General features: G+C 30.6%; 11 protein-coding genes, 1 non-coding gene and 1 pseudogene across 13 annotated transcripts; 10 read left to right on the top strand and 3 right to left on the bottom strand.

The window, feature by feature from the left end:
* The first annotated feature begins 9,311 nt into the window (after nt 1-9,311).
* On the top strand, nt 9,312-13,333 carry LOC114368793 (protein DETOXIFICATION 16-like). Its single transcript, XM_028326051.1, has 8 exons — nt 9,312-9,728; nt 10,689-11,233; nt 11,391-11,477; nt 11,598-11,654; nt 11,756-11,994; nt 12,422-12,540; nt 12,648-12,734; nt 12,825-13,333. Exons 1-8 carry the CDS (start codon nt 9,453-9,455, stop codon nt 12,882-12,884), a joined length of 1,470 nt encoding a protein of 489 aa, XP_028181852.1. The 5' UTR covers nt 9,312-9,452; the 3' UTR covers nt 12,885-13,333.
* A 1,751-nt stretch (nt 13,334-15,084) lies between these two features.
* On the top strand, nt 15,085-18,222 carry LOC114367436 (protein DETOXIFICATION 16-like). Its single transcript, XM_028324615.1, has 9 exons — nt 15,085-15,367; nt 15,559-15,782; nt 15,942-16,486; nt 16,634-16,720; nt 16,845-16,901; nt 17,046-17,284; nt 17,473-17,591; nt 17,684-17,770; nt 17,861-18,222. Exons 2-9 carry the CDS (start codon nt 15,582-15,584, stop codon nt 17,948-17,950), a joined length of 1,425 nt encoding a protein of 474 aa, XP_028180416.1. The 5' UTR covers nt 15,085-15,367; nt 15,559-15,581; the 3' UTR covers nt 17,951-18,222.
* A 1,754-nt stretch (nt 18,223-19,976) lies between these two features.
* LOC114368474 (protein DETOXIFICATION 15-like) lies at nt 19,977-20,438 on the top strand. Its single transcript, XM_028325731.1, has one exon. It carries the CDS (start codon nt 19,977-19,979, stop codon nt 20,436-20,438), a length of 462 nt encoding a protein of 153 aa, XP_028181532.1.
* A 7,484-nt stretch (nt 20,439-27,922) lies between these two features.
* On the top strand, nt 27,923-32,568 carry LOC114368473 (protein DETOXIFICATION 16-like). Its single transcript, XM_028325730.1, has 8 exons — nt 27,923-28,108; nt 29,190-29,734; nt 30,174-30,260; nt 30,947-31,003; nt 31,140-31,378; nt 31,702-31,820; nt 32,041-32,127; nt 32,452-32,568. Exons 1-8 carry the CDS (start codon nt 27,923-27,925, stop codon nt 32,539-32,541), a joined length of 1,410 nt encoding a protein of 469 aa, XP_028181531.1. The 3' UTR covers nt 32,542-32,568.
* Nucleotides 32,569-42,104: 9,536 nt separating this feature from the next.
* On the top strand, nt 42,105-43,569 carry LOC114425857 (protein DETOXIFICATION 16-like). Its single transcript, XM_028392819.1, has 4 exons — nt 42,105-42,403; nt 42,626-42,744; nt 43,135-43,208; nt 43,296-43,569. The coding sequence occupies exons 1-3, from the start codon at nt 42,232-42,234 to the stop codon at nt 43,144-43,146; spliced, it is 303 nt and encodes a 100-aa protein (XP_028248620.1). The 5' UTR covers nt 42,105-42,231; the 3' UTR covers nt 43,147-43,208; nt 43,296-43,569.
* Nucleotides 43,570-45,597: 2,028 nt separating this feature from the next.
* LOC114368791 (cyclin-dependent kinase D-3-like) lies at nt 45,598-50,829 on the bottom strand. Its single transcript, XM_028326048.1, has 7 exons — nt 50,463-50,829; nt 49,673-49,971; nt 49,480-49,588; nt 48,633-48,758; nt 47,288-47,523; nt 46,890-47,204; nt 45,598-46,279 (listed from the first exon to the last, which is right to left on the bottom strand). Exons 1-7 carry the CDS (start codon nt 50,565-50,567, stop codon nt 46,234-46,236), a joined length of 1,236 nt encoding a protein of 411 aa, XP_028181849.1. The 5' UTR covers nt 50,568-50,829; the 3' UTR covers nt 45,598-46,233.
* Nucleotides 50,830-64,536: 13,707 nt separating this feature from the next.
* On the top strand, nt 64,537-66,500 carry LOC114367228 (putative pentatricopeptide repeat-containing protein At1g12700, mitochondrial). Its single transcript, XM_028324370.1, has one exon. The coding sequence runs from the start codon at nt 64,635-64,637 to the stop codon at nt 66,273-66,275; it is 1,641 nt and encodes a 546-aa protein (XP_028180171.1). The 5' UTR covers nt 64,537-64,634; the 3' UTR covers nt 66,276-66,500.
* A 13,221-nt stretch (nt 66,501-79,721) lies between these two features.
* On the top strand, nt 79,722-82,842 carry LOC114425909 (uncharacterized GPI-anchored protein At4g28100-like). Its single transcript, XM_028392887.1, has 2 exons — nt 79,722-80,734; nt 81,978-82,842. Exons 1-2 carry the CDS (start codon nt 80,042-80,044, stop codon nt 82,314-82,316), a joined length of 1,032 nt encoding a protein of 343 aa, XP_028248688.1. The 5' UTR covers nt 79,722-80,041; the 3' UTR covers nt 82,317-82,842.
* A 2,229-nt stretch (nt 82,843-85,071) lies between these two features.
* TRNAK-CUU lies at nt 85,072-85,144 on the bottom strand. Its single transcript has one exon. It is a non-coding gene; the product is annotated as a tRNA-Lys (tRNA).
* A 9,636-nt stretch (nt 85,145-94,780) lies between these two features.
* Nucleotides 94,781-99,589, top strand: LOC114368790 (beta-glucosidase 44-like). Its single transcript, XM_028326046.1, has 11 exons — nt 94,781-95,168; nt 96,409-96,467; nt 97,059-97,134; nt 97,228-97,299; nt 97,400-97,487; nt 97,648-97,900; nt 98,259-98,374; nt 98,505-98,722; nt 98,820-98,851; nt 98,943-99,045; nt 99,146-99,589. Exons 1-11 carry the CDS (start codon nt 94,943-94,945, stop codon nt 99,421-99,423), a joined length of 1,521 nt encoding a protein of 506 aa, XP_028181847.1. The 5' UTR covers nt 94,781-94,942; the 3' UTR covers nt 99,424-99,589.
* A 2,272-nt stretch (nt 99,590-101,861) lies between these two features.
* On the top strand, nt 101,862-108,205 carry LOC114368789. 2 transcript variants are annotated; one of them, XM_028326044.1, is made up of 9 exons: nt 101,862-102,480; nt 102,987-103,492; nt 104,228-104,427; nt 104,541-104,708; nt 105,680-105,994; nt 106,173-106,322; nt 106,410-106,559; nt 106,646-106,846; nt 107,025-108,205. In XM_028326044.1, exons 1-9 carry the CDS (start codon nt 102,081-102,083, stop codon nt 107,848-107,850), a joined length of 2,916 nt encoding a protein of 971 aa, XP_028181845.1. In that variant the 5' UTR covers nt 101,862-102,080; the 3' UTR covers nt 107,851-108,205. The 2 variants fall into 2 exon arrangements, with proteins under 2 accessions (XP_028181845.1, XP_028181846.1); XM_028326045.1 differs by having other exon boundaries at nt 101,863-102,480; nt 104,231-104,427.
* Nucleotides 108,206-110,435: 2,230 nt separating this feature from the next.
* On the bottom strand, nt 110,436-111,023 carry LOC114368472 (guanine nucleotide-binding protein subunit beta-like protein). The gene has a single exon (XM_028325729.1). The coding sequence runs from the start codon at nt 111,021-111,023 to the stop codon at nt 110,436-110,438; it is 588 nt and encodes a 195-aa protein (XP_028181530.1).
* A 511-nt stretch (nt 111,024-111,534) lies between these two features.
* LOC114425536 lies at nt 111,535-112,550 on the top strand (annotated as a pseudogene).
* The last annotated feature ends 11,672 nt before the right edge of the window (nt 112,551-124,222 follow it).

Genomic DNA, 124,222 nt, shown 5'->3' with positions numbered 1-124,222 from the left:
TTCACTGCAAAAAGAAGCAATATTGTAAGAATTTTATACATACAACTCAATTTGCTTCTTTAACATTGGATCCTCAGTTCACCAAGTCAGAGAAGATACAAAAGGTAACCAGAGCGCAGAGTAATAAGAGATCATTATATCTTATTTAATGATATCACATAATGTCATGATCATGATACACGATTCTTTTTTTTTTTTTTATTGGTATAACCAGAGGTATCTGGGGTTTCTATTTAGCACTTAACTAATCTTCCTCCCACTGGATCATCCCATTTGGGAGTAAAGTGGTACACTGAATTTTTTTTTATGTCTTGTGTAACAAGTCTATACATATTGATCTCTCACTTTTCACTTGTGGGATAAAAAAGTTCATCACATAATCAACACAATTACCAAAGATTGTAGATGGTTTATAGTACTGATTAATTCAACTAGAGTCACATAGAAATATACAAGTATGGTTAGAGTAGGAAAAAATGGATAAATTAACAGCAAATTAGCAATGGCTCTCATAAAAAGGATATACCATTGATAAACAAACATCCAATGCAAGTCTGACGCTTGCGAGTCTGCACATGAGTATGGCTTATCTGGGATTTAGCCCATCAAATATTTTAAATTTACAGTCCTGGTTCGAATTCATTCTTGGATTAAAAGAAGTCAAAACTCGTTCCGGAACTGAGATTCCGTCTTGTCTTTGCATTGACACGCATACCAAATACTCCCTCCGGTGCCATTTCCTTCCGGACTTCCTCCTCCAATCTCTCTTCTGGTTTGTTCCTTCTCTAGCTCCCGTTGGAAGGCTTTGTCGGCATTGTCTGACACCGACACTGGAAAAACATTGTGTGCCGGAACATTGACAGGAAAACCACCTAGAGCAAACTCACACCCTACTATATAACTCAAGCTAGAAAAGCTTTGTTTTGTAACACAACGAATTAAACAAATGGGTCTCTTGAAAAAAGCAAACGTTACTTTGTAATGGGCTACAGAAATGGGCGAAGGTCGAAAGAGGACGTGATGTTGGTAATTGTGTCCTTCGATTTTGACGGTCATGATATTTAAATTTTATGGCAAAAAGTTGGAACGTGAAACAAAAGGAAAAGGCTAGCAAAAAGATTAAATAATGTGAAGGAAATAAGAGACAATCTGTGTGAGGGTTTAATGTAGAGTTTGAAAGTGTGATTAAATAAGATAGTAGGTGGTTGTAGATGTCATTCATTCCATTTCTGTTAAGTATCGATGGTAATTGCAAAGATAAAAATATAAAATTTAATTTTTGAAATTGTAAAAAGTGACACAAATATATTTGAGTATTAATCTTTGTTTGATATCGTTAACAAAATAACATATATAATATAAAAGAATGAATTTGTCACTAAAATAATTATCAATTCAAACTATGTAAAACAAGATAAGTGGATTCAACCATGAAAATGAAAGAATTCACGATCCAAATCCGGTGATCTTGATCAATTCTTCAAAATTTAACATTATTAATTAAGACAAAGAATTCATCCACCAAATGTTTCTCCCATTTAAACCACTCTCTCCTTCATCTAAAATCCCAAACCCAACAACCATTACATCATGTACCCATCTTTCCCACACTTTCTCCTTTTTGTTTCCAGTTAAGGAACAATCTTTCATATTTTTGTTGCAAGCTCTCCTTCTTACACCATCTATCCTTCCAAAATCTAATAGGTAGACCATTCTATTTTTCATTTCCTTATATCCCCAAACCACATATCCTCTTCACCTCCACATATCCTTTTATGGTCCCTCCACCAAATAGACTCATAATGTGTTGTACCCCCATCACTTAACCCTAGCCAACTGGAGTATTTAAAATCTAACACCCTTTCCCAAAGCTCCCCTCTAAATATTGTGAAAAAATTTCATTTTCATTTAGCAAGCAAAGTTATATTAAACAAAGAGATGTCATTTTCACCTAACCATCCATCCTTCTCAGGACAACAAATTTTCTCTCACCCAACAACCCAAGATATTTTTTCTCACCCATCCTCTCATTCCCACAAAAATCTCCTTTAAATCCTCACCAATTTCCTAAAAATTTCCTCTGGAATTTAAAAAAAGAAGATAAAAAAGGATAGAGAAATAAGTACCGAATTGATCAAGCATATCTCCATGCCATTATTTCTATTGATGTGTAAATATCTTTGTAATATTTATAGATGGTATTATGATCTATAAAAGGGGAAAAACATAAATTCTGACAAGACACTCAACTTGATAATATTTTTTACTTGTTTTTATTTTCTAATTATATGTAAAGTAGAGAAAATATTTTACTTTTTTATTTTATAGATATCCTTTTAATTTTCATTTCCTTCTTTGGTTTTATATGCATTAGATTTTTTATTTTCCTTTTTTTTCAATGACAACGATTCAAATTTCTCATTTAAATTTGTTAAGGGTCGACACTCATATATCATTTTTGTAATGAATAGACCATTGATTCTGAATACTCGTTGTTGCAAGCTATTTGTGTTGTCGTATGTTTTTTTTTTTTTGTCAACATATGTTGCTGGTCTTTTAAGTGAATATTGTTCTAGCCTTATTTTTTTAATCTATGCAAACAATTATGCTCATTCGCTCATTGTATGTTCTGTGGTTTGGTTCTAGCGATGAACTATTAATAGAGCTAAAGAACTTCAAAATTCAAATTCAGGCTCGGTGAAATTTTAAAAACTTTACCAATATAGAAAACCTGTGTGTCTAGTTTGGAGAAAGGTATCACCCATAATCAGGATTAGAAATGTGACAATTAATATTGTTTTCAGGGAACAGATACAAACCCATTAAACATTAAGCAAACTTTACACTAACTTCTAAGGGGGGCACAATAGATCTCAGAACCTTGTAACTAAACCATGCACATTTTAGTTGTTGATATTTTAATCTGACCTAACTGATTGACAGTAATAATTTATTTTAAATCTGTCCTAAGTGTTTTTGACAGTAATAATCAATTTATTTTAACCGTTCCTTACAACACTTCTACTCATCTCTCTGTACAAGGGATAAATGGATACAGTAAACAGTCAGCACATAGACTATAGCATTGCTATGAATCAAAACTAAAAGATAACAGTTTGAAGTAGAACTGGTAGCTAGGTTACGCAATAGTGCAAGTTGATTAAATTAATATCATGTGATTCTTGTTACCTTCTCTTATGCTTTTGTTTACTGGTGGTGGTTGGACTTTTGCGCAGCAAACTAGATTCGAAAGTCTTTAAGTTTCTGTTTTGTTGTTTTCTCTCAGCATTGCAACTTCTTTAATTATGGTGTTTCAGATCCTAAATCTTAGTATATTCTTTCCAATTTTATTCCCAATAATTAAGCTGAACCACTCAGAAATTGGGCCAATTGAAATATAGTTCTCCATTAATATAGTCTTCTTTTCCAATTTCAAAGGTGAAAACATCAGTGCTTTTATCATCGGTTTCGTATTCAATTTAACAACGTCTCAATAGTTTATATATTCATGGAGGTTGTACAGTGCTTTTAAGTCGCTGCACTGCTATTTTTATAAATAAAAAAGTAACTGTACTGCCATTTAACACAAAATATTTAAAGTTATTAAACAAAATGTCTTAAACTGTAATTGGTGGTAGCAACAGTGCAAATACACGTCTCATATGATATCAAACTGATAAGAATAGATATATACGTTTGTTCTTAGCCAAATATGCAGCAGCTGGAAATAAGTAGGAGAAGAAAAAAGAGTAAAAGGATTTTCAATTCAATATATACACACACAATTTTATTAAAATGTTAACTTTTATTTTCACACACAAAATATTTTTTATTATATTCATAAATACTTGAAAATACAAAATATTACATGTAAATAAGTATTTATTTTTTTGTTAAACAAATTTTTTTATTAACTTTTATTTTCACCCATTAATAGTCAAAAGTCTAATTTCTTTCAAGGTAAAAAAATAGTATATGATGAATTTTGCTTCTTCCAACAAACTAAATTCTATATCCAATAAGTTGAAATTTAAGAGTTAAATAGGTTTTGAAACAGCTGATAAGATGAAATTATGGTAAAAAAAAAACATGAATGTTCCTAGGCGGTCGCACCTCGAAACAAGCCCCGGCATGCTGGCTCTGCGAAGTGCCAACATCAATTCCCCATCACAATTAAAATAAAATTTAATTTAGGGTGAATAATCATTTTTATCTTTAAATGTAATTTACTAATAAATAAGTTTCTGAAAAATAAAAACATAAAATTTGAATCACTTATGCTAGAAGGCTTCACTGCCCTCCTTACTAGCAGCCCAGATCTGTTTTGTGCTCGGCTTGATGCCATCTCAGATGTCCATTCAAGTAGCCTGCCAACCCCTCTCCTTTTAGAATAGAAATGCAACTACGTTCCTTTAGCGGTTAAGTAGGATTTATATAGAAGGGATAGGTTTTAGTCCAGGTTAAGGTGTGAAGAGAGAGGCTGTCCCAAAAGGACAGGTACAAGACGAAGTGGCAGAAAGATAGAAGTATTGCACCCTTCAATGCCTTTTCATGCTGATTGAGTAGAAGAAGTCAGATAGAAGGACTAGTCCCTTAGGGAATGATCTTATCTGGCTTAAATTTATCACTTAAACGAGGATTATCAATATAGGGATATATTTGTCATAATATTTTTTTACTTTTTTTCTTTCCATCCGTTTGACAAATGTGTTTCAAAAAGATGAAAGATTTAATCCCAAAATTATAAAAAGTACTAAAAATATATCCGAACGTTAATAATGAATTGTATAGGAGAAAAGTTAGGAAAAAAGGGATTAAAAAAATAGTAAAATACAACTTAAAATTTGAATTCTTATACTTTGATTATCTATCTATTTATCCATCTATCAAATTGTTAATTAATTTTTTAATTAATCAATATAACTACTTATTTTCCAAAATAAAATAAATTTCTTTAGCTTTATGATATAAAAAAATTGAGTTACCATTTAAAAAAATGAAAATCTTTTATTTCTTGAAATTTTTTGTTTCTTTAATTAATTATTAATTTTTATTACGTATTTTGCCATAATATGCCACATGGAATGCAAGGTTGTTCCGACCCCTAAATCAGTGAGAGATACAACTTTACGTTTCAAAAACAAAGAATAAACCTTATATTAGTTTTTTTTAAGTTAACCTCTTAATTAGTTTGAGTATTATTGTATTTTTTATTTAAACTTATTTGGATTCTTTATTTGTTAATAACTATTTTCATTTCATATTATGTATAACAAATGTTGTCTCAAGTGGAAGCACATAAGGTTTATCCGAGGGATTCTTTCATATTTGAGATATATATAATATATATATATATATACATTTTATTGATTAAGGAAAAAAACTTATAATTTCACTTTAACTTTATCTAGTTTAAATTTTGTGAGACTTTTTTTTAAAAAATAGTTAATTAAATTCTTTTTTAAATAAATTTGGTCTCGCGGCCAGTTGTGTTTTTTCTATTCAAAACTCTCGACATGTTATTTTCAATTTTAATATAAGGGTACTTAAGTTGGAATTGAAATATGAAATAATTTTAAAGATTAAAAGTGAAAAATTTGATAAAATTATAAGATATAAGATAATTTTTTTAAGTAAAAATTAAGATTTGACAAGAAAATCAAAATAATAAATATATATATCAAAAGAAAATTTAAAAAATATATTACATAAGTACTAAACGAATATAAGCAATAAATTATAACCAAATAATAATAATAATAATAATAATAATAATTAATTACAGTCTATTATTAATGTTCGGATATACTTGTCGCACTTTTTATATTTTTGGGGACTAAATTTTGTATTTTTATCTTTCAGGGACACATTTTTTAGCATAATGGGAAGACGAAAAGTAAAAAAAAAATATTATGACAAATATGTTCCTATGCTGACTATTCACATTAACAATCATTGTAATAACAAATATATCCCTATGCTGACTATTCACATAAACAACGTCTTATCATTCACTCAAATAATCAATTTTGTTAAATAATATTGCTTAACTTAAATCAATTCTTGTATATAAGCAACAATGTTGAAGATAGTCTAATATATATTAGCATACAATAAACGTAAAACAAATTTAGAAAAACTGTATGAAACACGAAACTAGATGAACTAAATGAAATTCAATATTTTGTAATGTATTTTTCTAAATCTCTACAATTGATTTTTGTGAAATTTGGTTTCTAATTTAATCTATCAATATATATTTTTTTTCTTTCCCACATATCTTATCCATAATTTTAAGACAATAGTGTTTGATGTATGGTCGAACACCTCTTCCTACAGGAATTAATTAATCTTTAAAGATATTCAACAAAGTTTATCAAGTTTAACAATTAAAATTTTGGGCAATACATATTCACAGTTTTTTTTACAAATTATTAATAATTTATACTCGCAAGCAACAATTAAAACCTTACCAAGCCATATACAATATTAAATACTTGTCTTTATTAATTATGTTATTGATGTAAATTATTCTCCGATATTACTAATAATTAATCTTTATTAAAAAACCTAATAAACACTTTTAGTTAGTAGGATCTCATCCTTTAATAATATTTTTTTTCATTTACCAGACATAAAATCCTAGACCTTGTTTAAGAGATCTAAGCCTGATTCCACTAGAATCAATGATTTGTTGATAAATAATTTAACAAATTAAACTAGATCATTGTGAAAATTACTACATAAAATTAAAATATCTAAAACATAGAAGTTAAAATTTTGAAGAAAGTAAAACTTTCACTTGTTAAATTTAAAGTTATAATTCTAATAATTTAAGTTTGATGTTTAGAATTTTCTAAAATCTAAGTTTCCATAATTTAAATTATGCAAATTTATTAGTTTATAACATTTAAATTCCAAAAAATTAAGAAGGAAAAAACAAGTTTCCGATATTTTTATCAATTAAAACCTTTGCATTATAAAAATCTAAAGGTTTGTCGGCAGTGATTTTTAGTTGTCAGTTTTAAAAAATAAATAAAAAATATAACTCATTTTTAGCTTCTTTCTAATTTTTGTTTTTCAAAATAAGCTCATTTTGAAAACTTTCAATCCTATTAAAATTAGTTTAGGGTGTGTTTATTTTGTAGCAATGAAAATAAGGATGACAATGCCAATAATAATAACAATGTTAGTGATGGTAGTACTTGGATAAGTAGTGATATCAACAAGGTGATAATAATATTAGGGTTAATGTCAATGGTGATAATGGTAATTATAATAATGTTAATAAAGGAGTGATTATGATAGTTTACTCATCAGACCAACAATGATGGTGGTGGAATAGTCATTGTCAAATGTAAGGACATTGTTTTTTTTTTTTTAAAATTAAAAACAAATTGATAATTTTTTTTTGAAAATGAACATAAATGTATTTTAAAATTAAGTTAAAAAAAGTTTTAGCTCTATTTTTGTCAAAAATATTTTGTTTTAAAAATTATATTTAAAAATCAAAAACTCGCATATTTACCCAAAATAAAATTTTACAAAAATAAAATTTTGAGCATTGCATGTAACATGAAACTAATGAGATTGAAAAATAATCAAATGCTTAAATTAAAAGTAAAAAATGCAATACCATAAAAGTTTGTTTATATTTTTAAAACATTTTATACACCTATTAATTTATACAAATTAATATCAAATTACACTTCTATTTTATTTTCATTATTTGTATTTAATTTATTAAACAACATATGAGAAACGAGAATTTAATTTTAGCAATTAAAAAATTATATTTTTTAGAGAAGGAATTAAAAAATGATAAGAACTTATCATAAATAATTAAAAAATCACATATAGAGCAAAATATAGAGAATTAAATTTAAAAATGTGTTATGAGTTGTAATATCATTGATTTTTTTTTTCTCATCGCACTTTCAAGTTTCAAACCAAAAACATTAAAAAAAGAAAATTCAGGAAATAGCTATCTTAATAATGAAGGAGATACCTTGTCAAGAATAAAAAATAAAAATGAAAGAGATACATGAAAAAGACCAACATGAGGAAATAAACTTAACAAGGAAATAAAACAAAAATACATTCACAATATGCAATCCGTATTTTTTCCACTCTAATAAAACAAAAAAAATGAAAGAGACACATGAATATTATTGTTTTCTGGAAGTCACTTTTTCCACACTAATAAAACAAAAAAAATGAAAGAGACACATAAATATTATTGTTTTCTGGAAGTCTAGGATTTGGACTTTCGAGTGCCTTTTTGTCGACTCTAGTCAACACCTTGTTGGCTTATTTTATGCCTATCCGATGCACTGTTTCCATTGCAAATAAAATAATGAAGAAATAGAAGAAAAATATATTTAAATAGTTAATTAAAAAACAAAAATTATTTTTTCTATTTATTTAGACAATGGAAGAGTTAATAGAAATAAGCAAATAAATTATATAAAAATCACATTAATTCAAAAATTAAATTAATTAAAAAACATATATCAGCTCATAAATTTATACAATCTATATATTAAAAATATTTAAAAATATTGCACAGACTATATGATAATAAACATCAATTTCCCTCTTACAATTTCCTTTGTCGAAGGATAAGTTTTACTAATCATGTTAGCATCTACAATGTCTTACTTATAAGTAGTACTATCTCATTTCTAATCACTTCCCCCCTTTATTGTTTTATTAGTTATTATTTTAGTTATAGCAAAGCCTTTGTTTCCACACACCACATGGTACCTACGTAGTCATAGGCGTGCTCTGTTCGACTTGTCTTGTTGGCATTACAAACCAAAAATATATAATAAATATAACAAAAGTCATCATGATCGATTACAACGAAGATAATTAACTTTTCTACTGGTCCCATTACTTTAATGTATTCTGATTGAAAGTTATTTTCTACGGGTTAAGTTGAAGAGATTAAATTTATTATATTTTAATGATCGATTTCAGGTTATGTTTTGATCGTGTTAACTCTAGTTAATGGTATATTATAATTATTAATAAACATAATTATTCTCTTGATCATATATTTTTTATTTTAAAATTATTCTTCAATATATACAATTGTTTTTATTTTTTTCATAAACTTTAAAATGTAACTACTGTCACTATTTTTAAAATTAAATGAATTAACTGATGATTATGATTAATAATACTAATTGTATTAAAATCAATAATATATTGTATCAATAAGTCGGGTTAACCCAATTTTATTTTATATATTTTTTTAAAGGTATCCTCACTAGAAATAATTTTGTGGAATGGAAAAAAGAAAAACACTGCACGGTTCCAGTTCCGCCTTTATCTAGAGTTTTTCAGATGTTTTTATAATCTTTTTAACAACACCATGCAATATGCAACATTTTTCTCTGTCTGAGTCTTCCATGTGTTAAGAACTTAAAGAGCAACAAAGAAGAGAAATGGAGAGAGGAGACCAAAACCAAAGTGCATCTCTTCAGTCTCCATTGATTAAGCACTCACACTCATCATCATCAGGGAGGGGTATTGAGAGAAGGGAAGTTATAGAAGAAGTGAAGAAGCAGTTATGGCTTGCAGGGCCTTTGATATCAGTGACCCTTTTGAATTTTTGCCTCAGTATCATATCTGTCATGTTTGTTGGCCATCTTGGCGAGTTGTCTCTCTCTGGTGCTTCCATGGCCACTTCTTTTGCCTCTGTCACAGGTTTCAGTTTATTGGTATGTTAGTTCTCTTTTCCTTCATAAGTTTAAACTGATGGATGGGTGGGAACCAAGGTTTTAAATATCAGTCGTGGTCGCGTTACGATTTCATCACGTTTGTTGATATTGTGAAAAATTGCGGCCAACGCAATTCCAATTGTGGTCATGTTGTGGTGACAACCAGTTAAAAAACCTTAACGTTACGACCTGTTGGAATCCAAATCACGGTCGCGGATCCTTTTTTAAAACCTTGGTGGGAACAAATGAATGATTTTATTGTACGTCTCTAAAACTTGGGAAGTCAACATCGTTGGTTCAACACACTTGCTTTTTGCAAATCATCGACTGTTGCAACATGGTGTCAAGAACTCCACTAGCTGTCTATAAGTATAAGCTGGATACACAATTTACTTTTCCATTAACACTTACCTGAGAAAGAAAAAAAAAAAAGGTAAAATGCATTGAGCTTCTCCCATAAGCTAAAATCAACTTATGCACCTTGATTTTGGGAGAAGTCAAATAAGAGAATTTTTATAAAAAAAAAATTAAGTGTATAAGTTGATATTAGCTTTTAGGAGAAGCTAAATTCATTCTACCTTTTCTTTTTTTTCCTGGTGCTGAAATTTAAAGTTTCATTACAAAAATCAGGGATACAAGAATCAAATTCTAGATCACTTGGTCCTAGCTAGAGGCTTTGATTATATGTCATGAATTAACAATTCCTAAAGTTTAAGCTATTTGGCAAAGACAAATGAATGGTTAGATATGGCTGAGAAAGTCATCATTATTGGTTCACAACAATTGTGCAGGTTGTTACCAATTAGACTTCTGTGTAGCAGAATGAATATTAATAGTTGGGAGTGTGAAGTGTCTATGGTTTACATTACAAACATCTTTTCAAGGATAATGGATGATGGTTTGCATTACAAACATATCAATTTTTTTTTCTTTTCTTTGTTTGGTTTTTGGTTGAAATAGGTAGGAATGGCAAGTTCCTTGGACACGTTTTGTGGCCAGTCATATGGAGCAAAGCAGTATCACATGTTAGGCATACACTTGCAGAGAGCCATGTTCACTCTCATGATCGTCAGCATTCCGCTTGCAATTATTTGGGCAAACACAAGGTCCATTCTAACTTTCCTTGGCCAGGATCCTGAAATAGCTGCAGAAGCCGGGAGTTATGCTAGGTTTATGCTTCCAAGCCTTTTTGCTTATGGCCTTCTACTGTGCCTCAACAGATTTCTACAAACCCAAAATATTGTATTCCCAATGATGTGCAGCTCTGCAATTACCACATTACTACATGTACTTATATGTTGGATTCTAGTTTTCAAGTCTGGACTTGGGAACAGAGGAGCTGCTGTAGCAAATTCTATATCTTATTGGTTGAATGTTACTATACTCTCACTCTATGTCATGTTTTCTCCTTCATGTGCAAAATCTTGGACAGGATTTTCCAAAGAGGCACTGCATAACATTCCCTCATTTGTGAGGCTTGCCATTCCTTCAGCTGTTATGGTTTGGTAATTACTAATTACATTCTCTTAATACTTAAATACCAACTGTTACAATAGATCAATATTTATAGTTTTGTTATTTTTTTTAACATTGCACTTTTCAATTCTTTTTGAGATACTAATGCTGTTTCTAATTTTTTTAAACCATTATCATGGTGAGCAGCTTGGAAATGTGGTCATTTGAATTGATGGTTCTCCTTTCTGGTCTTCTTCCAAATCCAAAATTGGAAACATCAGTGCTTTCCATCTGGTTGGTTTCATATTTGAGATGTTTTTTGCATTTGTTACAAATGATTGTCTTAATTTTTATTATTTTCTCAATTATTACACAATACTTGACATTGTTTTTTCACATTCTTGGTTTTGTCAGCTTGAATACTACAGCAGCTGCTTGGATGATCCCCTTTGGACTAAGTGGAGCAGGAAGGTTGGTATTTCTTTTGAAGTTTAAGTGGCCACATCACCTTTCATATGCTTCTTTAAAAGTTTCCCTTGCTTTACCAATACTGAATTGCATGGTTCTTGCAGCATTCGTGTCTCAAATGAACTTGGAGCTGGTCGTCCGTGGAATGCACGTTTAGCAGTGCGTGTTGTCTTAGTACTAGCAATTATTGAGGGCATCATAGTGGGAACAGTGATGATACTTGTACGCAATATCTGGGGCTATGCATATAGCAATGAAGTAGAAGTGGTCGAATATGTAGCAACTATGTTCCCAATTCTGGCAGCATCCAACTTTCTGGATGGACTCCAATGTGTTCTTTCAGGTTTTTCTTTTCCCCCATTACTTTTACTTGTCTGCACAGGAGCTATGACTCAAAAGCACTGGTATAGGCTGAGAGGCATATTGGAACTTCCAATACATCTCACATACAAAAATGCAAATAGTATACAGTCAATTGACATCTGGTTACTATGGGCCAATACCCGGAAAGGAACATGTGTGCATAGTACAAATGAGTGTATGTGAAGCTTTCAGTGAAGCAATTGTAAGATTTGATTTTCTTTAGTTTTAAATTTCTCCAATGCATATTGCATAAATATGCGAGGCATACTGACAGTTAAGACTTAAACGGAATTAGTTCATTTTGTGGCCAATTTTCTTTAGAACCCACATTTCCTTCTTGCACATCACATAAGCATGAAATAGATGATGTATAACTTTCTTTTTTCACTTTGTCAACAATAATTCAGGCACTGCTAGAGGATGTGGTTGGCAGAAAATTGGTGCATTTGTCAATCTGGGGTCATACTATATAGTTGGGATTCCATCATCTATCGTGTTTGCTTTTGTATTGCATATTGGTGGGAAGGTAAACAAAAGTTCATTAGTTTGTACAATAGCCTTGTTGCTAATGGTCAATTCTAAAAAAATTGCAATTGATCTGATTTTGTTTTACATGCTAATTACATCATGTAGGGACTCTGGTTGGGGATCATATGTGCACTCATTGTTCAAATGTGTTCTTTAATGATCATAACTATTCGTACTGATTGGGACCAAGAGGTGAATTTTTTTTTCTTACTCTCAATCGTTTTGTTCCTTTTAATTATGTGGTGTTGAGTGCTGACATGCCTCTATTTTTAACTCCTTCAGGCAAAGAAAGCAACAGATAGAGTCTATAATTCAGTAACACTTGAGAGCTTAGTTTCATGAAGATGCAATATCGTTGCAGTTGCACATTCTGAGTTAAATTCTATTTGGATGAAAACAATACATGTTTTGGTATCCTTCTTTTGGCAGAAAAGTCTAGGGGCAATTATATATGCGCGAAAGATGATAGATGATGCAGTTGGCCATTGGAAGTGAATAAAGTGGTTTTATTATTTTATTTTTATGTATGTGTTGGTAGGGGACGTCTTGATGTTTTTTGGAGGGAAAAGATTATGTTCTTGTGTAGAAGATACTAAATGTGATTTTGATCTAGTTATTGAAAACCTTTCAATTTTTCTCATTGCCCCACTGGTGAGTCTATGGTTGGTTATATTAGGGGTAATTTTGTGACTGTAAACTAAGTTTCGGATAGAATAGAGTAGTACAATTATTTTATCTTGTTGTAATAAGTCATTTGATGCACTAATGGAATATTTTCTTATTTCATATTCTATCTTAACCTCTTAACCTATTGTTAAAGTGTACCTATTGTTGTATTATTCTGATTTTCAATATAAGAAAAAAATATATGTTTTTTAAAATATAAAAAAAATTAACTAATTGTATCTTATTTAATATTATTATTTCTAAAATATAGACATTTATTAAAGAGTTAAATGAAAAAATATTTGATATAAAAATGATAGGAAAGCGTAAAAAAAAATTAGGGACAATACAATTTTCGGTTTTCTACATTCCAATAAAAAGTTTTCTACTTTAAGATTCTTAAAGAGGACCCTTAAAGACACTTGTTAACATTCTTATTTAATTGACATTTTAGTTTCAACGATTCCGGCTTATTTCTTCTTATACTAAGTTCTAAACTTCTAATGAAGAGTGAATTGAAAAACTTTAATTTTTAATTAAAATTGATGTAATTAAATGTATTTAACTAATTTTCTTAGTTAGTGTGAGTAAGGTTTTTTTTCTTATATTTAACACCAGAAGGAGGAGGGAGTATTTCATGTCATACGAAATAGTTCTTAAATTCGCTGCTTTCATCGTCGATCAAACATTCATATTTTAATCCTAAGAATCGAAAATAGGTATAGAAGGATTTACAATTTCTCAAGCATTTTGCTCGTCAACCGGAGCTAGACCCTTGCTCACCCTCATTCAAATGACCATATTTTAATACTGCCACCTATTGTAGTAAATTGATTGATATTTACTGTGTCGTTGATTATTTTATCTTGTAATAAGTTATTCTGAGTTACTAAATTCGATCCTATTATGAATGCTATATTTTATCCTTCTCTTCTTTTATCAATTTTCTTAACGTTACACTTGAATTATTTTTTAAATTCTAATGATGTTTCCATTTTGTCATTATTATGGCAAACAGTCTGGAAATGTGGTCATTTGAAATTATGGTTCTCCTTTGTGTTGTTCTTCCACTTCCATATCCAAATTCCAAAGCCTGGAAACTTCAGCTTTTTCCATTTAGTGGGTTTCATAATTTGGATACTTTAATTTTCATTTTCTCAGTGTTGTTACTTTACACACGTTTGACATATTTATATATAGTTGTTCCGTTGTCAGTACAATAACTAGCAACGATGTGGATGATATCAGTCTGCAGAATGCAGGGGTTCTCAGAATGCAGTCTGGATTTTGGACCACACCTTAATGTGCAATAATAGAAATCTCAGAAACGTTTAATTCATCTTATTTAAAAAATAATTATTTTCTATCAATTTTATGAAAAAATTAAGAAACATTCTATTATTTTCAGAAACAATTTTATTTCTAGTCTCTTTTACACTATTTTTGTAAGTCCTTCCTCAGACATTACACCCATTTCTAGTTAATATTTGGATATAGTCAAGGTGAACCCTGATCAAATCTATTTAACTCGTGTGTTAAGTGGAATCAATATGTATATTTACGTTTAAACAAGTTTATAATACCAGTCAGAGTTACTAAATTCGATCCTATTAGGAATACTACATTTTATCTATTTTTTAATTTTTTTTTGTCAATTTTATTATTATTATTATTATTCATTTTTATAAAAAAAATAAAGAAAAAATGAAAAAAAAAAATCTACACTGTTGGGGTTTATTTAATATTATTTCTATTTTATTTATTTATTTATTTTTGTAAAGCCTAATTTGGAGTTTTGTTGTTGCCTTGGGTCAATCTCCATAAGAGAATTTTTAAGCAAGCTTTATGCATGCCCAAACAAACTTATCTAGGAAATAGGTGAGATTAAACTAAGAAAAAATTGTTAGTAGAAAGCAGGCAGAATGAGAGAGCAAAAAAGCTTGGACAACATCAACAGAAAAATGGGATATTCTTTCTACCTTGCATATCTGTGCACAGAGACTTCAATTAGTGGTCAAAAGATGGCAGGAAAAACAAAATTGACACAATCAACATTTGAATTTGTGTGGAATAAGGGGAATGAAACACAATGGAGAGGTTGTTCTTTGAGTGAAAGTACAGCTCGGGGAATCCAATTTCTTCAAAAAGAGTTTGGCAAGGTAAGGCTCCACCATCTAAAAAAAAACTAACTATATAGCATCTTCAATTTATCACTTACTCTTCACCACACATAGATACTCACTTGTGCATCATTCTCTAGCACACAACACAAAATATATGAATGGAATCCCATGAATACTGAAAAATCTGGAGTTAGTTTCCTTATAATGTTGGTTTAAATAAAATACAGTGAGGAGAAAAATAAAATCAAGAATGAAAAGAGTTTCAAGGCAGGAAGTGGTGGAAGAAATGAAGAAGCAAGCATGGTTAGCCGGGCCTCTCTTCACTGTTGGTGTGCTGCAGTACAGTTTGCAGGTGATATCTGTTATGTTTGTTGGCCATCTTGGAGAATTGCCTCTTTCCGGCGCTTCACTCGCCACTTCCTTTGCATCTGTCACCGGTTTCAATTTGTTGGTAAGGAGGTTGCAGCACTAAATTTGAGTATGTTTGTTATCCAAAGAGTGTGAGTCTTAATGAAAGGATTTTATCCATTGTTTACACCTTTGATTTATTTAATTCTAAACTAAGAGTAGGCCATTTTTTTGGCTGATTACTTCTTATAACTTCTAACAGATGGGTATGGCTAGTGCATTGGATACCTTGTGTGGCCAGTCATTTGGGGCAGGGCAGCACCATATGCTAGGCATACAAATGCAAAGAGCTACCTTTGTTCTCTCATTTGTAAGTGTCTTTCTAGCAATCATGTTGGTATTCACCAAACATATTCTAGTTGCAATGCACCAGCAAGTTGCCATAGCTGAGGAAGCCGGGGTTTATGCCATTTACATGATTCCAAGCCTTTTTGCTTATGGTATCTTTCAATGCCTCCTCAAGTTTCTACAAACTCAAAACATTGTCTTCCCCATGGTGTTGAGCTCTGCAGTGGTGGCCTTACTTCACATACCTTTATGTTGGGTGTTAGTAATTAAGTCAGGAATTGGAAGTAAGGGAGCTGCCATAGCAAATTCAGTATCATACTGGTTAAATGTGCTTCTGATAGGATTTTATGTGAAGTTTTCTTCCTCGTGTGCAAAAACATGGACCGGCTTCTCAGTGAAGGCCTTGCAAAATATCCCAGAATTCCTTAAAATTTCTATTCCTTCAGCTTGTATGCTTTGGTATATTCTTGACCTTGAAGTAACGTTCTCATTTTCATCATTACTAAACACTGGTACACCCTTGCTGCATAAGTTATAATGAATGAGAGTTTTCATGTCCTAAAATTCTTATCATGTTTCTGATTCAGTTTAACCCTACATGGACAGCTTAAAGGCTTGGACATTTGAACTAATGGTTCTGCTATCTGGCCTTCTTCCAAATCCACAGTTAGAAACTTCAGTGTTATCTATATGGTTAGCTCTCGGCACATAACTAAATGCATATACCAATTGCTTTTTCACCCTCTTTCACAAAATAACTTGTCTTCTTTTGAGGCTGACCTTATTAATGTGTAGTGTGACATTTTCTAATTTTCAGTCTTAACACATTCGTAATTGCATGGATGATTCCCTTTGGATTGAGCTGCGCTGTGAGGTGCCTTCATTCTCTGCATTTCCATTTTCCAAACACTTCCATTATGTATATGAATTTTCATTCAATTATAGCATTTGAGGAGCTTAAGGCATGATGTAGAAGCAACTATATATGGTTTGTTTCCATAAACTTCTCCCTTTACAGCACAAGGGTCTCAAATGAACTAGGGGCTGGTCATCCACAAGCTGCAAGTCTTGCAGTTCGAGTTGCTCTCTTCCTAGTCCTTGCTGATGGTATTATGATGGTATTAGTCATGATCCTGCTAAGAAAAATATGGGGCAATCTTTACAGCAGTGATACACATGTTATAAAATATGTAGCAGCCGTGATGCCAATTCTTGCTACATGCAGCTTCCTTGATGGGATTCAAAGTGTTCTTTCAGGTATCCGTGTCAATTTCAGAATTTCCTACGCAACTCCTTTATATGTATTTGTGTGCAAATCCTCATTTCCGTTTCACGAAAAGGTTTCTTAATTAGCTTGGATGCACATAGTACATATGTTTCAGTGTTTCAGAACATCCAATTTTGATTATAATATTAATAATGTCTATTTATTGGTGGGCAATAAGGCATTGCAAGAGGTTCTGGCTGGCAGAAGATTGGTGCAATTGTGAATCTTGGATCATTTTATTTTGTGGGAGTTCCTTCTTCAGTGGTGTTGGCTTTTGTTTTACATATGAAAGGAAAGGTAAATTACACATAATTTACTTGTGGTCTTTACAATTATTGCAACTTGCAATGGTCTTCAGATAAATTTGGCTAATGCATGTCTTGAAATAGGGCCTTTGGCTGGGGATTGTTTCTGCATTCATTGTGCAAGTGATACTCTTTGGTGTCATTACAATTAGAACTAGCTGGGACAAAGAAGTAAGGCACCTATTCTATCTCTGTTTGCTGTACTAGCCATAAACTCTTAACATCCATTCCATTCACTGTTTGCATCTTTTCCTTGTTTAGGCAAATAAGGCAGCAATGAGAGTGAAAGATACCAAAATCCCTCAGGAGTTGCCACAGAGAGATCCATTTACCATCACAGAAATGAATTGATGTCATCTTTACAGAATTAAAAGACATGAGGCATTAATTTAAATCACCATACAAAATGTCATCTCTCTCTTTCTCAACACACACGCACACATTACACATATGAGAGTTTCAAAAGAACGAATCTTAACATATAATTCAAGTAGATGGTTAAAATTAAAGCTAAGTAAAATAATTTTGACTTCTTGTAATATGGTTGTATGATCAAAACTTACTCTTCTCATCTCTCACACTCTTACTGGATATTAATGATATCAGACAGGGTCATTGGTCAACTCAGTTAGAGTACTGGTCACTATAAGAACTAAGGAGTCAATAATTGAATTGCATTAATTGTATGATTAAAATATATATATTGCCAAATGTTGGCCGGACAGTGTGCAAGTTTTTATTTTCACTTCTCTCTTTCGAATTTTTAAAAAACCGTGCTACAAGGCCCAGTAATTTATTAAAATTAAAGTGCAACGCTGATACTTTAATAATAAGTTTTTTTATATTTTGTTTTCAAATTAACTTTTTTTATTATATATGTTGTCCACTTTTAAAAAAACAATTTTCAATAAATATGATATTTATACGAAATATTTATAAATTTTATTGATTTTTAATCTCTATTGAAAAACTTAGTTAATCACCTTTAATAAGATTTCTTCTTTCAATCTTATTTTTTCATTCATACGAACTCCAATCCTATGATAAGGAATCTAAGCTCATTTTAATTTTACCAACTACATATTGGTTGTCAACTTCTTATTTAATTTCATACTTTGTTTGATATAAATGTATCGATGTTGAAAATTATTGTTAACTAAAACTTAATTATTATAAAATTTAGCACTCAAAAAATACAAATATATAAAATAAAAATTAAGTATCTAATTAATAAAAATCACATCATCCATGTTGACCCATCCATATATTTATTTAACTTCAATTATTTCATTTTCATTCTAATATTATTACTTCTTAACTATCCATAACTATCTAGTTAATAAATGAGTGTTATTGTCCTTAAATTGAATAATTATGTATCTAGTTCAATTTCAGAATACAAATTGGTAGGAAAAGAAAAAATAAGAAGGAGAAAGATAGATGGTTGCATATTTAGCAATGTGTCTTGTCGTAGTAATTACTACGACAATAAGTATGAGTATTCAAACAGAAAAAAATATATTTGATGATAGCTGCACAATTATTTCTTATTTTATTTAAAATATATTTAATAAATTAATTCTAATGAGTCAAATTTATATAAAACATTCATTAGACTTAAATTAATTTTTAATATAAAATCTCAATCTTATAATATAAATATTAATCAACAACACATTTATTTATGAAGCCATTTAAAATAATTTTATAGATTTCTAAATAAAAATAATTTTATGAAATTTTAAAGTAAAAATAATTTTATTTAATTAAATTATAATTTTAAAAGAATAAAAGATAATTATATAAATTTGTCTTAATATAATAATATAATTATTTAGCACTAAAAAAATTATAAGTAATGACTGTGAATATGTATGGTAATGTGGTAAGAAGAGAATGAATATGTGATTTTCCGTCTCCATCTCCAATCTTGTCTTTGTTTATTTGTTGGAGATAAAATCTTTGTTGTTATATTTCCTAGCTAGATATAGATGTTGACGAATATTCCATCTTTTTCATATACCAAGGTACAATATACCAAACCCTCTCTAGCTGTTTGAATTGAAGAAGCTCAAAGTGCATCATGCAAGTTCTTTAGAGGTTTTCAGTAGCACGGATTGAAGCCTAAAATGCTTCTTAGCCCCCACTAACTTACAAGGAGAAGTTAATTATGTTCAACTGCTGCATAATTTAGCATTACTCTAGTAAAATTAACGTTAAGGAAATTTGTTGAATTTGGAAAGTGGGAACAGAACAAAAAATGTCAATCTCTAGATGAAATATCAAATTTCGAATGCCTTGTATAGTTTATATGTATCATTGTTCCATATAAAAAAATACTATTTGTTGCTTATGTTGATTAGTTATTTAGATAGGCATGGCAAGTGCAGTGGACACTTTTTGTGGTCAATCATATGGAGCACAGCAGTATCATATGGTTGGCATACACACGCAGAGAGTCATAGTGGTCATCATGCTCGCTACTGCACCAATGTCTTTTATTTGGGCATACTTGAGGCCTGTTCTAGTTGTTCTGCATCAAGACAAAACAATTGCAGCAAAAGCTCAACTATATGCCAGATACTTGATTCCAAGCCTTTCAGCCAACGCTCTTCTTCGGTGCATTACTAAATTCCTACAAACCCATAACACTGTCCTTCCTATAGTGCTAGCTTCTGGATTCACTACCTTAGCACATGTCCTTATCTGTTGGCTTTTGGTTCTAAGATTTGGGCTTGGCATCAAAGGAGCTGCCATTGCATTTTGCATTTCAAATTGGCTTAACACAGTGCTACTAGCACTTTACATCAAGTTCTCCTCTTCCTGCAAAAGCACCTAGACTGGTTTCTCCTGGGAATCCTTGCAGAACATTCCTCAATTTCTCAGGCTTGCTTTTTCTTCAGCACTCATGGTTCGGTATGATCTTTGCTACTGAACCAAAATTGACTTCTATAGAAGGATAACTTGACACTCAATTCATGAGAAAATTCTAGTACTCCTAAAGTTACTACTCATTTGATAATTAGGAACTGATTGAATAAATTTCCGAAGAAGTTTATCCAAACATACCCTTAGTACTCTTACCACCAAACATACCCTTCAGCACTCATGTTCTACTTATAGTCTATTACTAAAAAAAAGAAAAGTATTTTTATGGTTCATGAAGAAGAAAATGTAATAACTGACTAACTCTTACCACCAAAACATAAATATTGCCATATCATGTTTTATATATTATTGCTGGTTTACCAAGTCTAATTGCATTTTATATGTTTATTCTCAACAGTACAATGATATCAAATGAACTAGGGGCTGGCTGTCCAAAAGCTGCATATTTAGCTGTTAAAAATGACATTGTTAATGTCCTTCATGGTTGGGGCTTTAGGATTTACTCTCCTCATAGTCACAAGGAACATTTGGGGGCATATTTTTACCAATGTACCTGAAGTAATCCGTTATGTGGCATCCATGAAACCGATTCTTGCAAGCTCTGTGTTTAATTTGTAGATTCAATTCAAACAGCATTATCAGGTATTGAATAAAGTGATACCAACAGTTACACTAAAATTATATTTTCATGATACCTTCTAAGAACCTTATGCATCATGATGAAGAATATATAGTTAAGTACAATGTAAAAAATTAAATATTAATAAAATTTTACAAGAAGCAAGGGTGTTAGGAAAATGAATGGATTCCACTTCTTTAGTGCCTATAAATAAAAAGCACTACATCAGTAGCCAAAAAGTAAAGGCACAACTACTAATTTGTGACACTTTGACATGTATGACTATTTTTGTCAATTTAAAGTAATTTTTAATTTAAATTTAGAAAAGAATGTTAATTTTAGAGTATTAACCATTAGATGAGTACATACTCTATGAGTACAAAAAAATTGGTCATGCTTGACCTTTTGTTTATTATATATATATATATGATGTGAAGTTAACCTCTGCTAATCCTTTGGGGTGTGAAAAAGGTATTGTAAGAGGATGTGGTTGGCAGAAGCTTGGGGCATTTGTCAATGTTGGATCTTATTATCTTGTGGACCTTCCTTTTGCAATTGTGTTGGCTTTTGTCCTCCATATCAAAGGAGAGGTAATAAGATTTAGCCAATCTGGTATCATTTTTTTTGTAAATTTTTTTTTTTTTAATTTATGAAGATGTTTGAAATCCTGTAAATTTTTTGTAATATATTTTTCATTTTCATAAAATTAAAATGTTTTATTATTTAGCTCAGAGTAAGATTCGGATACCTAAACTTATTTGCATGTTATAATCTATATAAAAAATCATTATCTTAGGTTTAAATTTATAAAAAAATTGTGAAAATAAAAACTTACTCAAAATTTTGTAGGGATAAATTATAAATATTGTCGTATTTATTAGGATTTCAAACATATTTTAGATTTTTTTTATGAACTTAATATAATGAATTTGTTTAATTGGAGTTAGTGCTTTTAGGGGCTACTTTTAGGGATTGTAATTGCCTCCTTGTCATCATGTTGCGCACCAATTGGGAGAAAGAAGTGAGTCTTCGTGTCTTCAACTCACTCGTGTTTTCAAATTCCAACTTTGGATCATAACATCAATAATGCAATATCTTCATACTGTTCAGGCAAATAAGGCAGCAAAAAGAGTAAGAATCAACGGAGTCCAACCTGATGCAAATGCACTGCCAAGTGACCAAAATGAAAATCGTCGACAGTTGAACAGTAATTATGCTTAGTTATTCTGTTTATTTAGAAAAAGCAGTTTTTTTAGTGAACATTTTTTTGGGCACAATTATATCTGTACTAAATAATAAAGGGAATATCATATCCCAATTTAGTGTCAACATTTTATTGGACAATTTTATCTCTAAATTATTTCTTAAACTTTCAATTTTTTTTTCCTAACCTATAGTAACTTTCTACTACTTTTATATTTATCTTCGGTTTTTTTTATTTCTTATTTATTTATAAATTTTAGAGAGGCACGTCCTAGTAGTATATAAAAGGAAAGTGCCCTCGTAGATTCAAAGTTACGTTGTTAAAATCAAACCAAAGATTAAATTGGCAACGGGAATAATGAATGATTCACGATTTAATATAATTTTTATGATATTATTATTAAAAAATAAAGTTAATCTAATTTTTTTTGCTATTTATTCTAATATTAAATGTTTCTATTATTAATACAGTCAATCTTTTCTGATGTATTCAATTAAAATAATATATTTAATTCACAAAAAAATTAAAATATGCATATTTAATAAAGGCTAAATATGGTATAATGATTCCTTCAGCAAAAAATATGTATCACATAATTATTAGAATTTAACTCGGAATGTGGATTTTTTTTAGTGTACCATAAGTGCAACGAGAATTAAACGTACGGATGATGGATCTAGTGGGTTTACTCATAATATGGATGATGGATCTAGTGCACGGTTGAATCATAGATCATGATTTTCTACCGTGCTTTTTCAAACCTAGATCTCAAACACGAATTAAAAAATAATTATCAAAATATGTACAAAACTTTAAAGAGAGAGAGAGAGAGAGAGAATGAGAGAAAGTACTAGTACAAGATATGTTAACACTATGATCGATTTTAGATGATTGATTGTTGTTATAGCTCTTAAAAAAAAGTGTGTTATGAACCCTTCAACATTGAGCTCGTACCTGCAGCAATAAAGGGTCGGGGTGGTGAATGAAAGATAGCTTAGGAAGCACAAGAGAAATTATTTCATGGAGTACGTGTACTTGCAATCCGTATCATCCCTATTGGCGTGATAATCCATTTTATTCCAATCTTCGTGATCATATCCTTCGAGGAAGGTGCTATTAATTTGATAGATCTTAGTTTCAAAGATAATACTACCTTTGTCTTTTTCATCAATATTCAAATGTGAGACACTTTTTCGAAATTTGCTTGTTTTTTTATATATTTTTTTAAAAAAAATTTGTATTAATTAATTTTTTTATTTAAATATTCTTAATTATTTTATAAAAAATATTATAAATTTATTCTCTCTTAATTTTATGAGAATTGGAAAATAAAAGTGCCACACATTAATTTATTTTGTGGAAAGCAATTAAGTGAGAATAGTGAGATAATGAGTCTTGGCCTAATAAATTTGAGGATAATTTTTGAAAAATAATACTCACTTCATCCCATTATAATTATAATTAGTATCCTAAGTTATTTTATATGAACAAAAAAATTCACTAGTGAATATCCAAATGAGTAATAGATATTCATTTTATAATTAACATGGTATAATATAATTCAATACTTATATGAAATTAACATAATTTAATGTAAGTTTATATATTAATTTTGTATTTTATAAAAATAGTATTTTAAATAATATATAACAAATTTATATATATTTTTTGTCCCGTGGAATATCCTTTTCTGTCCTTATATAGGGATAATTTGTGCAAGTACGTTCTGATATGGGTATTTTTACTATAAATAATTTTTTTAATATACTACGTTTTTTTTTTTGTCAACAATGTGCTGATCACACACTGATTCCCATGGACCAAGGTTAGACCTAATAATAAGAGAATAGTCCTTTTATCTTGACCTTAATAACTCTTTGCAGACTTTGCCCCTATATGTGATTGTTGCCCTTCTCAAGGTCACTGTGTCCAATTATATTATTGATGTTAGATAAATTAGGTCCCGTCAAAATCCCACTTGCTTGGCATAACTTGTCGGATCCATTATACTTTATTCTGACACATACGTCAATGTAAAAATTATATTTAAGATTAGTTTGAATATAAAATTAAAATATTTTCAGTAATTTAAAATGAATCTTATCAAAATTATTTATCTACAATCTTAAAATAAAATAGAAAACAATATACTAATAAATTACACCATCAATAATTTTATATGAATATTTTTATTAATTTAACCATTAATTTGTAATTATATATTATTTTGATTATTTGTGTCAAATTTTATAAAATTAAATGTTTATAAGTATATAATTCAATAATTATTTTTTTATATATTTCAAAAATAAATTATATCAATTATGATATATGTTAATGAAATATTAAATAATTTTATATTAATATAATATTTTCTAGATAATTTACTCCTTTCGGATTGAAATTGAAATATAAGAAGGAAAAAAATTAACTCACATTCATCAATAAAATTAGTTAACATCGTTTAATATTAAAAAAAATTATATTTTAGATAAACGTATATTATTTTTAGTTGTTTATATTTCAGTCGAAAGGAAATATATGAAAACTTTTAATCTAATGTTAAATTTTAAAATGATACTTTTGTCTAATAAAAAAATTATTAATAGTATAAGATTTTTGTGTAATGAATTGCAAATGTTATATATAGAGAGAGAAATAGAGAAATAAAGTCACTTATTCATTTCAACAAGTTATGTAAATTTTTCTGTAAAAAAAGTTATGTAAATTTTAAAAAATTCAAGTAAAGTGTACGTTTTGTCAAAAAAGAAGTAAAGTGTACGTATTTTATTCTTGGTCATTCTTCACAATAAAAGACAATAACGGATCCACTGATAAAAAAATAATGGATCCACATATTACATGCATAGTTATAATTGTCTTTAGAATTTAACATAGAGTGAATAAGAATCATTGAGTATTTTTCATAAATTTATTTTTAGTCTCATTGTTTTCATACTTTCAATTAAATATTTTTAATATTCTTAATTACTATTTTTTATTTAGACGTGCATTTCACACACTATAGTACAATAAACTAAATCTTTCTCTCAACCATTTTAAACCACCTTTATCTTATCTTTGTATGTACAAATTTTTTAACTATTCAACTCTTTTAATACTTTTTAGTAATTAATTCCTGTAATTCAGAATTTTGACTTTCTGATGAGATGTGATATTCTACATACTTTTTATCCGGATAAAATATGTGTTTTTGACAATCAAATCCAAAACTTTTCTTACACACTTCACATGTTTTGCACAGTAAATTATCCTGATTGAATACAAAGTACCAAAATATTCCATCCATTCTAAAATAATAGTCCTTTAATATGGACATTGATTAAAAAAAGATTTAATTAATATAAATTTAAACAAAAATATCATTAATTTTTAAATTATTATTGTCATAAATGATCGTATTATCCATCAATAATAAATACATTATGCTTTCCACTAACTTTTTTTATTGTTGTCTTATTCATTTGCAAAAATGATTTTATTTTCTTAATTACATATCAGGATATTATTGAGAAAAATAGCTTAAAAAGATTAAAAGGATAATTGATTTAGATTAAAATTGAAAGGCTAAATTAAATATTATTTTAAAATTAAAAAAATATTAGTTTACATATATGAGTATTGCTTCCAATACTTTAATATTTTAGTTCCATCATTAACACGATAAAAAAACTATTCCTAATCTCAAATATAACAAAAAAATAATTTCATCCGTTACCTGTTTAATTAAGGTTAAAAAAGTAATTAATTTAGTTGATATAATAATACATTTTATTAAATTTATAATTTTTTTAAAATTATTTTTATCATTAATATTTTTTTTTTTTGAGTTGTTTGGTAATATATTGTTTATCTGAGAAATATTTTTAATCTAAAAATAATTAATACAGTAAATATTATAAAATAAAATTTATAAAAAATAAATATTATTTTAAATTCGAGTGTAACTAGTATGAATGAGAAAACATTTGAGACGCAGGGAAGTATGTCAAGTGTTCTCGTACTACTACAAATTAATAAGCTTTTCTTGGTCGATTATTGGGGTTATTCTACGATTTTCACCCATCTTAAACAGGGGTGTAGTAAAATATAGTAGTCTATACAAATCCCCCCACACGGCTACACCCACGCAATAATTGCATAGCAATAAACACAATCTTGCTACCAAAACTCCATACACATTAATACTAGGGCAGTTACAGCAGAGTTCATTATTACAACTCTTTTTTTTAACATTATTACTACTCTTAAAACAACGATTTGTACCTCAGTTTTTTTTTAATATAGTAGTCTAATATTAAGACATCATTAATGTAAAAATTTAATATTATTAATCTTTTAAGAATCATTTTAAATATGAATTTCAAAGTAACAAATAATAATATACAAAAACTATTAATTAATCTTATTCTATATTATAATCTGCATATAATTGAATAGTAGTAAAATAATCTTTACATTACATTTTATTTAAATTCTTTTAATGTGTATGCGTATTGATTATTGAAAAACTATATTTTTTTATTAAAATATTTTATATTGAAAAATATAATTTTATCTATTTCTTATATTATAAAATAATTAAACATATATAATAAAGTATATTTAAGAAATAATTAATTAATATTAATAGTCATACATTAAAAAGTTATTTATTCTTCATTCTAGACTTTGTACATTTAACACCAAAAAACCAAAGAACAATAAGCGTAGAGAATGAGGACGTTTTTATTTTATTTTTACCTTAGGGAGAGAAAACAAATAAATAAAAACATGTAAGAACAATAAAAATAAATATTTTCTTTCATGAGAGTGAGAAATTAGGAATAAACACTCTTCAATAAAATATTTTATTTATTTTGATTCTTTAAATTTCTTTCATCATTAATATATTTTTGAATTTAACTTTTGTAATTGGCTATGGATGTAAATAGTCATATTAAAATTCTAAAAATACTTTTTATGCAAGGTAAAGTTAAACTCTCAAAAAACTTAAAATATTAAATTTTTTTTACTATTTATTGAACTAAAAGAATGAATCAGAATTAAAGATATTTTTTGTAAAAATAATTGATGCAACAAACATTTTAGACTTGTTCTTATAGAAAGAATAAAGTTAAATATCTAATTTAGTTATTATAAAAAGATTGAAGGGAATAAATTTTAATGTTTATTGTTTAAAAATATTAAATATAAAAAAGTTAAATATTCATTAAAGACACTCGGTAACAAATTCATTTTTCACATTTGGTTAGTCAAACCTATGACATAAATTGTTAATATATAAGGTGTGCAGAGTCGAAGGAGTTAAACCAGTGAGTTGAAAACACAGTTATGCAACTAGTGTGAGCAAAATTAATGCATCCATCAAATGCATCAACCCATTCTGGCATTTATTAATTATTTTTAATCATCAAAATTTAATTTATAAAAAATATATAATATTTACTGTTATTAATGTATTTACATTATGATTTAATAAAAAATATTTATTGATTTCTAGACGGTGCTGTTTGAGAGGATCCTAAATATCATCATTTTGGAGAAGAGTTCTCTCTTATTGTCTATGAGAATTGAACAAGAGAGAAAAATGGCCTTATGGAAAGAGGAAGCAAAGAAGCAACTATGGCTGGCAGGGCCGATGGTATTTGTTAGTGTGTTTCAGTATAGTTTACAAGTCATATCTCTCATGTTTGTAGGCCATTTGGATGAGTTGCTTCTGGCTAGTGCTTCTTTGGCAACATCATTTGTCAATGCTACTGGTTTCAACGTGTTGGTAAGTTGACACTATTTTCTAATTTTATGTTATAGTTTTCCCATTTCCAGAATGTGAGATGAGATCTATCCATGCTTGCATGTATATATATGCATGGAAGTGTTCTTTCTCTGCCACCATTTTTGTTTATAGTATATACCAATACATGCAAAACTTGCATCGCTCTTGAAGTTGCATTTTTCTCAAACATGACAAATGTAAAACTAGTATAACTTTTTCTAATTAAGTACAAATTTGATTATTAACGAAGAGGGGAAATGCACAGGACAAGTTTTTAATACAGACACTCTAGTTGTTTTTCATTAGGTGTCAAAGTGTCAAGTATCATTTGAGATTATCAGTCTATATATCATCTTAATACTTGAAGACATATATGCATTAATTAGACAGTACTCGTCAAGTGTTTAGCTAGTTTTTTCTGTCTATCTGAATTTTCGAATCTTTCTAAGACCACTTTTCCCGTTTGGTGAGTGATCCTCACTCGAAAAATCTTTGATGCCTAAAAACTAATTTTAAGTAACCGTTATTGAGTGAAATTATTTATTGTTCAGGCCTATATAATAATCTTTTAGATTGACCTCTATTAACAACTCAAGCATGTCATTGGTGTCGTAGTATTAAGGATGTCTCTCTGTTTTACTACTTTTTCTATAAAAAAAAAAAAAAAAACTAGATTCTTATATATTTGAGCCCTCGCTTTACTTTGTTTTTGGTGTTCATGCCAGAACCCGTACTTTGTTTTGGGTTGAAAACCAAATTACTTTACTTTTTCACATAGGGAAAACAAGTTATTTTCAGCACTACACCTTTCATCAATTTTAATCTGTTAATTATAAAATTTTAATTAGTGTCAATCAAATATGAATAAATTTTCATTAACTTATGATTAGCTTCAATTAAAACATTTAAATTTTAAGAAAATATAAAGTAAGTAAAGAATTTAAATTGACAATTTAAAATATCAAATATAGTCTTGTTCGGTAAACATGTATTTTTTTATATTGTATATTATCATTATTATGCACTTTTTTCTTCTTATGATGCTAATCTTTCTGACATGTTCATGGCTCATTACACTTAGATGGGCATGTCAAGCGCACTAGACACATTTTGTGGTCAAGCATATGGAGCAAAACAGTTTCACATGCTTGGTTTACACACCCAAGGAGCCATGTTGGTTCTCACCCTTGTTACTATACCCCTCTCCATTATTTGGGTATTCTTAGGACCTATTCTAATTGCTCTCCGTCAAGATAAAGAAATTGCAGCACATGCTCAACTATATGCCAGATACTTGATCCCAAGCCTTTCTGCTAATGCTCTTCTTCGGTGCATTACTAAGTTCCTACAAACCCAAAACATAGTATTTACTATGGTGCTAGCCAGTGGACTTACTAGCTTACTACACTTCTTTCTGTGTTGGGCTTTGGTTCAAAAAATTGAGCTTGGTATCAAAGGGTCTGCCATTGCAATTTGCATTTCAAATTGGTTTAATACCATAATACTTGCACTTTATATAAAGCTTTCCCCTTCATGCAAAACAACTTGGACTGGTTTCTCAAAGGAATCATTGCATAACATACCAAGATTTCTCAGACTTGCTTTTCCTTCAACACTCATGGTGTGGTATGATATTCTTTTCTTAACCAAAATTTGTCTCCATAGAATATACCAACTTGCATTGCAACCAATCTAGCTAGATATAAGCATCACTGTAGTCAATTGTTTTTCACTACATTAAATTAATCCTCAAAAAATGTGCAAAGCAGTCCTTTAGTCCTTTAATGCCATGTTTGTGTCATCAATTTGGTTATTGAAGCACAAAAGTCAATGACTTTAATTATCATAGGGCCAAGTTGAAGTCACTCATAAATAAAGGACTAATTCAATATGTGGTATATTTTGGGAAGATAAGATGTACATTATTTTAATTAATGTTGTTCTTCGCATATCAAATAGAGATAACTAGAGAAAAGAAAAACTTATTTATTTTTCCTTAATGTGAATAACTACTCTTGCTGAGAAGTTGTAATTGCTATACTCCTATTGTATCACTATGTTGCAGTTTAGAATCATGGACGTTTGAAATAATGGTACTTCTGTCGGGTGCTCTTCCTAATGCGAAATTGCAAACTTCAGTGCTTTCTATATGGTTAGTTTTTTCTATTAATAGCTTAGGGACTATACTACTGTATGTTATAGATATTATTATTATTATTATTATTTAGTCATAACCTCTAAAATTCACGGTAATAAAAATGTGAAAACATCAATCCAATTGTATCCATTAAATTTTTAATGTCACCCAACCCATGCATGTCTACATATATTTATATATGTAAGTGTGTACACACATACACGTGTACGTGTGTGATCAAGTTGATTACTACAAGAGTAAATTTAAAATAAATAAAAAAACACTTCAAATTATGTTCACTTTTTTCTCTCTCTTCTTTTCTTCTTATTTCTATTATTTTATTAAGACTTGAAGTGAATTTTCCAAATGAATTAACAAGTAATTGTGTCTCTATTTATATATAGGCTCTATTGCTTCCACAATTGTTTTTATATTTTTTGTTTATAATTTATATTGAATAGATCAATTATTTTATCTATTAAAAGTTAAATATTATAATTACTTGATTATAAAATATTTTTAAATTATTTTTTAAGCTCAGATAAGTAGTTGATTAGTATGAAAATTAATAACTAATATTGCACTAAATCTTTTTTAATAAATTTTACCATATGCCCTAATATTTCTAAACACGACCTGTTCTCATTTGAAAATCTCTTTCTTCCCTTGTTAATGACCAATTGTATTTTTTTTCATCCCAGCCTTAACACATCTGGTATATTTTGGATGATACCATTTGGAATTAGTGCTGCTGGAAGGTTAGCCTATCATGCTAAACTGTTTATATTCTATAAAAATGAGCATGCTATATTACCATATGTAATGTTGCAGTCACATATTGTTTTGCTTATTATTGACCATAACAAGTCTCATTACATGCTTCCACTTAAACAGTACACGGATCTCAAATGAATTAGGAGCTGGTAGTCCAAAAGCTGCATATTTAGCTGTTAAAGTCACCATGTTCTTGGCCTCAGCGGTGGGGATTTTAGAATTTGCTTCCCTTATGTTATTATGGAGAGTTTGGGGGCATGTTTTTACCAATGTACATGAAGTGGTCAAATATGTGACTTCCATGATGCCACTTGTTGCAAGCTCAACCTTTATAGATTCAATCCAAACAGCATTTCAAGGTATTTAGTAAAATCATTCGATGATATGAGGTTCAAAAATTTCCATTTTCCCCCGTTGATTGAGTATTCAGGAATTCGATTAAATTGATCATTTCAAGGAAAACAAAATAATCTCATCCAATTTCATCAATTTTCTTATTCATTATTTTTTATTTTTTATTTGATTTTTACAGTTTACATTGAATTGAAACGAATTATAAATACCCTACTTGTTGATCTAAACACTATACAATGCAATTGGAATGCAATCTAAAATCTTTAAGGAACCTAAGTGTTTATCCATATATGTTTGTAAACTTTGCTAATTCCTTCATTGTGCACAGGTGTTGCTAGAGGATGTGGTTGGCAAAAACTTGGTGCATATGTCAATCTAGGATCATATTATTTTTTGGGCGTTCCTTTTTCCGTTGTGTCAGCTTTTGTCTTCCACATGAAAGGACAGGTAAAATATAACCATTTTATCATTAAGAAAGATCTTATAGTAAATATCAATATCCTTCAGAATTTGGTTTTTAGCTGAAATTAATTAATAACATTTGTAATTTATGTAACCAGGCTTACTTAGTAAGGCTATTGATATTTGTTTGTATCTGGCATGATATATAGTGAACAGGCAATGTTCAACTGAAGCTAGTGATTATCTTCATTCTTCATAATTACAGGGACTATTTTTAGGGATCTTAATAGCACTTATTGTGCAAGTGGTGTGTTTCCTTCTTGTCACCTTACGCGCCAATTGGGAGAAAGAAGTAAGCATAGTTGTCTTACCTTCAACTTAGTTTTGTTATCAACCCTGAATCTGGATACTAACAAATTAAGATAGAAATATGACAGAGAGAAAAAAATTTGGATGCATAATTCTCATTGATAGTGATTGATTTAAATACAACTAATGGCTAGCTACAGAAGATAAAGAATTAATTAGGAAAGACATAAGAAAAAGGCTAACAATTTGATGCACCTTAAAGATGAAAAGTTTGTTAGACAGCTTTAATTAGATAAATATTATTATCTCTTAAATGCTAGCTACTTAATTATTCCTTAACTAACAACCGTGTCTCTTCATTGTTCAGGCAAAAAAGGCAGCAACAAGAGTAGGAGGCAGTGGAGTCCAACTTGAGGACCTTCCTCGTGACCAAAATTGTGAATGTATGTATACATGATTTTGATGATGTCAAAGAAGAATCTAACAAGGCTGCTTCAAATGATAAGCATTTGCTTCAAGAATAATTCAAGATTGCTTCAACAAACAAAGCCTTGTTTCAAGATTCACTAAAGACCAAGCCTTGCCTTAAAACAAAGTGCTTTCAAGACATGCAAGGCTCTGGTAATCGATTACCAGGAAGTGTAATCGATTACCAGAAGACAGGGTTGAGAAATAGCTGTTGAAAAATGTTTTGAATTTGAATTTTCAACATGTAATCGATTACCATATGTCTGTAATCGATTACCAGCAACGAAACTTTGGAAATTCAAATTCAAAAGTCATAACCCTTCAAATTATAACTGTGTAATCGATTACACAAACATTGTAATCGATTACCAGTGGAAAGTTTTCAGAAAATCTGCCAACAGTCACATCTTTTCATTAGATTTGTGAATGGCCATCAAAGGCCTATAAATAGGTGACTTGGGCACGAATTTTATGCAGAGAGTTTTGCTTGGCAAAAATGTCTTATCCTCTCAAAAGACAATGAGAGAGATTCCAAAAGAACTTCATTGTCAAATGCTCTCTCAAAAGAAATCCTTGACCAAACACTTGCAAAATCTATAAGGATTCTTACATGATCTTCATTGTAATATTCTTCTCTTGAAGAGAGAATTCTTCTTCTATTCTTCTTATTCAATGAGATTGGTTAAGAGACTGTGAGTCTCTTGTTGTAAAGCATCTGAACACAAGGGATGGGTTGTCCCTGTGTGGTTCAGACTTTGTAAAGGATTTTACAAAGATAGTGGAAATCTCAAGTGGGTTGCTTGAGTACTGGACGTAGGCACGGGTTGTGGCCGAACCAGTATAAAACTGTGTTTGCATTCTCTCTTCCCTTATCTTATTTATTTTGTTGCAATCAATTGTGTCTTGCATGTTTAAAGAACATTGTTAAATTGATTGTTGTTGCTTCTTCTGTATTCTAAGCCTATCCCTCTTAAGATTATTGAGGCCACAAGGTCCAACAAAAATGTTAATATTGTTTGACAAGTTGAAGAATTTTTATGTTCTTGTTATATGAATCCGAAACTCAGCATCAATGTACTTAGAGCATAACCATAATTATTCCTTAGCATAACACTACCGAAACAGTAACCCCTGCTAGCTAGAATTCAGTTAATTTAAAGATTTAGTTTTGGATCACTTTTTTTTATTATCTAGGTAACGAATATATTTTTAACTTCATTTGTAATAAGATAAGATATGAGAATATGACAAGACAAAAATATAATTAAATTTTATACTACTCAAATTGTAATATTTAATTGACACTGGATTGGTTAGTGTGTTAAAATAATATATATATATATATATATATATATATATATATATATATATATATATATATATATATATATATATATATAATATTATATCACAATATAGAGAGAGAAAATAGTATACATTAATCATGTATAATATTTTTTTAAACTTGTATGATAATTATTTAAAAGTTATTTTAGCGATGAATTATGATTAAATGATAATGTAAAAATGTTTTTATAATATTATTAGTACATAATCATTAAACCCATATATTATTTTTAAAAATTACATATTAGAATCCTAATATTGGAATATTATTGTTTTAACAATTAATATTAAGTATATATATTATCTATATATCTGACAATAATTCATATGAATTACTTCTTATCCTAACTTTTTATTTTATTTTACTTAAATGTAATTTTGGTTCTGTTATTTAAAATAAAAACATTTAGTCTTTCTATTTTTTAAATTCTAATATTTTAGTCCATTTTTAAAAAAATAAAAAACATTTAGTTTCTATTTTTGTAAAATCTGTAATTTTGATACTTCCATTAAACTGAAAATGTTGACGGTTAAAATATTAACATTGACTATATAACATAAATTAAACAAATTATCTTGTATCACATCGAATTAATTTCTTGCTGATAAATACTTTTTAAATTTTTTATTGATAAAAATATCTCTATTTTAAAATAAGAAGACTAAAGTTGTGAAATTTAAAAAAATAGGAGGACTAAGGTGTCATTTGGTTTGAGTATTTATTTTGTTTTCATTTTTTTAAAAAAATAATTTTCATTTTCAAATGTTCAAGATTTAGAAAATATATATCGAGAATAAATATTCCAAGGGTCGTCGCATTTTCACTTTTTTAGAGAAGGTTGTAAACGTTCTGGATTTGTTGTTTTCAGTTTTGTATTGATTTTTGAAAATATTTTAAAAAAATGTTTACTAAATTTTAAACAAACTTATTTTCACTCTTTTTTTTTGTTTTCTTTAAAAATAAAAACAAAAAACACTCAAACTAAACATCACCTAAATATCTATATTTTAAAATAAAATGACCAAAATTACATAATTTTTAAAATATAGAAACCAAGATTACATTTAAACATTTTATTTTTAATCTAAATTTTTCTAATGGGTAACTCATTTTTACAATTAAATTAAAATAAAATAAATCATTAAAATAAAAATAATTCATTTAGAGTTACTCTTGAAATATTTCTCCTGTAAAAATATAGAAATGAATCATATTATACCAGTATCTTTTTTACTCAATAAAAAAAAGTATAATTTTTACCCATTATTATACTATCAATAACTTTATACAGGGCAATGTTCCAATAATTAATTAGATAACAATTAAGAAAAAATGCAATCCTGATACGGAAAGTCCAACCACATTAATAGTTTAATTAATACTACTATAGGGTAGCTACACCAAAGTTTATTTTTTATATTTTAGATATAACATTCAAAGTACTTATTATAAAAAAATTTAAAAAATTAATTAAATTTTTTAATTAAATGATAATATACAAATTGTGGCACTAGTAATATAGTTTATTTAAATTCTTCTTAATGTGTATAAACATTGGTTAATGAAAAACTATAATTTTTTTAATGAAAACTATTATATTACAAAATAAAGAACTTATTTAATGCTTATATTTTAAAATATTAGACTTATTTAATAAAATATATTTCATATCATTTAACTAATTTTATGATAACTTATTAAAATAGTATTTCTTCTTATTGAAGTAGTGAATCCTGAAAATTGTTGATCAACTTATCACAATGCCATCAAGATTAATTATTAAACTTATGACAATTAATACATATACATATACTTATAATATTTTATGTTACTTAAACTAGTTTGGTTCAACTAATGATCTAATGGTTCGATCAATCACCATCAATTTAGTGCCTCAACCAAGTTAACCACTAGTCTGATTTTTAAAACATTAAACTAAGCACATTAATTAAGTAAAGAGTAATAAAGAGAGAAAAGGTGAGATGATCCATGAGTCTCAATAATTTTAAAGGTAACTTTTAAAAAATAATACAAATTATCAACAAATTTAATATTACTAGCTAGATTTACTAACTTTTTTAATAAATGTGTTTTATATTTAAGAATGGAGAGTGGTAGTTGTCAACCCAACCTAGAAACTTATTATATAACCTAAGAGTACTCGATCACTTGAGGATTGTTCGACACCTCTACTCAGGAAATCGACAATAATTTCATTAGAAGCATAATCATATCCTTGATTAGATTAAGACAATATTATCATATAATGAATGATTAGCATTGTATTAGCAATAAGACAAGATCCATTAATATGCATATATAAAGGGTGAAATTTTCGAGATTAAATAATTATTCATTCTCATTTATTACATTATTATATTTGGTGTGATGCTTAACCTCCTGAGCATTAGAGTGTCTTTACCCTCTAACACAATGGATAACGTTTGAAGGACGGATAAAACTCAACACAACAAGAAAAAATTACTACCGTATCCTTGAATAGCTACAATAGTTATTATATATAAAAATCAACCGGGCATAACAATTTGTAATGAAATTGTAGAGTTAAAGACCTTTACATTGTCGGTGCACATATTATTTAAAAAAAAATTAAAAGTTAAAAATGTTTATAAAAATTATTATAAGCTTTAGTAAAAAATATTCATTGATTATAATAAATTATAATATAATAAACTTTAGTCAAAGATATTGATTGATTACTTTTAATCACTCAAATTATATATTTTTATTAAAAACATATAATATGTAATGCTAGTAATGTGTGGATGTATGTATATTATAACTTTTTGTATAAAAAATTGTTCATCAATTTCTTGACTAATATTAACGCTTGCTATTTGAGAGAAATCAGAAGATCGATCGTAGGCATCATCTTGGAGAAGGTTGTCTTATTGTATGTGATAAGGAAATAGCAGAGAAGTCAAGAAACAATTATGGGTGGCAGGGCCTATGATATGTGAGCGTCTAGTTTACAAATGATATCTCTCATGTTTGTAGGCTATGTGGATGAGTTGCATCTGGCTGGTGTTTCTTTGGCTTCTTCATTTGCCAATGTTACTGGTTTCAACGTGTTGGTATGCTGACACTATTTTCTCTTATGTTATGTTTTACACCAACTTTCAAAATCTGTCAGATCTGTCTGTGCATCTTGCATCATATTATATATGGACTATAGTCTATGAGGGTGTTAATTCTTTGTCATCAATTTGATTAATACCCATTAAATAGAGAAAACAACAAAACATAATTGTTTGGCTTGATTTAAAACATTGAATCAAGATTTAAGGGCGTGACTGTTGTTTTCGATTTGGAGATGTGACAAAATAATTAAGTTGGAGGAGATGACGTTTACTTTATGATTTATATTTTTTAAACGACATAAAGATCCTAGTGGTTTTTAGCCCCACAATATTAAATTCATCATCTTAAATTTAAACATTGAGATAATTAACTGAACACTGACGGTGTTAATAAAAACCTGAAGAAATTAGGAAAATAAAACTTTTAAAAACTTAAAATATTAATCAATAAACATGTATTTTAAAAAGAATCAACCCCTTGATACATGAATCATATATATAATTCTTTTTTTGTCTAAAATATTAATTGCCTTATACTATATAATTGCTATTTTGAACTTTCTTATTCTTATTATGTTTTAATCTTTATAACTAATGTTGGTGGCTCACTTCATATTTAGATGGGCATGTCAAGTGCACTAGACATATTTTGTGGTCTAGCATATGGAGCAAGACAATATCACATAGACACACACAAGGAAGTCTTGTTGGTTCTGATCCTTGTCACTATACCCAACTCCATTATTTGGGTATTCTTAGGGCCTATTCTAGTTGTTCTAGTGGACAAAGAAATTGATATCAAGCTCAACAATACACCAGATTACTGATCCCAAGTCTTTCAGACAATGGTCTTCTTCGGTGCATTGTGAAATTCCTACAAACCCAAAGCATAGTCTTTCCTATGGTAATAACCACTGGACTAACTAACTTGTTACACACGCATTCTTCTCTGTTGGCCTTTTGTCCTCAAACTTGGGCTTGGTTTAAAAGGATCTGTCATTGCAATTTGCATTTCAAATTGGTTTAATACCATACTACTGACACTTTTTGTTTGGTTCTCCCCTTCATGCAAAACAACTTGGACTGATTTTTCAAAGGAATTATTGTATAACATCCCAAAGTTTCTCAAACTTACTTTTCCTTCAGCAGTCATGGCGTGGTATGATATTCATTTCTCAACCAAAATTCACTTCTCTATTAGAGTAAAATTTTTAATCATACTCATTTGAGGGTATATGCTAGGCGGATATGTACAGTAATCCCAACAGTGATCCTGACATTTTATGGGCCTAGGACAAAATGATAAATAAGGATCTTTATATATAAACTAGTGTTGTAAAATCTGATTCGGTCTGGCCAGTCAGATCGGGACTCGATGGCATAACCAAACCGATTTTACTATTAGACCGGTTATGCATGTTGTCTAGGATGACACGACCAACCCCGACTGGTTTTGAGAAAACTCGACCTGACCAGTTTTTAAAACCCAAACTGGGTTGTGAAAGTTAAGAAAAATTGTAAGCTCAAGTGCGATGTCATTTTGATGCGCTCTAAACCCGAAAAAAAAAAACAAAAAATGGTGTGTTTTGATACTACCCTAAAACCTCAGTGACTCATCTTCACACTCGAGTCTCAACCCTTCTTTTCATCTTCATGCTCGACTTAACACAGCCGCACCGCAAGTTTGTCGCTACGCACCAGCAAGCTATTGGGGGAGACATGATGTCTAGGAACTTGATGCGAAGAAAGAGCGTGACCCGAGATGAGGGATAGACTTTGTACTTTGCTAAAGTATGGGCTTAGCTATTTTTGTCTCTCATTAGTTAGTACTTGAACTTGAAGAACACTTGCAGCATTTATTACAACAAAATAAAAATTAATAAACTAATATAATTATTGATAAATATCCTTTAATGGAAAGGTCGAGCTAGAATGGACAAGGGGAGGGAATTGTGTAAGAGAGACTAGCTCCAATGTAATTGTTTATGGATTTTGAAGTATGAATGGACTTGTCTTATAGATACATATATAATTTAAATTTTTTTAATATATATCAGGTTAAACTGGACCAATTACTGACCCACTTGTTATACCACCGACCCACTACCTTACCGAGTCAATGACTGGACAGAATTTCATAACATTGATATAAACACTTTAAAATATAAACATATGTTAAATTAATGAAATAAACACATAATCTTATTAAAATTATATATTTCATTACAATAAATGAATAACATCATTTTAACAAATTTTTTTTTAAAAAAATGTATCATATTTTCTATTCAAATTAGTTCTACATAAGCTTTCTTCAGCAAAATATTATCATCATGTATTTTTTTCTCTTTATTTAAAATGAATAGGCAGTTAGGAAAACTACAATATGTGTGTGCATGCATGTGCGTGCATAATGATAAATAGATACTACTTTTAGATGATTGAGAGTCTAATGGTAGAGAACATGCACTTTCAAAGAAAAAGAGAGAAAGTATTAAAAATATTTAATTGAGAGAATGATGGATTTTAATTTATGATATAAATAAAAATAAATTCTTTTATAATCTGATTTTTTTTATTCGTGGTTCTTGTTGAAAAACAAAATATTTTAATCTATTTATTATCATAATGTCATCACAGGTTCTTATTGGGTTTTTTAACACATTTATGAATGCAACTTAAGGAAAGAAAAAAAAACAACAAGAAAATGTATTTCATAATCACAAAATAGAATTTTTTTTAACCACACAACTATATATAATTTTATTTTTATTTTTTTAGCCCTTCTAGTTGTGGGCCCTAGGTCGTTGCCCATTTGGATGTCCAGAGACCCTGAGTAATCCTAGCATATTAAAAAAAAAGTAAATGTTACTTAAGTTCACACTTTATTAATAAATTAAAGGCTAAAATATGTTTTTGATATTTGATAAATATTTATTTTTTGCGTTTGACCCTAATAATTTTTTCCACCAAGCACCTAATCGCTAGACCCAAACAACAAAAGGGTGCTTGCATTCGCATTTGGTGATCTCAACGATGAAGCGTCCACTGCCACCATCAGTGAGCAGCGACAATGTAGAGGATAGGAAGATGAAGAAGAAGGTGAAGGCATTAGATACGACGACAATGTGGAGCGCGTGGAGGGCTAGCATGTTCGATGACAACCTCCTGTTCGAGGTGTTGAAGCACATAGACACTAGCGATGTCGGGATGCATAAACAAGCAGTGACACAAGGTTCTCACGGTCGGTAGCTTATGTCACCTCCACGCGCTTTATCTCTTCCCTTTCTCCAACCCTCAACAAAAATCATCTTCTCATCAACACTGGCTAAGGTTATATTGCAGTAATTTTTGTTCATGAGATTTGAAATTGAGAAAATGACGAAAACATGATGCAGGCGTGGAGATCATTAAGGTAGATCTATTGTCAAACAAAGTGAAGAAACATGTCATCATCTCAACTCCAGGGAAAAAAGACACCAGAAAAGAAGGTTGAATTGAAGAAACTTAAGGAGAAAAAAACAAAAGAAAAACCTAAAAAGGTAATTAATTAGTAATTAATCTTCCTTTTTCCCTAATTGAACGAATTTATCTAGCCTTGACGTTCAATCTGTGAGCCTGACAGAAGTAAAGACTTGGTGACAGTTAAGGGAACGATGAAGGAGATGGTGCCATACCTAAAACCAAATGACTTCATTTTTTGTTGGGTTTTGTTTGTTCAAGTAATCGAATCTGAGGGGATGATGGATTTTTTGGTTGGGTTGTTGGTGTTCTGGAGACGCGTGAGGTGATTGATGGTGGCGCGTATGGTGTGGAGCTGGTAGAGGAGTTGGTCGGGGATTGGTGGGGTGGTTTGGGGGGTTGGAGGGTGGAGGAAAGGTGATAGAAGGAGAGGATGTTGGTGGCAACCATGGCCATTAGGACAACCAGGTTCAGGGTCATAATGGTAAAGGTGAAAAAAAAGATTATATTTTTGTTTTTTTTTAATCTTATGTTTGATCTCGGTCATACAAAAATCACGTGTGACATGCTTGTGTGGTTGATTAACGACTAGGTAAGTAGATAACGGATTCTGACTAACGACAAGTATCTGAGACAAAAAAATTTAAATATTAGATATTCAATCTGAAAGAAAAAATTATTAAGAATCAAACATAAAACACAAGTATTTATCGGAGATAAAAATATATTTAAGCCTAAATTAAATTAATAAGCAAAAAAAAATATGTGCAACAATCAATTAGTCACTTAATATTTTTGTCATCAATCAAGTTCTTGAAGCACAAAAGTAATCACTTTAATCATCGTTCAATTTGACGTCACTAATAAATAAAGGGTTAATTTAACATCTGGGTATACTTTCGGGATTAAAATGTAAATTTATTTTAATTTAATTAATATTGTTTTTCACACTGTCACATAGAGATTACTTGAAAAACTTATTTATTTGTCTAGTGAGTCTTAATGTGAATGACTGATGCTGAGAAATGCTAATTGTTATACTCCTATTGTATCACTATGTTGCAGCTTAGAAGCATCAACATTTGAAATTATTGTGCTTTTGACTGGTGCTCTTCCTAATTCCAAATTGCAAACTTCAGTGCTTTCTATATGGTTAGTTTCTCAATTAATACCTTAGAGGCCATGCTACTATTTGTTTTGGATATTATATAGCGTATGCTATTATATTTATTTTTCTCATTTGAAAACCCATTTTCTTCCCTTGTTAATGACCAACTGTACTTTTGGCATCCCCAGCCTTAACACCACCGGTGTATTTTGGATGGTACCATTTGGAGTTAGTGTTGCTGGAAGGTTAGTCTTTCTGGCTGAATTGCATTGTTTAATGTTTATATCCCATTAGTATCCAAAACTGATTAAAAAAAAGTAAATAATCTATGCAAAATGACTTCTACCGTCAGTTTAATCACAAACTAACATATGTATTAAGTTTATCATAATTTTTTTTTGTAAAGTCATACCTACCCATAATTATTTATTGATTGCCAGTGTAAAATCTACACCGACAAAGTGAAAGTACATAAACTCTTAAAAAAAGTGTGCATGCTACTACCAATTTATCATAATAATGTTGCAGTCGCATGTCTTTTTCTGGTTATTATTGACCATAACAAGTCTCATTACATGTTTACACTTGAACAGCATAAGGATCTCAAATGAATTAGGGGATGGTAGTGCAAAAGCTGCATATTTAGCGGTTAAAGTCACCATGTTTTTGGGCTCTGCAGTGGGGATTTTGGAATTTGCTGTCCTTATGTTGGTACGCAAAGTTTGGGGGCGTGCTTTTACCAACATACATGAAGTGGCCACATATGTGACTGCCATTATCCCAATTGTTGCAAGCTCTGCCTTTATAGATTCAATTCAAACAGCATTTCAAGGTATTAAACAAAATCATTAGATTGGTTCTTAATATCTATATTTATTCATATTTTTATTTGTGTTTTTTATAGTTTACATTGAATTGAATCAATTTATAAATACCCTACTTGTTCAACTGCACAGTAAGAATGCAATCTAATACTACCTATTAAGTCATTTATTGAGGAACCTTGATGTTAAATTGTCTATGTGAACTTTGCTAATTCCTTGATTATAAACAGGAGTTGCCAGAGGATGTGATAGGCAGAAACTTGGTGCATTAATTAATCTAGGATCTTATTATCTTTTGGGCGTTCCTTTTGCAATTGTGACAGCTTGTGTCCTCCACACGAAAGGACAGGTAAAATCTAGCCATATTGTTATTATTAAAAAAGATCTCACAATCAACAATATCCTTAAAAAAGGTAGTTTTTAACAGAGACTAATAGCATCGTATAACTCTCATAATCCAGTGAGATAAGGCAGTTGTGTGTTGCTATCCTGCATGGCATTGAACTTGTTCAACTGAGGGTATGTTTCTATTTTCAATGAGAGGATCCAAAAGTTTGAGATCATATTTGATTATCCCTCAAAAGTATGCCTAAGAGTAACATTTTTCTTGCAAACTAAGTTTTAGAAGAACAAGATTTAAGATACTTTTGTTAATTCAGTTTGTAAACTTTAATTCAAACATGCACTGAAGTTATAGTAATTTTCTTAATTCTTCATAATTGCATGGGGTTACTTTTAGGGATCGTATTAGCACTTATTGTGCAAGTGGTGTGTTTTCTTGTGGTCACCTTACGCACCAAATGGGAGAAAGAAGTAAGTTGTCCTATCTTTAACTCAGTAGCTATGTTATCATTTATCAACTATGGATACTAACAGCAATATAATGTCTTCATTGTTCAGGCAAATAAGGCAGCAACAAGATTAGGAGGCAGTATAGTCCAAGTTGAGGCACTTCAGGGTAACCAAAATGTTAATACTACTGCTTGAAAGTTGAAGAACCTTTATTATAGTACGTGTAGGAGTGAGTTACCTTGGAGTCTAAACTCAGCACCAATGTTACTTGTAGCACAACCAAATTTTTTTCCTTAACATGCACTACAAAACAGTAATTCGTGCTGGTATTCAGTTATATGATTGGGATTTGATTTCTTTTAAAGTGAGGGACACACTTCTTTTATCAATGGCAACATATATCTTTTATAGAAAAGAATTATATTCCAGTCAAGAACATAAGATAGATACATTTTAATAAGGACAAAATTAAATTTATATAATCGCGAACCTGGGATTTTTGATGCATACAAGTATTTTTGTTGGAATATTGATATATAATTAATGAAATGCTTAGAGTATCTCCATTACCAAATAAAAATATCCTTACATATAAAAATTAAGACAGATTTTTTATTAAATTTTAAATGATCTATTATCGTTTATTATTATTTTTCTCTAAAATATACCCCTCACTTAGTTACCAATTATTATTTCCTACAAAGGTAAAGAATCAATATGTTAAATATATGATAGAATTTAATCCTTGGAATTGTTATCCACTGTTATTTTAATTCCTAAAATTAACAAATTTCAAAAGAAATCTAAGTTACATACTTGTAGTATACGATTTAAATAATAATATTAACATATGTTTAAGGAACAAAATATTAACATACTCGTTAAATCAAAAGACTAAAGGGACACTAAACCACAATTTTATAGATTAATTCGGCGACTTAGTCATTTTGTTTGAATGGTTCAGTACGAACTATATTTTGTTTAGAAGTCAAAATTTCATCTTTCAAATGATGTTGAAACTGTTGTTTTACTAGAGGTTCAAAATACTTTAAAAAATGGAATTCTCTATTGAATTTTCTTATATTATATATAAAAAATACCCAACAATAGACTATTTTTCAAGACACTTACATTACTAAGGGGACAAAATGTAAGTCACATTAAATAAACAACAAATAAAACACAAGTTACAAAATTCTCTAAATTTCATCAAATAATTTTTTTGGTAAATCATGTCATGGCTCCACTATTAAACAACACTTTAAAGCTCGTCAACCTTCTAAAGATGTAACCATATGGTATCATTTTTTAGTTTTTTCTTTTTGAATAAAAAACTCTTAATTAACTTCCATATACCTCTATTTTCATATTATGTTTACACAATTTTTTTCTTTTAAAGAAAAAACTTTAAAAATTAGGTTAAATACTGCCCAAGAAACTTGGTATTACTCTCTCTCTTACATAGTCCCTAAAATAATAAAATTATACAAGTAATCTTTTCAATGTTGAATATCCATCGGTCTAGTTCCTAAATCTATATATTTTACTAACATTCAATTTGATAGATTTTTAATACTTTCAAATACTTTTATTTAGAGAATATGTATGAGATGAAAATCTCACGTACGATTCTGGAGCAGAGATTCTTTGAACTGAATGACGACCGTAACGGATGTCAGCTCAATCTGAAGGAAATTATGCGGAAGCTTTACAGAATTATTATGAGGCTATGCGACAGGAAATTGATCCCTATGATCGAAGTTATATACTTTATAACATAGGCCTTATCCACACAAGTAACGGAAAACATACTAAAGCTTTGAAATATTATTTTCGGGCTCTCGAGCGAAACCCATCCTTACCCCAAGCTTTTAATAATATGGTCGTGATCTGTCATTAGGTGCGACTATCTCCACTATAGAAAGAAAAAAGAAAAGAACAAGCAAATCCACAAATACTAATATAATATACTTCAAATACTACTTACCATGATTTTAATACTTGAGGAGTTACTTGCATTTTTTTTTTACTTTAGGGACTATTTAGGAGAAATAGTAAAACTTTAGAGATGAAATTGAAGTTTTTTTCATTTATTTTTGTATAAAAAAATGTCAATTAGATATCATCTTTGAGCTTCCAAGGTTGTGGTGCTGAGCTTAATGTCAGAGATCAAGTTAAATGACATGCGTGTTTGTGTTTATGTTTATGGAAACAAATTGTTGTCCTTTCCTTACTTTACGAAGCAACTTTTGAAAGAAAAAATTGAAAAGGAATTTGCACACAAACATGCATGACAGCATCTCCATCTAAAATACTAAATCATTTTACCCGAACAGAAACATCAGCAATGTTTTAGAAAGAGAACTATAAAGGACCAAAGGTTATCTCAGAAGCAAATTAGCAAACGGTGGAATTTGAAAATCATTAGATTGTTAAACAAAAATTAAGCCCAAGGTTTTTCACATAAAACCAAGATGGAACAAACTTGGCATGCCAGAAATTGCATGCAATCAGCCAAAATCAACCACAATGTCCACAAATCATTTTGCTCAGTACACAACCTATTTGAAACCCCCAAGAAAATACATATTATACACTTAAAGTGTAAACAATAACTTTTCTTTATGTTCAATAACAAATCAATGTTAAAATCAAGTGTTCCCCCAACCACTACTTTTTCAAGTGTCAGATATACAGCGAGGGCTTAAGAAAATGCTCTCACTCTAGGCCTTCCGTGGGGGGATGCAAGTTCTCCTGAATGTGGAGAACAAAAATTCAGAAGAATCAGAACAAAGGGATCCAAAGAGTATGGTTATTATTTCTTTTTAATCTATGATAGTTACGTTCAGCTCTCTGAACTATTCAAGTGAGATGCTAATCTGTTGTCACTACTACTTCTTCCTTTAAACATCTACATAATCATAGGAGCTTCATGCAGAGAGACAAAGATAAGGAATGGCATACAAGCGAAGCTGATTCAGTGTTTTCTCAAATGTATCAGACCCCTCTTACTGATGGAACCATCATAGAACATTCGTTTTGGCTGCTAGAATTCTAGATCTAATTTTCTTTTTAAATGTGATCTGTCAGCACTGCAGAACAAAGAGAAGGAATTGATTAAACAACATTTACAAGTAGAAATTAAGAGAATAAAAATTTGGCACACGCATTATTCAACTCTATAAAAAAAAAAGATGAAATTTAAGCTATATTTCCCTTCCCCTGTAAGGCTTCTCATGAGACTTGACGAATTCCATAGAAAATAAGCATATTAAACACCTAAATTAAACTAATAGCAATTTGGGTCTCCAAAATCCTAGTCACGCTGAATCAATGTGGTTTCGAAGTTAGGTGTAAATTTCCACATAAACAGTTTAGCACTGAAGGTATCTAATACTAATGGCATTGTTGCTTTCGCATTATTCATAACTCCACCATTTAAATTTAGCGCAATTTTATACTTGTAGATCCAATTTTATACCCAGTTCACAAATTAGTCATGATTCCTGAATTTAACAGACAGAAGCACACAGTATAGGGCCTTGATTATCTTCTTTCAACCTCAATAATATTATTCAAAGGTTAATGGTTCAATATGCAAGCCAAAGTGCAATCTTGCTATCTACTTTTCTAAGTTGAAAGAGTCAAAATTACAAACTATTAAGCCACTTTGAAATGATAGGAGGATCAACATGTGTTTACCTGGTAATCATAGGTCTATTTGGAGGTTTTAATCCAAAAAGAGAAAAATCTAGTGACATTGGAGCTGGCTCATTCTTGCCCGTATTATCACCAGCTGCCTGTCTGACACTAACAACACTGTCATCGAACTTATCTCCTTGCAAAGAATTGCCTTCAGACCCATCACGCCCTGGCATTACTCTCCTAGACTTTCTTGGAGGTGACAAGACAGTAGGACCTTCGTTTGAAATTACATCTGAAACCTTAGATTCCTTCTTAGGAGCGGGTCTTGGAAGTTTAACAGGATCTGTGAGCAGAGGTGCAGATGAGAAGTACCTAAAGTGGAAGTGGAGAGCTTAAAATCAGGGGAAAAGAAAGGAAAGAAACTGTTATCTTAAGAGAATGATTAAGACACATACCTGTGCTCTAGTGCTTGCTGTACAGAAATTCTAGCCTTCGGATCATAAGTAAACATCTTTGACAACAAATCTAAAGCATCATCACTTGCCATAGGAAATAAAGAGCGCAAAGGTGGGGCAGGAACATGTTGATATTCAACATAATCAGGAAGGAAAATCATATCAGGCCACTGAGAAGCAGATGGAGTTCCAAATGCTGCGAAAATCTTTCCTAATTGATCAATATCACTTGAACCCTACCAAATGACAAACAAACTCATGAAATTAACAGAAGGAGGACACGCCTAAGTATAGAGAAACAAATGAATAAAATCAATTATATCAATAAAAGACATATACACACTTTGAAATTATAAGTAAAACAGCAACATACAAAAATATCAGAACAGGAATTACATGGAAGCAAAAATTAGCAGTAAAAAATGTCTATAAACACCATAGCCAACAACTTCTGAACTAACCCCAGTTCAGTAAAACAGCTTTGAGGGTTTATTACTCACAGTGCAATTTGAACTAAAAGATAAAGTCAAATAGTTAATCTCATCCCAAAAAAATGTAAATAGTTAAGATGTGCAATAAATGGTCAAATGTTAAGAAAAAATCCATCTACTCCAGAACATCAACCTTTTGTCATTTACCATAAAAATAACCTACTCTTAAATTATAAATGAGAATACACAACTTAGAGAGCAAGGATTTCAATCTTCCCACTCCCTCAATATTTTTTTCTTTTCTGATGTGCATTTCACACACTACCTCTGCAATTAGTCAAAATTTCTCTCTCAACCACTCAAACTACCCTCCTTTTATCTTTATATACTTGATCTTCTTAACAACCCACCCTTTCAATCTATCAATCTACTCTCTTTTATTTCCATGTCTAAATTAAATTTCATTAGTTATTTAATTAAAAAAATATAAATAGATAAAAATAATCATCACAATTTAAATCGTTCATTGTAAATAATATAATTTATATTCAAAGATATTTATTATGAATTTTAATTATATAAAAAAGGTTCAGTTAACAAGCAGGACCCTGAAAGATTTGAGAATTTTAATTAGGTCCACAAATAAATAAATAAAATTATAATTGGGTCATTGATCTTGTAACTTTTTTTAATTGGGTTGCTAAGGTTTTTAAAACAGCTACAAATTGTCATTTTCTAGCTGTTTCACAAACTAACTCCAAGGACCCAATCATAATAATTTTACAAGATCAAGGACCCAATTACAACTTTTTAGTTTAGGGACCTAATGAAAAATTCCCAAGTAGTTTAGGGAACTACTTATTAATTTAACCTATAAAAAATGAACATTAATCGCCATGACAATATTGTTTTACCTGCAGGAAGGGTCGACGAAGAAGAAGTTCAGCAAATATACAAGCTGCAGCCCAAACATCTACCCCAGGACCATACTGCTTGGTGCCAAATAATAGCTCAGGTGCTCTATACCACCGAGCAAACACCTATTCATGTATTGAGTGTCAACTGTGCATATCAATTAAGAGAAAGTGCAAGCTACAAACATGAGGATGAAACATGGCTAAGATTCAACAGTACACAGAAGCTGACATCTAGAGGATATAAATGATATTGAAAGGAAGACACGGGATTCAAAAGAAACACTTTTGTTTAACATAGAAATTCGTCAGTAGGCTGCTACTGATGCAACAAAATAGTACTCCATTCTTCAGTCAATCCAATACATATTATCCTAGAGAAAGTGAGAAACACAATCCTAGAACATATTCAAAATCTAAAACACTTCTACTTCTCATTTCATATGCCCATGCCCATGTATTGGGATAAAACCAGGCAATAATAATAGAGATTTCATGGTAAACTCAGCTGACTTACACCCTATGTTTTCATATAAATTCAAACTAAAGCATCATACAAAACCAAACCTGAATCACCTGATTATAAAATATCTAGGGTACATCCCTGACCAGTTTTGCAAATTCTAACCATCCAAAATTTTAGAAAAGTTTGCTAATTTTATTACAGAGGAATCAGAAGAAAACAGAATAATTAACAGGAGATTTGAGTTTTTATTTCAATTCAAAGTTTACTCAATGCTGAGATTAACAAAAAGAAACCAGTTCATTTCCAAAGTCCTCTAATTGTAAGTGCCAAGTCCAGCATACCCAAAGGATTCACAAGATATTTATGCATAAAGAAGCAAACCTGATGAGTGAACCTGCGATCCGGGCTTCCAAATACCCGTGCTAAACCAAAATCTGCAAGTTTCAGCTGTCCATTGGATCCTATCAACAAGTTATTTGGCTTCATATCCCTGAAAATACACAATAAAACTTCTGAGCTCAGAACTAAAAGCAAGCAATGTCTTTGTAATGACCAAATAAGCAACATAATCTACCTATGCAACACCCATTTCTTGTGGCAAATAGCAAGGCCCTTTAATGTCATCTGAAGGTAAGATTTTATATCACCAGGTGAAAGAACAATATTCCTGTCCCGTATAACAGCTTCGAGGTCTGTCTCCATGAACTCAAACACAAGATGCAAATTCCCTTTATGTGGAAAGGCATCAATCAACTCAATAATGTTTGGATCTTTGAGCTCTTTAAGTAGTTTAATTTCTCTGAGAGCCGTAAAATTGACCCCTTCTTTCTGCTTGCCAAGCCGGATCTTCTTAATTGCAACCGTCTGCCCTGTCTGTCCATGCAATGAATACATCTTTATAAGGACCACAAGATGATGATGATGATGATGATATTGTACTACTATCGTCAATATTAGAAAGAAAAAACCATGAAAACACGTGCAATCATATCTCCATACATAATTCAATCAAATAGTAAAATTGCAAGTTATAACAACAACAATGCATAGCTTTAGTACTAAACCCGTGTTTAAACAACTTCAAATGCAAATCAAATGACACCATTCCCACAAATTACTGCAAGGCTTTATATGAAGAGTTGTTTTCCTCTTATTCACAGATTTCCTTAATCCCGTCTTCACTATAATAGATTCAAACTTCTCTTCCAAGTTCCAAACTTCATTCGGACCAATTTCTCACAATCCAGAAAAAACATTATTAAAAAAAACACATTTTTGCACTAAAAAATCCCCATAATTTTGTTCATAACTGTTCTCTTTTTTTCATATTTTTCTTTAATCAAGTTAACATTAGAAAAGGTTACCTGGGTATCGATGGCTTTGTAAACGACACCGTATGTACCCTCACCAAGGACTTCACGCTTGAGATACCTATCGGCTACTTTCTTGGACAGATCGAGTTCTGCCATTTTCTCCTGGAAATTGGTGGCGAAGATGAAATGAAACTACCAATCACAGATGAAATTCAGCAACAAAATTGGGAATTTACAAGTGGGTCATCTAGAAATGGGTAGGGTTTCAGGTGGGGGAAATCGTAATCTACCAATTGAAGTTAAAATTCAGCTGAATAATTGGGAATTTACAAGTGGGTCGCTCTCGGAAGCGGGCATGTTCTATAATAAAGGGTTACCTTTTCTTTAGTCTCCACTTTTTTTTTTCTTTGCTCTCCACTTTCTTTTTTACACATTTATCCTCAAATATAATGAGAATTATATATATTATTTCATATGAGCGAACCCTAAATTTGTAACTTTCAATTTGTTGAAATGATACTGAATAATTTACATACTCCTTATCTTCTCATGTTTAGTACGTGCATACTCTCGTATCTTTTGATTCTCATTAGTATGATTACATTTAAAATTATTTTGATTTTTATTATTTCATCTTTTCTAACTCTCATAAAATTCAACTATTACCTCTGTCTCACTTATGTGAAATTTCATTCCAACCGCTATTTTATTTTATCTTTCTCTAATCATAAATTTCTCGCTTTTTTTTTTCAAACTTGAACAGTAAGTGATGGTCTTATTTTTGCTTTTAACCTTTTGTCTTTTTCTTTCTGAATTTTTTCAAATTCAATTCATTCTCATTTCGTGAATTTTTTTCATATTCAGTTCATATTTTGGGAGGATAGAATGTTTTAGTGTAATAACTAATTCTCTTTTGCTTCACTTTCTTTGGAATTCTCTTTATTGTGTAATAAAATTGTTTAATATTGAGTGAATTCGTCCAAAGATATTTTGAAGGTTTTCAAAAGAAACAAGGTATATGCATTGTACAATGCTTATTTGTCCTTGATCTTTCATTTTTCTTTTTCAGACAAATGAAAAGTGGAAGAACTAACTGTTAGCCCCTATATTTCAATTTTATGTTGACAAAAACTACCATTGTTGAGATGATATATTGTAGGTTTGACTTTAGAATGGAGAACCTTAAACGAATCTAATCAAATTAAAGAAAATGAAAAACTATAAAATACTGGAATATGTCTCAAAATTCAAAATAGAATCTTCCTTTTCCTTTCCTTTGTCAACTCTAATCAGACCCTGTCTCTTTGTTATCCTAATTTAGTTATGTTTGATTCTTCTATTTTGTCAAATGCGCATAACACTAATCGAATTTCGAACTGAAAGTGAAATTTGATGATCTTATTCTTTCTCGATTTGTCGATGAAAATGCATTGAAATTTTAATTGATTGATTATAATTAATTTCAGTGGCACACATGAAGAGTCAGTCATCGACTATGGGAGATACAACTGCAGCATATAAAATATGGGGTAGATGAAGTCATGAAGTTGGAAAATCCATTGAGGTACGTGCAACTCTTTTTCCTATTCTTTTAAAAAATGATTTTTTTTATTCATTGTGATTTAAACTAAGGTGTGTATTTATGAGAGCATCATAATCGATGCAACTGAAAGAAAATAAGAGTTGAATGTCTCCCAGAGAGCCCTTCACTAGAGGCAGAGAACATGTTGTAGAAGCAAAGCTTCCAAGATTATTTTGATGATGCCAAAGATTATTAAAGATCAATTCAAACAAGATTAAAGAATCAAGAAAAGATTCAAGAAATCACGAAGATTTAAGAAAAGACTCAAGATATGCAAGAACATCAAGATAAGTATAAAAAGAATTTTTCAAAGAAAATATTGAATAGCACAATTTGTCCAGAAAAAATTTCAAAGAAAAATCTTTTACCAGAGTTTTTACTCTCCGGTAATCGATTACCATAAGGCAGTAATCGATTACCAGAAGCCCAAAACAGTTTTATAACTGTTTTACAAAGTAGTAAGTGATTACCATGGGCATGTAATCCATTACCAATGTTTTTAAATGTTGAATTTCAAATTTCAAGAGTCACAACTTGTGATAAAACATTTTCAAACTTGTGTAATCGATTACATAACATTTGTAATCGATTATCAGTGTTTCTAAACGTTGGTTTTCAAATCTAAACATGAAGAGTCACAACTGTTGATGTGTAATCGATTACACTATAATGGTAATCGATTACCAGTGATTGGTTTTGAAAAATAAATTGTCAAGAGTCATAATTTTTAAAGTGACTGGTTTTTGAAGAATTTGCCAAGAGTCACAACTTTTAAAGTGACTAGTTTTGAAGAGAGTCACAACTTTTAAAGTGACTAGTTTTGAAGAAATTGTCAATAATCACAACTTTTAACATGGTTTCTTCAAGAGCCATCAAGTGGCTATAAATATGTGACCATGACACGAATTTCCAAACTGATTTAATACTTAATCATTCTCAACATCTTTTTAAGAGTTTTTGTTCAAACACTTGCTTTGTCAAGAAAAGTTCATTGGGCAAAAACTTGTGCTATTCTATTTTCTTCCTCTCCTCCATTCTTACGAAGAGCTTTTCAAGAGACCTACTCTTGGTGACTGTTTTCAAGAGAAAGTCTTCTTGGTTGAACACTAAACACAAGGGACCAACGTTCCTTGGGTTCATTGCAAGAAGCAGAATTTGCTTCTTGGTTGATCACTGGACACAAAAGACCAATGTCTTTTGAGTTCATTGCAAGAAGTGGGTATAACTTCTTGATTGTTATCACTGGACACAAGGAACCAACGTTCCTTGGGGTTCATTGCAAGAAGTGGGAATAACTTCTTGTTTGTAATCACTGAACACAAAGGAGGGGATTCCTTTATGGTTCATTGCTTGTAAAGGATTTTACAAGGATAGTGGAAATCTCAAGCGGCTTGGGGACTGGACGTAGGCACAGGTTGTGGCCGAACCAGTATAAATCCGATTTTACATTCTTTTTTTCCTTAATCTCTTTTACTTTCTATTGTGTTTATATTTCTTTAAGTTTACTTCTCTTTATTTGTTATTCGAGTAACTTACAATTAAAGAAATAATTGAATCTAAGGAATATCTAAGGGAAATTTTCAATTAGGAATAGTCAACGAAATTTTAATTCAATCCCTCCTTCTTAAAATTTCTGAGATCACTTGTCCAACAAGTGGTATCAGAGCAGGTTTCTTGTAGAAAGTTTAGAAACTTCAAGAAATATGGCCTCAGCAAATTTCTTATTCCCAGAAGGAAATTCCATCAATAGGCCTCCTATATTTAATGGAAAGGGTTACCACTATTGGAAAATCCGTATGCAAATCTTCATTGAAGCAATAGATTTAAACATTTGGGAAGCCATAGAAATAGGACCTTATGTACCCACCATAGTAGATGGAAGCACAACAACAGAAAAACCTAGAGATCAATGGTCTGAAGAAGATAGAATAAGAGTTCAATATAATCTTAAAGTCAAAAACATCATTACTTATGCCCTAGGAATATATGAATATTTTAGAGTCTCAAAGTGTACAAATGCCAAGGAAATGTGGGACAAACTTCAACTCACACATGAGAGCACAACTGATGTTAAGAAATCTAGGATTAATACTCTAACCCATGAATATGAACTTTTTAGGATGAAAACAAATGAAAACATACAAGATATGCATAAAAGATTCACTCATATAGTTAATCATCTTGCATCACTAAGAAAAAACATTTTCGAATGAGGATTTAATAAATAAAGTACTAAGATGCCTAAATAGAGAATGACAGCCAAAGGTAACTGCCATTACTGAATCTAAAGATCTATCTAGTATGTATCTTGCCACATTATTTGGAAAGTTGCAGGAACATGAGATGGAATTGCAAAGACTTAATCAAAATGAAGAAAGTGACAAAAGAAAAAAGGGAATAACACTTAAAGCCTCGTCATCCTTCTAAAAAGATATTGACAACGAGGACTCGGATGATGAAGAAGATTTCTCTCTATTTGTGAAAAGATTTCACAAATTCATCAAAACAAGAGAAAATCAAAGACGTCAAAATTTCAATCAAAATAAGGGATCATAAGAGACTTCTCCAACTCTAAGTGTGGAAGCAAAGTTTTCCAAGTTTATTTTGATGATGTCAAAGACTTAAGTCAAGAATCAAGTGTCAAGCAAGTATCAAGAATCAAAGAGTCGTTCAATCAAGATTCAAGATTAAAGTGAAGATTCAAGAGAAGACTCAAGATATACAAGAACGTCAAGAAAAGCATCAAGATAAGTATAAAAAGATTTTTTCAAAAGAAAAGATTGAATAGCACAACTTGTCCAAAAGAATTTTTCAAAGAAAAAAATCTTTTATCAAGAGTTTTACTCTCTGGTAATCGATTACTAGAAGACAGTAATCGATTATCAGTAGCCAACATTCTTTTCAAACTGATTTACAAAACAGTAATCGATTACCATGAGCATATAATCGATTACCAATTATTTTAAACATTGGATTTTAAATTTCAAGAGTCACAAGTTGTGATAAAACATTTTCAAACTTGTGTGATCAACTACACGACATTTGTAATTGATTACAGTGTTTCTAAACGTTTTTTATTTTTAAATTTAAACATGAAGTGTCACATCTGTTGATGTGTAATCGATTACACTATAATGATAATTAATTACCAGTGACTGATTTTGAAAATTAAATCACCAAAATTTCTATGGCTTCCTAACATCAGTCTCTGGCACCCTAGTGCTCTATGGGTCTTTTCTCGCCTTACATTTTTCATGCTCAGATGACATTGATCAACCTCTTCCTTTGATGATTCCTTAGGAACCCCAACGAGGCGTCCATTCTCTAGTTACTTTTGGGGTAACTTGATCCCTCATTAATGCATTGCATTCTCAATAATCACATTTGATGAGTATTATATTTTTTGTGAGAATAAATAATTTATATTAAATCTTGGAAAATGAGAGAATCAATATCTGAAGGATTAACATAAAAAATTTGTGGACTAACATAAGATTTAGATGCTCTAGTCAACATATGAAAATTTCATTGGCTTTCGTACTTACAAATTGTTGGCTTCCGTACTTACAAAGTGTATCCAACAACTTTTCAAGAAAATAAACTTGTAGTGCATTTTCTCTTAGAATATGATAAATTTCAATATTTTGAAATTTAAAATAATCTTATTGAAATGCGTATAAAACATCATGCATATTATAGAGCTATTGCCTTGACTTCTTGAGGAGAGGAACCAAGAAGATGTCCTTGCAACCACAAAATGTCCAAAAAAATTATAATCAAATTGAATCATTTAAAAATAATTTGAAAACTAAATTAATTTATTTTTTAAAATTTGAATAATAAATTGATCCTTTTAAAAATTTAAAGATTTAATTTATTTATTTTTAAGAATTTAACAATCAAATTAAATCTTTTAAAATATAAAAATCAAATTAAATCTTTTGAAATAATTGAACGACTAATTTATAATTAAACTTTCTTTTTTGGTTGGTAGACTTCAATTTCACATTAACTAGGCAAACAGTGTCATACTGTAATGTGAATACACAGCAACGATGTCGTTGCCAAAGGTTAAGTTCTGTCTCTCTTTTCACTCCCAATTTCCCCTTTTTTCTATCAAACCCCTCATTCCCAACTCTCCATTCTCACTTTCACTCTCACTCTCAGCCTCTATCCTTTGAAAATGTTGATGATGCTGTTTCCCAATTCAATCGCATGCTGTGTCTGATTCATACCACACCCATCGTCGAATCTAACAAGATTTTAGATTCCTTTGCGAAGATGATGCAGTACCCCACTGCCGTTTCCCTTTCTCACCGATTGGAACTCAAGGGAATTGTTCCAAGCCTTGTTACTTTGAACATTCTCATTAATTGTTTCTGTCGTATGGGTCAAATCACGTTCGGCTTCTCTGTACTGCGGCCTAAGATTCTCAAGAGGAGTTACGAGCCAGACACCATAACCTTGAACACACTCATCAAAGGTTTCTGTCTTAAGGGACGCGTCAAGAAAGCACTGACAAGGATTTTAGTTATGGTATTTTGATCAATGGGATATGCAAGACAGGAGACACAAGAGCTCTCGTCCAGTTGCTGGGAAAGATTGATGACTCTAATGCGGTAATGTACAGCAGAATTATTGACTGTTTATGTAAACATAAACTTGTATGGTTTATTTCCTGAAATGGCTGTCAAAGGGATTTCTGTTAATGTTGTCACTTGTAATACTTTATTGTGTGGCTTCATTGTTGGTAAGCTGAAAGAAGTAACTAATTTCTTAAATGAAATGGTATTGAAAACCATCAACCCAAGTGTTTATACCTATAATATACTGGTTGATGCATTATGTAAAAAAGGAAAGTTGAAAGAAGCCAAAAGTATGATAACTGTGATGATGAAATCTTTTGTGAACCTGATATCAGAAAAACATGGTTCCTAACATGGTGACATGCAACTCTCTTATAGATTGTTTGTGCAAGTTAGGGAGAATCTCTTATGTTTGGGATCTTATTCATGAGATGCATGATAGTGGTAAACCCGCAAATGTAATCAACTACAATTCCTTAATAGATGGTTTATGCAAAAACAGTCAGCTTAACAAGGCAATTGCATTGTTCAACAGGGAATTCGACTAGATGTGTACACATTAAATATACTTCTTGATGGATTATGCAAAGGCAAAAGACTTAAGATTGCACAAGGGGTTTTTCAAGATCTTTTGGTTAAAGGCTATTGTATAAATGTCTACACGTATACTATTATGATTAATGGGCTTTGTAAACAGGACTTGCTTGATGAAGCATTGGCCATGCTGTCAAAAATGGAAGGCAACGGTTGCATCCCTAATGCTTTTACTTTTGAAATACTCATTTGTGCTCTCTTTGAAAAAGATGGAAATGATAAGGCAGAGAAACTTCTTCGTGAAATGATTGCTAGAGGCTTGTTGTAAGACTAAATTAGGTGAGTTGCTTTCTAGTTTGACATTAAGTTATTTCTTACGACTGTATTGTCCATCTGTTTCATCTGCTTTTTATGAGTTTTAAGTTGTTCATTTTTGTGTTTCACAACACAGACCATGCTGAAACTAGCATACTTATTTTGAACTCTTTATCATTTGTAGTTGATTCCATTTACCTCAAGTATTATGGTCTGTGTTTTCTGAAACTAACATAATTGTTTGTGTTTGCTGATATTTTTCTGGAGGTCATTATTGAGGCATAACTAATTGAGTCTTTTTCAAAGACTGGTTTATTTTGGTGGTGGTTTTTAAGGAATGGGTGTTCTAATGAAGAAAAGAGATATAAGGAATGAGATTCTTTAGAAGGCTCTGATTTTATTTTACAGTTTAATATTTGTGGTACTGGTTAGCTTTATAGAGTTGTAGAGCTGATCAGTTTTTGTATATTAAGCCGTCTTTATTTTGGAAAGAAGCAGATGATGATTCTTATATTGTGTTAGATTGACTGACATGATTAATTGCTTTAGCATTATTTTTAAATCAGAAAGAACCAATTTAACCTCCTATTGATAGTATCACCTTTTTCACTAAACTCTATTCCAAGTTGTTCTCAAGTCTTTTTTGGGGTTCACTTGTTGCTCATAGCTTGTGGTGGCACTTTTTTGCAGATTCAGATGATAAATTTTTTCCTAGTAAAATCATGACCATGTAGTGGCACTTTTTAAATGGAGTTACAGTATTAAGTTGTTTGTGGAATAGGTGGAAGTGTGGGAAATTGCTCCTTTTGCCAATCTAATACATTTCCATGGCCACCTCACGTTTTGTTTCCCAATCTCTCTCATTGTCACTCAGGCTCACACAATTTTTGAGTCTTGAATCATGCGTGACTTTGAGTTGGTGGAGAATACTGTTGTCTCTATCCCACTTCTCTATAAAGCTTTGCTCATCATCTGCTTCATGATTATCAAGCACTGATAACTCCGAGGAGTTTACTTCATTGAGGCTGAAGCACTGATAATCTTTGAACAGTGATCACCATAGAGAATGAGCTAATACCCCTCACCCACACCCTTGTTTGAGCATGAATCAGATTTGGATGTTGATTTTTTTTTCCTTTTGGTCTGCTGGGTCTGTCATGCTTTAATTTGATCCTCTGTTTGCTGAATTAGATACTGATATTCATTCAACACAGTTGGGATACTTTATTCCTTTTTATACTAGCATTTTTGTTGATTTATGTTTTGCATGTGAATCTCATGCCAGTTTAATTGAGATGTGAAAAGCTGCTCATGGTTTTTATTTCTTCACTCTAAACCAATGGAAAGTTGATATCAGCTTTTAATGGTGAACCACTAGACATGTGAGTTATAATAGATTCATGGATTTATGCTCAGATAATCTTCAGCATGCTTTTATTTATACATTAAATTATTTTGAATTTTGAAGACAACCAGCCAATCTTTATCTCTTTTTTATTGTTACACATGAAAAGAAGATGGACTCTTATAGTTGACTTTATTTGCCTAAAACCAGAGAAAGTAAACGTTATTTTTTTTTTCTTGATTGTTTCTTGTTGTCTTTTTTTTTTTTATTTAAAAAAGCATAAGCTCAAGAAAATGCTGCCATATATGATACAAACATGGCAGTTTTCAGATGTTAACTGAGCACGAAGTAGATGAATATATGGTAAATAGGTAAAACAGCTTTGTGAAGGATGGAAATAGACCCATTTTTTCTAATAAATTCTTCATACATAGATTGCCAGGACCTCTATTCACGTGTCCAAATGAAGGCAGTTAAATAATTTGACAACTTCAATTTCTCCTGGGTTATCTGCATCAGGTAATCAAAATAACTCAAAAAAAGAAGTCTAATCATTTCGAAATCATATATTAGTAACCATGCAATTTTAATGGACTCTGGACATAACCCAACTTTTCCAAAGTCTGAAATTTTAGTTCCTTTTCATTTGTCTGCTTATACTTTCATAACATGTGTTATGGTAGAAAGTCATCTAAATTGCGGCCACCCTTGGCTTGCCTTAACAGCAGCAGCCACTGCGGAGCTCCTTCATTGTGATGGGTGTGAGAAGGTGTGTTTAATCTCACATTGACCAGAGATAAGATCTAAGTAGTGCTTATAAACAATAGACAATTCTCATCTTACAAACTACTTTTTTAGGGTTGATTCATACCCTAAACCCAAATTCTAATTATAATATGTTGAGAGTGGTAGAATATCGTTGCTTGGAATCATCAATGCACCTTTCCTTGACGAGTTCTACTTTGTTGTTGCTTATCAACCTTGCTTGATGTTCGAATTGATGCAATGCATACCAATCCTTCCAACCAGGGCAACTTCATTAGCAGGCATCATATTTAAAAAGTTATACTAGGAGGTATAATAGCAGGTGTATTTGGAGGGTTGTAGGTTGGAAAGGAGTGGGAGAAGTCAGAAGGTATAAATAGGAGGGAAAATTAATGAGTTAGATTGGATTTGGAGTGTTGTAGGTTGGAAAGGAGAGCTAGGACTCCTGGAGTTGTTAGTTGCTTTTATTCCATCTTCCCACTTGATTCTGCAATCTTATTGATTCAGATTCAGACCATGCACGACGTTGAGTTGGTGGAGAATGCTGTTGTCTCTGTCCCACTTCTCTACAAATCTTTGCCCATCATCTGCTTCAAGACTATCAAGCAATTGATGATCTTTTCATGTCAGCATTTATTGTTGATTTATGTTATGCTTGAAAATTAATGAGTTAGACATGAAAAGTTGCTCAGGCTTTTTATTTCTACACTCTAAAGTGTATACCAAAAAATGGAAAGTTAATATCAGCATCTAATGGTGGACCACAAGACATGTAGGACATGTAGGTATAGCTTTTTAGTGTTTTTCACAAGCTCCTTGTGCGTTTCAGTAAATATCATGAGTCTTCTTATCGTCATCACTTTATCACTGAACTAAGACCATGTCTTATCAGATATGATAAGAATTGTGACTAACTAAGTATATTTTTGTAGACTGGAATTAAATTTTATGAAACAAGTTGATGAGATTGAGAGCCAATGAAGCCGGGTAAAATCATCTACACTACCAAATATTATTTGAAAGGATTTTGCTGTTGGTATTCTATTTATTATAGAACTAGTAAGTAACCCGTGCATACACATTGGTCACGCGAGTCGTTATGCATTTTTTATGTATATAATTATTTGCTTAAAATAAATAATTAAATATGAGATAGCGCTAAATATTTTGATCAAAATCAAACAATAAAAACATATCTCATATTTAAAAAAAATTAAAAAATTAACATGAAACAAAATTTCCAAAATAATGCTTATATGTCTAATTAATAATTTTTATCAAACAATATATCATTTTATAAGTTAATTAAAAAAAATAAGTGCAGTATATTTTTAAATAAAATTTTAGATTTTATTCAAATTGATTTTTTTATAAAGTGTATCATTAATGAGAGACAATGATACTTGAATTGAATCAAGTATGATAATTATTGACAACAAAACTTCTAAATATTTAACACAATTATATTCTAAGGACTCATAATTTAAAATCACTTGCATAATAATCCTATGTCATTTCAATTTATTCATGCACTCAATGATTAAAATTTAATACATAACAAATTAATTTTGAAGCTTTCTTTTAAATATTTAATCTCGTTCTATTGCTGTGTTAATATTTACTATTGAGTAAATAAATTAATTAATGAAATCTATTTTATTTAATTAGATATTTAAAATTTAAATCCTTAAAATTATAATTCTATTAAAAACTTGGAATACAAATTTATCCCATAGTATAATCTTATAAGTATTTTAATTTAAAATCATTATATTCATAGTGTTTAAATATCAGTGATCTTAAAAAAGGAATTATACATATACTAAATATTTAATTCCAGAAATAAAATAAAAAATTAATAAAAACTTATTAATCAAATTATATGTTATTTTGACAAAGTAATGATATATCAATATTTCAATTTTATAGGATAATTTCATATATTTCATTTTAACATATTATTGGATAACATCGAAAGAAGAAGAGAAAAAAGTAAAATTGTGTCTCAAATACAAAAATGCACCCTAGGGCATGTAAAAAATTATACAACGATCTAAAACCGCAAATTCCCCATAACAACACCTTACTGCTAAAACACACATCATCGTATCACTCTAAAAAGGTCTCATCATGCACGTAAAAGACTCCCAACTAGGGGTGAGAATAGGCCAGACTGGCCTACAGGGGCCTACGACCTGACCTACATAAAGCCTGGCCTGAACTGGCCTATTTAATTAAAAGGTTAGGCTCAGACTTTTTTAAAAGCCTATTAAATTAAATAGATCAAGCTTAGACTTATTAAAAAGCCTTACAAGTCTTATAGGCTGGCCTATATATATATATATACATATATATATATATATACACACACAATTAATTTATTTTTGAAACTATCAGACTTTGATCATACATTATTGCTCCATAACTTTTATTCCTATAATCAAGTAAGACTTTAATTATAATTTAGGTGTGAGTCATGGACCACTTTATATTCCTCATTATTTTTATTGGTTTTTCTTTTCCTTTAACTTTCCTATTAAGTTCCTACTCCAGAGCAAAGGAATATTAAATATTTAATGTGAAGAAGACTTTTAAAAAGACTATCAGGTCATGCTAGGCTTTTAAAAAGACCACGCCGAGCCAAAATAAAAATCTTTGATAGGCTATAGGTCAAGATCAGGCCTAAAAAATTCATCTTAGACTCAGGCTCTTCAAAGCCTGACTTGGCCTGGCGTATTCCCACCCCTATTCCCAACATATAGTCACAAATCTTATCCATCAAAACTTTTAACCACACCTCCTTTAAATAATATTCTATATTAGGACCACTGAGATACCAACTTCAGATTATTAATTTTGAATCTTTCTTCAAGTAAAATAATACTCCTACGTACTTTTTCACGATGGGAAGTATGCTAAAAGAACAAAATGCTAACTTTATCTTGCAATAGCTTCCAAATAGGATGCATGCAGATGCTATAGGCATCCCCTTCTTGCGCTATAGCTAGTTTGTTTTCTTTTAATTTCTTCTGAATCAAAAAAATATACGATTAACTTGCCGGATTTATTAGACTTCTGGAAAAGTAAAAGATACATCATCCAGAATGATTTGGTCCAAACAATGGGGGACCTCCTCAATCCAACAATAATCAATAACAGAGAATGCAACTGATGCAAGCTCATGAGTTGCTTTATTACCATCCCTTTTAACAAAACCCAGTTGAGCTTATGCTTCTTGAGGAAGCTGCTAGGACATTTCCTTCATGGTCTCGATCAATGAAACCCATACATGTGCCCTGGTTGTTTCTTATAGCAGCATTTAATTTGACTTTGAAAGTGCCCTCAGGTGGGGGTTTCCACCCAACAGGTACCCGTTGACTATGAGCGTTTGGTACATCCCTCATCAAACAAAGGGGTAAATTCTGGTTTGCCTTGGCAAGAATCTGTCGAAAGTCCAATCTCCTATTCTGTAAAACATATTGGTTCCTTCCATACCATATGTTCCTTGCCACTGTGAAGACCATTGCTCTACTATCTTCTTCCATCTCGCTCATTATGTCTTCCAGCCAACTTCTAAAATTAGTTTGATTCAGCCTATTGGATTTGATACTTAGATTAGAGGCAAAGTGGGCATAAAGGGTCAATCATAAAATTGTTACCGCATCACAAACAATTTCGCATATCCATTTTAGAATGTGTGTGCCTTAAAATAGTCATTTTTTAGTGATGACATAAACAAATAGGCCTAAATTCAGTTGCGCTTTCTGGATTTTTAGTCTTTGGGATCAAAACAATATAGGTGTTTTTGATACCTGTGAGAATATCCAGAACAAGCTCTATGACATCATCACCTATTACCTCCAAAAACTGGGGCTTTTGTTGGGTGCATCTGGATAATGTCCTCTTTCACTTCCTCGTGTTTGAATGAAGTATTTGACACCTTCAACATATTATTATCAATTATATTCGCCACCCCTCCACCACCTTTGCTCCCAAAAGATTTCTTCCTTCAATAGTAATTCATCCAACTCTTTCTCTACCGAAATGGACTCGTCAATACACACTCAGATTGAGTCATTTCTTTTATCTTCCTAGAAATATTGTCAAAACATGGGGGCCCCTATTTTTACCTTCTCGAGAGGAAATGATATTATAGTCCCCTATGCATAGCCACAAGGTATCACTTACTATCTTTAAAGATTGTAAGATGTCCATGATATGCATTTTCTTACTTTTTAATAAGGAAAACTGTATATGACCGAGAGTTAAAATTTCTTATTTTGAGTCATTTAGAAAAAAAAGATGCAATATGCACCTCTAAATTGTCTCTCCACATCAAGTATCGTCCCCCGCACTCCTTAAAGACTATAATTCACCTCCTTTCTTCTAGGTTTCCATAGAATGCTCCAAAACTAATTTTTGGATGATAACTAAATCTTTCATTTTAAAATCTCGTAACATTGATAAATATAAAAAATGACTACAAAGTTTATTCACAAAAAAATCAAAAAATAAAATAAAGGCAAGCAAAAAAATTTTACTTTCTATATATTTTTTTACAAATTGTCCATAATTTACTCCTAACTCCCTTGAATTTTGTCATTACTTTGCAAACCTTTGTTTATTTTAGAAATCTATAAAAATTTCTCCAAACACAGGAGGTCACAGTAAAATTTACAAAAAATAAAGAATAATATAAAAATAAAAATATTTTAAATTAATTACTTTTAAACTTAAAATACTTACAATGTGAAGTGGTGTTTTATGGAAAAAAAATTAAAAGAAAAATATTAATAATTTTTAATAGTTTAAATTAAAAATATTAATATTAAATCATGTTAATGGAAAATTAAAAAAATATAAAAGATGAAAATTAAATATTTCAAACTTAATAATTCAAAATAAAACAAATGTGAAACTTTAATTTTTATAATAAAGAAAGTAGATTTAAAAGACTATGAGAGTTGCACTAATGTAGTAAATTACGATGCAATTCTAATCAAGAGTCCTAAGTAACAAGCCTCCCATTCCATAAGTTCTGGCATCTGAAATCGGAGCTTTGATTTCTCCCCAACAAACACAATCCATTCTCAAAAATGTCATTCTCACGAAGGTTAAGGTTTACTAACTCTCTTTCCATTCCCAATTTTTCCTCTTTTCATCAAAACTCCTCACATTCTCACTTTCACTCTCAGCCCCCATCCATTCAAAATGTTGACGATGCCGTTTCCCAATTCAATCGCATGCTGTGTATGCGTCATACCCCACCCATCATCCAATTTAACAAGATTTTAGATTCTTTTGCGAAGACAAAGCACTATTCCACTGCTGTTTCCCTTTCTCACCGATTGGAACTCAAGGGAATTCAGCCTGACCTTTCTACTTTGAACATTCTCATTAATTGTTTCTGTCACATGGGTCAAATTACTTTCGGTTTGTCTGTATTGGCCAAGATTCTCAAGAGGTGTTACCAGCCGGACACCATAACCTTGAATACACTCATCAAAGGTCTCTGTCTTAAGGGACAAGTCAAGAAAGCACTGCACTTTCACGACAAGCTATTAGCACAAGGATTTCAACTCGACCAAGTTAGTTACGGGACTTTGATCTATGGAGTATGTAAGATAGGAGACACAACAGCTGCCATCAAGTTGCTGCGAAAGATTGATGGACGACTGACTAAACCTAACGTGGTAATGTACAGCACAATTATTGACGCCCTGTGCAAATATCAACGTGTAAGTGAGGCTTACGGTTTATTTTCTGAAATGGCTGTCAAGGGAATTTTTGCTGATGTTGTTACTTATAGTACTCTAATATATGGCTTCTGCATAGTGGGGAAGTTGAAAGAAGCAATTGGTTTGTTAAATGAGATGGTATTGAAAACTATCAACCCAGATGTTTATACCTATAATATACTGGTTGATGCATTATGTAAAGAAGGAAAGGTGAAAGAAACAAAAAGTGTGTTAGCTGTGATGCTCAAAGCATGTGTGAAATCTAATGTTATCACTTATAGTACTTTAATGGATGGGTATGTCTTAGTTTATGAAGTGAAGAAGGCACAACATGTATTCAATGCCATGTCCCTAATGGGAGTGACTCCTGACGTTCACACTTACACGATCCTCATTAACGGATTTTGTAAGAGTAAAATGGTGGGCAAGGCATTAAATCTCTTTAAAGAAATGCATCAGAAAAATATGGTTCCTGACACGGTCACTTACAATTCTCTTATTGATGGTTTATGCAAATCAGGGAGAATCTCTTATGTTTGGGATCTTATTGATGAGATGCATGATAGAGCTATACCCGCAAATGTAATCACCTACAATTCCTTAATAGATGGTTTATGCAAAAATGGTCATCTTGACAAGGCAATTGCATTATTCATCAAAATAAAAGATAAGGGAATTCGACTGAATATGTTCACATTCAATATACTTTTTGATGGACTATGTAAAGGTGGAAGACTTAAGGATGCACAAGAGGTTCTTCAAGAACTTTTGGATAAAGGCTATCATGTAGATATCTACACATATAATGTTATGATCAATGGGCTTTGTAAACAGGACCTGCTTGATGAAGCATTGGCCATGCTGTCAAAAATGGAAGACAATGGATGCAAGGCTAATGCAGTAACTTTTGAAATTATCATCAGTGCTCTCTTTGAAAAAGATGAGAATGATAAGGCAGAAAAACTTCTTCATGAAATGATTGCTAGAGGCTTGTTGTAAGACTAAACTACGCGAGAACTATCTAGTTACACGTGAAAAAGAAGATGAACAATGCAATGGGCTCAATATCACTTTACTTTTGATTAAAGGTGATATGTACTTAGCTTCATTTTTTATGTTATAAATATAACAATAGTCAAATGATTATTGTCTTGATTTAACCATCCTTTTCCTTCTCAATGTATTGTGGATGCTTGCTTTAATGATTTACTGAGTAACTCCTCATTGTTAGTGTTTAAGTAGTCAAACTAATCTGAAACTGACATGATTGTTTGAAATGCTTTATCTCTTATAGTTGACTTTGTTTACCTAAAAGCATAGAAAGAAAAAACATAAGCATAAGACAATGCTGTCATGTATGATACAAACATGACAGTCTTCAGATGTTAAATTTGCACAAAGGAGGCGAACATATGGTGAATAGGAAAAACAGTTTGGTGAAGGATGGAAGTAGACCCATTGTTTCTAATGCTTTCTTCATACATGGATTGCCTAGGCCTCTATTCACATGTCCAAATGAAGGCATTTTAATTTCTCCTGGATTATATCCGCACTTGGTAATCACAACAACTCAAAGAAAAGAAGGCTGGTCAATTCAAAATCATATATTAGTAACCATGCAATTTTAATGGACTTTGGGCATAAGCCAATTTGCTAAAGTCTGAATTTTTTGTTCCTTTGCGTTTGTGTGCTAATACTTTCATAGCATATGTGTTATGTTAGAAAGTCATCTTAATTGCTGCCTCTTTGGAGTACCTACACTGTGATGGGTGTGAGAGGGGGGGTGGGGGGAGTGCTTATAAAGTTTAGGCAATTCTCACCTTATAAACTGTTTTTCTAGGGTTGAGTTTGACCCTAAGCCCAAATTCTTATTCTAATATGTTACATACAAGATTGTTTGTGTCAGTTTTATTGCTATATGCTAAGTATCAATAACTTTATATGTTAGCAATATTTAATACAGCCGCAGGTGCTTTTGAATTCCATTCTCTATCTCTTGGGTTTATCTCTAGCTATCTACATTGTTGAGAGTGGTACAACATCATTGCTTAGAATCCTCAATGCACCTTTCCATCACGAGCTCTACTTCGCTGTTGCTAATCAACCTTGCTTGATGTTCTAATTGATGCAATGTATACAAAACATTCCAATTAGAGCCACTTCATTTGCAGACATCAAATTAAAAAAGTTATGCTAGAAGGAAAAATAGCAAGCACAAGGTTGGTTTCTGTATTCTCACACTAGGGTTAGTTGAAGTTGTTAACAGGTAAATTTAACAGTGATTTAGTTAGAGATCCTAATCAAATTGAAAGAGAGGGAGAAGTCAGAAGATATAAATAGGAGGAAAACTATTGGGTTAGATTGGATTTGGAGTGTTGTTGGTTGGAAAGGAGAGATAGTACTCCTGGAGTTGTGTGAGTTACTTTTTTTCCATGTTCCCACTTGATTCTGCAATCATATTGATTTAGATTCGGGGACAAAAGTGATTTTCAACGTAATTCCGATTCTTTACTTTTCTCATTTGATTCCTATTACAGTCATGGTTGCTTCTGGTCTGTATATATTAGATTTTTAATGTAAAACTACACCAGGGCTAAGAAATACAAGCATCTATATTTCCTCTAATATTTATATTGATATTCTAAATCTTAATAAAATTGAAGATATATCATGTAGCATTTTGATTCCTCAGAGAGGATTGCAGCGGCAATTTGAATTTATAGTGTAGACATCCAACATGTTAAAAGTTGCATGAGATTATCAGGTCAAACTTGCCAGTTGCCACAACATGTGAAAAATTGTCAAGAGCTGGGTTTTTTATGCCTCTAAACTTTAAACTATCTGCATGCGTCCATCCCCTCCTCATAGTTTCTGTTTTTTGTCACAGATTTTGCTATCCTGATGTCTTGAGATCATAGTAGTATTGTTCACAGGTTCTTGAATCTGGTCCTTCTAACTGCAAAGCTCCACCATTATATGCTGATATCTAGTGAATTAAGTATCCAATCTGTATGGAAAGAATATCAGTACCACATTAAGAAAACAGAAAACCAAATTGAGCATGAATGGCTGAGCAGACTAAAAATGACTTAATGTTCACATTTAATTCATATTCTAATGAACATGTGTGAGATGTTACCATACTATCTATGGTGGCCACTGGTTAACAATCATCAATTGCGTTGCCTTAATGTTCTAAACGTGTCAAAGTTTTGAAAGTAACATAGAGTAGGGTTGAGAGTATTAAAGCAAAGAAGATCAATGCTTCATAATTTGTGTCAATGTAATCGTCCTCCCACCCTTATGTATAAAGCCAATGCTACTCACTGTAGTCCTCAATAACAGTTGGCTTCACATCTCATATTGAAGCTCTGATTACTCGTTTTAACTCTCCTTAGTCTCCTGGTTATTAAAATTTGATCGTGTTTAACTATTTTGGTTTATCATTTTGTGATTGCAAAAAGCAGCCAAGGGGGTGTGTGTGAGAGTATAATGGTTTGACTTTTACAAATGCCCGAATGATGGTTTAGGTAAAAGCTTCTGAATACTCAGCTCGTCAATGACTCGCTACCTTAACAAGGACCAAATGAAATTAAAACCGTGTTGATCCTTCAGAGAGAAATGGAGAGTGGTTTATGCATTTCCATCTTGAGCTCTTGCCATGGCTTTTGGTATGCTGCTGCCTCCCCAAGAAGATTTTTCTTTCTGTTGAGTCTCCTGCAGTTACTTTGCTATAGTGCAAAAAAAAAAAAAAGACTTTTGCTACTAATTAGCTTACTAAATGTAATAGATCTCCTAGTATAATCAGTTGTCACTTTATTTGTATAGAAGCTTAGGAAGATTCTTATTTTTGTGTTAGATTGACTAACTAAATTGCTTAACATTATTATTATTATTATTATTAACAAATTCACTTACCCTCCTCTTCTTTCCATCGTCTTTTTTCACTATTTCTTGTTGAGGTATGGGATTGACCTTTGATAACAGCTAGCAAGCACAGCTTGTGGCATCCTTATTGCTGTTAGGAAAATTAGTCAAAAAAGCTGTTACTGAAAAGTTAAAGGGAGATGTTGAGATCCCACATCAAGAATAGATATAGTCAAAGTAAAGCTTGTAAAAAGTGGGATATTTTCATCTCATGAGTTAGCTTTCGAAGTTGAATTAGGTTTAGCTCTAATTGAAGATAGTATTAGAGCTTATTGTAGATATGATATCGGGTCACCTTAAGTTGTTTAAAAATCTACTCAACCTCTTAACTTTCCTAGTACATTAAAAAAATATAGCTTAAATATGTTTTTCATACCTAAAAAAAAGATCATTTTCAATTTATTACCTAAAATTCACTTTTGGTCATCTACGTACCTGAAAATCTTTTATGTTTCAATGTGGTACATGCTGTTAGTCTCATTCTATTAAGCGATGATGTGATAGACAAAGTGTCACGTCATCAAGTCTAATCATTAACATATCAGTTGTAGGAAAGAAGGAGAAGAAATTTTTTAAAATGATTTAAATAATAAAAATGATGTGACAATGATGTTTTAGTAATTAGGCTTGATGGTATGTCATTCTATTTGTTACATCGTCACTTAACAGAATGAGACTAACGACAAGTATTACATTGAAGCATAAAATTTTTCTAGGTACGTAAATTACTAAACTGGATTTTAGGTAATAAATTGAAAATGACTTATTTTTCATATATGATAAACATATTTAAGCCAAAAAATATTAATCATATAATTTTCATGCTTCACATGTACAATCTTTGGCATGAGAAAAATGTGTTAAGATCTCATATCAACTATAGGTGATTTCATCGTTGTGTTGCACTGCTACGCCATGCGCATGCATGATATACATGGGTGCTCTAGAGATCTCGTCAAGATCTCGTGCAAGTTGCCCCACTTGACACTCATATAAGTGATTTCATCACGTGCATGCTGCAAATCATACACCACCTATAAGGGATATGAAAATCATTAAAAATTTATAAAATGTAAAGCTTTCTCTAACATGTAAAGTTTACTATAAAGTTTATCCTCTCATTAATGCAACTCTAACACTTTCCCACACCATAGGAAGAGACTAAAAGAAAATTGATAGAAATCAATTTAAGTGTTAGCAGAACTGACAAGTGACTTGTTTTTACCCATATGAACCTTCTTCATAGGATCTCTAATCACAAAGGTTGGGTTACTATTTGCTTTCAATTGGCTTAAGTCTCATTCCCATCGATGTTTCTAATATCATATTGCTCCCTAAGGGTTTTGTCAAAGGATTTGCTAAGTTTTCTTCTGACTTCACATAATCTATGAAAATTGTTCCATTTTTTAACAGCTGCTTAACCACATTATGTATATGTTATATATGTCTATTTTTTCCATTGAATGTTTTATTCTTAGTCACAACTCTCACTGACTGGGAATCACAATGCATAGATATTGATGGGTTCAGTTTCATTCCCAAAGGAATGTTAGCTAAGAAGTTTTTCAACCACTTAGCCTCATTATCAACCATTTCTCGAGCAACAAACTTTGACTTCATTGTTGATCTACCGAGTTTAGTTAGAGTTTATAAAGTCTACTAAAAAGAGAGTGTACACAAGAGTAAACTCACAGAGGATAAGTGGACTCGTAAACTCGTAAGAGTTAGCTAGTTAACTCAAGAGTTTGATAATCATGATACTTCCTAAGAAGTTTCTCAACATAATGCTCTTTGGATAGTAATATATTATCTCTCTTCCTTATCATTTTAACTCCCAAAATAACACTTGTTTCACCCATGTCTCATGTCACAAAAGATAGTTACTTTAAAGAGAAGAAAAAAAATTACATCCTCAAATATTCCATGTAAATATTTTTCTTACAATCAATTATTTTATTGTCAATGGAAAGTCAATCAAAAATCACTTATAACCCCCCACATTGATCAATCCTAGCTAATTAGAACACATCAAAGGTTCACTCATTATCTTAAAAAAAAATTAATAACTTATCTAACAAATTTAAAAACCACAAAGATAAGTTATGAAAGTATGATGGATTTAATTCTTAATACTGTACCTAACACTACCACATTATACTTTTAAAACACTCGCACTTCTACTTTCAGAAGATAGTATGTTTATAATTCTTAATCTTGTCACTTGAAAGCAAAATCATTTCATAATAGTGTAACCAATCAACATTTATTCTATCAATTGAATTTGGCAACCAATTAGGAAAATTCACGTAACAATATCAATTAAAATTTTGTTATTAGTATCAGGTAACGTGTAATCAACATCACTAATACCAATCGATATAACAAATCACAATGTAACACAATTCAAGTTACATTAACAATTGAAATTCAATCTAAAAATAATTGAAATTCAAACACATGATTTCATGTCACAAACGAATATTAACATAAATAAATATATAACAATTAAAAGTAACAATTGAATGATAATTGTAAATAATTAAATAACAAAAATGTTCAAATATAATATTCGAAATGAATGAGTTGATATAATAGTCAAATTTAGTTTTAATTAAATACACATCCAATTTTGAATTAATTGACATAGAACCAATCAATCAACAAGGCATCAAATCATATCACTCTACATGTTCTCCCTAATAATTTATACTTTAATAATCAGTCTTTAAATCTACATGTCAAACCCAATTGATTAAGTAATCAGGTGAAAGAATAAAACTAGTCATGCAAAAGAGTAATAATGGTGGGGCAAAACAAACAATCCTGCAATAAGTTGCAACACAACACCTACTTTTCTCGTACACCAATTTTTTTATGTCCAAACCAAAGCCAGATTTACTATACCAGAATATATATATTTCATTTCGTTGGGCTAAGTAGTAAAGTAATAGAATATGAAGACAAAACCCTAAAAGTTTGTAAAGACAAAATGATGATAGCATTAGGCATTATTCCATAAAAGCAAGATAATTGGGTTGGTAATCTTCAGTGGTGCCTGTCGCTACATTCATTTTACTTTTTGTATTTCGATATTTATGATGAACTATACAATGGCAAATGATCACAAATCAGAGTACCCACATTTCAAGTGCTATGATGAAACATTACAAAATATCCATTTTTTTCAATAGCAATAGCATAATTGAAATATACAATATTCGATCAATTACCTCTGTAGAAATTTAGTACCTCATCCATCATAGTTTGTTTTAAATCAACAACATCAGTTTCACGTTGTACAAAAGGACATGTTTTCTTAGTTAATTTTGATTCAACACGTGTTTCAAATTTCTTAATTTGTTTATCATGCATATTAATTAAACCTAGTCGTCGCAATTTCATAACATACATTGGATTAACATGTATTAATCTAGCATGCCATATATCATAAGAATCAATCAACCAAGAAGAAGAAGATGTATTCTCATTAATCACTTAAGAAACATTGAGCACAAAGAGACCCTGATCACAATAGCCCTTCCCCACAAATACATTATTCTTAGTCATAATTGTCATATCAGACTCAAAGGATATCTTTATCCCAACCTTTCCCAACAATGCTACAGAAACAAGGTTAACTTTGATAGAGGGAACATGTAACACATCATTCAAAGCCAGTGTTTTCCATATGTGAGTTTGAGAAGAACTTTCCCCTTTCCTTGAATCGGAGTAGTTCTCGAATCACCAAGATAAGCTTGTTCTTCTCCATCTCCAACAGTAGTATAGGAGGTAAACATACTCTTATTAGCACATATGTGCTTGATAGCCCTAGAGTCTACCACCCATTTGTTAACATTTGTGACAACATTTACCTGAGAAATGACCACAACAATAATGTCATCTCCTTCAACTAGGTTAACCCTAGGCTTAGGAGAATTTTCATTTCTCACAACTTTGTACCTGCACTGAGGAGGAAAATGTCCAGGCTTCCCACAAACAAAATAGGATCCTTTTTTCTTGAAAAAAAGATTAGAAGCAGGAGCATGTGGGATGGGATTAGAAGGAGCAACACGTGAGTTATTATATTTGTACATATTCTTGTTATTGTGATCAATTTTGTCGACATACCTCTTATGAAATGGTTTGTCTTATGTTAGTCATCTTATACAACTAACTTTTGTATAGAAAATATTTTCCAAAACTTGTATAGTTCCCCAATTTATGGTTATTTTTTAGTAGTTTGTAAATAAATCTTGTTTTATTGTTAAAATTGTCTCCAGAATATCTCCATTGGATTTAATGATGAAATCTGTGCAATTTCAGGTGAAAAATAGGCTAAGTTATGAAGTGCTGAAAGTGACAGTTGGGTTCAGCTCAACATTTGGGTTAAGCGCGCATCCATTGCTAAGCACATCTTTAGCGCTCTTAGCACGGTAGAAAAATCTGACAGAGCATCAACATCAGGGTTGTGCGCTAAGCGCGAGATCACTGTGCTAAGCGCAGCAGGTGTCTTCAGCCAGGCTCAGCGCACGACTGACACTAAGCTCAATTCCACTTGCTCACGCTAAGCACGAGGGTGGTGCTAAGCGCAACATCATGGATTCAGAGCCTATTTAAATCCTGTTTTGTGCAGAATTAGGGTACAGATTTTGACACACACCTTTCAAAGCTTTTGCAGAGTGCCTATTTTGGGAAAAGAGCTCTGGAGGCAGCAAGAGGAGCAAATTTTGCAAGGATACCTAGGTTTTGTAATTAGAGAGAGATTAGTGAGTTGCAGAGTGATTGTGAGATGTTGAGAAGAGGAGGAGAGGTCCCCCTTCTTGTGTAAGGAGCTGACATTCTCTACTCTTAATCTCATTATTGTTAGGGTTTCTCTGTAATGGCTGGCTAAACATCCTTGTTGGGGATTTCTAAAGAACAACTGATGTAAATACTTAATATCTAATTGATTATGTTTTCTGTGTTCAATGCTTCTTTCAATGCTTAAATTTTGTATGTTATTGGTCTGATCATCCATTTGTGTGCATAGTTAGGTGACTTTAGCATTTGGAAATGTACTGTTGTCTTAGAACTTGATTGAAGCAGGATTGAAATTTAGTCTTACAAGAGGGATTTACGGATTAAGTTTTGGTTTTAATTATATTGTTACAATAATGATGTTTGATCTAAGCCTAGTCTTACAAGAGGGATCTGCGGACGAAGCTTAGTTTAAATTAGACTACACTTTCGTAAGCTATTTAAGTTGAGTCTAGTCTTACAAGAGGAATCTGTGGGCGAAGCTCAGTTGAAATTAGTCTAAACCTAAGAGGGTTGTCTAAATTAAGCCTAGTCTAACAAGAGGGATCTGAGGATGAAACTTGGATTGATTCAACCTAACAAGGGATCGAGGTTTAGTAATTTAGGCTACAACATAGAACACAAAAGCATGATTGATTAGAGAAACATTTTTATATACATCAGCTTGTTAGTTAGAAAGACCCAACACTTTTACCTACTGCTGTCAATTTTACTTACTTGCCTTTTTACTATTCTTAGCCTAGATTTTAGTTTAAATTCTATTTTCAACCATCAATCATTAATGTTTCTTTCAACAATGCCTTATTTCTGAATTTAATCCTGTTTAACATTAGTTCCCTGAGTTCGATACTCGGATTCATCCATTTTAATTTTAAATACTTGACGATCCGGTGCGCTTTCGACAAACCAGGATTTCCCTTGAACATATTTGGACACCGAAAAGTAACTGCAGGGTAAATCTAACATCTTGTATTGTATTTGCCTTGACAAACATTGCTTTGGTCCTTACAACAACACTCCTTCCTATTTATATCTTCAATGATAATGTGGGGTCAGAAGCGTTAGCATTGTTTACAGGTTTTGCTGCTTCAATCATGATATAAACATTTTAGATTGTTATTGTTGAAATCGAAAATTAGGAACGTGGTTGAACTTCCTGAGGCGTGACAATCACTAACCTAAAAGGTTTATCTACGACATCCTACACAAACCTCCTATAATACAACAGGAATGTCTTAGCAGAACTAAGGTTACGAAACTCGCAAAGAAAAAATAAAATTGACCCAGGAGTAAAAATGGGAGAAAACTTAATAGAAGGAAAGAGAAACAAAGAGAAGCAAGCCAAGAAAAGCAAATGACCTCATTTCCTTTTAAAATCATTTAAAAAAAAATCTCCAACCAACTTTTTTTTCCTTTATCACCAATTATGAGCGTATAATCGACATTGTCCCCCTCTTAATTTCTACTTTTATTGACATTAATAAGAAGTTTGATTTTCAAAATTTGAATTTAAATGTCATAACTTGTCCATTTAATTAAATATTTTTTAAGAAATTTTTTTTGAAATAATTATTAAAATTACAACAAAATCTAGGGTGAACCACCAACCAAGTGGTGCACCGGTGGAGAAGTTTGTAAACATTTTAGTTCATAAATGTGCAAAAAGTGTAACAAATTAGTCTTGTCTTAAATTTGTGAAATCATTTTATCATTAAATTATAATGTTGAAGGACTAATTTAATAATAAGTTATATTTTTCATGGACCCATTTAATATTAAGTTGTAAATTTTAGGAACCTATTTATCATTACTAGGCATGGCAACGAAACCCGAACCCGTGGGACCCACCCCGATTTTGACGGAAAAAATCCGAGTTGACCGAGGTCGGGGTCGAATTTTCCCCGATAGCCAAAGTTGGGTTTGGGATCGGGGATGGGATTATCAATATCCGCCCCGAACCTGTCCCCAAACCCGCCCCACTAATAATTAATATATAACACATTGAAATATGAAATTATTAGATTAAATTTTATGTATTTTCATTTTATGAAAAATTATATTTTTTTAATAAAATTTTATAAAAATGTCGGGGGCGGAGCGGGGAGGGGAAAACTCGACCCCGTTAGGGATGGGGATGGGGTAAATATACACCTCCATTAATTTCAGGGGCGGGGGGAGGGGGGGATGGCGAGTCGGGGGCGGGGGTGGGGTAAACAAAATCCGGCCCCGACCCGCCCCGTTGTCATACCTAATCATTACATTATTTGCAAGATTAATTTATCGCATTTTTTACATATTTAGATATTAAATTTATTTATTTATTAGGGATCAATTTATTAATATTTTACATTTTTAAAGACGAATTTGACTATTTAGCCTAAAAAGAAAAAAATTAAAATTGTAGTTTAAAACATAACATACTAGTGCTTAATCCCATGCTTTTTGTCATGAAAAAATAAACCCACACAAAAAAAATATATATAAAAGAAGAAGAAGGGGAAAAAAAGAGTGTATTATCTACTATTAATTGCGACACCTTGATCCAATATGCAATAAAAGGTGTCCCTTTTTTTTTATTGAATATGCAGTAAAGGGTTTCACATGACATAACCACTAGCTGGTTGATGAAAGAAAAATTTCATTATGAGAAAGAGAGTCTGAAGCCTTTTGCTTTGCTACCATTCGTTTCCTTAGCAGCTTTAGACTGCAAAGCGTGCTACTCTTCCAACAGCTCGGAGCTCAAAGCCTGCTAAAGAAAAACTAGTTGTTTATGACCAAGAGAGAGAGAATTAGAAAACAAACAGTATGTATTGGTAAATTTATTTTTGCATAAAGATCCTTAATTAGAATGTTATGTACTATGTAGGTTTAGGTTATTGCATAGAGATCCTTAGAATAAAAGATTATACACTAAATTTTCAATTCTCATATAGCCTACTATTGCATCCTTTCGAAGTAGAAAAATTTAAAAATCATGGACAACATTCAGAAGGGTCAAAACATAAAAATATGCAGTTGGGTCAAAAACACTTTCCTATATAAAGTTTCAGAGCTTATATATTTTACAGCTTTTGGGAACTCTAGACACAGTTATGCATAAAAAAAACTCGATCAAGCATAAAATATTAAGGAATTTTAAAATGATTCCTATGTGTTTAGACGGATCCAGAAATATTATGTTATCGATCGGGACAATACTCATATATAAAATTTTGTGAAAAAAATACTTATATTATAAATTAATTTGTTATATTGAATTCCAAGAACAATTTATAATTATACTTATATATTATATTAAGAGGCTTTTAAAAATTTGTAGGGGTAATTATCTCCATTGTGGCTCAAGTGGATCCTTCCCTGTCTATATATATATATATATATATATAGTTGCATGTGACACTTCTAAAATTTATAAAGATCAAGATTAAATAAAAATATTAGAGAATGAAAATCAAATTTAAACATATTTACATATGCTTAAAATATTTTATCTTTATCTAAAAATATTGAATAAATATATCAAATACAAATATGGCAATAATTTTAATGTAGCAATGACTTATAAGTATCAATGCAACACAATTCAAAGAATTATTATATGTATTTTATACTAGGTTATATAATGAGGGATTATTAGAAGCAAGTAATATTTTTTGAAGTCCCTCTGAGTTTCTGAACTTCTTGTCTGTCGCTGGTCAACAATTTCTTTACCCTTTTCAAGTAATGGGTGAAAAATTATCATAAGATGTTTCAAATAATGACCGTAAAGACAAATAAAAACTATAACATAAGAGATCGACCTTACAAAATTTATAAAGAATATATGGAAATTCACAACTAGAATCTTCTTGTTATACTTTCGATAAATATGATTAGAGGTGTCCCATTATCTGTCTAGAGAAAATGAAAGTTTGAGGAAAGTGAAAGAGGAAACAGTCACAACCCTGACTATTTAAACAAAAAAATATTAATTATTAGTCTTTTTTAAAAAAATTAAAAGAATTTAATATCTATATATTAAAATTCATTTAATCATAGATTATTATTTAAATTACTTTAAAATAATTATTTTAAAATTTTTCAAAAGTTATTATATATAGATAATGGATTGTGCAAAATTTAACGAATAAATGAAAATTACAACAGGCCTTGACAGGCTTCTGAACCCACAACTTTGTTGAAAGACACATAAGGAAAAAGAAGAGAATAAAGAAAACTGAAATTCTCAAGTTAATTAAACAAGAAAAAAAAACTAATTGCTTTTTCTTCTAAAAAAAACTATCTGCTTCGGCTTTTGAACCAGGAATGTGTACTGCTTTTTGCAAATCCCTTTACTATCAATCAACTTAGAAATAGAGTGAAATATAGATAGAAGTGTTATTGAATAAATCTCACAATGATATCATCCTAGCATTAGAATTCAGTTAGGTTAGGTTTTGAAATCATTTCCTTCAAATGTTTTTTATAGATAAAAATTTGAGATAAGAGGATAGAATGAGATTAAATTCAAACTCTTTAAATCCAAACTCATATGATGTGCTTATTAATTATTATAAGTAGGATATTTTTCATTTAGTTTTCCTTTTGTAACATAACGTCAGTTTTTTGGTATTTTAATTTTTTTAACAATTATATGTCTAGGACCCAAACTAAAAATCATAGATTAAGTCAATTAGAATAATTTTATGTTAGTTGATGCATGTAATTAGTGATAGAATTTATTCATATGATGCATAAAAGCATAAATTCTTCATGTGGAAATTATATAATATTTAACTTTATCCTTATAATAACAATACAACTGATCAAGTAAAATCAAGTCTTGGAAAATATATCACAGTTATTCACTTATAATATATATATATATATATATATATATATATATATATATATATATATACCCCACAAGAAATTAAAAAGCGAAAATAGCACATAATTCATTTCCATGATTAGGATTTATGAGCGACGAGCCGAAGAGTAAGAGAAGAATAAAGGTTGCAACAACTGCTGGTGGAAACAATTAAGATATGGGCACTTCTGCGTTACTCATTGAATAAGAACCCTCCCAAAAATGTGAAAACTCTAACCGGATCTGCACTCACGATGCCATGTATTAAATACATTTTACTTACTGATCTTCGTACTCTCAAATCCAAACATCACACAACAACCAAACGAAATACTAATAATTTTAGAGAAAATAACCATAAAATTATAACTTAACAAGATTAATTTTGGGTTTGCATTTCTAGCAGAAGTGTTTAAAAAATGTTTGAGACTAGAATTAGTCTGAGGTTATATTTAATTACCTAAAAATATAATTGAAAGTGAAATTTTATCTTGAAAACTCAATTTTAAAAAAATAAGACCTGAATTATTTTTACAAACTTAATTCATTTAAATATTTCTCTAAAATTATGCTAACTCTATTGGACTAAGTGATTGAAGGAATTGAATGAGTTATCTGATTTTACATTTTAGACTTTTTCTATCTCGTATTTAAGCTTGAGAGACCGTGTATCTTCCGATCTCCATTGAATTGAATTCAATGAATAAGTCACGAGTCTAATAGATTACCAATTTTATACTATTCCTACCTAATCCTGAAAAATCCTATTCCGGAACACTGACTGAAGTAATTCTAGATTATATAACATGATTTGAAACAAGCTACAAGACCACAACCTAAATCAAATGTAGTTCTTCCATGAATGATTTGGTCATGATACTATATTGTTCTAAACCCTTCTCTAAACTTAGCTGAGGGTGAGTACTTTATAACTAAAAGAGGTAGCATACTGCCAAACTTTCCACAACCCACCACTCTTTTTTCCTTTTCTTTTAATCTTTATATATTATATATTATACACAAGAACCTCCACCATCTTTTACCCTTTATTTTTCTTTGCCTTTCCCTTTGGTTCCTACCCATATAACCTACACCAACATCATCACATCCTCTTCTTTTTTTGGTGAGAGAAACAAGACATAACCTTTCTTCTTCCATTCCCTTCTCCTTTCAATCTCTCAAGTTTAACACCATGTCATTGACACTTTTCCTGAAGACCCTTTTCCTCTTCTTCCCTTGCTACTTGTGCCTCCCTGACTCAGAAACAACAACAACCCTTAACCCCATTTTGCTAACCCCATCCAAACCTGCAACAACAATCCCTGCATTCCCTGAACAATCTGAAGTCTCAGGGTGCCCTCTCACCCTCTCAGATGAACTCTTTGATGGGATCAAGAGTGCATGTGGTGGTGCCAAAAGTGGTGCTGACATGGAGCTCCACCACAGCAGGTGCTGTCCAGTGCTTGCAGCATGGCTGTATTCTGCATATTCTGCCACTGCACTAGGCAGCATGGCAGGTCATAGCCATAGCCATAGCAATAATGGTCATGGTCATGATGGCCATGCCACATCAGCATATGACATGATTATGCCTTTGCTCCCAGATGACTCAGAAACATGTGTGAATGAGCTGGGAAAGGCCTTGGAACTGAGGGGTGTTGAGCTGACAAAGCCTAATGAGACTTGTGATGTCGTGTATTGCTTCTGTGGCATTAGGCTGCACCACTTGACATGTCCTGATTCATTTTCTGTTGGCCAAAGTGGGGAACTTGTTGGGGATGCAAGTGTGACAAGGTTGGAGAAGAATTGCTTAAGTAGCACCACAGATGCTAATGGCTTACCAGGTCTTGGAGGCTGCTCTAAGTGCCTAAATACCCTCTATTGGGTGAGTTTTCCTTATTTTTCTATATATATTAAAAAAAGACTATCTTTTTTGTCTAGGGCGTGTTTTCATGTTTTGGTGCCATTTTGCTTAGTTCATTATTGTGACTTGGAATTTGATGGATCTTGTTGAAAAATTGAAGAAGATCAAGATGGTTTGGGTTTCATCTTCATCTTCTTGACTTCTTCACTCATGCTTGGTACTTGGTAAAGTTGTGTCTTGCTTTTGTTTACTTGTGATGTTGGTTGCTTTCTAAGCTTTTGCACAATTCCTCACGCGCCATTGGAGCTTGTGTGGTTCACGAACATGGATAGAACAGAACCAATAGTGGACTGGATTAGTGATTTAGTGGTACACTTTTGTAGCACATTAACCTTTTTTTCTTTTCTTTTCCATGTGAGAATTTAGGGAGGAAAACAGTATTAACTCTAATAATGTTTTGAAGTTATTACACAAACTTAATATAAATATTAAGCAAGTGCAATGTCGCTATCTTGGTACTTCAAATTAAGTTGTAGTTTTGGATTCATGGTATTAAGAGGACAGTTTAGTTAGAACATAGAAACAGTCCTTTTTGCTTATTCTATTTTGGATTAAGTATGAAAACGACTCAAATAATATGGTCTTATTATGACAGATATTGTCATTTTGCTAATTGTTAAAACTTAAAAGACCCCATACTATTTGTCAAATTGACTGTTATTATTATTAGCCTATCCCAGTCTTAAATGATGGTTCCTTAACAGAGAATTTTAATTTTATTCTTTTTCTTTCTCTCATTTGCATTGATGTGTAACATACAGTTTTGAGGATTAAGATGACAACATCATTTGTGGCTTCTTTTGGATTTGTCATTCTTGTTGTTTCTGATTTTATAATTAGCAGTTTGCAAAAATGTTGTCCCTTGTCGCTCTTGCAATTGTTTCAGAATCTTAAATTATCATCTGAAGTCTTAAGCGAGGTGTCACAACTGTTTTTTTTTTGTTGCTTTTAAACATATTATTCAGGATTTGCTGCTTCATTAAAAATAATTTAATAGTTGCATATTGCCACAGTTATTAAAAACCTTGATTAGGTAGTGTATTAGCCTTGATGTGCATCTGAAACCATTTATCTATGCGTGGATGTTACACCAACCAAGATACTACTATTTAAGAAGCTTTGATGCACCAAACCCCCTTGTGTAATCACTCGTATCATATGCAACCTCTTTTGATATTCTCATTGAAATATTACTTGTACGCAGCTTAACAAGAAGACTTCAAATTCAAGCAAAGCAGAAGACAGGACCACCAAGATCCACAACAAAGATTGTGAGCTTATGGGCTTGACATGGCTTCTGGCTAAAAATAGGACAGCTTATATGCACACGGTTTCTGCGGTTCTCCGCGCTTTGATGTTAAACACTGATGGCTCTTACCCTCAATCCTGCTCTCTAAATAGTGACGGAATGCCTCTTGCTGTGGATTCATCAGAAATCTCTGATCACTCTTCATCAACCAACCTCCTACCGCCCATCTCTCTTTCTTTGTTATTGCTTTGTTTGTTACTACTGCCCATGCATTTTACAATGTTATCCTCATAGCTATAACCTGAGCCAAAAGAGGATCTCAAACTTAACATTTTGTAGATTTGAATCTTTATGGTTTTGCTTAGGAATGTAATCCTTCTCAGTTATTAATTCTAGGATGTGTATCAAGTGAGAAGAGTGTTTATAATGAGAGGGTATATAAGAGGAGAGTAAATCATGACCACACAATCATACATGAATAATTAGGATTACAAATTATTTAATGATCACAAAATTACATGATTTTGCAGTTTACTTCTAACTATGCATGTATGGTTATATGGATTAGATTTTCTCCTCCTGCCTCATGCAAACACTCATCTCATTTGATACGCCCACTAATTGCAATAGGATGAGGTGTTTGATATTTGTCACATTTTTTGTTTTGGTGGACCACCATAATTGGGACTAGTGGATTGTTTTCGAGGGACAACATTTGGAAGTAGTGTTCAGTGTTCACTTATTAGGGTGGCATTTTTCATGAGACAGTTATGTGCTTCACGGGCAAATTATGCATTATGGAACTTCAACTTCCTCACTAGAACACTGGATTTTTCTGTTGTCTACACTTAATGTGGTGAGGTTGTTGCTAGCTGAAATATTCCAAGGACAATGACTTGTCACTAGTTCGGCATGAAGAAATTATAACTCAGCAAACGGGAAAATTTTTGTAGTGATAAAAGAAAACAATTCAAAAAGCAGTTAATACTTTCACCTGTTGAAGGTGAAAAGAGTAATGTTCCCATCGTGCCATAATTTTTTTACACCTACCTTTATATCCCTTTTTTATTTGTATAAAGAGGAGTAAGGATAATGTGTAGAAATATTATGACGTGAAAATATCATTGTTGGAAGCAAGTCCTAGGTCCATAGATAACACTATCAACAAGGCGTTGTTCTTTATGATAATTAAGAACAAAAGTCAAAGCAAGGTTTGGTTAAACAAATGAACCGATACCACCAGTTTAATGACTTGCATTGATTTTGTTAAATGTTAACTATAAATTTTATGCATAGAATTAAACATTTTTTTAAGGACATGAGAATTAAACTTGAGAGCTGGTAATTATTTTAAACAAAATTAAGCTACTGGTAAAAAACAAAATTAAACTACAATTATACATTGGTTTTAATACTCAGAGGCTGGATCAGCTTGAAGTTTGAATCTAGTTTAACAACACAAGTCTTATGATCTTATCCTACTATTTTTTTTTTTTTGGCAAAAGTCTTACCCTACTAGGTAAGGATAAAAGAATGGAACACTGATTAAAATCTAGTTTAACAACATTGATTAAAATTCATTCTCAAAAAGAAAAACATTGATTAAAATTTAAAAGGCACAGTGTGAAAAAAGGGCAAATGGTGCAATAAATTGAGTCACTTATAAACAAGAGAAAGAATTTTTGCCCCAAGTGAAAGTGGCATGTCTAATTTCGCAAATATTGTCATGTCAATTAGTCGAAAAGGACTATTGACATGGTTTTGAAAATTAATGAACCAAAATAAATTTTGTATTAGTAAAAGATTAAATTAAATCAATTAAAAGTTAAAAAGACCAAAAAAAATAGTTTAGCTTATTACCATTCACGTGCTTATTGATTTTATGATATATGTTGTTCACTTAAGTTTTTTTGTCTTGCTTTTAAGGTATAATAATTTAGTTCAACAAAGAATATATTTTGAAAGAGGCATTTTTTTTACTTTAAATGAAAAAAAAGTTTTATATCATGTTTTTTTAATACATGTGACCTTTTTTACTTGGAAAAAACTAATAATAGATAATTTTTTGTTGGTGAGTCCAAACCTTGAATAAACTAATTATAAAAAAAAAATTGTTAGTCCGAAGCTTGAATTTTAGTTATCATATCCTTAAAATTATTTTATATACTTTTGTTCTCAAAGGTTTGGTGTGGAATGATACTCATGTGCCCATATATATACTCATCAAGTTTTCACAAATAAATATGTATAGTCAGCGTCATTTTAGGGGTTCATTTTTCTTCTCTTCGTGATTATGTTCAATCATTTAAGTTAATTTTTACTTTTTTTTATTAGATGAAGAACTTGTTTAAATTTTTGTTAAATAATTTTTTAGTAATTTGTTAGATTATGTTTACTTGGTCTTATATTTTTTCTCTTTATTGTGAATATTTTTATTCATTTTTCTTATTATCTTTTTAAATAAATCATAATTTTATTATTTTTGTGTCATTTTATATTTTTTTAGTTACTTAAACGGTTACACTTATATTTTAATAAATTAGCTTTTTAGCTTCGGTCACTTCTTCACCTTATTTTGCTGAATATAATTTCTAATGTTTCTTCTTGAAATACTACTTAAAGTAACATTTGTTAAGACATTAATTTTAGCATTTTAGATTTTCTTTCCTTTTATCCTTAATATATTTATGAAATTTTTTTATTATCTTTTTTAACTAAATCATGATTTTATTTCTCTTATGTCATTTTACACTTGTTAACTAGAATTTAATAAGATAACTTTTCAACTTTCAATTAATTTTTATTTTTGTAAGTTTTTATTAAATATAAATCCAGTTTTTTTTTCTTACTTCAAAATTTAAATGGCGTTAAGAAAATCTGAACTTGTGTCTAAAGTTAAGTAAGAATATTTTACTCTAGAATTTTGGGCCGTTGGAACCCACTTTGGGTCATTAGTGGACAAAATAATAAGTCAAAAACCAGATGTTAACTAAATCGTTTCTCGCAGCTAATTAAAGTAAGTATAATAAAATAACTATGAAAAACAAAACGCCCACCGTGGGGCTCGAACCCACGACCACAAGGTTAAGAGCCTTGCGCTCTACCAACTGAGCTAGACGGGCTCATTGTTAAACGTTGGAAAAGATATTATTTGTTTTCACTAACTAAAATGATTATACGTATTCTGCTAGATTAAAGAAACTCCGCATTGCATTGGTCCTTGCCTCCTTTTGTATCCTTGACCCATGACCTTAATAATATGCATATTTGAATTCATGTAAAAAAAAAATTCTAGGAAGCACATTATTTATAGCCATAATTCATGGATAATTTTTTTTCGATAACGAAAACACTTCCCTTTATTTGTTTGCTTTCAGTTTATGTATAAAGTTCTTATTTTTCAAGTTCTTAATTACTATCTTAATATTTCATACTAATAAATTATTTTATTATAATCTTATTAATTTTTTAAGTTATTCAATATTGTGTTATGTTGATTTACCGTTTATTTTTAATTATTTGCATTTTGCAACTATTTTCTGTATGAACCTTCAACAAATGTTTATTATCAATCAACGTTTTATTCTTCTAAATTTGTCCATTGACTCTTAACATATAAACTTCAAGCATGATTATATAACACATTAAAAGTATATGTCTTCAATGGGAAATTATTTTGTTTGAATGGACTAAAACTATTATATACAATAAAACTTTCATATAATATAATTACATACTTAAACTCACAATTATTAAATAAGTTAAAAATATTGTTAGTTGTTTCACGTGCTTGGTAATTAAAAATATTTTTTTTTTATAAAACCACTTGAATTCTAATGTGGCATCCACATGTAGTTTTTAGATACATTATATTTTTAGTCTTAATTATTTTTATGAAATTTACTTTTATTTTATTCCTTCACCATCTTAGTCCATTATATTTTTATAAAATTTAATTTTAGTCTCTTTAACAATTCTTTTGACAAATCTTGTTTCTCAACAACTATATTCCTCATTGTTTTTAGTCTCTTTCATCAAATATAACTGTTAATGGTGATGTGGTTGCTGTGACTTTTCATGCTAGCTACTACTTTGATTTTTTTTTTTTTTTTTATCATCATGCATGACTACTTTGAGGTAACAGTTACATAATAAACTATTGTTAGTTGAAGATATTTTTACACGGTTAAAAAAATTATAGCCCCTTAAAACCTTTAAAAAAACTATTTATGTATATGTTTAATGATTAAAAATAAATTATTGTAACAAGAAATAGAAACATGCAATGAATGAGCCAAAATTTCAAATTGATGCCATTACTTGTGGAGTTGTATCGTTGAACTAGTTAGAGCTGTTTCATGACGATAACGAAAAGAAAGGATAGGATATTATATATGGATATATAACTGGAAAACAATTTAACATATATTGAAGCTATCAATCAGGTTTGAAGTATCCAAGTTGAAGAAAGTTTGATGACGAGAAGAGTGGGTTTTATTGAACTTGTTGACCATACTAGGGGAGTTGTGTTGAATACGATGTGCATCCTCACAAAGAGGCAATGAGGTTGAGAAGATATTTTGTGTTATTTTCATCACCTCGTGGGGATGTGGGCTTTATGAGTCACCATCTGCTTTTAAGGGTACCGGCAAGTGGCAAGTTTGAGAGATCTATTAAAGAGACTAAATTTTGATGAAAGAGACTAAAATCTTGTTCCTCAACAACTATATTCCTCATTGTTTTTAGTCTCTTTCATCAAATTTGGGTTACGTGATCACATTACCTAGCTAGCAAGTGGCAAGTTTAAGGGATCTATTTTAGGAGAAGAGAAGGGTAATAAGGTGGATGAAAATAAGAACTAAAAAAAATAGAATGAATGAAAATAAGTGAGAGATAGAATGAATTGGATGGGTATTTGATTTGAGAGAAATGGAAAAGAAATAAGAAAAAAAAAAAGAAATGCAATCAATACTCCATGTAAAAAGAAAACACTATTATTCTCATATATAAATAGGAGTGAAATAGAGAAGTATTATATGAAAAATAGTACATTTCCCCTGTATCTTATACATGTGAATTTTTTTTTTATATTTGATACATTTAAAAATAAAAAATAACATGAAATTAAAATTTTAAAAAACTATATTTTAAAATAAAATAAACCACTTCATATTTTGTTGTTTTGTATCCGTAAACCAAATTCTACCTTTAATTGAGTATTGAAAAGAAAAACATCATACTAAGCGTTGTGATAAACATGTCTCATATTATATTCCCTTATTCTTTATTTCCATCAAAGGATGGACTCATTTGAGTGACGAGTCTTGACTAACAAGTATATAAATAATTAGCTAATTAAATAAAGAATCAAATTAGAAGATAAAGGCATGTACTAGCACATATACAACTTTTCTTCAATAAAAAAAAGTACATGCATATACAACTAAATAATATTCTTAAAAATATAGATATATGTGTTAACATGTTTATTTTACTGAAGTTGTGTAATCATATTTTTGTTATCATTTTTTCGACGTATAATAAAAAGAATTAAATTATTCAACATAATTTTATTTCTACGAGTCCTTAGTATAAATAATTTACATTATCATCAATTAAAAATTAGCATCAGTATAATTTTTATGCTTTATTTAGTATAGGAAAATAAATAAATAAGGAAAGAAAATGAGCAGAAAGAGATGTGACTTTAAAGTTGTTTAGTAGGGAAAAGAAAAGATAAAATTTTTCTTTCATCTTATTTAATTGTGTAAAAAAACAAAAGGAATAAATATTTTTAATAAAATAAACTATAAAAGCAACTTTCTCTTCGTTGTGTTCAAAATTGATGGATTATAAAAATAGTGGGCTCCATATACGTTTTTTGGGTTTCTTTCTTCTTGAACTTTGTGAAACGGTGGAATGATTTGTTTTAAAATTTATTTTTTGCTCTTTCTATAATTCTAAACGAACAAAAACTTATCGCAATAATGATTTGTTATTAGATAAAGAATGAAAAAATCCTTCAATAAACTAGCACTTTTGCTAAGACTTGGCATCTGGCAACATTTTTCTAATCTAAAGATTTTATTATTTATTTTGATAACTTTCTAGTGTAGGAAATAAAGTTGCATGGAAGAGACGAGGACCACGACGCCGTTCACCGACATTTAACGGCAAGTATAGTTTTGTAGTGGCGGAGGTGAAACTGAAACATAGATACCACTACCCCCGCTACATGACGAATTTACCCTTCAATTATTACAAAATGACAAACCTCGTGACTGTTCTTTGCCCGAAAAACTGGTCCATTTGTTCAAACAAAGTCGACGCTGACAACGATAGTTGTCGACTTGTGTAAACTGTAATGATAAGATCAATCTGTTTTATATATAATATAAGTTTTGAATTCAAATTTTATCGTTAGACTTTTCTTGGTTAAATTTCGGTGAACATTATTATTGTGGAGCCTTATGATATTATATTTTTTTAAAATAAAGTAAATAGTTAATTATAACTCAGCTGGTATGATGTTTTGATCGTGCATAAGTAACCATTTTCACATCAAATTGTTAGGAAGATATAGAAGCATCTTCATATTGTTAAGATTGATATCTTATGTCAGCAAGTCAGGCTGATCTAGTTTTATCTGTTACCAAGTCATAGTTGTGTTAGCTAGGTTCACTTTCAAATAAATGATTCAATCTAAATTTTGGTAGTAGAGATACAAATAAACTCATCTCAACGCAATTATATATCCCTAAATTGAATGCAATAAATGTAGAACTAAACTAATTTCATGATAATTTTTTTTAGAAAAAAACATGTGATTAGATGAGATACTTTCTATCTTCGGAATTAAACTGTTCTAATATGCGAATGTCTCCTACCAATATATTTAAAAGACCCAGTTACTTAAGTTGTGTTTATTTTTTGGTTTAAAGCTATGATAATTGTCAATCAAACCATTTGTTTCATTCACGTTCAACTGTATTGGAAAGTGATTGAAAGCTAAAACAAGCACACACTTATTATTTTTATTTGAAAATTAATCCGTATCCCTGATAGAGTGATAATATAATACTTTGTTAGAAGCCCTTGTTGATCAAAATGCTCTCGATCTATTGGTCTTAGTAATCAAAATACTCAAATCTAGCCCATCAATTGTGTTAGTGTGAGAGTTCGAAAGTGCTTCACATCCTTCAAACCAAAGAAACATTGGGTGAAAACTAAATCCACTTCATAGTGAGATGTATAGATACAAAGAAATTGAGATTTGCAAAGGGATTGGTTGTGAGCTGATGGTGGGGGCTGGGGAATAAAGAGAGACTGAAATATAATTTTCAAAAGCATCTTTACTCTGCAATCTTGCGCGATCATTGTTTTAGATACGTAATATAGGCTATAATATATTCAGAATTTTAGTTTTTTGATGCACCGGTGGACAAAAGATATTCTTATAAATTATAAGCAAACCCTTTTTATCTTTCATGTTTCTATATGAAGTATCAGTCTATAAGACTATAATGATTGTGTCTTGCGTGAGATAAGGTCTTCTCCTGAATCCTGATTGATTCTTTTTTATTATATACTTTGATTTCATTTATTAAAAAATAAATACTTTTAATCAAGTCAGTGAGCTAGAACTGAGAAGCCATCTACGATTTAATGGATCGGGAAGTATAATCAATTTGCTTGAAAAGCTCTCTAATTTATTTATAACACACGTAAAGCTTGAGGTATGACTTTATGCCTTTATAATATAGATATGGCCATATAAACATGTTAATGTAGAATAAATACAGAAAAAACAATTAATACATTTTTTTCTTTCTTTATCGAAAAAACTAGTTAAGTTACCGTGTGATATAAGGGATAAGAGTTTTTTAATATTAAATTTAATTATTTAATTAAATTGTATGTTCTAAAAAAAATGGTTAAGTATTATTGAATAAAGTGATTAAAAATTTACTTTTGGATATAACTTTTTCTTTAAGAACATATTTATTTATTTTTGTAATGATAAATCTAGTACCATTACACAGTTTAAGAGATTGATCAATGTTTGATCAATGTACCTTAATGATATAACTGATATTTCTACTTTAAATTTCAATTGATAATTAGATAAACTTAAAGTAGTAATTATATTAAAGAATTAAGGGATGTGAACATCACGAGGTCTATTTATTTTACTATAATTTGAAAAAAAAAAATATCCAAACTTAAATTTATGTTTTCTTCCCGCGACAGTAATGACAACATGAAAGAAAGCACATACCATAAATCCTAAGTGTGCAACATCCATTGGTTTGGTTGTGTTTGATGCTTTCACTCATCTTTTTCTGCACACCAAGCATAATTAACTGATCTATGAAAGTGTGGCTAACATTTTTTTGCCATACTTAAATTTTGTAGCATGTTGGAAGAAATATTTTCTCGCTAATGATTTATATCACATCTCCTACACATGATTAATTTTATTTAATTATTGCAAGCAAAGATACATATTATGAATGTAAAGATTTAATAAAATTTAATGATCATAACAAATTTTGGCCATTAATAAAATCACTACAAAACTTACGGTGAATATGAAAAAAAAAATGACACAATTTTAAAGATTGGATACTGAAGTCAGTATTTTTTTTATAAAAAAATCAACTAATGTTTAAATTAAAAAATATATAGACTTTTCATTTTTGTGTTAGTTAAGAAATGTTATTATAATTTTGTGTAAGATTGATTTAAAAGAGTATAAAAAATGTTATTTTCAATTTTGCCTTTGGGAATTAAAAAAGTTTAACATAATTAGTTATGACTTAGTAATTAAAATTTGGTATAAAATTGATTTAAAAGAGTATAGAAAAATGTTGTTTTCAATTTTCAATTTTTTCCCTAGGTATTAAATTAAAAAGTTTAACAATGTGATAGAAAATTAAAAAAGCTTTGGAGAAATTAAAAGTCAAAAGAAAAATAAATCTAAATATTGTTTTATTTGATAATATGCTACTCATTTTACAAGGACTAAAGTGTTACTAAAAAGGTTTCGCAAGTTACAAACAACAACAATACAATAGTAATAATAATAATTGTACATATTACCTGTCCTCTTAAATAATTTTTTTAGGCAATTTAATCATAAAATTTAACATAGTATATAAATAATCAATAATAGTAATAATTATTAATATTAATCACAGTAAAAGTTTGAGATTTTATGTTTTAACCAACGAATAAACATTTTTGTATATTTATGGAGAAGATTTGAATATGAATATCCTTAACCTTTGTATTTGTATGATCTGTATGTTTAAATGATATTTTTTTTTGTTTTACAAAAATTATAATTAGTAACTTAGGAGTGGGAGAATATCGTGTGTGTAGTTAGTGATTTGAATATATATCCCTTAGTATAGCGACAAGTTCATATATTTAAATTTAATATCTTTAATAACTATATAAAATCATAAATATAAATTTCTACTAATAAAATTGTTGAATTAATTATAATTAAAAAATTATATAACTCTAAATATGCCTGAAAATTATTTAAAATAAATTGAAATGTAAAAATAACTTTAAATATGTCTTTTAACATCTAACAAAATATATATCAATAACCTACCCAAATTTCCTTACTATGTTCACTTGCAAAATATATATCATCACACCCACTTTAAGAATGAGAGTCAAAATCCATCACAGATACTGAATATGAAATTTAATTTTGAATTGAGAGTTAGATCCATCATGGGCATGAAATATTGAATTTCAATACCTTGTTGGTCATGAAGGCTCATTTCGAACTTGTTTTGTCCAATATAATAGACATGGACTTTATGTTTCCATTAAGCTTGTAAAATCCATAATTTTTTTGCCAAAGCTCCAGAAAAGTAAACGTTGATATCAAATGTTTTTATGACTTCAACTTCTATAAAAAAAAAATAATTCGGAATCCTTCAATTGTGTGTCATCAAGGTCAATTTTTGACAAAAAAAATGAGAGAAAAATATACCCAGACATAACATTTCCTAATAAAAATATTAATGAAAGACATTGAATAAACCTAATTGGAGGAACAAAAAAAAAAGTAGAGTATATAAAAAAAAGAAATCAATACCTCTCTAGGAACCAAATCTAGCTTAAGTGTTCGCTAGAGGTCCTCCATAAAATTGTTCACAGGTGGCAAAACTTCTAGAAATCCAAAGAGATAAATAATTTCATATCAGATATCCTAGTATGAAAATCATTTTCTCCCAAGTAATAAAACATCACAATCGATTGCCTATCAAGTAATAAAAAGATGCGAAGATGTTGTCATCTTTAGTGATAACAAATTGAGTGTGTCGAATACCAATTTTCATCTTCCTTGTATTTTCGTATGAGTTATTTAAATTAACAACTTCATTTTTTAGGTCGTCTCCATACCAATCCAAGAAATTGGTAGAAAAGCTTATTTGTTCCTAATTGGACAAAATTTGAGAACCATAATTAAAATGTGTAGAAGAATATAAATAATGGAAAAAACACATATAAATATAAAATCAACAGAGATTTAGAATAAAAAATGAGTAGAAGAATATAAATTACAACAAACAAAAAATCACATATAATATAAAATTAACAAAAATTCAGGAAAAAAAACCAATATGAAATTTAATAATAACATATTTAACATGTCTTGGGTTCAACTTGACAACAAAGCTTTCAAATCAATACGTAAATTTCACATGTTTGATGATATCCATTTTACAATTTTTTTTTTAAAAAGTGGAAGAGATTAATATTATAGTTTGTGCAGCTACTTTAACAACAAAATCTTTTTTTTTTTCTCTAGACACTCTCCAAGGTTGAATTACACAAACCTCTTAACTTTTATATAAACAAAGTCCTTTTATATATAATGTAGCACTAAACTTTTAAAACCATGCTAAATATTTCCAATAATTGCAATAGTTCTTTGTATATTTTCTCTAAAGTTGGTACATTAACTTTATATATAATATCTATTGTTATCTGCTGTTAATGCCAAATTTAAAAACAGAGGTGAAGCTTTTAATGGTAATTGAGGTGCAGGTGTAAGATGTTGTTCCATCCATATTAATAATGATAATATATTAGTTTACTAACCTTTAATATGTTATCAATTTGAAAGAAAAAAAGATGATTTTAATAACAATGAAGGTGAAGATGTAAGAAAATGAGGATTAAAGTTGACAAAAGATGAAGAAGAAAGAGGATAATTGAAGGGAGAAGGACCAAAGGAGATTTTGTTGGTTTAAATATCTCCCACTAATAAAAATTAACAAATAACAAATTAATATTGAGTGATAAAAAAGTTTATGTAAAAAATGTGTGATTCATAAATTCCATTAACCCATAGGACTCGTGCAAAGGGGAGGGCGGACGTACGTGTAAGGGAGGGGTCCCCCTTCTGTTTATTTATTTATTTATAATATATAATATAATATTTTAATATTAAATCAATTTTTTTATTTAAATATTTTGATTATAAAAATAATATTCTTTTTGTCCTTAAAAGTAATTAGTTTAGTTAATTACATTAAATTTGTTAATTATTTATATTATCATTTAAAATTACTCTTTTTCTTATCTCTTTATTCATTTAATTGTTTCTCATGAATGTTTAGAGAAAAAATAATTAAATAATGATATGTAAGAAAAATAATAACTAATGCATTTAGAAATTAGAAAATCTTTTTATAATTTTTTTAAAAAAAATGATCTTATAATTAGAAACTAAGGGAGTAATATTTAAGTATTAGTTATCTATTTTATTATATTTCTTTCCTTTTTATAGTATTCATTACAAAAATAATAACATTATTTCTTCTTTTTAGACAAATATACTATATTTTTAAAGATACTATTTTTTCTTTTATAGTATTCATCATTGAAATAATTATACTTTTCCTTTTTTAAAACAAAATATTTGATGTTATTATTTCATTTGTTATTATCTTTTCTTTTTATATTGTATTATCTTTGTTTTAAAGGTTATAAACGTTTACATTTCTAACCAAATGACCTTATTATCTTTCTTTTATATTTATTTTGTTATAATTGATTTAAAAATTAAATTTTATTTATAATTACAATAAATAAGAAATTGATAAATTTAATTTTAAGACATACTAATAATTATTTTTTTCTCTTATCTCATTATTTTTTTTGTTGTTATTGCTAGCTCCAATTTAATTTTAACTTTGGGTGCAGAGTATAATTTCAAATTCATGAAACTAAACATCATTATATAAACTCTGAAAAACAAACTAAAATATTAAATCATATCAAACATTTGTCAAAATTTACTTTAATAAATTTGGAGTTTTTTTTTATAAAATAAATAGTTAATTTTTTTATTACATAATCATATAAGTTATATTTTTCCCTTAGTTCTAGTTCTTATGTCGGGTTCGTCTTTGGTATAGTGGTGTAAAATCTTGTATTCAGAAATTTAAAAAATTTGTATTTAACTTAAAAAAAAAAATGAATCAATGAAAATCACAAGTCACAAGTATGATTAATATATGACTTAGTGACTTAGGGATAAAAAAAAAAAAATACATAAATTCCACTTTCACATTTTAAACTTTTGGCATGGTTGAAAAAGGGAACAAATGAACAGAGCACCATGGTGCATAGTGATAGAGGTACATGTGCATGCCCCATCCATGGCCCCATAGATATTGATAAATTGCCAAGGAGACATACAATTTTATTTCCCATTTTATCTTGTTATGGGAATTCAAAACCGCCATTGTCCACAAACGTGGCCTATAAATGGAGCTCATTGATGTGATGAGTGACATTATCTTTTCTCTTCACAAAAACAAAAACAAAGTAAGAGTTCACTCAATCTCACTGTGTTGTGAGTTGTGTGTGAGCACCAACCAACAATGGTGTCTCTGACTCCGTTATGTTTCTTTATTACCTTGTTGATCGCTGGTGCAGACGCAGCGGCGGAGCCCCAAACGGTGCGTTTTGACACCGGGGGGTTGAGCAGAGACACCTTTCCCAAAGGATTCTTATTCGGAACGGCCACGTCTGCGTACCAAGTGGAGGGTATGGCCCACAAAGACGGTCGCGGCCCAAGCATTTGGGACGTCTTCATCAAAAAACCCGGTTCGTCAACATTCTCATTTCAATTCTTCTCTTTCATCTTCTTTCATCATTCATCTTCAAACTTCAAACCATATCAAAATAATGCGTTTCGTGTCGTGACAGATAACGATTTTGTTTTTTTTTTCTTCCTGAAAAGTCTCGCCACATGGTTTTGGTTAATTTTAAGTTTTTAATGTTATTTTAATCTTTTAATAAATTTCAGATTATTCTTTGATTTTTCATCAGGATATTCTGGTCAAAAAACAACTTTCTAATTAAATTATTTTATATTGTTTAACATAAAAAAATATAAGATTGAATTAGTAGTCTGAATAGAGAAAAGATAAACAAAAGGTAATAGATTCAAATGTCTTTATGATATTTTTAACAAAATTAATATTTAATGTGAAAAAACAAAACAAAATTAACATTTATCGGATAAAAAAAATTTAACGTAAAAAGAAGTAAGTGCGAGTAAAACTGATAAAAAAATTTCGTTTACGGGGGGTTTTTGGAAGAAAAAATGATTATGAGGATTATGAAAATATTTTATTTACTTCTGATAAGTATATTTTATTGGGGTTTGGTGCGTTGTCGTGGTTGTGAGAAAAGACGTTAATTTATTTGGCGATGATGCCGTGTTGTGTTGTGTTGGAGCATTCACACATCCTACACGTACGGCTTTTCTGGCGAAAAGCAAGATGCGAATTACTGCCATGAGATGAGACACTTTCAGTACTTCCCAAACTAGTTAGTTCTCCATAAAATACCTTTTTCTGGTTGTTGAAAGAGATTAATAGTTGAATAATTGCATTGGTAAAGTTTGCATACTAAATTCATACTTTTTTTATATAATAACAAGATTCAAAGAAAAAAATGAAATTAAACAATTGATGTGATATACAACGAGTTTAATTTTAATGTATTGTCAATGTAAAAAATCTTGTTTTATCAATCAATTTATACTAAATATAATTTTAAACTGATTATTATAAATTTCAATATACTTATTATATATATATATATAACGTAAAAATCCTATCTGTGCATGCATTATTTACTTGTATAAAAAAATGTTATACAAACTATAAACATGTAATTAAATAATTATTCATTATAACAGATCTCTCTCACGTACCATAAAAGTTTTGATAAACAAAAAAAAAAGCCATTTTTGTTATACCCATGGCTTAATGTTGAGCTCAAATTAGAAAGGATTTTTTTTTTTTTATTAATTATTGTTTGTTTCAATACAAAACAGGGATTGTCGCAAATAATGGCACGGGAGAAGTTTCTGTTGATCAGTACCATCGCTACAAAGTAAGTGACTTTGATTTTTGAAAAATTTCACATTCCCAATATATCTCAATTTTTGTCTATTATATTCATAAATTTTAATAGATTCAAAAGCTAGTATATAGTTCTTTTTCAATTCTATGAAAATATCTTGTATCTTACAGCTTTAAACATTGTCGGACCAAGTTAACTTGTCTTACTTACCAGTCACTAGTTTTTCTCAGAACTATATGGGCTTCTTTTGTCCCCACAAAAAAGTACCTACAATGAATATCTTGCACCTTAAAATATTTACATTTTAATTTTTTTACAACTTACTTTCGGTGAAAACTTCTCACATTTTTCTATTTTTCTCTTTTTTTGTCTTACCCATCATGCCTGTTATTGTTTTCCTTGCACTCTTATATTTTTCATCTACATACATTATTGTCACGTTTATTATTTTCTTTTTCTGTAAAAAAATCATTTTTGTAAAGTTTTAGACTGAAAATTAAGAGTGCCAATTAAAGTCAGATGAAGTACATTTGATTATATTGTAAATGTTCATTATGTATTGTGATTGAGTTGTCCCTCTTGTTGTTCTTCTCTGCTGGAATAAACTCTGTAATTTGACAGGAAGATATAGATCTCATGGCCAGCCTGAATTTTGATGCCTACCGGTTCTCAATCTCGTGGTCCAGAATTTTTCCAAGTAATTTAACAATATTTGTTTTACACATTTGGCCATAATAACTTAATCAAATTGCTAAACTCCCTTAATAACTGAGTTTCACTACTCCTACAGATGGAACTGGCCAAGTAAATTGGAAAGGTGTAGCATACTACAATAGGTTGATCAATTACTTGCTAGAGAAAGGTAACTTCCGTTGTAGCATACATACTATTTGAATTGTAGTGTTAATACCTTATTGTTATTGTTCATATGTTCCCTCATTGATTGTCTCAAACTATTGTAGGTATTACTCCATATGCAAATCTCTACCATTATGATCTTCCTTTAGCACTTGAGGAGAGGTACAACGGATTATTGAGTCGCCAAGTTGTGTAAGTACCAATATATATATACAAGAACAAAAATGAATTATTGATCTTCTAAATATATGTTTTCTCAGATTAATATTTGAAGTTTGTTTGATAAAAAGTATATCTTAACATGCTTATAATGCAACTATGTGTAACTAACATGAATGCTTGAATTGTACAGGAAAGATTTTGCAGATTATGCAGAATTTTGTTTCAAGACTTTTGGAGATAGAGTTAAGAATTGGATGACGTTTAACGAACCTCGTGTGGTGGCTGCTCTTGGCTATGATAATGGTTTCTTTGCCCCTGGAAGATGCTCAAAAGAATATGGGAATTGTACTGCTGGCAACTCAGGCACTGAGCCTTACATTGTTGCCCACAATTTGATATTGTCGCATGCAGCAGCTGTTCAAAGATACCGAGCGAAGTACCAAGTAATATTAGTATATCTAGTCTTTTTTATTAAGAATAAACAACCCATTTTGTCTTAAACTATTAGCTTTATGTTAAATAGTCCCTAAAGTAATAAAATTGTTTAAGTAATATCTGAAATATTGAATATCCACGAGTTAGTCCCTAAATTGATGTGCTTTAGTTAAGTTTAGAGAATGGAGACTAATTTCAAGAATTTTTCAATATTTCAAGGATTTTAAGAACTACTTAAGCAGATTTTAAGAATTGTTTGAGAGAGACTAATATTTCAAGGATCAAATTATGGTTTACTCTTTTGTTTAATGGACTCACTTAAACTACTAAAATGTTCTTATGTGGTTATGAATGTGCTTCTTTTAGGAAAAGCAAAAGGGAAGGATTGGGATCCTCTTGGATTTTGTTTGGTATGAGCCTCTTACAAGATCAAAGGCTGACAATTTTGCAGCTCAAAGAGCCAGAGACTTTCATATTGGATGGTAAAAATCTTTAGCATTTGTTAACTGAGGATCCTATATTGCAAGTACAAGTCTTTAGTTATGAATGTGAATTTTCCCCTGCAAAGACTTTCACACGCTTGATAACAATAATAATGCTTAAATTCACCAGGTTCATTCATCCCCTTGTTTATGGAGAGTATCCAAAAACCATTCAAAATATTGTTGGGAATAGACTCCCCAAATTCACTAGTGAAGAAGTTAAAATCGTGAAGGGTTCGATTGATTTTGTTGGAATCAACCAGTATACTACGTTCTTCATTTATGATCCTCATCAATCAAAACCTAAAGTCCCAGGCTATCAAATGGACTGGAATGCAGGATTTGCTTGTAAGACAATGCTTCCTTTAACCATTGATAAAAATATTTTCTATGCATTTCCATAACTTGCTCTCTTTTGTTTTTTTGGCTTATATGAACATTGAAGATGCAAAGAATGGAGTGCCTATTGGTCCTAGAGTAAGTTTAAACTTAGTCACAGATATTCATTATATATAGATACAAGTGCAACAACCATGCATTGACTAATTTGTAAGTTCAATTTTTACAGGCTAATTCTTATTGGCTTTACAATGTACCATGGGGCATGTACAAATCATTGATATACATAAAGGAACGTTATGGAAACCCAACTGTTATCTTATCTGAAAATGGTAACGTTATATATCAATTTCTTGCTTTGTTCTTTTTTTGGCTTGGTGACATTAGTGTTCTGTTGTTTCAATGTCATGTGACATATTTTATGGCATGTAGGCATGGATGATCCGGGTAATGTGACTCTTCCCAAGGGTTTGCATGACACCACAAGGATAAACTATTACAAAGGCTATTTGACTCAACTAAAGAAAGCAGTTGATGATGGAGCAAATGTGGTTGGGTACTTTGCATGGTCATTGCTGGATAACTTTGAATGGAGGTTGGGTTACACATCAAGGTTTGGCATTGTCTATGTTGATTTCAAAACCCTCAAGAGATACCCCAAGATGTCGGCATACTGGTTCAAGCAACTCATTACCAAAAAGAAGTATTAATAGCTGGGCTGAACATCTATTTTCTAAGCTTCTAGTTGCTTCAGAGAATCATGTTTTAATGGTTTTGGTTGAGTTTAACGTGCTTCTGTAACTGTAATTATGTGACTTGCTTAATGCAAGTCTTAGAATAAAATGATCTTTCATGGCAATAACTTGTTTTCTCTTATAGCAAACTATTGTTCAATGTTTTGCTTATTAATATAGTTTTTCTTTAAAATATGCCTGGATATGCCAATTAGAAAATTAGAAGAATTAAAATAAGGCTCCGATTTCTTATTTTGGGTAAAGAAAATAGATGAAAACTAAACTTGATAAACTTTTAACTCTATTCATGTGATGTCTATCCATACTAAGCAGTATTCAGTTGATAACCTGTATCACTTGTGGTCGGGACAATGACGAACAGTTGGTTTCATCTTAGAATTGCTGACCAAAGAAGCTGTGCATGTTTGGTTTATAGTTAGAAATGTTGTGATTTACAAAAGTAAAGATCCTGATGGCAAAATGACTTGCCTCAAACCTAATTTTACAATAGATTTTCAAACATACTCCTTATCACGAAAGAAATAATCTATAAAAAAATGTATCTATGAATATGATATTTTGAAATTGAATGTAAAATAATTAATTTGGTGTTTAAATATTTTACTAAGATCATCTGAAATATTCTATTCACCTGAAATAATTAAAAGCTTTTACTCCTTCCAGATGATTTTTTTTTTTACTAACCATCCAGATAAATAAGTAGAGTACAACTGTTTTTTATATTACGTTAGAGCACGTTAAACGTGAATCCATACAGGATTAATCCCCTTAGAAAGTGGGAAATGTTTCCGTTCAACATACCTTAGAAAGTGGGATTCTCCTAAAACAAACACACTACAATGTGTATGTTTAACAGACTTTCAAATGAAAACTACACTAGTTGTTTTCAAATTTTTGCATTGAAACACACAATTTCTCCATTTAACGTGGTTTTAACGCTAATTCAAACACACCCACCAATGTCATTAATCTCAGTGTAAGCGTCTGTTTGATGCTATTTGCTTAAAAAAGATTGTAATTAATTTTAAAAAAGTATATCTAATGTAATTTCTAATTAACAATATTATCAAAACTAAACTCTAAGAAATAAACTCAAAATTGCCGCCACAAAAAATATAGGCATGTACATATTTGAATGATTACACTCTAGAAAAGAAATTCAAAAGAGTTCTGTTGTTACTCCCCGTTTTCTTGCTGTTGCTTCTCTTGGATTTCTTATTACTTTCACTTCTTCCTTTCAAATCAGCAATTTTCTTAGTCTGATCAGAATTTATACTCTCTGGGGATTCCACAGCCATGCATAGAATATCAGATTTTTCTACTTCAGTCACTCCTGCAACCAGTTCATCAGTGGCTCTAACTTTATCCGAGCAAATGTTTTGAAATTTCCTTTTCTTTGAGAGATTCTCAGACACCTTTTCTTCAAAGTCATCAGGAGACATGCATAAGTCGGTATATTCCATGTTGCAGGCAACAGAAACTTTTTGTACAGTGTCCTTAACTTTTTGTACAGTGTCCTTTGTCTGATATGTTCCCTCGTTTTTTCTTATCCTGAATGGATTGTTTGTCAGGAAACTTCAAAGGAGGGAGATCAGATATGATAGTCTTTTCCTCTGTTCCATTTTTTCCCAATGGCATGATTAGTTTATGAAGTGCTAATGCTTCATTGGAATACTTATCTTTATCCGAAAGCCTTGTCACTGCAGAGAAAGAAAGTGTTTAAGACATGCTAAATGCTAATAATTAAAAGTATGAACCTTGCTAGCAAAAATATGCATATACTTAGCATGTATTTACAAAAGTTGTAACTGTAAACATCTCCAATTTATATCACATGCCTGTACTATTTTCTCTGGTGTTATGAGAGGTGATGATTGAAAAACTACTCTCGTGTCTAGATGGTGCAGGAACTTCAGCTTTCCAGACTTGATCAATGGGCTGTAGAGGAAATCCAGAACATTCAGACTTACCAAAGGCTTTCTTAGTAGACGGATTCAAGTTTCCTTCAGCTATTGCTGTGACTATTAAAAAAATGATGCCATAACCTAACTTAATACTTTCTCCAATTTTTTTATATAAAAATAAATGTGTATTTTTTTTCTTAATTATAAAAAAAATCACTTTCAAGTTTCAAATACATTAATTACTAATTTTTATTTCATACCTTTAATTTTAATTCATTATAAATTCTATTAATGAAACATGTAATCATTCATTCTCCATGTAAGTGAATATACTATTTAGTATTTATTAACAATATAAATCACACTCATTAGTGAGAAAAATATCTCTTAAAGTTATGAGCAGTGACATTAACTACAACCACTGCAAAATCCTTTTGCCTACTTTTTTTAAAATGAAAAAACATGGGCCGAAACGGAACATATCTGGCGGGCCTAGCGAAGCCCAAAGTCGAAGTTCGTTCGAAGTCGGCAACGAAAGAAAGAAAACCAGAACGCCGTCGTCTGGAGCCTCGAATTGTTCTGTTCCCGTTACCACAAAAACACGCGGCAACTTAAACCAATCACCACCGCAACTTTCAAATACACAAAAACAGACACTCTTACACTCTTTCCGTGATACTCAAAAGAAACCCTAACAATCCCAATTCAATGACTCCTCGCGTCGACGATTTCGAAAAGGACAATCTCTCCGCCTCCGACGACGACGATGACGATGATGACGACGGCCTCAAGGAGGACATGGCCGCGCTCGCCCGAGCCTGCACGATCGCCGTCCCGTGCCCCGACGATAATTCCACCGCCGAAGACGATGTTCCGGCGGAGGACCCGCTCCTCCACGCCGGAGACTCGATCGTTCCCGCCGCCACCGACTCCGACGACGACCAGGACGACCTCGAGTGTCTCAAGAGAGTGCAGAGCCTCTACCAGCCTCTGTCCGTTCTTCCGCCGCTGACGCCGCCGGCTGCCGTGTCGGACGACGACGACGACGGCGTGGACGACCTCGAGACGGTGCGCGCGATTATGAAAAGGTTTAGTACCTACGGCGAAGGTATGTTTGAGTTTCTCTGTGCGTTAAATTTTGAATTTTTATTTCGAATTTCGATCATAGTTTTTTAGTTGAATGGAAATGATGCAAACTTGCGCGGGTTTTTTATTTTTGGTTTAATTTGTTTGCTGTTAATACGTGCTGTGAGGTGTTATATTGCTGCTTATTTTTTCTTTTTATGCATTCGAATGAGCTTTATATTACACAAATGTCTCTTTGAAGTGATTGTGAATTTTTGCTTTTTGTAATACTCTTTCTTATTTAGCTTTACTTTGGATGTATGTTTCTTAGATTTGGGGCTTAATTATTAGTATCATTATTATTATTCATTACAATGGCTTCTAATGTGAGGGGTGCCTAAGCTTTATAAGCTCTTATCTGATACTATCTCTAGGGACTTGGGTTTTTCCTATTAAGGTTTATCTATTCTCCTAGTTGTTTTGCTGCCAGTTATCTTTTTTGGCTTCTGTTATCTGTTTATCTTTTAACAAAAACTTTGAAAATATAAGGTTCTCATGAAGGTGGAATGCAAATGTTGGTTGAGGGGGATCAGACCTCCAGCCCAGGGTATGAGGGTGACATTGCTAACGGCTCAATCCATTACGAATCATATGCTGGTGAATTATGTCCTGTTTCTCAAGATCCCAACGAGGCTGCCACCGAGGAGTTGATTGAGAACGTTGAAATGAAGCTTAGTGATTTTGTTGAGAGTTCTGAACCTGATGCCTATGAGTCATCCAAATTACCACAGAAAAGATTGAGCTATCCTCCTGTAGTTCGGTGTTTTGTTGATGCCATTAATAAAAATAGGGATTTGCAGAGATTTATTAGAAGTAAGTTGATTGAGCTTGAGGCTAAAATTGAGGAAAACAAAAAGATAAGGAACAAAATTAAAATTCTCAAGGACTTCCAGGCTTCATGCACTAGAAGAACAGGGAATGCGTTATCAATGAAAAAAGATCCACGTGTTCAGTTAATATCTTCAAAAAAGCCATTTGCTCCAAAGAACTCTAAGGTTAGTCGTGTGATGATTTTATAATTCGCTGAAATCTGAATTATTATTTGTACTATTTCATTGTGAATTCATGGTACTAGATATTATTTAATATTCCCCTTCACTTGAAACAAATTTTTATATTACAAGAACTATGGTTGTAATCTGTTTCATACAGTTAATGGATTTGAATGGGTAATATTAAATAGGTATGGAGAGGAAGGGTTCTTTCCTATTAAACATAGATAATATCCAATAGGTATGGAGAGGAAGGGTTCTTAAAAATTCAAGATATATACCACCTATATATGTTAAATAACTAAATTACTTTACATCATAGTTACTCATCTCAAATAGTGGCATGTAGCAGTCATCTTTGTAGATGCTATAGCAGGAAACAGGGTGGCGGCTATTTTAAATATTATAATACACTAAATAATTTATAGTACACATATAAATACTAACAAAATGCAATGTGCCATGCTATAGAAGTGTGAAATTTACAGGCTTTGTTATTTGAATTTGATTATTGATTCTAGTGTTATGCCTGTTTTGGGTGAATGGGGATTGAGGGGTTTGAATCTATTGCTTAGTAGTTACTTTAACAGTTCAACCTAATAAACGAGTGCAAAGATTTAGGTAATTTAGTTGTTTTCTAATGTACTGGCTGGTAGCATAGCATTTGTCACTTTCTTAGTATTCTCAGTTGTCAATGATTAATATTTGTAATCCTTGATTTGCCTTTTTCTTTTCTAGCAGAAACATAAAAAAGCCTCTGCAATGTGTTATGGCCCGGAAGAGAATTCTCATGTTGCTAATTATAGGATGGTATTGGAAAGATTTCCACTTTCATTGGATCGGAAAAAATGGTCTAGTGTAGAAAGGGAAAGTCTTTTGAAGGGAATTAAGCAACAATTCCAAGAAATGGTGCTTCAACTTTCACTTTCAGTTGATAGGTAATATCAATTCTGTTTTGTCATATATTACTAAATTACTAACTGCCGTTTGACCTATGTGACCCTTCCCCTGTTGTGTTTTAATTTTTCCTTTTGACATACTTCCTTTACAGTTCAGAGGGCTTGCTTGGAGATGCAAATGACATGGATAATGTAATTGCATCTGTGAAAGATCTTGAAATCACACCAGAGAGGATTAGACAATTTTTACCTAAAGTTAATTGGGATCTCATAGCTTCAATGTATGTTGGTGGCCGTAATGGTGCTGAATGTGAATCAAGGTATATATGTCCTAATTGGTGAACTTCTCTTTCATGTTTCCATGCATGAAAAGATGGTTCTTGGTTATGATGATGTTCTATGTTTCTGATATGGTGAACTAATGCTGAAGAATCAAGATATATATTTCCAAATTGGTCAATTTTTCTTTTGTGTTTGTAGATGGTTCTTGGTAATAATGAAGTGTTTTATGTTTCTGATATTGTGACTCATGCTACATATCATATTTGTCATAGGAGAGCTACATTGATGATGTGTTTTTGATATACTGTGGATTGAACATTTTGCAATGTTATTTTAATACTCATAAATAAGAGGTGCTACCATTGAGCTTAGAGTTGGTGAAAGAAAAGATTAAGGTAGTTTATGACTTAATAGAGCCATGCTTTTGTGTGTGTTGGGGGTGGGGGTGGGGTTTCTTCACTTCACCTGAGGTTCTAATTGAAAACAAATTAACAAATGGCAATCTCTTAAAATAGGGCTCGCTTATGATGAAATAATGTTGTTTCCATACTTAAACCGATTTATTCAGGTTGGATATTAAAATGCTCTCTCAATCAATCATTGGGGGGATGATCAACTTGTCTCTTATTTGCATTGTAGAAGTGTTTCGCTGCTTCATTATAACTCTTTGTTGTATTCTTAGTCTTGTCCATACAGTTCTTTGACTATTTTTTCACATTTATTGCTTTTCCATGAAAAATATTTTTCCACTGCATCGCAGACATCTATGATGATCACCATCACAGACAGTTTACCATTTTTGGATTTCAATAAGAGTTCAAGATCAACACATATCGTGCAGGTGGGGCTGTACATGACATGATTTTTAACATGGTGGTACTTAATATGTCTGTGATGGTTGTCATCATCACAGATGTCTGTTATGTGAACCGTAGATTAATGCCTATATGTATGAATGGATGCATTCCATACTTATGATTCACTGTATTTTAATTGTTTGCAACCACAGGTGGTTGAATTGTGAAGATCCTTTGATCAACCAAGGTGCATGGACAAATGAAGAGGACAAGTCTCTTTTACTTATTGTCCAAGATATGGGCATCAGGAACTGGTTTGATATTGCTGCATCATTGGGCACAAGCAGGACTCCATTTCAATGCTTGGCACGATTCCAAAGGAGCTTAAATCCTGCCATGCTAAATAGTGAATGGACTGAGGAAGAAGATTCTCAACTCTGTTCTGCTGTGGCATGTTTTGGTGCTAGGGATTGGCAATCCGTGGCTTCTGTTTTAGAACGGCGGACAGGAACCCAGTGCTCAAATAGGTTGGTTAGCAATTTTGTCATATATTTGTAATTTCATTTTGCATATGCTTGCAAGCCCATTATCTGAAATCAAATAATGTTTAATGGTTCATTTTATGTCTAGTTCATAATTTGCTGATTTGCTGGTGATTGGAAATCATCTTTTTTTAAGGGGGTTGCATTTTGTCTGCTGATGCAGATGGAAAAAATCTATTTGTCCTGAGAAGAAAGGGAGCTTTACACAAGAGGAGGATATACGCTTAACAGTAGCAGTTATGCTTTTTGGACGGAAATGGAACCAGATAGCTAACTATGTTCCTGGCCGGATCCAATCTCAGTGTAGGGACAGGTAATGCACTTTATTTTAAAACTTTGGTGACATGATTTTCTTATGGCCCAAGGCTCTCGTTAACGTTCTAGAACATTCTTATGGCAGATACCTCAATAGTTTGGATCCTTCTTTGAAATGGGGTGGATGGACTGAGGAAGAGGATTTAAGATTAGAAGCTGCAATTGTCAAGCATGGATACTGCTGGTCTAAGATTGCTGAAGAAGTGCCACCTCGTACTGATTCTCAATGCCGGAAGTATGAGTTCAAACTTAATTTCATTGACGAAAAATCTAAAAATCTTAAATTTCTATGATCTTGTATGTATTCTTTTCATTGAACAGGAGATGGAAGGTGTTATGTCCTGAATGTGTTCCTTTGCTTCAAGAAGCAAGAAAGAAGCGAAGGTCTATTATTGGTAGTAACTTCGTTGACCGAGAATCTGAACGCCCAGCCATTACACTGAATGATTTTCTACCTTCACCCGCGTTAGCTCCAAAATCTGATGTTGGTGCTTCAAATCTCTGCAAGAAGCGCAAGTCAAGGTACTCCCCCTTTAATCTCCATTTCATTTTCCCCTTGATTCTTAACAACTTACAGATATGATGCCATCTTTGTTAGGATTATTGTTTCAGTACAATATGCTGCTGGCTATATAATGTTTGAAATTGAATGTTGCTCCAAGTATACCTTTGTTTTCTAATCCTCATTCATTGCATGCAGCAATGTTCCCAAGGAAACGAGTAAGAAATGCATAAAAAGAACTCGACTTCGTACCAAGGAAGTACAAGATACAGAGGTATATAGTGATGATGGGATCAAGACTTGTGGTGAAGTCGTCTCTGCATGCAGAAATGTTTCCAAGAAGATGAGGTCCAAAAGACATACAAAAAACACCCAAAATTGTCCCAAGGAGGTAGTGGATATATCTTGTAGTGACAAGGTCAAGACTTGTATTGAGAGTTCAGAAAGTCAATCTACCTTTATTGCAAGTTCTGGAAATCAAGATTCAGACAACATAACTATTGTATGCTTTTTACGCGATAAATCAAAGGAGATGCTATCTAGATTTACCAAAGACTTGTGTCAGGCTTCCTTCTCCGCCAGGATTACAGATGTTTCTAGGCAGGTTGAAAGTCAAGACCCATTTGATGATCAAATCATCAGCTTGTCTCAGTCATGTGATACTGTTGGAACTAAAAATTTGTTCGTGCAGCAGAATGCTGCTTCTGATACACTAGTGGGAACACCAGAGGATGCGAACACTTTGACAGGCAATGATGATGATATGACCCTTGCGTGTTTTCTGGGAAACAAACCAAAGAAAGGGAGTCAAGCTGCTAACAGGCGTAGTGCATGCTCTTCAACCATCATCATACCCGATGGCAGTGGACTGTCAAGGTCAAAGCATGTTGAAGAGGAGACTGTTTTGCATGGTGGTGTTGCTGAGCCAATGGACATCGTTGTGGAAAAAAAGGATGATGAGCTTCTTACTTCCTTGCAAAACAGGCCAACAAGGCAGCGAAAACGACCCAGTAGGTTTTTATGAAGGTGATGCTAATTATCCAAATTATGTGGGCTGGTATACTTTTTTTTTCCCATTCCTATGTATGAATAGAAAACAATTGATGATTAAAACCTGTGCCGTGAAATTGGGTAGTGGATAATCCATATACAAGATTGTTTGAGTAATTGAAAGCCAACTTTGCCATGATCATGAATTTGAAGTTGGTATAGGTACAGTGAGTTTCGAGTTCATTATGCTGAGCTTGGGCCTGCATACAGATTTTCGGCCTGGCACATTTTGTAAACTAACCGATTGCCATAATTCTGTTCCCATTTTATATTGTTTCTATTCTTAAAGATCTCAGGCGTCAATGTGAAATGTTTGGATTTTGGCTTGATTTTTATCTGCTGTCAAGTTTCTTTAAAAACTGATTGATTACAGAATAATAATCCAAGTTATTCCAAAACCGTTGATAGAGTACGGGTTTGGACTTTGAACTGTTATTTTTGCAGTTTTTAAATTTATCTAATTAATTACTATTATTGAGTTTTACCAAACATCCTATTTTCTAAAAATCTCTCGCATAAATGGGTTAATTATGAGAGATTTTTAGAAAGTTTCACAAACTTCTGTTTGACTTTGCAAATAGTTAAAATTCTATTTCACAATTGACTCACTTGTATAACACATTTCAAAAGTACCAATTCATTATTTGCACCTCTAAGTACATAATTGGAAACAATTAACCAACGCGGATCGCATACTCTCTCTCCAGGTCTCACCCCTCAAATACACATAAGCAGGTCTTGACAACTTCAGAGTTACGCGCGTTATAGTGTTGCTGATGCAGAATCAAACACTCTAGAATAAGATTTTTGGCGTAAATTTTCCATAACAATAATTAGACAGGAGGACCCAATTGAGGAAAAAATTGAAAATTTGGTAGAGGTATGGAACTCATGAATCATTTTAACCTTATTAAAAAGTTTTTTTTAATGAATACCGTAACAAATGAATGTATTTATCCTTAAAGCATAATTTATACGTAAAATAAATTATAATTTTCACCCTCATTTAATTAACCCATAATTTTTTGTTTCCTATTTTTTTTTTTGTAAATATGGTATAATTCTTAAATTTTACATAAGTTTGTTTTTTATTTTGACATTTTAATTAATTATGTTTGTATGGTATCAATAGGATCAAAATAAAAAATAAAATATATGTAAATTTGATAATTGGATCAAAATTGTAAAATTTTTATAATGAAAAATTAAAATTACAGAAAAAAATAAGTTCTAAAGTTGCAAAATATAGAGAATCAAAATTAAAATTTAGACTTAAATGGCAGCAAAAAGACTAATTTGCCTAATAATAAGGATTTAGAAAGAACCCATTATGTCCCAAAAAGACTAATTTGCCTAATAACTCAGTCATCGTTAACTCAAGAAACATAAAAGTAGCAGCAACCAAAAAAGCACACACAAAAAGATTTAATTAGAAACAAAATGAGCTGTCAATTTAGTGGTTTAAAGTGGTAATACATGTTTACTTTTATCTTCGAAAGTTTTCGTTTATCCTTTGACGACATTTTACTCGTGTTTTGGCTTATAGTTAAAAAACTACGGAAAAAAAAACTTTGGTTTTTCCGCTTCTACACAAGCCAGTGGTTTAGAACTCAAAATCATGTTTAAATACAACACAAACGTGATTTTACCAAATATGTTATTAGTAAAAGAAACTTCAACTTAAAGTTTTCACTCTTCAATCTATGATTTGCGAAGTACAAACAACAGTCTTAACTCCTAAAATGCCCTTAATTGTTCGCAAAAACTAGTTACCAGGTTTACACTAATTGCAACTAACAGGAATGAAAATAATTAATACAAATTGTCACTTAAAACTCAAAAGGCCAACAATATACTTGGTTTCGGTAAAAGGGGAGAGAAAAATAAATTATTTTCTAAAAATATTTTGCTCTGTCTTCTTTTTTATTTTTTTCTTAAGAAATGATATACACATCATTCTTTATTTTACATACTCTACCAATAACTCTCATTTCTCTCCATTTTTCTCTTATATCTCATTATAAACTCTATTATAATTATATTTTTTCTTTTTAAGTGTCGGATAACATATTAGGGTTACGCTTAATAAAATTAGTTAAAAAATTAACTAGAAACTAAAAAGCTAGTTGATAACGGGAATTTTGAAAGTTAAAAAGGTAGCTAATTAAATTAAAAGTGTTTGGTAATGTTAAAATAGCTAAAAAATATAAAATGATAAAAAAAATAATAAAATCATAATTTTTTTTAAAAGTAATAAGAAAAATAAATAAATATATCATAAATAAAAAAATATAAAAAATCTAGAAACTAACATTTTAAAAAATACTACTTAAAATAATATTTTAACCAAAATATTAAAGCTGCTAAAAAATTATTTATCAAACGCTTAAACAAATTTTTCAACTAATAAAAAAAATTTACAAAATTTACATTAGATATGGAATCATTACTGTCTAGCCAAAAAAATACATAAGAAATTAAGCAGTTTGATAAGTATTCTTGTAACTTTTACATGACATGTAAGAGAGGGTTATTAATTTTTTTTATAAAGACGAAAAGTTAAAGACCAACCTGTTTGTCGGTAGTAATCTCAGTCCCACCATTAATATAATTGTTGTCCTTGTTGTTATGAATGACATTCAAATCCTTTATAATGTCCTTACTCTCCAAATCCCAAACCCTAATTCTCTCATCCGTGACAATACACATCCAATACCTGTTGGGACAAATACACAGCCCATATGAATGCACAACCGAACAAACCTCAAACTCATAAATCTTCACCCCACCCGCCATGTCCCACAGCTGCACCACCCCATCCTTCCCCCCACTCGCCGCCAACGACGCGCCCGGCGCCACCGCCTCCGTCCACATCCACGTCCTCGTCTCGTCCACGTCCCAAACCCTAACGCTTCCGTCCCACGACGCTGACATCACCCTCAGTGCCGCCGCCACGTCCGGGATGAACCGCACGCATGAAACCCAATCCGTGGGACTGTCACCGCCACCGTTATCCACCATCGACATGCACGTGCCGCACGTGTTCCACACCTTGATGGTGTGGTCACGTGAGCCAGAAACGATAACACTGTCGTTCACGAGCGCGACGGAGAGAACGTCCTTGGCATGTCCGATTAAACGGCGCATGGTGGCACCGGTGGAGATGTCCCAGAGGCGGAGACAGCGAAATCGGCGTCGGAGGATAAAGCGACGTCGCTGACAAAGTGAGAGTGGCCGGTTAGCCTGCGGTGGAGAACACCGTAAGAGTTTGAGTCCCCCTTAGTGAGGCGCCACACGATTAAGGAATTGTCGCGTGAGGAACTCACGATGATGCCGTCGTCGTCGGGGTGGCTATTGCGGTGACAGTGTCGGTGTGGCCACGCAGTGTTCCTCGGAAGACGAAGACCTCTGCACCTGTCTTCGTAAGTTACCTTCTTCTATGCTACTAGGTAAGTGGTACCACAAGTCAATGAATATTGAACGTGAGGGAATAAAAGAAACAAAAAAGTGTAAAAAACCATTTTCCATTTTTGTAATTTGTTAACAAAAATGTTCCTACAAATGGAAATACAAAAATTTAGTCAAAAAAGTATTAAATGTGTGACAAATGAGTTGCCTACATAAGACGAATTTATCATTAAAAATAAGTATCACTAATCGTACATAGGAACATATATATTTGTCATGTAATATTTTACTCTTGATCCTTCAACATTCATAAAATGGAGATATTTGCGATATTTATAATTTCAAATAAAAATTCATCCTTGAGCACCTTACGCCTCTTGTTCTTCTTCTAGTGTTTCTTCTCCAGCGTTGGCTCTTGTTCTTCTTCTCGCACACTTTCATTTTGTGCTTCCTTCCCCAAGGTGCTTTCTTTTTTAACGCTTTGTGTTCCCGACAACGATCATCACAGTGAACGACGATGACCACCACACCGAATGTTGGCTCTTGTTCTTCTTCTTGCACACTTCCGTTGCTTCTTTTTTTAGGGCTTTTGTTTGTTCCTGAGGGTGTGGCTTTGGTTTTGGAGTTTCGTTTTGGGGTTCAGTTTGATGGGTTTTGGAGGGTTTTCGTTGCTGCATTGATGGGTTGCCTTTCTGGGATTTTGTTCATCCCTGCTTCTAGAAGTGCACGTTGCTTTTGGCTTGGGAATGATCAAATTCGTTGCAATTTGTCGATGATAACTTGTGGGTGGTTTACTCGTGCGATTCTTTATGCAAACCAGATGCTTGTTATATTTGTTGCTTTGTTGTGGACCACCCCTTTTGGCTGAGATATTTGTAAATAAGGGAAATGGTGTGGCAAAGAGTGGATTCGGTAATGCCGAGAAATTGGTGGAGAATGTGGGGTTCTTGCCTTCTGATTTTGGTAGTTTTAGGAAGTGGTGCTTGTTGGGGTCTGGTTTGTTGCAGATTGTGGCTTTGAGGCCTAACCTGCAGATGTATCTGAATGAAGCTTTGTTGTCTTGGTACCAAAGGCTTCATGCTAGCAAGGTTCCTGACTTGAATTATAGAAAGGCCAAAGTCATATGAAAGTTCACATTCCCTTCAAAATATCATGCAGACTTACATGTGTTGTAGTTTGTAAATTAGAGGTATATCTACAGCTGAAACATCTTGACATGCATATATCATTCTATGCAATGGTAAAGTTAGCACTGGATTAGCCATCTGTGTATTTTACCTTTAAGGTGAACCTTACCATGTTTGTTCATCATCTTTTGACCTTTTGTTTTGTTGTCTGTGCTTCATACTCTAGAACATTTATAAACATTTTTTAATTGTAAGTAGTAATGTAACTCTTTAAGTCTTTAATAAGATATCAAGCTGGAATTTTATGCTTGAAAAATATGTGATTAAATATAAATATTTTACTAAAGATGATTAATAATTTTTTAACAGAAATTAATCATTAAAAAACAATAAATATTTTATACTAATATGATAGTTAACCAAAATATCTATAACATGTGTGAGTATACTCCTCTCCTTTTTTTCATTTGAATTTTATTTATACATTGCTGTGTTAGACAAGACCTAGCAATGTGAGTTCCTTGTCATCCTACTTGCGTAGCATGTGAATGTGAAACTATGTCAGCCTCTTTGGCTCATCTGATCACAAAACAAGATAATTGCGTTGAAGATATTTTGATCTCGCCATTAATCTCTGACACCACGAATGCAAGTATCCAATAGATACTGAAATTATGTAAAGATCTCTTTCACATGCAATTTTCTTTTATCCAATAGATACTGAAATTGTGTAAAGATCTTTCACATGCAATTTTCTTTCAAGATAAATTTCAGCTCTTAATTATTAGTATTATTATTTCCTTAAAAAATCTCTCTTCCGAAGCTATTGAACATTTAGGTTTAATTACTAATATTTTTGTCTAATATAGTGAGTATCACCACGTTAACAATTAATTTTATGATAAATTTGATCCTCTATGTCATGTATGTAACTGTTTAATGATAACGAACGCGAGTTGATAGTCACATAAATTTATTATACTTTTTTACATTTTTAGGGATTAAATTTTATATTTTCATCTATTATATCTATTGTAATCTGTTTTTTTTAATTAAATGAATGAAAATGGAGAGATCAAATAACATCCTAAAGTCGTACAACAAATTTAAATAATAATATCTAAAACATATTTAATTAAAAATAAATTTATAGGCAGATAATTAATAATTCATTTGGTTTTCGTTTTTTTGATCAATTTTGTACCGAATAATTTATTAAAAATATTTAACTGTCATTTAATTATTATTATGTTAATATTTAACTGATTACACAAACATGTATATTCTAAAAAAAAAACTAAAAACGAATTTAATTATATGCAACAAAAAGGTTGATGCACAAAATTATATAGCAAAACCAAACAAAAAAATGCACTAACATTGTTGTAAAAATCTTTTATAAAAAAAAGCATTTTGAAAATGTTATTTAAAATAGTCAAAGAAATTTTCTTTTATAGTACCAATCAAACAATAAATTAAACTAAGTAGAAAGTTAATCAGCCAAACAATCAATTAAATAAAATTAAATGATTTAATAAATTTATTAAAGTTAATTGATTAATTGAATGTCTGAAAATTATTCTATTTATTAAAATATTATAAACAGTAAGATAATTATATATTAATGATTTGAATTTGGTGTAACTTCTTTAGAGAGTTACACTGATATCATTAATTTAATCCCTCTCCAATGAACACACATGAAGTATTTAATTGTTTAATCAATCAATTTGTTATAAATTTTAAATTTTAATTTATGCATTATCCTACTATATTTATCTTATATTATATGTCATTATTTTATCTCTGGGCACGAGGGCCACGTGGAAGTGGTGGCGGTGGCGGTGGTGCCGGACGCCACGTTGATCGCTAGTGGTGGAAAAGATGGGTTGGTGTTGGTGTGGGGTATGGATAATGGGAAGAAGCTTTGTGAGTTTGAGACTTGTTATGTTGTTCATGCGTTGTGTTTTTTGTCGCAATGAGTTTTGGTTGTGTGCTGCCACACATGAGAGTATAAGGATTTGGTATTTGGAGACTAAGGAGATTGTCAAAGATTTAAAGGTTTCTCTCAACACTGATGACGATTGGAAGGGCAGCACTACTGATAACAAGGTTGGTGTTCTTCTATTTATTTTCTTTGGTGGTAGTAATTACTAATTAGTTTGAGATTATTGACTGAAGTTGTTCCAATGGAAAGGGATAGGCGTGTTTTTTTTTTTTTTACAATGGTTGTACTAAGTGTAGTTAGAGGTTAGATTTTATGATTTCATGCACATTACCTAATTTTTTTTACTAGAAATGTTAAACATCCGGCCATCTCATTTTGGGATGAATTATTGAGCTGGACAAAGGAGAGAGATAGAGTGGTAAGCAGTCTATTTAGTTCCTGAATTATTCATTGCCTCACAATTTGGCCTTTATATTTTTTAAATTATCAATTTAGTACATAAATGTATAAATATTATGATAAATTAATCCAATCTTTCATCATAAGTTATGTATGTCATACGTGAACTAATTTGTTAGTAAATAGAATAATTTCAAGATTAATCGAAAAGTAACTGTCATATTTTATGAATCAAATTATCAATATGTTTAACATTCGAATAATCTATCACAACATTTATATATTTATGAATTAAAATAGTCATTTAAAAATGCATGGGCTGAATTGTTTGCAAATGTATAGTTGGGAGACTAAACTATTTATCCAAGATAGAGAGAAAAGGAAAAAAGTAAAGAGGAAATGATATATATGACATGTGATGTCTAAAAAGATAGAGATTAGAGAGGGAAAAAATAAAATAGAAGCAAATTGTAAGAGAATAAATAAATATTTTTTTGTTACTCATTTCTTACTATTAAGTCAACCTTAGTGATTATCTTGTTTTAACACTTAGTATGTTTGCTTTCACATTGTGTTCCAAGGATCCACATTTTTTGGATGCATATTGTTTTAGCTTGTGCATCATTTTAGTATATTTGATGTCACTTTTATATTGGTTGTGATCTCCTCGCACCCTTTTAAATATGTATTTAGAGTCTGAACTTGTTTTAAAATCATTACTTCTAAAATATGCATGGGAAACTAAAAAAATAATTTGTTTAAAATTTCTTTGCATGCATGAGATGAAAGAAGTAAAATAATAAAAGCCTAAAAAAATGAAGATAAAGAAGTAAAATAAGAAAAATTATAAACTTTGACACCATCCTATAGTGGAGGGAAGAAAGAAATAGAGAGACGAATGTAAAAACAGAGAGAGAAGTGATAATTAATTATGAGATATGTAATATGATAGAAAATATGAAGAAAATATTATATGATAAATTTGTTGAATGAGAATGTAAAATGTTTTTAGCCAAACCATGGTTTATTGACTATAATTCAAAATCCCATAAAAAAACTAATAATCCAAAACACACTCTAAACTGTCAATGGATTAATTTGTATAGATGAAATCTTTCACAAGGATAAAACTAACGTATATTACCTCTTTAAAGCACTAAATTGATAACTCATTTCGTTTAATTTCCAATTAAATCTATGCATGCGTTCTTTTTCAGTTACTATTTCTTTTTTTTTTTTTTTTTTTACGTTAGCGATGACTCTTGAGGTTTTGGAAGGCAAATAGTCTTTTTGAGACATGATGGGGGTCTATTTTTTCAGGTTAATGATATTCAATTAGAGTAGACAGTGATATTGTGTTTGGGAGATAAAGGGTGTCGTTTTATGGATTATAATAGGGATGTGATGATTCATGCTGTCTGATATAGGAAGATATTTTCACTTTAAAAAACAGATATTTCGAATTAATATTTTAAAAAAATGAGTTTAAGTTTAATTTAATCTTATAAAATTGAATTTTAAGATAAAAATTATACTTATATAATTTATTTGCCCCGACATTATTTTAGTCTATGTGAGACTTTAATATATATATTTTTTTTGGATTCGCATGAGACTTTCAACAAATATGCATGTTAACTTGATATATATTTACTTTCACATTATTTCAGAGGATGTTATTTATTGCACGAGTTTGAATTGGAGTGCTGATGGGAACACATTGTTCGGTGGTTTCACTGATGGGATCAGAATATGAGAGCTCGACGGCATTTGCTAATCTTCTAAGTGATTTTTCAGTTGCTTATTAGTTTTGATTTTATTTTTGTCAAATTTGGTTGTTTTTCTTTGGTGAAACTGTTTAAAAAAATGTCCTCCAGGTTTGATCGTTGGATTTTTCTTAGGTTTATTTTTCTTTTTCCATTTTTGTTGAAGATTATGGCTTCACTAAGCAAAAGGGGGGGAAAAAGAGAAGAGAAGATTATGGCTTCTATTAGCAATTTTTTTGGTTTCTGTTTTGAAGAACTGTTTGAAAGAAAAAGAATGTCCTACGTGTTTGTTTCCATCGCTGGATTTTTCTCAAGTTTTTTTTTCTCTTCTTTGTTTGTATAGGAGGTTTTCATTTACTTCAAACAGTATCCACTTTTGTTATGGGTGATTATTAAATTTTTTCAATTTGACACCAATAACATTCTACACAATTGTTTGGATTCTTTAAACATATTGATAGAGAGGATACAATTCCTTAATGGGATAGAATTTCTTAATTGTACTTGTAGAGAATAACTTGCTTTGAGCGAAAAAAGTGTTTCAATTTGATATATGGTTTATATCGTGAAAATTTGTTTTATGCAAATAAGTTGATATGGATTTGTTTACTTTAAGCTAGTTCTATGAAGAGATGGTAGTTGTGCTTAACTATGTTATCATACCTTTTTTTTAATGGAGTAGTTTGTCATTTGGATTTATGTATGTAAAATGTTTGTTAATTTTTAATATTTATCTATAATATATAATGACGATAAGTAAAAAAAAAAAATATTAGTTCACATATATAGAGAGTAATTTTAAGAGATATTCTCTATTTTTATCCTTTGCTTTCTTGTAATCTAAGAATAAAAAATTAAGATATTAAATAAGAATATTTTAGTTTAAATATAATATTTTACATCTAATAAATACTCTTTAATTCATACATATAAACCTTAAACGTTACTACTAATTATTAGGAAGTAGTACTTAGTATTAAAATATGTATGTAATTATTACTTATCCTTAATTCAATTTAACTACGTATGGAAAGCAACAAAAAAAAAAACTCGACTTAGTGTGTATGAGGAAAGAAAATTATAAATTAATAATACAATTAAAAATTAAACATATAATTTAGTCCTTGTACATAATTTTCAATTAAGATCCTACTTTGCCGTTATTAATCTTCTTACGCATTCGTAATTTAGTTCATATATGTGGTAAATTTTTAATTTAGTCCGTATAAGCACAATCGTCATCAGATATCCTTATTCGTAAGGCTAATTAATAGTTGAAAGACCAAAACATTATTTAATTCTAAAAAAATACTACATTTTAAAAAAATGAGAGTAAAATAAAATATCATTATAATATTATTAAAAAATATTTTACTTTCACCATCAAAAAATCATAAATTTTCATCAAGTTATTCCTTCTAAATATAAGAAAAAATATTTTACTTTCACCATAAAAAAAAACATTATTTCTCATCAACTAAGTTATTCCTTCTTAAATATAATTTTTTTAATTATTTTGTTGACTTTAATAATTATATTGACGATATATAATAAATTTACTCTTATTCAATTACAAATTATTATTAATATAACTTTTAAAATAAAAAAATCATAAATTTTATCATAAATAATAAGTTATAATTGAATAATGATATAAAAGTTTTTAGACAGTTAGTATATAATTAATCTTCTCTTTTTTTAAAAAAATTTAGTAAGTTTTTTTATTAATTATTTTTTTACTCAAATATTATTTTTTTATATATTAAAAAATTAAATTATTTTATAATATATAACATTGATTAAAAAAATAAAATAAAAAGAATAACATTTATTAATTAGGTAAATAAGCCATGGAAGTAAAAAAGAGATTAATCTGAGTAACTTTAAGTATAATTTTGACAAAATATTATAAATTAACAATTTTAATACTGCTAATTATTTTAATCAATTTTCATAAAAGATACTTCCTTTAATCTTAATTTTAAGAAGAAAAAAAACTGTTTTTTTTTATCTTAAATACAAGAAAATTCAACTAACTTTATCATTACAATATTCTTCATACTAATTTTGAATTTTAATGATGATGAAATTTTCATAACCTTGATTCCAAGTGATGTTAAAAATATCACTTTCAATTAAATAATAAAATTAAAAAGTGATTAATTAACTTATCTTAATGTGTCATGTTCTTTTTTTTTCTTAATTAAAGACAAAATAATTCCAAACAAACTCAACGGGTACGACGTTAAATGCTGATGCTGAGATTGATATTGACGTCTGACTTGCCTCGTAAAGTGTAAACAATAAACCAAACAAAACTTAAAAAAATTTAGGCTTAATTGCAAGAAAAAAAATATTCATCCCTATTTATTAAATTGGTCTAGTTATTTAATTCACCAATTTAACTTTTTATTTTTTAATATGATTATTTGAGTCTCCATCCCTAAAATTAAATATTAACTATTAATAAATAATATAATTACCACGTGTCATCATTCTATGAACTCAATTCTATAAACCTATTGAACCTTAAAATGATATACAAAAACTAACAGAGATATAACGTGACAGACAACGTTACAATTAAACCAAAATTTAACCAGAGTCCATCAACCGTATTTGAATTCAATCACCTTGGTTTGGCTCAAAATCTGGCAAATATCTAAACTAAATTGCTATCTTAAGACATTTTGTATCTTAGTTGGGTTATTTACATGGTCCAAATTTCAGGCCAGTACCTTACAGCATCGTCCTTTATATACCAATTACGGTGAATTTAATTCCTATCCTTGTTTTGGCGACTATTGAAAGATTGCTTTATCATCTAAACTTTCGCAGATTAACAATTTTAACCTCTTCTATTATACGTCACGAGTTTTTTTAATAGCCTTGAAAGGAAAATTTATTTGTATACACATACAATTGAGTGTAAAACACGATAATATTCTTCACAAATCGATTTAGGGCATGAGAATATATCCCAGTCTGCAATTTTAGGAATACAAAAATCCTATCGACTATAATGTTTCGCAAAAATCAATCTCCCTTACAGAAAAATTAAGTATTTTCAGAAGTCCTTCCTGTAGAACCTATACACCCTATAATAAACAATCAAAAAACAAAAAAACTTAAACGATTTTACAATTGCCAACGAATTGAAGATTTATTTATGAAAATCCAACAATCCAAAAAATCAGTAAGAATTATGTATACAAATTTAGACAAGACATTACCATATTATTTCAAACAAAAATTATCCTGAAGAGACATCAAAACACTAATATGTCATCTTTAGTTTATTTATATAAAACCGAATCTCCGTCTTGATCTTTCAATAAGCACTCCTTTTATTAGACCAACAAATAAGCCCAAGAATTGTGACATGTCTCATCGACCAGTCAATAAATATGTAGACAAATAACCAACACAAGGCCAAGAATAAGGGCAAGAGCCAAGAGCATAGATCTGTATAAAAAATGTTAGGTAAGAGAATTTCCTAGGAAATATGCACTCAATTCAACAATAAAACTAACAAAGATGACAATAAAAGTAATAGTGTCAATTAAAACTAATTAAAATTGATTACTGCAACAAAAGAACTTTCCTAAAAGGTCAAAAAAGCAAAGTTCATTTCAACCTCACCTTCGTGATGCACACAAATTAAGTATGGATCTAATCATGCACATACCTCGGACAAGGTTACTCCACAGCAAGAACGGGATCATGGCAAAAGAGAAAAATGGAAAAACTTAAAAAAAAAACATTTAAAGTTTAGAGTCTATAACAAATTTAAATTATTATGAGAGAAAAGAAGAGAAGGGTGTAGAGCTCCCTTCAATCCAAAGAAGGTTAATACTATAAAGGCAAATGAAGCTCCCCAGATATGGAAGCCACAAGACTACCACAAAAGCACTTATTGATGGGTAGAACTGTGGGATCCATAGCTAAGCAGCTCAATTCACCCAGTAAGATCCTCAATTGGACTTCAAGGAGCTCCACTTCATAATCCCCTTTAATTAATGTTTCCCTTTGAACTATAATAATAAGGTCAAAACGTAACCTAACCAAAAACTTTGCAACTTTATTACACTCACTACCCAAACCCTAGCTAGCTAGAACCACCCCATAAAGAAAAACACCAAAGCACCAAGACCATGAACCTCATCACAAAGACTCATATCTACATAACCACACCCAAATAGGAACTAGAAACCTGATCTGAAGCTCTCATCATCTGGATAAGAACATGAAACTCCAAGGCAAACTAACAACACAACACAAAGCAAACTAGATCTGAGATCTAGAATACTCCACAAGATTGAAGACAAGACGTTCTATATATATATATATATATATATATATATATATATATATATTCATGACCTCAGAGTTAAAAGGGTGCATCAATGACCCTTGACCATGATGAAAACCCTACCTATCCTAGCTATTCCTAGCCACCCTCGTTGGCTTCCATAAATAAGGCAAATGGACGGGAGCGCATGGGATTTTCACAACCACACTTGAGCTTTTTTATCCTTTTAAGCTGCGGAAAATAATAAATTTAAACAAAGGTTAAGTATTTGGTTAAGAAATTAAAAATATATATTTTATTAAAATATATAAAATTATTTTATTTATAATTTTTTATATGATTTTTACAATAAAAAATTATAATTCGTTAATCAACACTTAATTAACATGACTCATAAAATAATAATAATAATAATAATAGATAAATAAATAAATAAAATATGTGGTGTGTGTTGTGTGAAATGTAAATGATGATGGTAACGTGGTGGACCAGTTGCTAGCTGTTTTGCTTTTGCTTTTGCTGGATGCTTTATGGCCATATGTCTCGGGAACCGGCTTCGTTAGATTCCCTCTGTGACTGTTAGGTTAGGTCATCACGTGCCCTGCCCTTCTGCTAAATCCTCGATATATGCCCACATTTATTCATCTCTTTATTAAACTCTACAACATTTCTTCTTTTTTTTTTTTCATTATTTATAGTCTACAGTTGATGCACTGTTTCACGTTCTCTTCTTACAGTAACACCTACAAAAATTAGGAAAATAGGCGAAAATCAACAACTACAACAACAAAAAATGTCACGAAAGCGAATATTAAACTTTATAGACACATAAAAACGTTCCGTTTGATAAAGAGAAAGAGAAACAGAATAGACAAAAATAAAGAAAGTAAAAATAGGCGAAAATGTAATAAAAATAAAAATATTTGGTTGATTATTATAAATGAAAAGAGAGATATAAAAAAATAATAAATTAGATTTTATTTTTACTTTAAATATTCTTTACTAAACAACTAAACCATTTTTAACTCTTCCCTTCTTTCTTATTTCTATTCTACTAAATAAAGCAAAAAAAAGTATAAAAAAAAACATAAATATTACAATTTATAGGTAATATAATGTGATAAAAATAATAAAATTTAATAAATTATTTATAAGAGTAACAAAGGTTGATTGATTGGTTCAATTGATAAAGATGTGAGTTTGAATGCTATTCATTAATCATAGTATCGTTTTTAGGGATTAATTTTTATCTATTTTTAATCTCTCGAAAAATAATGTTAATGAATAAAAATAAATGAGTGATTAAAATGATTTAACATTTTTATAAGAATTAAAACAAAAATAAAATTTATAAGAAACAAAAGATAATATTTTATTATCTTAATTATAAGAAATCTATGATAATTTTATTGTTAAATTTTTTAATCTCTAATTAATTATGAAATCTATTAATCATATATGCTTATTTTTTATGAAAGTGAATGTATTTATTGAGCTCTCAACAACAAGATATACTCATTTTATTGAAAAAATATTTTTTAAAAAATAATCACATCTTAAATTATTTAATGTCATGAGTATAATCTTGAAATAAAATTAAAATTTATGATAATTTAATCAATTTAATTATTTTTATTGATCTTAAAGAATTAGGTATTGTTTCTTTATATATATATATATGATCGAAAACAGTATATATTGGAGACTATGAAATAGTGCATTGAGTATTTAGATGGTTCATATGGAGTCCCCAATGTGTCAATGACCTTTTCATGCTAAACTTTCTTATGAGTGAAAAAATTGTATCTATCTTTCTCTTGTTAGATTGTGGATTATTTTTTCTTGTCATATTTCTCTCAAAGTGGAGAGATAATGCATCAAGTTATTCAGAAGGATGAGCTTGAATCTTTTGTTATGGATCTCAAATGAAAATTTTTTAGGAGAGTCTCAAATTCTAACTATATAATACATGCTACGTATTATATTTAATCAACTGTGTAATCCATCTTTATTTTAAGAAAGTCTTTCACTAATATATTTCGATCTTCTTTTTCATTACTTATAAAAAGTGAGTCATCAATCTAGATACAAGATAATATATATATATATATATATATATATATATATATATATATATATATATATATATATATATATATATATATATGTGTGAGATCATATAAAAATTTGTGCATATTTTAATTATTGGGACAAAACAATTGGTAATAAAAGAATGTAAACTTAAAAAAAAAAAAAAAGGAATGATAGAATATACATAGGAGATTAAGAAATGACGTGTTAGATGACAATGCATATGCATCTATTGTCAAAGAGAATGGATCATCTCATGTTGAGGTGGAGGCATGTAGTAAGATGCTGGTGTCTACGAATATTTGTAGCTTGTAGTTACCTAAAAGTACCTAACTATATAATGAAATAAGCTGCTCTAATTTATTTTCTGTATAAATGTTTAGTATAATTATTACAAGTTTCAAAATTACTTATTATTTATATAAATATGTCTTTTTGTTCCATCATCTTCCTTTACTTTCTTTCTTCTTTGTTATAAGATCCAATTAATTAATTTATCAAAATTAAGAATTTTGTTTTATTCAATTGAAAACATTCAATTTGTTTTAACTTAAAGATCTTTTTTCTTTATAAAATTACCATATGAACAAAATTAATAAACATTAATGAATTATATTTTTTTTGCCATCAGAAAATTCTAAAACCAACTTTAATAAAAATATTTTTGTGAAAGAACAATTAATACAAAAGATATTTCAAATTGAATATTATAATAAGAACCAAAAATAATAGTTTTTTAAAATTTTATATTGTAAGAAATATTCATGGATAGTTGTGAATATCTAAAACAATTAATAAAATTTATGGATGACATTTGGGTATAAGACACGTACAAGACCATTGATAGGATTATGGACTCAACATCAATATAGATGAAAATCATGTTCAAATCAACTAAAAAACAATTTATCAAACATACATGCACATAACTTTTTATGAGGATTAAACCCCTGCTAAGATGGTGAAATGTCAAATTAAACACACGCTAAGTATATGCATTGGTGTTGAAGCAACAATGTACCACGATCAATTATTTGCATATTTTGCAATAAGCTTCTATTTCAATTTTTGAGAGTCCAATGTGCTAAGTTTTAGTTCATATGGGTTGTTTTTTGAAAATTCATTTTTCATTAATTAGCAATATTTATTATGTTTTATTAGTATTATTTAAATAAATTTCATTTTACTAAAATTGACAAACTTTAATTCATATGCTAAACCTATTTATATATTTAAAGATAAATTATATATTTTTTGGTGGAATCCACACAACTTTTATATTTTACTTTAATTTA

This window comes from Glycine soja, chromosome 9, assembly GCF_004193775.1.
Source record: "Glycine soja cultivar W05 chromosome 9, ASM419377v2, whole genome shotgun sequence".
NCBI lineage: Eukaryota > Viridiplantae > Streptophyta > Magnoliopsida > Fabales > Fabaceae > Glycine > Glycine soja.
Note: the sequence above shows the minus strand (reverse complement) of the source record. Positions and strands in the feature narration are given on the sequence as shown.

What these genes read in the sequence shown, in the direction of transcription:
- LOC114368793 (XM_028326051.1), top strand. Translation starts at nt 9,453, where the DNA reads ATGGAGAGAGGAGACCAAAACCAAAGTGCATCTCTTCAGTCTCCATTG. An exon ending in TCACAGGTTTCAGTTTATTG is followed by an intron (nt 9,729 to 10,688) that starts GTATGTTAGTTC and finishes TGGTTGAAATAG; the next exon opens with GTAGGAATGGCAAGTTCCTT. An exon ending in GGACTAAGTGGAGCAGGAAG is followed by an intron (nt 11,655 to 11,755) that starts GTTGGTATTTCT and finishes TGGTTCTTGCAG; the next exon opens with CATTCGTGTCTCAAATGAAC.
- LOC114367436 (XM_028324615.1), top strand. Translation starts at nt 15,582, where the DNA reads ATGAAAAGAGTTTCAAGGCAGGAAGTGGTGGAAGAAATGAAGAAGCAA. An exon ending in ACTTCAGTGTTATCTATATG is followed by an intron (nt 16,721 to 16,844) that starts GTTAGCTCTCGG and finishes TCTAATTTTCAG; the next exon opens with TCTTAACACATTCGTAATTG. An exon ending in GAACTAGCTGGGACAAAGAA is followed by an intron (nt 17,771 to 17,860) that starts GTAAGGCACCTA and finishes TTCCTTGTTTAG; the next exon opens with GCAAATAAGGCAGCAATGAG.
- LOC114368474 (XM_028325731.1), top strand. Translation starts at nt 19,977, where the DNA reads ATGGCAAGTGCAGTGGACACTTTTTGTGGTCAATCATATGGAGCACAG.
- LOC114368473 (XM_028325730.1), top strand. Translation starts at nt 27,923, where the DNA reads ATGGCCTTATGGAAAGAGGAAGCAAAGAAGCAACTATGGCTGGCAGGG. An exon ending in CCTTCAACACTCATGGTGTG is followed by an intron (nt 29,735 to 30,173) that starts GTATGATATTCT and finishes ACTATGTTGCAG; the next exon opens with TTTAGAATCATGGACGTTTG. An exon ending in TCTTCCACATGAAAGGACAG is followed by an intron (nt 31,821 to 32,040) that starts GTAAAATATAAC and finishes TCATAATTACAG; the next exon opens with GGACTATTTTTAGGGATCTT.
- LOC114425857 (XM_028392819.1), top strand. Translation starts at nt 42,232, where the DNA reads ATGTTTTTGGGCTCTGCAGTGGGGATTTTGGAATTTGCTGTCCTTATG. An exon ending in AATTCAAACAGCATTTCAAG is followed by an intron (nt 42,404 to 42,625) that starts GTATTAAACAAA and finishes GATTATAAACAG; the next exon opens with GAGTTGCCAGAGGATGTGAT.
- LOC114368791 (XM_028326048.1), bottom strand. Translation starts at nt 50,567, where the DNA reads ATGGCAGAACTCGATCTGTCCAAGAAAGTAGCCGATAGGTATCTCAAG. An exon ending in ACAAAGCCATCGATACCCAG is followed by an intron (nt 49,972 to 50,462) that starts GTAACCTTTTCT and finishes TTGCATGGACAG; the next exon opens with ACAGGGCAGACGGTTGCAAT. An exon ending in TTCGTCGACCCTTCCTGCAG is followed by an intron (nt 47,524 to 48,632) that starts GTAAAACAATAT and finishes GTCATTTGGTAG; the next exon opens with GGTTCAAGTGATATTGATCA.
- LOC114367228 (XM_028324370.1), top strand. Translation starts at nt 64,635, where the DNA reads ATGTCATTCTCACGAAGGTTAAGGTTTACTAACTCTCTTTCCATTCCC.
- LOC114425909 (XM_028392887.1), top strand. Translation starts at nt 80,042, where the DNA reads ATGTCATTGACACTTTTCCTGAAGACCCTTTTCCTCTTCTTCCCTTGC. An exon ending in GCCTAAATACCCTCTATTGG is followed by an intron (nt 80,735 to 81,977) that starts GTGAGTTTTCCT and finishes ACTTGTACGCAG; the next exon opens with CTTAACAAGAAGACTTCAAA.
- LOC114368790 (XM_028326046.1), top strand. Translation starts at nt 94,943, where the DNA reads ATGGTGTCTCTGACTCCGTTATGTTTCTTTATTACCTTGTTGATCGCT. An exon ending in GTGGTCCAGAATTTTTCCAA is followed by an intron (nt 97,135 to 97,227) that starts GTAATTTAACAA and finishes CTACTCCTACAG; the next exon opens with ATGGAACTGGCCAAGTAAAT. An exon ending in GAGTGCCTATTGGTCCTAGA is followed by an intron (nt 98,852 to 98,942) that starts GTAAGTTTAAAC and finishes CAATTTTTACAG; the next exon opens with GCTAATTCTTATTGGCTTTA.
- LOC114368789 (XM_028326044.1), top strand. Translation starts at nt 102,081, where the DNA reads ATGACTCCTCGCGTCGACGATTTCGAAAAGGACAATCTCTCCGCCTCC. An exon ending in GGAACCCAGTGCTCAAATAG is followed by an intron (nt 105,995 to 106,172) that starts GTTGGTTAGCAA and finishes CTGCTGATGCAG; the next exon opens with ATGGAAAAAATCTATTTGTC. An exon ending in ACTGATTCTCAATGCCGGAA is followed by an intron (nt 106,560 to 106,645) that starts GTATGAGTTCAA and finishes TTCATTGAACAG; the next exon opens with GAGATGGAAGGTGTTATGTC.
- LOC114368472 (XM_028325729.1), bottom strand. Translation starts at nt 111,023, where the DNA reads ATGCGCCGTTTAATCGGACATGCCAAGGACGTTCTCTCCGTCGCGCTC.